The sequence below is a fragment of the Hyperoodon ampullatus genome (genome assembly GCF_949752795.1).
Source record: "Hyperoodon ampullatus genome assembly, chromosome: 14".
In the NCBI taxonomy this organism is placed as follows: Eukaryota; Metazoa; Chordata; class Mammalia; order Artiodactyla; family Ziphiidae; genus Hyperoodon; species Hyperoodon ampullatus.
In genome coordinates, this window is record NC_136927.1 from 74,205,200 (window position 1) to 74,348,195 (window position 142,996).

A 142,996-nucleotide genomic window follows, 5' to 3' on the forward strand; every position below is an offset into this window, starting at 1 on the left:
ACTTGCTTCTAATAGATACAATATAGCAGAAGTGATGGAATGTCACCTCTGAGAGCAGGTAATAAAAGGATGAAGGCTTCCATCTTGGGCACCCTATCTTGCTCACTCTCTATGAGGGAAGACAGCTGCCATGTTATGAATTGCCCTATGGTCTATGGAGACACCCACATGGCAAGGAACTAATATCTCCAGTAAGTAGCAGTGAGGACCTGGGGCACCCAGGTAAACTGTGCCTGTGGAGTCCCGACCTACAGAAACTGTGAGATAATAAATGTTTATTGTTTTAAGCTGTTAAGTTTTGGGCTAATTTGTTACACAGTGATAGATAACTAAATACTGACTAGGTGGTCATGGGCAAGACCTTTCTGTGTCTCAGTTTCTATATCTGTAAAATGGGGATAATAATCACCCTCATCTTGCAGGGTTGTTGTGGGAATTAAATGAGTGACTTAGAACAGTGACTGGCATATAGTGAGTGCTGTGTAAGTGTATCTATTATCATATTCTCAGCACTTTGGAGGTGCTTAATAAACATTGAACAGAGACAGACATGGTAAGAATAATAGTTCTTGTTTATTGCTCTCTGGGCTTGAAGTTCTAGCTCAAGATGGTGTTCAAGGCCTTTTATAATCCCTTAGACTCCTGCCAGCCTCATGGCCGTGGTGCTGTTCACTGTGTTCAGCTTCCTGCACCTAATCTCATCGTTACAACACACCTGTGAAGTAGGGACTGTCTTACAAATGTGGAGCTTGGGTTCAGAGAGGTTAAGTAACTTGCCCAAGGTCACACAGCCAGAACAAGCTTAAATTAAGTTTTGAATTCAGGAATGTCTGGCTTCGGGTTCAGCTTATCTGTATGGCCTCAGTGCCTCCCACAGGCCTGGCATAAAGTGGGAAGTGGGTACATGGTCACTGAACTGCCTGCCTGCCTGCCTGGATGAATATTGCCCCTTCCTCCACCTCCCATTTGTCAGGTAAAAAAGCAACAGAAAAGCTCACCCTGGCCAAGAGACTTTGGAAGCAGTGTTTAACCCAGAGGATTGACTCACCAATGAGGCCCTGGGGCATCAGCCCAGCGACCCTGCTCAGTGGCTCCCTTTAATAAAGGAGGAGAAGGCAGCGGGAGCCAGCAGGGAGAGCTGCCCATTAGCCCTAATTAGCAGTCCGTCTGGAGAAAAGCTTGGGCTGAAATTAAGATGCTGTCATTGGGTCCCAGCTGGGTCGTAGCAGAGTGGCAGCTGCAACATTTCCAGAGCCTGAGCTTGAAACACTCAGCTGGGAAGGCCTCTCTGACTCCACCTGTAGCCAGTGGCCCCTGTGAGGCAGCCAAACCCTCTCCCAGCGAGACGATGATCCCTGAGAGCCCCTCATGACTCAGAGCACTCGCAAAGCCTCCACTGCCTTGGTTATCTCCGTGGGTCCTTCCACATTTCGGGGGGATGGCACCTCTATACCCATTTTGCAGGAAGAAACAGAGACCTTGAGAGTTTTAATGGTGTGCCCAAGGCCACAGAGCTGGAAGTGGCAGAGTTTAGGGGGCTCCTGGGACAGTGCCCTGAGTCCAAGGCCGGGGGTAGGAAGGGGAAATCCTGACTAGGGCTTGGGTGGGGGGAATCACCAGGAGGACAGGGGACAGTGCCTGGGCTCCAAGTCACTATCTTTCACTCCATCCCCTCCTCCCATCTCAGGGCAGGGCAGAGGTCCCGGTGCCACTCCCCTTTGGGAAGAGACAAGTTATGTAAAAGAGGTGGGCTGGGTTTGGGGGTGAAGTAGGGTGAAAAAGCAGGAAAACCAAGTGGCAGGAAGGATCCAGCCTGCCTTCAAATCTCCACTTCCTCTTTGAAGGTGCTGAGAATAAACCAGGATTTAAAATCAAACTAAAAAAAAAAAAAAATCACAAAATCCCTCAAGCTGCTTTCCAAGAAATCAATGGCAGTGATTTGTGGAGCAGATGTGCTGTGGGAAAGCCCTGCCCGACAGTGGGCGGGGCTGCATGGTGGGAGGTGGGCCAGGAGGTACCTGGAGCCAAGGGGGCCCCAACCTGGGTTGCCAGCGTTATTTTTCATAATAATAACAGGCAGCATGTTGAGGGCTTGGAATGAATGCGCATGGAATATATGGCAGGCAGACTGAGCATTCCCCATCCTGGAATGGCCCTCTGGGAGGTACTGGGCGGCCAGCTCTGCCAGAGGTCATGGCTGTTTCTACACAAAACTGGCATCTCCAGAGAGGCTGAGCTGGTCCCACAGCCTGCACACCTCGGCCTCCCTGCCCACCTGCTGCCAGGCTGAGCTGAGAGTAACTGGCTCCCCAGCCGGCAGGCAGCTATTGATGTTTTTATGGGCAGATTGCAGGTAATGAGCTTTCCCTCCAGGACCTGGGGACATTCCAGAAAATTGTATTCAGGTTGGAGAGTGGGAGGGGGAGAGGAAGGCCAGGAGGTGAGAGGTTCTTCCTACCTCTGTCCATCTGCATCCCTGCCCCCAGCCCCATAGCAAAGGAGGGAATCAGGTGAAGCCACCATGGGGGGCCCAGAACCACTGGCGGGGGGCAGCAGGCAGGCTTGTCTTCTCTCTCGGGATTACTTTATGCTGATCTCTGGTCTTGGAGGCTGATTGCCTGGAATTACAGACGGCACTGACAGTGCTGCCAAGGTCATCCTTTCTTTCTTCCATGCATGCATCCACCATCCATCCGCTATCCACCCATCCGTCCATCCATCCATCCAACCATCCACCCACTCATCTATCCTTTCATCTACCCACCTAGTCATCCATGCAACAGATAGTTATGGAGCACTCTCCTTGGCTAGGCAGTGGGGTAAGGTCCTGAGGATAAGGTGGTAGGGGGGTGAACAGGATAAAGAAGCTCCTGTCCTTCCTAAGAACATTCACCCACTTATTCCTCTCTTCAAAGGATGTTTATTGAGTTCCTACTATGTGCCTGGCACTGTGGCTAGTGGAGATACGGTGATGACCAAAAAGGATACAATCCCTGTGCATCAATGAGGATGCCAGCCAAAGGCTTTGGGGATGGATACTGATGGGGACTCCTGAGAATATAGATGATGGACCTGCAAGGGCCCTGGTGATGAACATCGACGGCGCCCCAGAGTCATCACTGGTGAGCACTGATGGTATCCTCTGGGTGTTGATGCTAAGCACTGATGTACTCCCAAGGATACTGGTAATGGGCATTGATGGTACTCCTTTGGCATCTGGGATGGGCACTGTTGCTGAGCACTAGTCATTCTCTCAGTGACACCAGTGATGGCATGGGGAGGACCCAGTCTTTGCTTCTCCTGGGATCTCATTCAGTCTCCTTTTCCCCAATTAATTAAAGTTCCTGCCGGCAGACAGAGCCCAGGATGACCCTGCAGCTTGCAGTGTGATGTGATGGTGGCCCGCTCATGGCCTCCCCCCATCTATGGACCCAGCCCCCCAGCTAGTGGCCTATTGATCCCCTTGCCAGGGATTCTCTCTGTGGTTAGAATGTCATTTTCCACCAAAAACCCCTCTTTCTTGCAATTACTGAGAATTACTTATGAAGAGAGAGAGAGTGTGTGTGTATTGATTACCACCCCTGAGAAGCTCGGGGGTCATTTAGAGTAGATTAGCTTAACTTTCCTTTGCCTTTTGGGAAGTTGGACTGCAAGTTATTTAAGGAGATTAATCAGCTCATCAGAGAACCAGACAGTCTTCCTACTTCTTCTATCTCTTCTTGGACTAGCTGGGACCATGTCATTTTTACCCTGCCTTCAAAATATCTGTTGTCCACCACCCCGCCTGTATTTTTACCACGACTGCGCAGGTCGCTTAAGCAGGGGCTTCTGCTGGCTCCTTTTTAGGGGACAGGTAGGCACATGGCTGGCTGCCATTAGTTTACTCAGATGGCCTTGTTGCCCCGAGCCCAGTCTGAGCAAAACCTCAGAGAGGGCTGGACCACCCCAGGCCAGTCTCCCCCATCCAATCATCCAAGTCCTGGCTCAATGTAGCTGTCACATAGGAAGGACTCAAACCTTCCATCCACCCAAAGGCAGTGGCTTCCAGAGGCTTTTCTGCGAGGCTTGCTCATTGATTCTGCAGATGACAATCCCACCCATCCAGTCCTCTGAGTCTCTAGGTGCAGCTCAGACCTGTTCCTCCCTTCCAGGAAGCTGTCCCGGACTGTGCCATCCTTCTGGGAACACTCATTCTGCTTAGAGAGGCAGAGAAGGGATGCAAGAGGAGAGAAAGAAAGCAGAGAGAGGAAGGGGAGGAGAAGGGAAAGAAGAGACAGGGAAAGGCAGTGAGAGGGGCTGGGGAGGATTCAGCATCTGCCTGACTCCACGACACATAAGTTCACCACGCGCAGGTGGGAAAAGAACAAGTTCTGGAGCCAGACAGACTGGGGTTCAAATCTCAGCTCCAGCCTTTCCTGGCTGTGTGACCTCGGGCAAGTCACTTCACCTCTCTGAGCTTCGGGTCCATCATCATTCAAATGGGATGATGACAGTTCCTACCTCACAAGGTTGTTACGGTTGCAAATGAGGTCATGTATGTAATGTGCTTAGAACACAGCCTGGTGCTTAGTAGGTGCTCTACTGATGACAGGTAGATATCGCCAGGTCACACTTGATGGGGGGATTCCCGGCAGACCCTCTGTGAAGACGTGCTGGATGGTCTGGAACCTCGTCTCTGCCTTGGGAACCTCCATTCCTCCTCCCATCCCCCTGTCCCCAGGTAGATGCAGATGGGACAGCCAGTGACCTGGGGTCTCTGGGAGGAGGGGCTGGGAGTCAGCTCCTGGGGTCTGGGCTGGAAAGCAGCTCCTTGGCGGAACACGGCAGGCCCTCGCTGCCCCGTCTCTGCCATTTCTCTCCTCTTCCAGGAAAAAAGTTTGAAGTTGAATGGGTCCCGAGGTGGAATATTTTCCAAATGTCAGTGCAATCTGTAGTACATTACAGCTAGATGCGATCATCACAGTGCCGGGCTTTGAATGTCAGCGCACCGGTCATGATGGAATGACAAACAGCGGGTTGACAGGTGGGGTCTTCGCCCCCCTTTTCATGGGAAATCGGAGGGACACTCCATGGGCCAGTGAGGGCTTTGTGTGTTTTTTGTGTGTGTGCACGCATGTATACACCTACTTCTGTGTTTCTGTACCTTCTTTTTTTTTTTTTTTTGGCCTCACCGCGTGGCATGTGGGATCTTAGTTCCCCCACCAGGGACCGAACCCATGTCCCCTGCAATGGAAGTGTGGAGTCTTAACTACTGGACTGCCAGGGAAGTCCCTGTGCTATGTACCTTCTTACTGTCACTGTGTTTCGGTGTGCACATGCTCAGATCCCAGGAGGGTGTTCGCTGAGCACCCGTGGAGATCTGTGTATGGCTGTGTATACATGTCCTCCAACTCAAAGTATCACCCTATGTCTATATGTTCACACACATTAGTAGAACTTTTGCAATGATGTACACACATTCACACCACCGATCAGGAGACCGTGTGTCTTTGTAGATACAGACACCATCTATCTCACCGTGGCTTAATATCTGTTGTGTAATCTATCTTCCTATGCTTCTATGTGTGGTTGTGTGTGTGTATGCAATTGTGTGTTTCTGTGTATACGTGATTGTGTGTGTGGTGTATACAGTCTCAAGACTTCAGCATGCGTGTGTGTGTGTGTGTGTGTGTGTGTGCGTGCGTGCGCGCGTGCGTGTCTAGGTTAGTAAATCCCATCTCAACTACAAAGGTGGATGGGGAAACCAGAGTGGGGAGGGGACTCTCTGCCTCGCTGCCTCCATGGTGGGGCATTTTGATCGCTGCCTGCTCTGTGGAGACTGCGATTGGCTGGGCAGGAGGGGGATTAAATTGCTTCCAATTACCAGGGAGTGGGTGGTGAGCTGTGAGGCCAGAGGGATGGTGTGTGCATGCCAGGCTCTGCCAACCACAGTAGGATTAAACAGTCCTGTGTGTGCAGACAGGCCCTGTGTGGGTGTGTGCATGGGAAAGCCTTTGTCCATATGTTTTGTGTCTGTGTGTGGCTATAAGAGCCTGTAAGAATGCACAAGCAGGTCTGCATCGTGTAGGATTGGGAGGCCATAGATATGTCCCTGTGCGTCCATCGATGTGGCGGTCACTGTCCCTGTGTGGGTCTGCTAGCACGCATCTGGAAGATGTGCGTGAGTTGTGGTTTCTGTGTGTCCCCGTGGCTGTGAACATGAGTATATACGCGTGTGATTCTTTGTGTGTGAGGGTTCTGCCTGAGTGTCTCTGTGTGTGTGCCTTCATGTGTGTGGGAGGGTCTCAGGGGTTTTCTCTGAGTAGAGAGTCTGTGAGTATGTGTATATATGTGTATGTTTGTGTGTGTGTGTGGTTAAATGTGAAGTTCCGAGTGAATAGACCAGTAAGAAAGTAGAAGAAGGGAGAAAAGTATGCCCCATTCCAGCTTGTGGTCAGGGTCCCAAGGCCTCCTCCCTCAGACTGTACACGCTTCCACCAAAGGGTGGAAGTCCCACATAGCCCCAGTTAAAGAGCCCAGTGAGCCCGGTGTCTCTGGTGATGGCTGGTGCTGAGCCTGGTATGGGGGATGAATTGTGTCCCCCTAAAATTCATATGTTGAAGTCCTAAACCGCAGTACTTCAGAATGTGTCCTTATTTGGAAATAGGGTCATTGCAGATGTGATTAGCTAAGAGGAGGTCATCCTGGAGTCGGGTGGACCCCTAATCCAATATGATTAGTATCCTTATAAAAAGGGGAAATTTGGACAGGGAGACAGACATGCATAGAGGGGAGAAGACAGCCATCTACGAGCCAAGGAGAGAGGTCTCCCTCTCACGGATCCTTCCCTCACATAGCCTCACATACATGGGCCTCACCTAGGCCCACATACCCACATACTAGGAACCAACCCTGCTGGCACCTGCATTTCTGACATCCATCCTCCAGCACTGTGAGATAATAAATTTCCGTTGTTTAAACCACCCAGCTTCTAGCGCTTTGTTACAGCAGCCCTAGCAAACAGATCTGGGGATATGAAGCGTTAAAAGCGCTTCTCCTGGGACGTCCCTGGTGGTCCAGTGGCTAAGAGTTTGTGCTCCCAACTCAGGGGGGCCCCCGGTTCGATCCCTGGTCAGGGGACTAGATCCCACATGCCACAACTAAGAGATCGCATGCCACAACTAAAGATCCCACATGCCGCAGGGAAGATCCCACACACGGCACCAAAGATCCCGCGTGCCACAACTAAGACCCGGCGCAACCAAATAAATAAATAAATATATCTTTTAAAAAAGCGCTTCTCCTAGCTCTTCTGTTTCCTGCAGACCCATTTCACAGGCGCCCGTGCTGTAATCAGCAGGCTACCCCACATCTTCGCTCTGCCCGGTGGAATCCACTAGGCTCCCTCTGGTGTTAAGCACACTGCCCTCAAGGCCTCAGGTCATCAGCCCCTCCTCCGGGCTAGATAACCTCACTTCTGTCCCTTTCCCAATCCCTCCCTTGTTCCCAGATCTCAGCTTCACCCAAACTCTCCTGGCAAGGCTGGGCTTTATCACCTTTCCGAGAGCAAGCACATCTGTTTCTCCCCATTTTCCCCCTCTCCCCACGTGACTCTGTGCTCTGCATACAGCAGGTGCCCACTAAAGGTCTCAGCGAGGGGCCCCAGGGTTTCAGCCTCTTTCTCAGCTTGGAGTGGGAAAGAGGACGCATCCCCACCGCTCCTTCACCCAAGCCAAGCGCCCGCGTCTGTGTCCTGCTCTTACCAGGGCTGAGCTAGGCGCTGGTCTGGGTCACTTGGTCCTCCAAACAACCCCATGAGGTAGGTACTATTTTTAGCCCCATTTTCCAAAGGGGAAACTGAATCAAAGGGAGGAGGAATAAGTGGTCTAAGACGACACCTTCATTTTTTTAAAATTTATTTTAATTTATTTATTTTTGGCTGCATTGGGTCCTCGTTGCTGTGTGCGGGCTTTCTCTAGTTGTGGCAAGCGGGGGTTGCTCAGCAGTTGTGGCACAGGGGCTTAGCTGCTCCGCAGCATGGGGGATCCTCCCGGGCCAGGGCTCGAACCCGTGTCTCCTGCATTGACAGGCAGACTCCTAACCACTGCGCCACCAGGGAAGTCCCGACACCTTAGTTCTTGGATGTTAGATCAGGAAGGGACTTTGGAACCAGTTAGGTCATCCCTCTCACCTGCTCCCATTTTACAGCTGGAGAAACCGAGGTCCAAGTGACTCCTCTCCCTCCACCTGCCTCTGATGCTTCCTCAGAGTTCACCCTTGACCCTCTGATCACTTACCCTCTCCTGCTCTTACGACTTGAGCGGTTCTGCGGGCGAGGGTGGCAGCAGAGCTCTTGTGAGCCCCTCCTCTTGCCCAAGCTCCAGTCCTGAATGTCCACATCTTGAGCACATGGCCTGCAGGCCCCTCAAACTCAACATGTCCCAAGCCAAACTGACTTTCCGTGATCCCTGATCCAAGGCATCTCCTGGGTTCCCTGGTCCATTACTAGCTTCTCTGTCCTTGTCACTCAAGCCTGAAGCCTTTGACCCGCTCTACCCTCCATCCCTACATCCAGTCAAACGCCGACTCCCGCTGGGTCTTCCTCTTAAATGCTTCTCAAATCCACTGTTGCTGACCCAGTTTAAGCCTCAACTTCTCTCTCTGAGATTCCTGTATTAGCTTCTTGTATCAGCTTAGAATCAAGCTTGGCTGCTTGGGACAGAAAACTAAAATAACAGTAACTTCAGCAAGTTGGAAGTTTTTTTTTCTCTCATGTAAACAAACCAAGTGTGGATGTGGGCAGTTCAGGGCTGGTACAGTGGCTCCATGAGGTTAAAAGGAACCAGGTCTCCTTCTAGTTCACTCTTTGGCATCCATAGGGTCAGTGTGTCTTCACGGCCCAAGGTGGCTGCTTGAGTGCTAGCCATCTCAGCTATGTTCAGCTAGCAGAAAGGAGAAAGGAGCAGGAAAAAGAGGCTAAAGGCATGAGTCAACAGTCTTTTAAGGAGGTGTTGCCAGAAGCTGCCACTGAACAATTCTGCTTAGATTGTGTTGACTATGACTCAGTCCATGCAGCACATAGTTGTGAGGGAGACGGGGAAATGCGGTCCTTGTGATAGAGGGCCATGTGCCCAGCTGAAAACTGGGGGTTTTCTGATTAAAGAAGAAGGTGAGAATGTGAGCTCCTCATCTCTTCACTGGTCTCGTTCTCTTCTCTCACCCTCTACTCTACCCTGGACAGAGCAAGCTAGGGAGATCCTCCTAAAATGCAAATCCATACACAGTGTTGACAGATTTGGCAAATAAAAAGACAGGATTCCCAGTTAAATGTGAATTTCAGATAAACAATGATACATGTTTTATTATAAGTATGGCCTGTGTAATATTTAGGACATACTGATACTAAGACAACTATTTGTTATTTATCTGAAATTCAGATACCACTGGGCACCCTGTAGTTTATCTGTCAACCCTTTCCATACACCTTTCATGGTTCTCCATTGATCTTGGGAAAAGGCCCAAGCCCTTTGGAAGGGTTTACTGAGCCCTTTACAATCTGTCCTCCAACTGACCTGTCCAGGCCCAGTGTTTCCTGGATAAGCCTGGCACTACTACCACGTTTCCCAGCCTTCAAGTCTTTGCTTAAGTTGTTTCATCAGCCTGGAATGCCCTTCTCTGAGAAGCCTCATGCATCCAGGAGGGACCATGGCCTCTGTATCTCTGCATTCCTGGGACGTGGTAGGGGGGAGAAACTATTTGATAAATGAAATGACAAGGGGCTTCCCTGATGGCGCAGTGGTTGAGAGTCCACCTGCCGATGCAGGGAACACGGGTTCGTGCCCCGGTCCGGGAAGATCCCACATGCCGCGGAACAGCTGGACCCGTGAGCCATGGCTGCTGAGCCTGTGCGTCCGGAGCCTGTGCTCCGCAACGGGAGAGGCCACAGCAGTGAGAGGCCCGCGTACCTCAAAAAAAAAAAAAAAAAAAAAGATGTGGGCACATGATGCTAAACCAAAAAAAAAAAGACAAGGCCAAGGCTACCTAGCAGGTGAGGGGCAAGTTTGCAGTGGCCACCTGGACTCATGACCCCCTCCCAGTGCTCTCTGCACCCAGCTGGCTCATGTGGGCCCAACGCTGAGATCTCTGTCTCCGGGGCCTTCAGTTTCCACAAGCCCACGTCGGAGTGCAATGTCCCCAGCACACAGGGGGTTAAGCCAGCCTTGGAGACGGGAGCTGGAGCCCATGGAGTCCTTTCTGACAATAAAGCTAATGAATCCCTCCTTGCCGTTTTCTCTCGCACAATAACATTTAATCATCGTTTGCGCAGCAGATGAGAAGTTTGCGGCAGATGCAGTTCTGCGTGAGTGGCGATCTCTGTGAGTGGGCACCATTCCTGCTGTCCCCAGCGCACCTGACAATCTGGGGCTGGGACATGCTGCTTCCCAGAGAGGGTGTGTGTGCTCCCACGTGCCAGGGCCCTGACCCCACACACGTGTGGGGGACGGGCTTCGGAGGCACGTGTCTGTCTGTGTGCATGCTTGGGTGTGGAGTTAGACACACGTGGCGTGGCCTTGGGTGAACCATGGTGGGCCAGCCTGAAGGCGCATGTGAACAGAGGTGGTTAGGTACCGGAGGACAGGTGGTGTGAAAGTGGAGGTACACACATGTAGGCAGGCAGACGTGTGGGGGTATATACCATTGCATGTGTGTGTGTCCTTGGTGTAGATCCAAGCACTTGCTGGAGGATGCCTGTGTGTTTAGATGCTTGTGAGTGATCGTGTATCTTATGTACACACAGACCTATGTGCTCACACGTGCATACACATCTCTGGGCATCGTGCAGTTGAATTTAGATTGTAACCAACAGTTCCCGAGGCTATGTACGCATGCTTTCCCGTGCATGCATACAAATGTGCATTCGCATTATGAATGCACGCATGGAGCTATGAGTTCATGTGACCAGGCACATGTGAGGGGATACGCATATGGGTACCTTGTACCTGCCTGGGAGTGTCTGGAGATACACATATGTTCATGAATGTGTATATGTGCATGCCTGAATGAGGAAATGTGTTGGCTCCTGGAAGGGTAACAGTGGACACACACGTACATGCATGTAAGAGAACACAGCTATGGAAGGCTGTGTACAAATTTTGTGTACAAGTGTCAGTGCCTACGTGAGAGTGTGCCTCTAGTACATGCATAGAGTGCGGGCACGTGACCACATTTGCAGACCTGCAGGGGTATGCTCTATGTGCATGGCCGCGAGCATGCGTGTGTCTGCAACGCGCACCCAGCTAGCAACATGTCTGAAGGTACACACGTGCCTGCGTTGTGTGCTGGCGTGAGTATGTGGGCGTGCTCGTATCCCCTTGTGCACGCACTGAAGCGTGAACCCTCTTGCCTCCGAGTGAGGGCTGACAGGGTTACATTTTCCAAAGGCTCAGCGGCCAGTGACAGAGCTGGCCTGAGAGCGCTGGCTGGCAGGAGGTAAGTGGAGCTGCTGATTCGTGACCCGGGGGTGGGCAGTCCTGACGGCTGGCTGACAGATGCAGCGCTTGGCCGCCCCGTGACAGCAGCCAGCTCTCTGAGCCGCCTGAAGCAGGAGGTGGGAGGTTAGTGCTTGACCTGTGTGCTCGGCGCTGCCTTCCCACTTCTCCGGTGCGTGCCCACAGCCACGTGCAGACACACACATGTTGGGACACACCAGAGACGCAGACCCGGGCTTGGACTCCACCTTGCTGCCCAGCCCTGCCATCTGTCTCCAGTGCCTCCCCTTCTCACCACCTGCTTCTCGCCCCTCCCCTCCCCACACTCTCCCAGAAACTCCACTCAGAATCCGAGCTGCCCCGGTTCCGCTCAGAATTGTGGTGGGGTGCGTGTGAAATGGTCCCGGCCCTTATAAGCTCTGTATCCCAGAGCTAGCCCCTCCCCAGTTGTGAGCTCTGGGTTCCTCATCTATAAAACGGGGCTAATGATGCACCTGTTTAAAATTAAACAAGGCCACTTAAATAAAGCGCTAAACACAGTAAACAAAGAGTCCACCCTGCATGGGTTTTACCTGTATTAGTAACAATTACATACAGGGCTTAGAACAGTGCCTGGCATGCGGCAAGCGCCATGTATGGGTGCTGTCATCATCCTTACTATCATCATTGTCATTGTCATTAATATCCCTGGTTCTAAAACTCTTGGCCAGGGCTTCCCTGGTGTCGCAGTGGTTGGGAGTCCGCCTGCTGATGCAGGGGACACGGGTTCATGCCCCGATCCGGGAAGATCCCACATGCCGTGGAGTGGCTAGGCCCGTGAACCGTGGCCACTGAGCCTGCGCGTCCGGAGCCTGTGCTCCGCAACAGGAGAGAGGCCACAACAGTGAGAGGCCTGCGTAGCGCAAAAAAAAAAACTCTTGGCCAATTATATATCAATTCTTGCTCATGACCCTGACTGCTCTTTTATCCCGTGCTGACGACAGTGATGGAGATGATGACAATAAAAGGGAAATTTTTTTCTTTTCATTTTCTCAGATGCCTTGAAAGGGGGGCAGACACGGGAAAGGGAAAGGGAAGGCTCTTTGTTTTCTGAGCTCCATGATAGAGTCGGGTGTGCCCAATTAGGGCCTAGAGCTGGGGTGGCTGTGCTCTCTGTGTAACACAGGGAGAGGAAATGGAGCTCGTGGGGGAAATTGGTGGCAACCAATGAAGGCGATGGTTAAAGTCTGTGTACGCCACAACCAGGCCCTTGTCTGTGACCCCAAACCATCAGAAAAGTGTACAAAGCTCACGAAATGCTTGGCATTAGTGGACACCTTGTGGAACCCAGAGAAGGGGCCGGACTCATGTATTTCACTCCTGGGTTGGCTCAGGGCCCAGTGGAGGAAGCAAATGCAGGTGCAGGAGCTGGAAGCAGAGGGGATTAAGGGAACGTGATCAATCCCTCCATCCCCACCCCAGTATTAGCAGAAATCTCGGGGAGGCTTGAGGACTCCCACAGGCTGTAGAATGTGGCGGTGAGTGAAGTTCTCCCAGGGCACAGACGGGGACACCAGATACTCCCAGGCCACATGTCCAATGCTTCCTGTGTGCCAAGCACTGTGAGTGCTGCAGACAGTGTAGGTTCTGGGGGCCAGAGCGCTCCCATTAAATCTTGGCATCTCCACTTATTAGCTGTTTGATCTTGGCAAGTTACTTAACCTCTCTGTGCCTCACTTTCTGACCTATAAAATGAGGGCTACCTCACTGGGCTGGTGAGGGATTAAAAGAGTTAATTCACGTGAAGTGCTTAGAGCAGTGCCTGGTGTGTGGGAAATGCTCGGTAAGCGTCAGCGGTTATTTCTGCATTTTATCCTCACTGTAACCCTATGGAGTAGGTGTTGTAGTGGGTGCACTTTTTGGATAAGAAAACAGAGGCACAGAGAGGGTAAAACACTTGTCCGAAGTCACACAGCTGGAAAACGGAAGAGCCAGAGGCTCAGAAGGTGACTCTGGATGAATAATGTTTTTTTATTTCTGTAAGCTCTTTAATCCTGTGTGACCTTGAGAAAGTCATTCCCCATGTATGGGGTTTGGACAAGATGTTCAGGGGTTTCTGTGACTCTGTATTTGTTCGTCCCTCTGGACACATAACCTGCCTGTAATCTCCTTCTCGGTAGGGTCAGAGTCTGTCAAGGCAACGGGCACGTGTGGAAGGAACAGAGACTTGGAATCAGAGGTCCTGGGTTATCCCAGCTCTGTCCCCTACCAGCTGGGTGACCTTGAGCCTGTCACTTTACTCCTCTGGGTCTGGGTCTCAGTTTCTCTCTCTACAATGGAGATGGCAATAACCAACCTGAGAAGAGTTGGAATTCTGTACGTGAGAGCTGGGCACACATGGGTGAGAGAGGAGATCACACATCACCCCAGTGGTCCCCACGTTACAATACCCATTCATATCATGAGTTACAGGAACCGTGGGTTAAGGCTCCTATATGGATGAGGGTCCTGATACGTCCCCACTTGGGCTAACCACACTAACCCCCTATCCCTCAGTGGACTTTAGGAGACATGGTCAAGTTGAACAAAGCATCCTTTCTTAGCCTGGCCTTAAAGGTCTTTTCGCAACCCACCTCCAACCAGCCTTCCCTGCTCACATCTCACTATTCCTCCTCCCAGTGGTCCAGCTCTGGGGACCACACACCACTCCTGAAGCTGCCACATGCTTCCTGCTGCCCCCCTGCCCCCAGCCTTTGAGGATGCTCTTCTTTCTGCCTGGAATGTCTTGCTTGCTTGGCCATCTCGTACATCTCATACTCATTCTTCAAGATCCAGTTGGAGTCACCTCCGCTGGAAATTATTCAATCTTTCTTCGGTGTTTCCAGGATCTTTTTCTGTTAATTCTGCTACAACTCTTACCCAATGCATTGTTATTGGCTGCTTCTGGCCCCCTGCCTCCTGCCCCCACCCAGTTTGGAAGTTACTGGAAGCCAGGAACTACTCATGCTCTGTGTAACCTTGCACGGGTTACTACTCTCTGAACCTCAGTTTCCTCACCTGTGAACTGGGGCTGACAGTATCTAACTTAGGTGAGATAATACAGGCAAGGCACTCAGGACATAATGACTATCTCCGGATCTGTCACACTGGACCTTGGCAAATGTGGAGGGAATGAATGAATGCTCCCTGGGAGGGTAAAAGAATAAGGCAAATGAGCATTTATTTATTGAGCACTTTCAATGTGGCAGGAAGGCACTGGGATCGGAGCTTAACATTCTTTATCTCCTTTAAGCCTCTTAACATCTTTTAAGGTAGGGGCTATCAATAGCCCCATTTTACAGATGAGGAAACTGAGGCTTCAGCAGTTGAGAACTTTGATGAAGGATGCTGATCTAGCAGGAGCTGGAATTCACAGCCAATCAATGTAGAATGAATTCATCACTTGGGTGTGGGGCAGGAGGACAAATGACCTATATCTTATAATCAAATGGTTTCAGAGCCGGAGGCTCTTAGAGGTGACTTAGCCCTGGGGTTCTTAACTTGGGTCCATGGATGGGGAAACTGCTGGGTTCCCAGAACAAACAGATAAGGTCCCCATCACACTCAGTGGCTTCTGACCCTTCCATCTCCCATCAACCCTCTCACTTCATCCAAGTCCTGGAGCTGCCCACCTTGTCCTCTCTTGGCACGCAGGTGTCCTATTCCAGTGTCGCCTGAGACACTGGAAGGCTCTCCAGTTTCTGGGAACGTCCCTATCCCCGACTCAGAGCAGGAGCAACACTTCCTTGGAGATGTTGGGAAAAGGGGGAGAGAACTCAGATCTGGGAGGCAGACACGCTGGGCTTCTAATAACAACAAAGATAATAACAGTATCAAAGGCTAACATTTATTGAACACCTACTATGTGCCAGGCACTGTCTTAACCACTTGACACATATGAAGCCTTTTTATCCTCAAGACTCCTCGAGGTAGGTTCTGCTATTTGCCTCGTTTGACACAGGAGGAAACTGAGGCCCAGAGAGGAGAGGTAACTTGCCCAAGGCCAGGTAGCCGGTGAGTGCTGTGGCTCCATGGTACACTGGCAAGGTGTCCTTGGACAGGTCCCAGCCACTTCTCTGGGTGGCTTTCTCCAACTGTTACCTGCAGGGCCCCACCTCGAGGTTTGTGTGATGACTAAGATGGTCTTTGTACAGGCCCAGCACACAGTAGGCGCTTAGTAAATGAACAGCCCTTCTTTCTTCTTAACTCTGATGGGGTATTCCGGGGGGAGCACTTCTGCAGCATCCTCCCCCCAGCTTCTCCCCTAAGCCAGGAGGGATCCACACCACCCTCCCGCCCTGTCTAACCCCAGAGCCACGCAGTGCCCGTTCTCGCTGCAGTTTTAATGATGTTGGTCATAATTCCCGCACTTCTGGGCAAAAGCTGCCTAACCCCGCCCCGCCCCGCCAGGGGAGGGATGCCGTCGGGGAGTCCGCTGCCCGAACAAGGTCCCCCTCCCGTCCGGCCGCCCTGGGAGGGTTGGGGGAAGGGGGTGAGCAGGGGACGTGCTTTGTCCTGGGGTCCAGCTGGGTCCTGGGCTGCAGGGAGGGTGGGCTAGGAGGCCGGGGCCTCGCCTTCTGGGCGGTGGCCGGCGTAGAGGGCGGCCAGGGGCCGGAAGCGGGGACCCCAGCTGCTGAGATAGGCAAAGTCCTGCTCGGAGCCCGATGAGCCGCTGTGCAGCGAGCTGAGCGAGGCGGCTGGCGAGTCAGCGCCCTCGAAGGCGTAGGTCTGGAAGGCGTCGTAGGGCGGCACCGACAGGTCCCCGTCCGCCAGCGCCACCTTGCGGCTGATGAAGTCCCTGAACACCGAGAAGTCCGGCTCGGGGCTCGGCGGCCCCTGCGGCAGCGAGTGGCGCTCCGAAGGCAGGCAGGCCTGCGGGGGGCTCCCCGCGCTCCCGCCCGGGCCCACGCCGCCGCTGCCGTCGCCGCCGCCCTTGAGCTCGCCGAAGTCGTAGAGGCTTCGCAGCGCCGACATGTCGTAGGCTTCGGTGTCCTGCTCGCCGCCCCCCTCGTCGTTGTATTTGATGACGTTGTCCCGCATGTCCTCGTCCTCGTCCGAGCTCAGGTGGCTCTTGTGGTGGCGCCTGAGGGTGAGGATCAGCAACACCAGCACTGCGCAGGAGATAGAAGGGGGCGCGTGAGGGCAGAGCCCCACCCAGGGCAGTCGGGGACCACCCTTCCCCTCCTCCCCAGCAGAGCTGGCTCAGCCTAAATGCTCATGCAAATTTCCTAGATTTCTGTGCAACAATACCTTTCTCACAGTCAGACCGTAGCTGGCTATCTGGATAGGTAGTGAGCTGCCCATCTTGGGAGGTGTGCAAATCAAGCCTATGCCACCACTGGGGGTGGGGTGGGGACAGAGAGCAGTGTTAAGAGGGTTCATGGGTGTTGAGGGCTGGACCCAAACTCTGAGGTCTCTATCCTTAACTCTATGAAAAGATACATGCCCCTGAGGTCTCTGGGTGCTGGGGGCGATGGGAATGGGGCAGCTGAGGTCTGGGGGGAGTGAAATGTCCTTGACCCTGACCTCTCTTTCACCCTTGCCCTCCTCTGTCCACTCCAGAAGCCCTGATCACCCTATTCGCCCTTTGGGTCTGTGGTCCAGATATCTCCTGCAGGAGCCCTTCCCTGAGAGCTCAAGGCCGGGTTCAGGATATCACCTCCAAGCTCCCCTGATGAGGGGTTCCTCTCTATCACCCTGGTTTGGACCCTGGACCAGCATCAGCATCTCCTGGGAACTTGTTAGAAACGCAAATTCTCAGGTCCTGTCCTAGATCTACTGGGTGGGGCCCAGCAGTCTGTTTCAATAAGGCCTGCAGGTAATGGCCAGGCAGCTCAGGTTTGAAAGTCACTGCTCATTCATAGCACAGACCCTGCCATGTTAACATGTCAGTCTCACCCCACCTCAAAATACACACTGTGGGCTTCCCTGGTGGCGCAGTGGCTGAGAGTCCACCTGCCGATGCAGGGGACACGGGTTTGTGCCCCAGTCCAGGAAGATCCCACATGCAGCGGAGCGGCTGGGCCTGTGAGCCATGGCTGCTGGGCCTGCGCGTCCGGAGCCTGTGCTCCGCAATGGGAGAGGTCACAACAGTGAGAGGCCCGCGTACCGCAAAAAAAAATACACACTGTGAACTGCCCTCCAGGACCTGGGGAACGTTCCCCTAGAGTGGTGCCTGGCATGCAGTAAGCAAGAGAACCATGCTTGTTGAATGAAAGACTGAATGAAGAATTGGATGGAGACCTGGGTGATGCAAGGATGAGCAGATTTGTTTGGTTTTCTTCACTTGCCTTCCAGGACTCTGCAACTCTTCCTCCTCCCACCTCACTGATAACTCCTTCTCAACCTTATAAGCAAGCTTCTCTTCTCCTCTCCTCTCTGACTTCTTAACATCAGATGTCCCAGGACTCAGTCCTTGGTCTTTTTTCCACACCCCCTCTCTTGTTGCTTTCCTTGTCTCATGGCTTTAAATTCCATTTAGAGGCTGCCAACTCACATATTGCAGCCTCCAGCCTGGACTTCTCCCCTGAAGTCTAGATTGTACATCCAGTTTCCTCTCCAGCAAGTCCTCGGGGTTGACCAGGAGAATCGCAAACTTAATGTGTCCAAATTTGAAAGAATAATCTTTCCCCCTTTCCACCCTCAGTCTCCCAGTCTCAGCAATGGCAACCCCAACTTTCCAGTTACTCAGGGCTTTTTGTCTCTTTCATTCACTGATGAATCCCAGTGCCTAGAATAATTTAGCACATGGGTGGGGGTACTCACTGGATGGATAAATTAGGAACCGATGAGCAAATGAGAGAATTAAATGGATAGGTGGGTGGATGGATGGACAGACATGTGTTGGGTATCCTATCAGGCACTGGATTCTTCTTGCAGCTCCAAACAGCTCAGGCCAGGCCAGTGGCCAGAACCAGCTGCGAGGTTCACGACCTAACAAGGTGGATCATGACAGGGAAGGAGGTGGGATCCAGGGACAGGTTGGGAGGGAGGAAAGGTGTCAGGAGAGAAGTGGGAAAGATGGATGGATGGCTTCTGAAGCTGGAGGCCGGGAGCTGCGGAGGGGGATGCCCGTGAGAGCAGATGGTGGGGAGCGCGGGCGGCAGGAGACAGATGTGCCAGGCCTGATCAGTGATTCCGCCCGTCACCTTTAGAGCACTGATGTGCACTTTCTTCGTTTGTGGGCAATTAGGCAGAAATTTGTTTGCACTGCCTTGGAAAATGAAACCGCTGTAAAGTGCATCCTCTGGAAAAAGGGTTTCTGAGCCATGGGCTGGGGAGCGGAGAGGAGGGGGTGCCTCCCAACTAGGAGGGGCCTGCCCAGGACCTCTGCAGGTCCCAGGGGTGGGTGGTGAGGCGTGGGAGGCAGCTGAATCTCCCAGGAAACTGAGCAAACCTGGGATCTGCCATCTGGCCCTTCCTTGAGTTCCTCCAGCTCTGGCTGATCCGTGAAGTCCAGTAGTCAGGACTGAGGTGAGGCCTCTCTGCTTTAACAGGGAGAGGTGGCATTGTGGCCACCTGAATCCAGTTTAGCTCCTGAAAATTGCCCTCTTCCCTGGGGACACTCTGGGGGGTTCAACTGGCTGCTGGTGGAACTGATACCTGAGTAGATTTTGCCCCCCTCCCCAAGTGTCTTAAGATTTTACTCCAGCTGCCCCAAAGTTTTGCCCCCAGTTTAGATTCCTAGCAGGTAGGGTAGTTAAAGGAGCAGGGAACACAGGGTGAAAAGACCTGATTTCAAGTCAGAAGATTAATTGGGTCCCCTTTTGCAAGCCACTTAATGACTCTGAGCCTCAGTTTTGTCATCTCAAAAATGGGGATGATACATCTGGCTGAGGGGTTGTGAGGTTCACAAGAGCCCTTTTTTTACTGAAAGTACTACATAAAGACTAACATAGGACAATAGACATGAGAGAATTTTTAAAAATAGGCTTGGTTTTTAAAAATTAGAGAGACTTTGGGCCATGTAGAGGGTGAGCCAGCATGAACTTAGTCTCAGCTGGGGGCTGACACCTTCTGGAGTTGGTGGTAGGGCTGCTCTGTACTTAGGAGACTTCTCGTAGGAGCTGCAGGTTAGAACCTGGACATCAATCAAGCCAGCCCTTCCTAGGATGGGGAGGGAAAGTGAGACCCCCATGGGGGCACCTCAGGAAGGAAATCCAGGGCCCAAGGATGGGGGCCAGTCGGGCAGGGGGGTTGGCTCTTGGTGGACTTACCGACCAGGATGAGGACACAGACCAAGAGGGCGATCAGGGCTCCGGGGCTGAGGGAGGTGGCCACAACAAAGGCCGTGGTGTTGCAGGACTGGATGGCGCCGGAGCTGTCGCAGCCACAGATGCGGATGGTGAGCGTCCCCGTGCTGCTCAGCGTGGGCGGCCCACTGTCCACCACCAGGATGGGCAGGAAGAACACGTCCTGCTCCTGCCGGTTGAAGCCCATGTGCTGCGTGTGCACCGCGGCTGTATTGTCTGCTTCGAAGAAACGGAGTGGTGTGTGACTCGGGTTCGGCCTCCCCCGTCCCAGCCACCTCCCGATTCCACCTCGGGATTTGCCTCACTTTGCCCCCAGCTACTGTCTCCCAGCTGACCCATGGGTCTACTCCCTGATGTCCTAAAATTCTGTTACCGGCTCTCCCCAAATTCTGCCCCCAGCTGCCTGAAGGTCCTGTCCCCAGCCATAGAGCCCTCAATTCTGTCCTTAGCTGTCCTAAGCTTCTATTCCCAGCTGTCTCAAAATTCTGTTTTCAGCTATTCCAAGATTTTGTCCCCAGTGGTGCCAAGGTCCTGTCCCTGGCTATATCAAAATTTTGTTTTTTTTGCCTTTTGTCTCAACAGCCTTTTTTTTCTTTCAGATTCAACCCCAGCTGTCCAATGTATCCTGATCCTGGGGTCCTGTGGTCTTTGGGTTGTGGCTTCCTGGGCACTGACAAGTTCTGGGTCATCAGAGAAGACTGGGAACGCGGGCTGGCACCTGCCTTTGGCGGAGGCCTCTTTCTGTCAGGAGTCTCTTTAAGAGCTGAGCCTGGAGGGCCGGGGGCATACCCCTTGGGGCCTGATGAGGACGCCCTGGGGCACCAAGGTCACCTCACCGGTCTCTTTCCTTTTGATGCATAATGGCCAGAGGGGACAGTGAACTCACATGAGTCATACTCATCGCACTGCTTCGGCCTCGTGCTGGGAGTGCCAGTCAGGACTCGGGGGGTGGGTGTATAGCACGGGCTGAGGTGTAGGCAAGCCCCCTCCCCCCACCCTCGTGACTCCTCCACAGCTCTCCTGCATGGGCCAGGCCACCACTGACCCTCTGTCATTCTGGTGGCTGCCAATGTGGTAGTCGAGAAGTACTCAGGGCCCCGCTGCCTGCTTCTCCCATCCTGGACAGCGAGCTCCACGAAAGGGGTCCTGCTTCCTGCTGGGGGCCCAGGCCTCCCTCCTGAGTCCTTCTCTCTGCCCTCGCAGGCTTCAGGCCGGTCTCCCTGACCTCAGACTTTGACAGCCCGGATCCCTTCCCCAGCTTTGCGGTCCCAGTTAACTCAGCCTCTTCCCCGCAGCCCCCAATTCAGTGCGCCTGCCTGGCCTTCCCCATCATGAACACAATGCAGGAAAAAGAGCCCTTGGAAGGGCCGACTTGTGACCTTGGGCACACCTGTGAAGTGGACTGGAGGTCCAGCTGAAACAAGACCGGTCATGCGTTAAAGCTCATGTGATGGGCACATATGAGTTCATTGTGTTATTTTATCTACTTTTATACATCTTTGAAAATTTCCGTTCAAATGTTAATAACTAATGCTGAGTTGGTCATTTACTAGCTTGGGAAACTCATTTAGCTTCCCTGGATCTCAGTTTCCTCATCCGAAGGGGAGGAAAATAGCATCACGAGGACTAAACAATGTAATTAGCACATAACCCTTAGAACAGTTCCTAACACGTAGAAATGCTCCGTGAATGCTGGTTGTTAATTTTTTCATGCCCCACCCCCACATGCTACACCCCACGCCCCCTCTCTGTCTAGGCTGCCCTGCCTTTATTCACTAAGTTCCTGCTAGCTGGAACACCCTCTCCACTTTCTTGCCTGGCAAATTCCTCATCCGTCATGCTCCAGCTAAATGTCACCTCTTTTCTGTGGCCTCCTTTCTACGCTTCCCTGGGAAGGAAGGATTTATGGCTTCCCCCTCCCTGCTCTGACTGTGCAGGCGCCACGCACACTTCTGTTACAGCACTTGTCATGCTGTGTTAAGGTAGCGTGTGCCTGTCTCTTCCCTGGCACTGAGCCAGCCTTGAAGAATGATGCTTGAATGAACCACATCTTTTAGGGTAACTGGTGGTCCTGGGTCAGCTCCTCAAGCTCTGGCTTGAACTCTAGCCCTCCTGCCAAAGGGTGAGTCAACCCCAGCTGTGACAACATCCTCCTTCCCCTGGGAAAGAAAGGCTCAAGAGCAAGATGAGGAAAAGAAGGAATGGTGTGGGACTCCTTTGCATTGGCTGCATACTTCTTATGTATCAAGGACTGGGTAGATACTTTAAATACATAGAAATGTTTAATCCTCACAACCACCAAGAGTTGTGATGTTATTCCCATTTTACATACGTGGAAGTTGAGGCTCAGAGAGAAGGGACTTGTCTGAATTTATCCTGTGAATTGGTGGCATAGCTACCTTTTCCAACCATCCATCGAATCATCCATCCATCCAATAAATCTTTATTGAGTAACTACTCTGTGCTTGGCACCATGCTAGTCATGGGGGGGTGGGGACCAATGGGGAGCTAAATCAACCATAGTCCTGGATCTGGCCTTATATTCTGATGCGAGAGACAAAGGTTAATCAAATAAACTCACAATTTAGTCTACAATTGCAAACGATGGTGAATGCTGAGAAGGAATATTATAGGAAGAGCATCTAACAGAGGATCTGACCAGTCTGGGAGATCAGGGAGAACTTTTTGGAAGAAATGATATTATTGTGAGCCCTGAACAATGAATTCTAGGAGAGGGAATAGTCCATGCAAAGGTCCTGAGGTTAGAAGAGGCATAGGAACTCAGAGAACTGAGAGCAGTCCTTTGCGGCTGGAGGGATGAGGGTGATGACTAGAGTGAGTCAAGAAGAGGCTGGAGGGGGAGGCAGGGGCTCATAATAGAAAGTCTTAGAGGCCATGGTAAGGAATTGGGTTATTTTCTTAAAGGCAATAGGAGGCCATCGATTGATGGGCAAAGAAGCGACCTAGTGACATATCATCCATCTATTCAATAGCAAATACTAATTAAACACCCTCTATAGGTCAGGATTATTCTAGCCCCTGAGGATACAGCAATGAACAAGACAGACATGGTCCTTGCCTTTGCTAAGCCTACCTTCTAAGCAAGGGAGCCTCTAATCTAAAATACAACAGTGGATGTGGAAGACCAGTTAGGAAGCTATTGTGTGTTCTAGATGTGAAATAATAGTGGTAGTGGAGGCACAGAGAAGTGGACAGATTTGAAAAATGAGTGGCTGGCTCTGACTCAGCCTCTAATTCCCAGGCAAGAACAGAGGAGAGGAGAGGAGAGGACAGAGGACATGTTTGTTTCTCAGGGTTGCTCTCTTTGGTCATGGAACCATATGTTTGGAGAGCTCTGGTCCCTGCTACTCTTTCACCCCATAAGAGGAAATCCCTGAGCATCATCCCTTTACCTCTCAGCTGCCCTCCTGGGCAGCAGCTGGCTTCACCTGGGGAAGCCAGTGGCCACCCCAGGCCCCTACCCCACACTTCTAGGCAGGATCTGCGCCCAGCACTGCATTCATCCATCTGGCCTGACATACATCAGTGTCAATCCTGGCTGCGAAAGCAATATTTATAAATCACGTTTCCAAACTGGCTACAAATTTGTACAAAGAAACAGATGGGTTGAGGTAGCCGTTTGTCAACTGGGATATTTATATGGTGAGGAGGAGGGGGCTTGGCACACCGTGGGAAGGGGCCGGGGGACTGGAGGAGGAGCCCTTTCCTGGCTGTGCCGGCCTCAGCACGCTGCTGCCAGCCTTGCTCCCAGGGCTCGTACGCAGGTGGTCACACTGGATGGGCGCCCTGGTGGCCAACCCAGCCCCCAGCCCCCACCCCCCGTCAAAGAGAGGCAGTTGGGGCAGAACCTCAGGCCCCTTGGGTTGGAAAGATTGTGAACTTGGTGAGGTCAATCCAGGGCTATTTGTGTCTCCTGAGCTCAGCTCGGGGTACCACTGCCACAATGAGCAATCATGGCAGCACTAGTCGTTAAAGTTGTTAAAATATTGAACTACTTCCAAAAAGGTTTAAATAGCCATGGCTCTGAGTCCCCCAAGTCCTTCCCTGCTGCCTCAGCCTCTCCCTCAAGCACACCCCCAACTTTAACACGATCAAGTCACTAAGGGGTTAAAGCCTGGCTCAGCAGAGGCTCCATGGTCCTACTCCAGATTACTTATGATCAGGGTGCTTTCTGATTGATTATCTGAGCTGCACTGGTTGTTAAATATTTTTTATATTACTCCTGGAAATACAGATGGGTCTGGCTTCAGAAGCCACTGAGGGAAGGGGTGTCAAGATCTTGGGGGTGATACCAGACCTGGAACAGGATCAGAAGGAACCCACATGATCTGGCCCCTAGTAGTACCTCTCTGACTACATCTCCTCCAGTCCTGTCACTCACTCACCCCAACGATGCAGGTCTTGAACATCCCAAGCCTGTTCCCACCTCAGGGTCTTTGCACTTGCTGTTTCTTGCACTTGAATCATTCCTTGTCCAGTTATCTGCATGGCTCACCCCCTCACTTCCTTTAGATCCCTACTCACTGTTGATTCCTTCAGAGAGGCCTTCCTAGATCACCTTATTTAAAATAGCTTCTACTCTTGCCTTGCTTTATTTCCTCCTGTTTTGTCTAACACGTTTTTGTTTTTATGTTTTTCTCTGGCCACGCCGCGTGGCTTGCGGGATCTTAGTTCCCCGATCAGGGATCAAACCTGTGCCCCCTGCAGTGGAAGCTTGGAGTCCTAACCACTGGACTACCAGGGAATTCCCTAACACATATTTTTGAATACCTACTATGTGCCAGGCACCCAGGGTCCAGCACTGAATAGAACAAAGTCCAGACTCGTGAAGATTGCATTATTCCTCCCTGCCAGCCACTTATCAACCCCATCATAATATTCATTTGTTTAATTTGTTTCCCCTCTCTAGAATATAAACTCCACGAAGGCAGGGATTTTGTCTTGCATGCCGCTGCATTTTCAGGACCTAGAACAGTGCCTGACATGTAGGGACTGTATTTCAATAAATGGTCAACAAATAATTGCTGAATGAAGGAAATGCCATGTTCTAGGTACTGACAATATACCTTGGTAACCCACATCTCACTGGGACCACCTAGCTGCCTGGCCGGCATCTTCAGCCCCATTTTACAGATGATGAAACTGAGGCAGGCATTAGGGTTGCATAGAAAGCCTTCAACTGAGCCTGGGCTGGGACCCAGGTCCCTCACTCCCAGTCCATTGACCACCCCGTCCCCCAGTCTACTCCTCAAAGGTTCAGACTTCAACTTCTCACTGAAGGGGAACTTGCAGGGGTGGGTCTCACAATGGGATCAGCTCAGGATGGGAGGGGCAGTTTGCTTTCACGGTAGTGAGCAGGAAGTACATTGGAACTGAGATAGGTGTGGGTTTGAGTCCCAGCCTCACCACTGACTCCCTATATGACCCTGGGTAGGTTCCTTATCCTCTTAGAGTCTCATCACCTGTAAAATGGGGGGAGGGGTAAGAAAACCACCTCCCAAGGTGACCATGAGGATGCAAAGAGAAATGTGAGTGGGATAAAGCACTTTTTAAACGGAGGGGTGGGAGTGTGTGCGTGTGGCTCATTCCAATCTTCACTTAGATCAGGGGCTCTTTCCACCCTGGATGCTGGGCCACCGCCCCACTCCTCATGTATTCCCTCTCTATATCTTTCTATCTACCATTCTCTATCCTTGGGCAGCCCTCCTCCACTCAGCCAACCCACCTCCTGCTTGTTCTTCAGGGTCTGGCTAGCAGGCTGGGTAACATCTCCAGCTTGGCTCAGACTTTCTGTGTGATCTTGGGCCCACCACTGGCCCTCTGGGCGCCTCTATAATATGGGAAGGGGTTGGGGAGGCTAAGCCCCTCCCTCCATGGATCCTAGGATTTGGTTGTTCTGAGATAACTCACCTTGGATGTTGAGCAGAGAGAAATGAGGGTTGCTGGGAGCTTCAGGCACCAGGCGGAAGTAGAAGCGGTGCCCGCTCTGGGGCTCGTCTCTGTCTACCACACTGATGGTCTGGATGAGCTGAAGGGTGAGGAGGGGGCAGGGAGCTGATGTGAGGCCAAGCCCACTCTGGTCCTGGCCAGTCCTGGCAGCGACCCCCAGTCCCCAACCCTTCAGTGCTACCTGGCCTGGCTCGGCATCCTCACACACGGCTGCCTCGTAGGGTGTGGCCAGCTCTGGGGGATTGTCGTTCACGTCCAGGATTCGGATCCTTAGGGATGCCCGGGATAGCTGGGCATGATTGTCTGTAACAAGAGCACAGCCGTAGGGTGGGAGGCATCAGTGTGAGATTTAGACACCACCCCCATCCACTGCAAGGACAAGAGTAGGCAGTGAGGTCACACTGAGAGATCTGTGGGTTGATCAAGCTCATATTAGGACCAGGACCAAGGATGTTTGGCTAACTGGGTCATCACCACCACCACCATTGCTATCATCATCACCACCATTAGATCACCACTGTAACCGTCGCCATTACTGTCACTATTGCCACCACCACCACTGCCATTAGCACTGGTACCACTGGCATCATCACCACAACCTCCATCACCATAATCACCAGTACCACCCCATCACCAACACCACCACCATCTCCACCATTACTACCTTCACCATCACCATCACCATTACTAGTACCACTACCACCATTAAACCATCACCACCATTAGCATTATTATTGCCACCTCTACCAACATAACTATCAGTACCACCATCACCATCCTCACCACTATCACCATCACCAATGCCATCACCACTCCTTTGTTACCATCACCATTAGATTATCAACACCATCACCATTAGAATTATCGCTGCCGCCACCACCACTGCATTGACTAATACCACCTTCCTCATCTCTACCATCATCACAAACACTAAGGCCATCACTCTCACCACCCTTACCACAACCATCACCCCCGTGGCCACCATCATCAATATTACCACCATCATCATCACCAATCATTCACTATCTCCACCATCTCCGCCACAACTTCCATTACCAGCCCCACCAATACTACCATGACCCCTGCCATCATCACCCACATCACTATCACATCACCACCCCCCACTCCCACCTCCAACAACACTACAATCAACATTGCCATCTCCATTCCATCACTGTGGAGTGCACAGATTTCTCCTGGAGTATCCATATCCACTATTTCAGGTATCCTTGCAGAAATCCTATGGTTTGGTACAATTTCTATCCCCATATTGCATAAGGGAAACTAAAACGTGAAAGTTTAAAGAATTGGTCAGCTGACAAATGAAGTTGTCTCTGCACTTTTAAGACCCGATCATGAGAGGGCAAGACAAGTCCACTGGAGGTGGGTCTTTGCCAAGGTCCTCAGCAAAGCCACAAAGTCCCCACTCCTCCAACTGCAATGTCTTTGAGGTCAAGGCCTCTGTTGTATTAATCCCTGGGTCCCCAGCATTGTGGGATGTGGCATAGAGTTGGTTCTAATAGGTTTGTTGAATGAATGAATGAAGGCTGGAAACATTTAGACAGAAAGAGTCTTGAATTTCAGGCATGGCTCTGTCTCTGACATAGTGCTTGACCTTGGGTAAAACTTTTCCCGCTCTGGTATCAGTTTCCACGCCTGGAAAATGAACAGAGCATAGTGATTAAGAACAAGGACTTGGGAGCCAAGTGGTTCCAATCTCAACTCCGTCAATTAGTAGCTGTGTGATCCATGCCAGGTCACTTGACCTCTCTGTGCCTCCGTTTTCTTACCTACAAAATGGGCTACTAGTAACGGTTGGTTAAGAGGACAATTGAGTTAATAGGTGCAAAGCACTTAAAACTGTGTACATAGCACATAAGTGTTACATAAGGATTTGTTAAATCAACAGATATCCTTGAAGGATCCTTTCAGCAATGACATTCAGTGACTCTAGGCTGTTGGGATACCTCATCCGAGCCTGTCCTCTCTGAGAAGCACCCTGAATGTTGGCCCTTTATAGCCCCCCACCCAGACCCCTGAGTGCCCATTGGTGCCCTGTCCTTGGCTATCTTAGCCATGAGTTCATTAGTGACATGTTCTACCCGCCAGTGAAATCAAGGACATCCCCTGGGAGAGGAAACTACCCGCTTCCAAGCAGTGACTTGATGGCTGGGTCTCTGACCCTGCTGACAGGGAGCTATTTTGGGGACAGCCTGGAAGCTTTCAGGCAGCCAGGAACCCCATGAGTTTTGGGGGCAAGTTGGGGCTGGTCGGCTGCTTCCTTCTCTGAACTCAGGGCCCCACTGGATGCCGACTGCAGCTGCTCCTGTGTTGATAAAAAGAGAAATGGAGATTGGGAGGCAGGTGCAGCCACCTCCTGGGGGGGTCAGGGAAAGGAAGCGGGGGGAGGGGGGAGTCCTTAATTAACTCAGACCCCGACTCCTCTCTGGAGCTCCCCTTAGGCAGGGGCGCCTTATCTTCTCAGCTCACCCAGATCTGCTGCTTCAGCGATTAGAGGGGGCTTTTCTGGGGGCGGGAGATGGGAGTCGTGACTGGGAATGTCGGGTGAGCTGTTATTTTTAAGAGTGTTTTGCCAGAGAACTTAAACAGCCAGCCGGTGGGTGCTTAGGAGGGGAGGAGGGGCGGTTGAGGTCCGCTGCCAGGATAAGGCACCTCTCTCCCCACTGAGGCAGAAGGAGGGCAGGGGGTGGCAAGGACCCCCTCCCCTGCAGTGGGTGGGGTGTACAGGGCTGGAGGGAGAGACAGGGTCCTATGGGGCCATGCAGAAGGGGGACCTCAGAGTAGGATAAGATCCTCAGTGGGCAGACACCCTGCTGGAGGGTTGGGTCCACTGCTGGTGAGACCCCCATTATTGCACCATTCCTCTGGGTTCTGCTGGGCCACTCCTACCTCTTTTTTCCCCCAGCTTTTTTGAGATGTAATTGACATATAACACTGTGTAAGTTTAAGGTGTAAAATAAATGTAGATATTGCAATGTTTGTCACAATAAGATTGGTTAGAACATCCTTACCTTACCGTCCTGTTGTTGTCCTATCTCCTCCTCTCAAATGTCATGGGTCACCTCTTGGGAAGGCCCTGAATCCTTTCTGGCATGAGGATTTGGCAGATCTGAGAGGTAGGGCAGCCGAGAGGTGTGCCTCTACGTCGCCAAAGTTGCCACCTACAGAGCTTATCCCAGAGACCCCTGAATTGGGGGCTGGTCTGGACCCCTCAGAGCTTCTGGTCCAGCCCTAAGTCAGCATCCTGTGCTCTTGACATCGTGGCAGTCTTCAGCTTGGCTATTAGAATCACCTGGGAAGCCTTTAAAAGGTTCTAAGCCCAAGGCTTGGTCATTGATTATTTTTTTTTTTGCGGTACGCGGGCCCCTCACTGTTGTGGCCTCTCCCGCTGCGGAGCACAGGCTCCAGACGCGCAGGCTCAGCGGCCATGGCTCACAGGCCCAGCCGCTCCGCGGCATGTGGGATCTTTCCGGACCGGGGCACGAACCCGCGTCCCCTGCATCGGCAGGCGGACTCTCAACCACTGCGCCACCAGGGAAGCCAATTGATGGTTTTTTTAACAGCTCCAGGTGAATCTAATGTGTATCAATAGCGAGTGTTGCAAACTACTGCCTGGGGGTGACTGGCAGGTGCTGGGGGAGGTCCAACCTGGCATCGCGCCTCTGATGGCTTCCTCCAAACCCCTCCCGATCACAGTTAGCATCATTTGTAATAATTGATAATAATGCATAATTTTTACCAACTTAAATGTTTCTGGTATAAAATAAGAAATCCATCAATTAATTAACCTTCCTCTTTGTGCAGGACTTTCCAATTTATAACAAACTTTCTTATCTATGACATCATTGGATCCTCAAAACAACCCATAAAGGAGGTCTTGTTAGACCCATTTTTTTAAATTTAATTTGTGGCCATGCTACACAGCTTGCAGGATCTTAGTTCCCCGACCAGGGATCGAACCCGGGCCCCGGCAGTGAAAGCACAGAGTCCTAACCACTGGACTGCCAGGGAATTCCCTAAACCCATTTTGTAGATGGAGAAACTGAGGCCCAGAAAGGGGCAATACTTTGTCTAAAGCCACAGGCAAGTCAGTGGCAGAACTGAGGTTGGGTCCTAGGTCTCCCGACTCTAAGTCCAGTGCGTGGTCTAGATGCAATGCCAGTGGGCCCTCCTGCTGCCTGAATATTTGTCCATCCAGATGCAGCTACTGCTCAGACCGAGGCCCAGGCTGACCTCACCCAATGCCCAGTGGCAGATGCTGTCTCCGGGGGCTGGATCCCCCATGGGTCCCACGCCCCTCCCTTGGCATTTCAGTTCAGCTGACTGACATGCAAATTAGTTTAATTATTTCTTCTTCTAAAATAAATTATATTTTGCAGTAGCTGCAATATGTTGTGTCAGGCAAAATTACATTCAATATTTTTAAACTAATTGATGCAGCCTTGAGGAAGGCTGATTGACAACCCAGAGCTGAGCAGGCCTGCAGTCTTAACCGATTCCTAAATTAAAACTAAACGTGCTTCAGCCCGGTGCTTCCTCTCTGAGCTGGCTCACCATTAATCCGGGGAGGTGGCAGGTATAGCCCTTGGGGGCCGAGGAGCAGAGGAGGGTGGGCAATTCCTTGGGTGCCTTGGGAAGAGAGCAGGCTTGGGCGGGAGAGCTGCTGTGCTGTGTAGGCAGGTCCCTTACCTTCTTTGGGCCTCAGCGTCCCTTATGTATAACGGACGGGGGATTGGACCAGGCAATGTGAAACCGAGACTTCTGGGTTTTGCTGACTATTACAGTTTGAGCGCCTCCTTTGTACCAAGAACACAACATTGAACAAGACCAACACGGCCTCTTGGTCTAGCGGCAGGGACAGAAATCACTCTAGACTGTGATAAAAGTAGAGCGAAAAAAGTCCAGGACCGTGAGAGTATGAGGCAGGGGTGCCTACCCTGATGGGGTGCAGGGATATTTGCCCTGGCGTAGGTGACGTTTAGGCTGAGATCCAACTAGAAAGTAATCAGATGAAGGAGATGGGAAGGAAAGTGTGCTCCAGGCAGTAGGAACAGCATGTGCAAAGGTCCTGGGGTGGGAGGGGAGGCTGTAGATAGTAAGATTCTGGATTCCTTCTAAGGAAGATCCCCACCCCCAAGCAGTTCCTAACCTGGCGTCTGGACCAAACTGGACTTGGAGGGCTAGAGGCCAGTAGGAAGTGTAGGGGGGATGGGGCCTGGCCTGGCGACCCTGTTAGGGAACTCCTAGGGATGTGCTCCTGCCAGAAGGACACCAGCAAACACATATCGAGCACCTGCCATGGGCCAGGGCCTGTGCTGCCTCATTTCATCCTGTCAACCATCGTGGGAGGTAGGGATTTGAATTATTGCTGTTTTGCTGATGAGGAAACTGGCTCAGAGAGGGTAAAGAACTTGCCCGAAGTCTCACAGGGAACCATCAATGGAACCTGGTTCTGGGTCCAAAAGGGGAGTTTTAACCATCGAATGGTACTGCCTTTCTGACCATCTTCAGCTGCCAGAATCCGACTTGCCTCAAGGCCCCAAATGTCTCTGCCTGCTCCAGGAAGCTTTCCTTGGCTGCCCTAGTCCTGGGCAATCAGACTATAAGCCCAAGACCTACATGCCCATAGGGCCCTTGTGATCTTCCTCCCTGGCCTCGTCCCTCACCTGGCTCTCCCCTTCTCTCTGCTCCAGGTTTCCTCCTTTCCCTCCTTCAGATCTTTGCCCAGATGTTTTCCCAGAGAGACCTCCCCTGACGACCTTATTTAAATTTGTTCCTTGTCATCCCACCAGCTACCCACTTCCCTGCTCTACTTTTCTCCACAGCACTTAATCCAACACCTGCTATATTTTTACTCACTTAACTTGCCCATCATCTATCTCCCTCACCAGAAAGTAAGCAGAATTTTGGTCTCTTGTGTTTGCTGCTGTATCCACAGCCCCTCTGTGCATGGCACACAGTAGGTGCTTAATAAAGATTTAGCGAATGAATGGATTTCACTGTCTGTGGCACCCCTGACTATGCTGGGATGCTGTGGAGGTGACAGGGAGAGACTGAGACCTCTGGATGGACTAATTCTGTGAGGGTTTCACGCTCCCGCCCCCCGCCCAGATCCCACCATCTAGGGAGCAGTCAAGCTGTGTGAGCCTCTTCCTGCCTCTCTCTCTGGACCAAGCTTTTCTCATTCGTAAAACAAACGGAGCTGGACTCTGAAGTTCTCCTTGGCTGTCACAGAGAAAGAGAGAAGCCCACAGAGAAAGAGAGAAGTGGGGTCGCAAGAGCAGGAGTGGGAAGGAGATTGAGAAGTGGGGAGAGGGGCGAGGAAGGCGGGCAGAGAGGTGGGGGGCAGCTGGAAGGTACCTCCTTGCCGTGGTGCAAGGGTGGGAGGACCAGAGCCTGGACCCTCTTCTCCACCGTCCCCTCAGCGCCTCCCTCCTCTCGAGGGAATTAAATTGCATCCAAACACCAGGCTCTGATTAGCGCTGGCCAGCTGGGCAGGAAGATTTATCATCCCAATTACGAGCTGGCCAAGACAAGCAGGCAGGACGGCGCGGGGGGGCTGGGTGAGCAGGCGGGAGTGCGCGGGGAGGGGTGTGGGGGGTGTCAGGGCTGCCAGGGGCGGTCGCCTTGCACTCCCTGCCCCGTCCCCGCTCACCTCCAGTGGGAGCATGAGGTTCGGGTGCCCTTCTCTGTCTGATTATCTGTTTGGTGTCCACGTGGAGATTGGAGGTTTGACCTTGTTGGGGTGGGGATGTTTGGTCCTCCGTAGGGTGCGGGAGGACTTCTGGGTAAAACAGGGGCCCTGGAATTGGGGGGTGGGGTGGGAGAAAGTTTTCTTCCCTAGGGCTAGGCTGGTCCTGATACTCTGGGCTGTCTTATGAGACTCCATGGACATCACAAAAATCTTTGTTCCTGGTGGCATCTGTTAGGTACATAGGTGGCACAGGATCCCGGGAGTTACCCAATCCAAGAGGAACCCAGGCCTCATTTACATACCTCTGGTGATGGGGAGCTCACTGCCTTATGAAGCAACCCCTGGTCTGAGAGACCTGCCAGGTCTCTTCCCCAGATGGCACCACAGTCAGCCTCCCTGACACTTCCTCCTGCCCGTCCCCACCCTGCCCTGTACCCTCAGCACATGTCCAAGCCCGAGTCTTCCTGACAGCCTCCCCTCTGTTGCCTGCTCCAGGCTGCCCGCCTCCCGTCCACCCTCTCCCACCAACCCAAGTGAATGCTGCGGACTGCACATCTGACCATCTTCCTCTTCTGCTCTAAAACCTGCACTGGCTCCCTGTCGTCTCCAGGAGATGTCCGGCTGCTCACAGGACATCCGAGGTCCTTCCTGTAGAGGCCCAGTGAGCTTCTGCACGCTCACCTCACCCCACCTACTCCAGCCGTTCTCTGGCTCCAGCCTCTAGCCACGCCCAGTCTCTCCATTCTCAGAATGGACAGGGGTCTTTCTGCCGGCCTAGCCTCCAGGCCTGAGCATGTGGGGCTCTTTCTGCTGGGAGCTCCCCAACCCCCTTTCCTTAGCCTTTGAGACCCAACTCAGACGTCCCCTCCTCTGGGAAAGTCTCTTGCCTTCTCCTCTAGGGGGCCAAGTCCCTGGCTACACCTCCTGAATGCCCACCTCCCCCTTCCTTGCACTCTGCACTGCCACTGACAGTTGATGTGTCTCTCTCTGCCCACCTGTGAACTCCTGAGGTCGGTGGCCAAGACGTTTTCTCACCAGATCCCAGTGCCCAGAGCAGGTGGATGAAAAGAGGCCCTCAGCAGACACTTTATATAAAGCATTCAGCACAATAATCTGGTATATTGTGAGCTTCAAATAAATAGAAGCCACTGTTATTAATAGTTAACAATACAGTTATTATCCTTATAGCTATCCAATACGGTACCATTTAATAGATGAGAAAACTAAGGCAAGAAGAGGGGAAATGACTGCCCAAACTCACAGCTGGGAGCCTTGCCACTAGGACCAGTTTTTCTCCATCATGTCGCCCTGCCTTCCTAACTGGGTGGGCAAGCCCATTTATCTATCCGTTCAGGAAATGTTTATACACACCTACTAAGTGCCAGGCCTGGTGTGAATGCTACAGATACACATGAGACCCTGCCCTCATGGAAGGTATTGTTTCCTGGGGAAGAGAGATTAACTAAGCACGCACACAAATGCATATATAAATCATAGAGTGTGCTTTGAGGTATAAAGAAAAAAATCAGGGGGCTGTAAAACCATGACTTGGCCTGGGATGACCCAGATGGGGAAGCTCTAGCTAATCTGGTTAACTCTTTGCTGTCCGGGGCGGCTAGAGACCACCCCTCCAGACCAGCTTAGGGCCTGGAAGAGGGGGCCGGATGCAGCCCCCTGGCACCGCCCACTCCAGCACTGGCTTTCCAAGTCTCCCGCTCCACCCCGCCATCTCTTTGAAGACTGTCCCTTTACAACTGCCCTTTCCACTGAAGGATTCAGACACAAATTGTACTTCAAATTCAATAACGGTCATTAATATTTCATGATTACAAAACGTTAAAGATAATGTCAGTGGAAGGCGCGTCTGCAAGGGCAGAATGGATGACTCAGAAGTTTGGGGAGGGGGACTGGGCACACTAAGTGGTTCGGGAGTCTTTGAGGTAATCCGGTGTGACAGGTGGCGGCTCCCGGCTGAGTGCTGCATTCTCCGAGGTGCTGGCAAAGCTCAGCTGCTGTGTATAAATATTTCCCCTCTGATTCTTGTCACCTCATGTTTGTTACACCCGGAGCAGGCGGGGCACCGTGACCCCACCACCATCCCCTATTTCAGAGGAAGCCAAACGGATGCTTCAGCAGGAAGGCACGGGTGCTGCATTCGGGGTCCCGGCTGGCTGCTGGGAGCCCTGGCCCTGCATGGACTTGCTCTGTGACTTGGGGGCCATCGCTGTCCCTTCCTGAGCCTCTATTTCCTTGGCTGTAAAGTGGGGATAATAATTTGTCCTTGTCTCACAGAGATGGCAAGAAGCCAGAGTGGGTGGATTATTTGCGACGCTCCTGGCTTCATGCCCGGCACCAGAGACATATGACTTGAGGGGCATCTGGGTGACAGCGGGCTGTGCAGTCAGACAGGCTTGCGCTGGGAATTTGGACAAATGACTTCACCTCTCTTAGTTTCCTCATCCACACACTGGGGATAACAGCAGAATCAACACCTGATAGGTGGGAAGATTCAATGAGCACAGCATTGTAAAGGGCCTGGCACAGAGCTGGTGCTTAAGCCAAGTGCACAGAGTCAAGATCGATAGATGCCGCTAACTGAGAGCCAAGTACGAGGCTAAGTTCTTTCCATGTATTATCCTATTTAATCCTCCCACCAGCACTGTGAAGTGGGAACCATTCATTTTCCCATTGAGTAATATCCTCGGTGAGGGTTGGGCAGGGGTTGTGAATTGCAGCTCAGAGGGGAGTGATCTCTAGCCCAGCGACCAGTCCCTTCCTCACAGAGACTCATCTCCTTCCCCAGCTCAGTTGCTGGGGAGGGTTGGGGGTTGGGGTGGGGTCCCGAGAGCAGAGTACCAGGGAAAGGGAGGCCACGTAGCAAAGCTGCGGAGGAAACCGGGAACACTTGGTCCAAATCCCAGTTCTGCCACCGCATGTGCTTGGACATATCTCCTAATGATCTGAGCCTCGATTTTCCCATCAGTAAAATGGGTGCGGCTCTGTAACAGATCATGATCAATAAAGTATGTGCTAGAAAGCATGGAGCTCAGTAGCTATTAGGTAAACATTGTAAAATGTTTGTGGGGGAGAGTCCCCCAGACACGCTCTCTCCTGTGAAACGGCAGCACTGCAGACTTCGTATGTGGCTCTAGCTGCTTTCTGAAAGAGACTCACTGGGTAGAAGCACAATGCTTAACCCCAGAACGGCCTTGCTAGTGGTGGGCCTTTGGGCGGTGTGACAGCTGGTAGAGGAGATGTATCTGTGGGTAGGGAGAGGAGGCATCTCTGCCCAGCAGCTGGGCCAGTCCCCATGGTTGCCCAACAGGCAGGTTCGGGGAGCTAAGGAGGGCGAGCTGTCTTCCTTCCAGTCCAGCCACCACTTCCTCTCCAGCCACCTTTGTTATCTCCCTTTCATGCGGTGGAGAAGTGGATTCAAAGGCTCGGGGCAGCAGGCACTGAGATTTGAGCCAGCTTTGTATTTTCTTTTAAACCGAAGTTGAAAGAGACGAAGGGAACTTCAGCCTAGGGACTTCCTTGGCTGGAATGGGCTGGTGGGGCCTGCGAAGTGGGAGGCACCAGCAGGCGGCGGAGGAGGAGGAAGGCCACCAGGAGGCCTCAAAGGGGCAGGAGGGGCCTGGGGCCGAGGTATGCAGAGGGGAGTTTGAACAGCGCCCACCCCACCCAAGGCTCAGAGACTCTGAGTATTCCTGTTGTCACCACTGCTTCCTGGAGGCTTTGCTGGCTCCTGAGACCTGGTGAGCTGACAGGGCCGGGGAGCTTGCAGAGCAGGTCCAGGCAGCGGCAGCGGCAGCGTTGCTGTGGTTGTGGAGGAGGCCTAGAACTGCCCTCTCCCCACTCCTGGGCGGCCGTGACCCTCCACGCTCTTAGCTCCTCCTCCACGGCCTGACTTGTCTGGCCCCCATGTCCCAGGGCCCCCTCTTTCTCTCAGCTCACACTCCTCCCCAGCTGTGCCAAATTGCATGTCTCTCTCTCTCTCTCACACACACACACACACACACACACACACACACACACACACTTCCAGAAACCCAGGCCCAGCACCTTGGAGTCATCCTTGACCCCTCTCTCTCTCTCCTCTGTACCATCCCATCAGCAGGTCCTGAGGGCTCTGTCTTCAGCCTGTCTCCCAAAGCTGACCACGTCTCACCATTAACATGGCTAATCATCCTGGGCCAGGCCACTGTCTCATCTTCTGGGCACTGTCACATGTAACTTCTGGCTGAGCCCCTGTTCCCCCGCCACGCCCCCGTCCCCGCCTCGGAGCTCCCAGTCTATTCGCAATGCAGCAGCCAGAGGTATCATGTCAGGCAACCTCCCTCCTCTACTCAACACCCCCCAGTGACTCCCACCTCATTTGGAGTCAAGTCCAAAAACCCTGCAACGGCTGTGACCACTTTGCCCCTCACCAACCACACTGTCCTCCTTGCTGTTCCTCCAACGCTAGGCAAACTACTACCTCAGCCCCTTTGCACTGGCTGTTCCCTCTCCTTGGAACACTCTTTCCTCTGACGGCGGCATGACTCACTTTACTGAGCTCTCTGTTGAAGTGTCTCCTTTTCAGAGAGGCCTTCCCCTAAGAGAAACAATCCCCTCCCGATCCCCTTCCTCTGCTTTCTTCTTTCCCAGTTTCTTGTTAGCACTCAGCATCAGCTGACACGCGTACACCCTTTCTCTCAGTTTGTTGATGGTCTAGCTCTACCCCATGGAGAAAGGAGTTCTTCTATCTTGTTCAGGGCTGTATCCCCAGCCTCTAAAAAAGGGATTGGTGTGTAGTAGGTGCTCAATAAATGCTGAGGTAAGAAAGCCAGACCCAAGACTGGCCCTGATTTTTTGGCTTGGGAGCCTTCCCAGATCTTTGTTCCTGCGGGTCAGCTTTTGCTGACCACTCCCCCACCCCAGCTTTGCCCAGTTTCTTACTCTTTGCCCCGCCCCCAGCCTTTGGTCCCTCCTCCCTGGGCTTTGCCCCGCCCCAGCTCCACCCCTCAGCCATCGCCCCTCCCTCCCATATTCGCCCCGCCCCCTGGCTCACCCGCCTCCATGGCCAGCACAGTGATGTTGTGCCAGCCGGCAGTCTCTCGGTCCAGCCCCTTGCCGGTTACGATGGCGCCCGTGTCCGCATCGATATCAAAAATCTGGTCCAAATCTGAGTCGCGGTCAATGGCGTACCTGAGGGAGGCAGGGCGGGGCTGATTGAAGGTGCCCTGGAGCCAGTGGAGCCTGTGCCCATGTCCCTCCACCCTACCCCCAAAGAGGAACCACCTGCCTGGGAGACACAAGAAGCAGAGGCGTGGAAGTGGATCTGAGTTTGCATCTCAGCTGCACTGGGTACCTGCCATGTGACCATGGGCAACCCTCAAGCTTTCTGAGCCTCAGTTTCCTCAGCTGGGTGATGGGGCTAATGGTTTGCGTCCCACGGTCGTTGTGAGGGCTGGAAGAAGGCAAAGGGCCCAGCATAGAGTTAGCACTCACGGGATATTTGATTCTTATCTTTCCGTAAGAGGTGACCCTAGAGCTGGGCTTGAGAAAGGGACAGGACGGCATTCCAGGCAGGGGGAACAGAAGCTGCAGGTGGGTGAGAACTGTACGGGTGAGAATTACTTAGGGAATGGCAAATGGTGCAAAAACGACCAGAACTGGGAGTGGGGAGGAGGAGGCATCAGAACAGGCAGAGTGCAGAATTCAGGGGGCTGAGTGTCCTGGGGCGCCAAGGGGGATTTTGAGCAGGAGAGAGTGGGTCGGTTCTGTCGCTCTGAGGCTCTCCGGAGGCCCCAGACAGGGCACACGGGCTGAGCGGAGGCGGCGGGAAGGGATCTGGGAGGATGGCCGCCGGCCCCTCCCCGCCAGTTGAGCACGCCCGTGCTAATCTGCGGCTTTTTCGTTGCCTCGTGAAAAAGCCCTTTGTTCCGCCTTCTTCCCCGGCCTTTGTGCGGCTGCTGCAGGCCTGAAAGGCCCGTGTCCAACACATGCCTCGGGCGGCGGCGGCCCAGAGAGGCCCCGCCAGCTCTCTCCGCCGCTTCCCGGCGCTGATAACGCTAGAGGGGGCGCCGCCAGTAGAGGGGGCGCCGCCAGGCTGCGCGGCCGACGAAGGCCCCTAATGCCTAGCAAGGGGTCTTTGTGAAGCGGGGACAAAGGAGCGTGGTGGGGCGGGGGCTCCGCCCCAGCGGGGCGCCCCTCCCCCCTTCCACCAGCAGAAGGAAAGGGGCCCTTCCCCCATCTTCCAGAGCGGGGAAACTGAGGATACCAGAAACACCCTCTGTGGGAACCCGAAGCCCTGAGATGACCCTTCAGTGGGGCCTTGGCTGCATTACCAAACCTCTCTGGGCCTCAGTTTCCTCATCTGTTGAATGGGGATAATGATGTCCAGTGGGACTGCACAGATCTGGGAGCAGCTGGAGCTGGCTTTGAATCCTCTGCTTCTTATTCCACCTGTGTGACCTTGGACAAGTCACTGGACCTCTTTGGCCTCTGTTTGGTTGTCTGGAAAATAGGGTGATTCATACTCACCTCACACTGGTGTGGGTTAGAGGATGTAATTCATGGAACTGGGCAGAGGTGACAGCCCTTATTCTTTTCATATTCACTGTTGTAGTGGAAGTGGAGGCTCGTGCCAAACTGAAAAGGCCTAGGCATGTGGGTGTAGTGGGCATTACAGCCCATCTCCTGAGTCCCTAGTTTATTGCCCCTTCCTGTCCCTAAGCTGCTAAGCCTACATTCTCCTTGGCCCTGATCAGCCTGGGTCCTCCTGACCTGGGTGAAAGTGTGTGGGGAGGTTCAGATCCAAGACGACAATTCCTCTCACCGGTATAGCACTTAGCAGTTTGTAGCTTACTTTTCCTCCAGCCATCCCTCCCTTCGTTCCTTTATGCCTAAACATTAACTGAGTGCCTTCTCTGTGCTGCTACGTGGTAAGCCCTGGGGATAAAATGGCAAACAAGACAGGCGACGTCCTTCCCTGCCTGGCATCTTGAGGCTCATGTGATCTCACCCCATTTTGCAGATGGAGACACTGAGGCTCAGAGAGGAAACTTGCCAAGCTTAGGGCTGCCAAGTATGGTTGTGCAGGTTGTGTCCTGCACAGAGTTACCAGCCTGAAGAGGGGAAGTGGGGGTGAAGTCCAGCCAGTGTTCTGCTTGCCCAGCCATGTGTCCTAGCCCAGGGAGCATCTTCTCAAAAGGCGACTTTTTTCTTATTTACGAAAGGTGCCATACGGGCTAGTGATAACCCTGTGCAAGGGTGCACAGGGACTGTCACAGAATTGGAATCTGTATCCCAATATGGGCCTCTACACTTTCTATGGGCTAGAAAGAGTTCTTTCTAGCACATTGAACCATCCAAAGTGGCAATGCATGGAGTCTCAGGTTGCCTTTGCCCCAAGCCTGGCCTGTCGGATGTTTGGGTCCAAAGGAGGTAGAACCAGACTCTGAGTAGTGTCAGCTCAGCTGGGAGGAACGTGGAGACCTCCTCCTGATTTTACAGGTGGGAGAAGTGAGTCCAGGAGAGAGCCAAGGGCATGACATAGCCTGGGGCTCCTGGTCACCTAGTCAGGGCTGGGCGTGAGGCCAGGCTGGTGGGAGGATGCCCACCGCCTTCTTGTTTCTCCTCCTCTCTCGGCTCAGACCTGTTTGCTCTCTTCTCCCTCCTCCTTGTCCTCCTCCTCCCAGTTATTCTTTTTTGTTCCCTCCTGGAGGGGAAGGGGGGGCTGGAATCTAAGTGGAGGCAGCTGTTCCCAAGGCCGTGGGGCGGGAGCCGCGGGGAGCCTCCATTAACCAGCTAAAGACTTGGGGCTGCAGGTCAGAGTGTCTGCTGAGCCCAGGTGGCTTTGTTCCAGCTCAGGGAGCCAGTGAGTGAATGGGAGGGAGGGGTGGAGGGCGGGGTGTGTGGCAAGGAGTGTGGCCTGGCAGACGTGGAGGGCAGCGGGGGACACTCGTGTACCCCTCACGTGTAGGTGCAAGAGTTGTGTGTCTGTGTTGTGGGTGGAAACTGGTGTGTGACGCTGTGTTGCAGTTGGAAGGTACAAGAGGCAGCTGCTCAGCCCTGGGTCTGGATCCACGATGTCCCCGGACAAGTCACTGCATCTTTGAGCCTTAATTTTCAGCAAAATGGAACCGATTTTACTCCCACCTTGCAAGTGGTTGGGAGGCTTAAGTGCCTAGCTAGGGGATAGGTGCCTAGTTGGGTTCCAAGAAAATGACTCCCTGAGCGAGAACTATTGTTATTCTAATGAGCATTCCGAAATGTCTGGTAAGGGGACACAGGTGACCCTTCAACCCAGTGTGTGGTCTGTGTGCCTGGGGGTGGGAGGCACCATGCATGGACATGGCAGCATTGCCAGCGGTCTGAGAAGGACAGGAGGCATCTGTGGTCTAGAAGGTTCTGCTCAGTTCTCACTGTCCTTCTTCTCATTTGGTCAGCCAGGATCTGAAGGGCAGGTAGGGGAACAGCAGCAGGTGCGGGTGGAAGAGTGCAGTGACAGAGTGTGGGTATGTGTCTGCTAGTGTGTGTGTGCGTGTGCACACGTGCAAAGAAAGCCTGGGAATGACGGTCAGGAGTGCGGATCTGGTGGCCATCTGGCTAGGTTTGAAACCTAGCTGTGTGACCCTGAGCAAGTCACTTAACCTCTCTGGTCTTTGGTTCCCTCTTAGAAATGGCGCTAATACTAATACCTACCTCACAGGGTGGTTGTGAGGATTAGACAAGTACTACCAATAAAACACCAATAAAACACTTTTAACAGCGCTGGGCACCTATCACATGACGTATGGATTAGCTTCTTCTTTTTTTTTTTTTTTGCGGTACACAGGCCTCTCACTGTTGTGGCCTCTCCCGTTGCGGAGCACAGGCTCCGGACGTGCAGGCTCAGCAGCTATGGCTCACGGGCCCAGCTGCTCCACGGCATGTGGGATCTTCCCGGACCGGGGCATGAACCCGTGTCCCCTGCATCGGCAGGAGGACTCTCAACCACTGCGCCACCAGGGAAGCCCAGATTAGCTCTTATTTTTATTTGCTCAGCAAGACTTTGTGACAGGCCTGTGTAAGGGCTTCACATGCACGAGCTCCTCCAGTCCTTGCGGATAACAGTCATCACTGCCGCTGCCATTTTACACATGAGGAAACTGAGGCTCAGAGATGCCAGGTGCCTTGCCCTGGGTCAAGCCACGTCTGTCTGTCCAGATTCCCAGATCTAACTAAGAGCACCCTCCTCAGGACCAGCCAGGTATACCTGTGGGTGCTCCCACACCCTGGGAACAGCACAAAACACTGCTGTTGTCAAGGTCAGGGTGAGAGAAGTGGGGAGGGTACGTTTTCCTGCCTTGAGTGCACATGTGGGTTTTCTCCACATAAATATGTGCATATATAGCTCACACAGGCATGATAAATATGAAAGTCTGCAGATTCATGTGTGTCCAGGCTGCCCGGTGCTCCTGTGTCCAGGCTCGTGTACTTACACGTGTACATGCAGCAGGCTGAATGATGCGGCCCCCACCTGCGCTACTAGTGGGGGAAACTCTTCAGATGCAAAAGGGGCTGCTCCCCTGACCCGGGGATTCTTCTCTGCTCACCCCATTCTGTCTTCGGCTCTTTCCCCTCCCCCTAACCCTTTTAAAGCACACACTCAAAGCCTGCACATGACACCTAGAAATTTGTGTGTGGTTAGTTCTGGTTGCAGAATGAAGGGGAGAAACAGGTGTCCAGAGCACCGAGAAAAATGGTAATATTCATTTCCTGAGGACCTATTATGTACCAAACACTTAATCCTCCCTCCAATCCCGGGACCACCGAGCGTAGAACCTGGTCCATGATAGGCATTTAGTACCTATTTTTTGAATAAGTGAATGAGGCAAGAACTACCATGACACCCATTTTGGAGATGGGAAAACTGAGGCTTGGAGTGGGTGCAGTGATTTTCCCACAATTCTACAACTGAGCTAGGATTCATGATTCTAAAGCACATGTACTTTCTGCTGCACCCCACTGTGGACTGCTGGGAGGAAATGTGTTCACTCTCTCTCTGGTCCAGTGTGGGCTTTCCTGTTTTTGGCATTCAAGGAAGACTCACGAGGGGGCTGGGGCTGGTAGGGCTGGGGCTGGGCTGATAAACAGCCAGTCTATCTGCAAGGCTGCCTAATCCAGACATGGGCCCATCTGAGCCCTCTCCTCCTCCTCTCAAAAGCCTTCCAAGACTTCCCACTGTCTAGGGATAAAGTCCCACACCTTCATCTGACATTCAAGGCCCTTCACAGCTTGTCCCCAAGTGCCCCCGCTGACCTCATCTCCAGCCCACCCCCCTCACGTGAGCTCATCCAGCTGACCTCCCTGCCCCTGAACTTAACCTCCTGGCTCCATGATTCTGTTCCTGCCACCAGGCCCTCACTATCACTCCACCCTGGAGTGCTGTCCTCCCATTCCAACCTCGTCCTCTTCATCCTTGCTCGGGGGCCATCCCTCCTTGGTGCCCAGAGTCCTTGCCCCTGCTTGGAGCTCCTTAGTCCTTAGCCCCTGCCTCAGCCCACTCAGGCTTAGATCTGTCACTAGATTCACTCACATGGGGCCCCAGCCTTCCCATCGCCCCCATCTGACTCTCTGCGCCTCACGCACAGGGAAGGGCACGGTGTAAGGTTGGAAATAGTTCTAACTAAAAAGAGAGTCAGAAGCAGGAGTGAAATGGCAGGAGGCTGGACTCAAGAAGCAGACAATCATGGGTTAAATCTCATTCCTTCCCCTTTCAGGCCGAGTGACACTGGGAGAGTCACTTCTCCTCTCAGACCCTCAGTTTCTTCATCTGTAGAATGAGTTAACTACATTCTGAGGGCCAAACGCCACAGTATGAGGCATCTTCCACTCTCTCCAGTGCAGCGACTCAGAAAAATCACTCTGTACATCTGTATTTCTGTATTTCCCAGGTGCCTACTATTCTAGGCAAAATCTCCCAGGATACCACTTCATTTCCAGAACGCACTAAGCTTGTTCCTGCCTCTGGACCTTTGCACTTGCTGTTCCTTCTACCCAGAAAGCGCTTCCACACATCTTTGTTTGGTTGGCTCTCTCTTGATCATTCTGATGTGAACTCATTTGCCAGCTCCTTGACAACTTAAGCCAAAGTAGCCCCCTGTGGCCCCAATCCTCCTTATCCCATTACATAGTTTATTTTCTTCATAGCTCTTATCAGCAATGATCCCTTTCCACCATTTGTTGATGTATCTCAACAGCTACTTGTTGACTCTCTGCCCCCCCCACAATGGCCGGCAAACTCCATGAGGGGAGGGACTGGGTCTTATCACCGTTTCCCCATTTCCTGGATCAGTGGCTGACGTGACATGACTCAATGCGTAGGTGCTGACTGAGTCTAGGACCTTTGGAACTGGGGGAGCTGGAATATAAGCTGGGCTCTGGGCCGCACGTGTGGCCTGTGAGGACCCCTTCTCTGGCCTCCCATTTTCATGCCTGTCCCCTATGGACTGGGCGCTCCGCTCCAGCTCTGCCCTTGGCTGAGTCATCTCAGGCCTGGCTCAGGGCTGGGCATGGAGGAGGAGTTGGGTAAATGTTTGTCGTATGAAATTGGACCTGTCTCAAGCTTCTCACCGCCTCCACATCTGAGGGGCCCCAGGGAAGAGGCAGCAAAGAGAGATGAAAAGAGGTGAGAGCAGGTTTCCAAGTTGGCCCTTTCAGTGCAGATAAAAGCAGGGGGGGAAGGGAAGTCAACGGAGGGCGGGAGGGAGAGGACTGAGAGGGGGTGTGGAGAGCGGTACTGGAGAGGAGGGGGCCAGGCAGACTGAAGCAGGGACCGGGGAGGCAAGGATGAGGCTCCTACTGCTGGTTCTTAACTCCTCCCCTCCCTGGGCCTGAGTTTCCTGCCAAACATGGGTGATAATGCCCTCCTGGGAGAGGTCTGGGCTGAGCCAAAGGCTGATGGGGATGTTTAAAGACTGTACCTACCAATAGCAGGGATGGAAGGGTGGTGGAGGAGTTCAGAGGCAGTGGAGGGCAGTTTTGGCCTTGAGAAGGGTGGAGGCAGCCCAGGAGGCATTCTGGACCTCTGGACCAGTCTGAGCCCCTTGGCCTACCTTTGAGGCCCGTCAGACTTCTCTCACTAGCTCATCTCCCTCCGCCTCCTGTAGCGATCACAGTCTACTCGTTTCCAGGCACACCTACCACTCCCCTGCCTCCAGACGCCTGCACCCGGGAATGGCCTTCTCTTCATAGTTATACCTGACCAGGCTCAGGTACCCAGCTTAGTTCAATTCCTGCCTCCTCCAAGAAGTCTTTCTAAACCCCTGAGGGTAGCTCCTAGTCTGGAGGTGCATGGGTAGTTAAGCAGGGTGGCATCTTTGTGTCCTCACCTCGGGTTGCCATGTAAGGTTGCACAGCCTGTGCACTGTACAAATCGGAGCCATTCACACGGCTGATGGTGGGAATGTTACGCATCTGGAGTTATGTGATGCAGAGATCCTCAAAGTAACTTCCTTTCCCTCTTTCTCCAATGCTCAGCACAGAGCTAGGCACACAGTTGCCTGAGGGATCATTCACTGACTATATAACAGGGGTTTTAAGGGAATAAGCAGGAAGCTCCAGGCTTTTTCCCATCCATCCAACAATGGCCATCTGCCCCACCCCGACCTTCTCCTCTGGATCACTTTCTATCTGACATTCTTTCAACCTGGGCCACGGTCAGGGACTCCCTAACCGCTGCAGCTCTCAAACCCTTCCTGGGACACTGACAGTGCCGCAGCATCCCCTCCCCTCCACCCACCTGCCCCGCTCCCTGCTCTGACTCTCTCTCTCTCTGTCTGATTCTATTTCTTCCCCTTGCTGGCTTTCTCTCCAAGTCTCCTCTCTCTGTTCCTACAGTGCCAGGTGGGTCCCTCTGTCCTTTAGTTACTCCTGCCCTCTTTCCACCGGCTCTCCTCCTTCTCTGGTCACTTCCTCTCATTGTTGGTCTAGCTACCCCTCCAAGAGTCTCTCTCTTTTCTCAGTCTTTCTCTGATTTTACATGTCATTCATTCACCATGCGTCAGGGAGTGTCCACCGAGCGCTAGGCAGTGGGTGAGGTGCTGGGGATATAGCCGTGAACACAGACATGTATCCCTACCCTCCTGGTGTTTATCTTTTAGGGGGGGTACAAACGAAGTCATCAGGAAAATGGGTAGCAGGTTAGCTGGTGATGAAGGACAAAGGAAAATGGATACGAAGTGGGGGGACAGGTTGGGGTGGGGTTGACATTTTAGAAAGAGTGGTTGGGGAAGGTTGCACTGAGAAGGTGACGCTTGAGGAAAGTCCTGGAGGAAGTGAGAGGACCAACCATGGGGATATTAAGGGGGAGAACATTCCAGGCAAAGCAATCAGGAGCTGCAAAGGCCCTGGGGTAGAGGCGGGCTGGGTGTATCTGTGGAGCTGGGCAGAGGCCAGTGTGGTTGAGCAGAGTGAACCAGGGAAGGAGCGTAGTGGGAGGTGATGTCTGAGAGGTTACAGTGAGGCCACACCGCATAGGGTCTGGGGGGCATTGTGAGGGTCTGGGCTTTTATCCTGAGCCCGAGAGGTGCCTTTGGAGGGCTTTGAGCAGAGGAGGGCCACGCTCTGATTTACATTTGGATGGGATCAGTCTAGCTCCTGTGCCCATTCTAGACTGAAGAGGTGTGAGGACACAAGCAGGGAGTCCAGTGAGGAGGTAGTAATCCAGGCAGGAGAAAGAGGTGGCTTGGACCAGGGTGGCAGAAGCGGAGGAGGTGAGAAACGGTCCGATTCTGCTGATGTTTTTAAAGCAGAGATGACAGGGGTTGCTGATGGATTGGAGGGAGATGTGAGAGAAAAACAGAACTCGAGGATGGTTTTCAACATTTTTGACCTGAAAATCTGAAAGGATGAAATTATCTTTTTTTTTTTTTTTTTTTTTGGTGGAGGACTGAGGTTGAGCCCAGGTCACTGTGCTGTGTCTGTCACACCTGGTTCTCTCTCCTTATCCTGGGTCCCTTGTCTCTCTGCGACTGTTCTCTAACCTGTTTCCTTTGTCTCCTTGGCTCCCGGCCTGTTTCTCTCCATCTCTCTCTCTCCCCTCCCCCCACACCATCGTTTCCCCCTCCCCTCCCCGCCCCCTCCCCCTCTGCCCGCGGTCTGTCCGAGGGCGCTGGCGGGGTAGCAGGCAGCAGGCGTCGGCCCCGGGCGGGGGTCTCACCGGACGGGCCGGTTGGCGGCGTCGGGGTCCCGCGCCGTCACCACGCCGACCAGGGAGCCCACCTGCGCGTCCTCCTGTACCTCCAGGAGGCCGGAGGGCTGCTGGAACTCGGGGGGCTCGTCCACGTCGGTCACGGCCACGCGCACGATCGCCTGGTCGCGGAACGTGCCCAGGTCAGCGAAGCGGGGGTCCACGAACTTGTTGAGCGCCTCCAGGACCACGGTGTGCACGGGCTGGGACTCGAAATCCAGGCGCTGGTGGGGAGGAAGCAGACGGCCGGTGAGTGGGTTGGGGTCTGCTCTACACCTCCAGGCGGACAGATCCCAAGTCAGGGGGGATGGGCCCCGCGAGGGCGGAGCTGGCCCAAGGTGACAGTTGACTCACCAGGGCCTCCGGAGTATCAGGCTGCGCCACTGAACCGGCTGTCCAAGACCCAGACCAACCCTCTCTGGTTACAAGTGGAGAAAGAAAGGCCCTGCTGGGGACAGTCTTGTCCAGGGACACAGGGTCAAGTACTGATACCCAGACTTCCTGCTACAGAGCACAGTAGGTTGGGGCATTAATTTATTAATTTACAAAGCACTATGTGCCAGTGTTCTAAACATAGTGGCTCATCTATTTTACAACATCCCAAAGAGGCTTGTATTATTATTATCATCACATTTTACACATAAGGAAATCGAGGCCCAGAAGGCTCTGTAACTTGCCCAAGGTCGGCTCCCAAGTCCCAGGCCCATGAGAGGAAAGGCACTGGATCTGCTGCTGACAGGCTCTGTGTCTGCGGGCAATCTGTTTGGCCTCTCTGGGCCTCAGGTGGGAGGGTTAAATGACAGGTTCCTGGTATATACCGGTGGCAGCTGCTAATGTGAGTTGAGCCTGATAAGCCTGGCTGCCTTAGAGCTTTCCTCAGAGATCTGGCTAAAGCCATGCTGAGCCCTGCTTCTCATCAGAGAGTGCTGGTGGGTGACCCTCTGATGGACAAGCTCCATGGCTGTATGGGTGCTGGCCTCCTAAGGACAATGCCTTAGAGCAAAGAGAAATTGCTCTGGTGAAACCACAGGCACCTCTGTTACATGGTGGGGGAGCTATCTGAGCAGCAGGGGCCACCTTCCTGGAGACCTGCCCTGTGTGTAGGACCCTCCTTTCCCGTCAGAACCTCCCATCCCCCGCCCCCTTCTCCAGCAGCAAAAAAAAAAAAAAGAAGGGCTACCTCCTACCTCCTTCCTCCATCCTGTTGCCTGGGAAATCAGGATGCAGGGAGGCAGGCGCGGGCCTGGTCTGGGAGTGAGCGATGGGCTCTGGAGCCAGGTCATCAATCAGGGCGGGGCTCTGCTCCCTGAGCCAGCACTGACTCCATAGGGGCACCTCGGGCGCCACTGCTGGGGCAGGCAGGAGCGGGGCCCAAGAGCCAGGGAGGAGAAGGGGGCAGGATAGAGGCAGCACTGTGGATGAGAGCAAATGCTGTGCTGGGGTCCCCAGGCTGGGCTTGGGGCCTGATTCTGTTGCTGTGTGATGCTGGGCTTCTCTGGGCCTCCAGTTCCCCATCTGTGAAATGGGCTCATCTTACAGTGAGGACAAATGGAGGTCAGAAGACTGAAAACCACTTAATGCTTAAAAGGGTAGATGCTGGAGCCAGACTGCCCGGACCCATAGCCCTACAACTGCTCTGTAAGATGCATGACCTTGGATGCAAATGTCTGAAGTTCTCAGGGCCTCAGTTTCTCATCTATAAAATGGGCAATAATAGTACTTCAGAGGGTCATTGTAGGGATTAAATGAGTTACTACATGGAAAGCAGTGGAAGGACTCCTGGCACACTGTAAACACTCATTATAAGTATTCGTATTATATTATTATCCTTGTTGAAGAAACTGGGAGTTTTCTCTATCCTCAAGCCCTCAAGGCCAGGTAGAGAGATTGCTTATTGAGTGAATGAAGGGCCGTCGGGGGGCAGATGTTTCTGTGGGTCCCAGAGGGCAGAACCTGGGCTGATAGGAGCAGATTTAAGGAGACGGATTCTGGCTGAATGGGAGGAGGAAGAGCTGGGCAATGGTAGGGAGTGAGCATCCCATCCCCAGGCATGTACAATGGCCTATGACCATTTGTAGGCCAGGACAGGGGATTTAGACCTCCCATGGGACAGCAGGGTTGGAGTGGACAGGCTCAAAGGCCTGCGCAGCCCTGAGTTGCCAAGCCCGTGACCAAGTCCCAGAAGATGGATTTTTGCTTTTTTATTTGACCTCCGTCCGCTTTCCCTAGGGGTTGCTGACTTTGCTGTTTTAGCTTCTGGTTCCCAGGCTGGCCAGTGGGTGAGGAGGCTGTTAGACTCAGGACGGAAAGCACTTTGGGCTCACCAGACCTGGGTTCAAATCCCACTCTACCCTTTACAGGTGTGCTCTTGGGCAAGCCCTTTTACCTCTCTGAGCCTCTGTTTTCTCACTTGTAAAAATGGGCATAATGTATTTCCTTCAGAGGGAAACATGAGGATTAAAGGAAACAATGAGTGTGAAGGGCCTGGTATGAACTTGAACTGGCTCAGCATAGTGTTGAAGAGCACAGATTCAAATCTGGATTGAATCCTGGCTGTTGACAACTAGCTGTGCAACCTTGGACAAGTCACTTAACCTCTCTGTGCTTCATTTTTCCCATTTGTAAAATGGGAATGACACCATCAGCGTCTTCCCAGGTTGGTCCAGAGTTTCCGGAGAGACTTAACCCCTGGAGTGGAGTGGGGTGGGGATATTTGGCCACTCAACGGCCCCCCTGACCCTGCTGCCCTGGGGCCTGCCTCCCCCATCCCTCCTGGGGCAGCCCCGCACCTTCTGCACTACGATGATGGCCTCCTGAGTGTCGCTGTCTGTGGTGACCTTGAACACATGGCCGCCGCTGCCGCTCTCCTCCCTGAGGTGGTAAGTCATGTCTGTGTTTTCGCCCACGTCTGAGTCCTCAGCCTTCACGCGTCCCACAGCTGTGCCGATGGGGGCCGACTCCTGAATGCTGAACTGGTACATCTCTGTAGGGGATACAGCTGTGAGCAGGGATGGAGTGGCAGCCCCTCCCCCAGCTCCCACCAGTGCTAGGGGAGAGGAGGCGGGGTGTCTCAGATGGGCTCCTTGGAGGGCAGTGTCTTAAAGGAGCTCCCTGCTTGGCCAGGACTGATGCTGGGAGAGGTGCGTCCTCTGCAGAAATGTGGGATGCAGTGCAAAGAGGAGGGTTTTAATTCTCACCCTGGCTTTATTCTCTGATTGATTTGGGAAAGTGCCTGCAGTTCTTTGGGACTCAGTGTCCCCATCTGCCCAGTGAAGGGACAGATGAGCACAGTGATCAAGGCTAGGGCTCTAGAGTCAGTCCCAGCTGTGTAATCCCAAGCTTTGGTTTTCCTCATCTGTAGAATGGGAATAATAACAGTGCCTTCCTAACAGCACTGTTCATCCTGCCATTAACTCACATGATGATGCATGTCAATTGCTTAGCATAGGGCCTAGCACCTGGTAGCTACCCAATAAATGGAACAAACTGCATTAGAACAGTGGGGCTTCATGCTGATTTTTTGTTGCTGTTGATGTTAATGATATTGGTTTCTTCATTTCCACATATTTATTTAGTATCTATGATGTCCCAGATGCAGCTCTACGCACTGAGCTTCCAGCAACAAGCAAAACAGACCCAAATCCCAGGGCTCACAGTGCTTTCCTCTTAATGGAAGGAGAAAGACACTAAACAATCACATCAGTAAAACAGTAGGTCAAATGGTACTTTGGAGAAAAATAAAGCTGGGAAGGGAAACGGGAGTGATGATGAAGGTGTGTGTGGAGTTTTACATAGGGCAATTGAGGAAAACATGACATTTCTGCAAAAGTCTGAGGGAGGTGAGGGAGTGAGTCAAGCAGATATTTCAGAAGCAGCATTCTAGACAGAGGGAACAGCAGGTGCAAAGGCCCTGAGGTGGGTGCAATACCTGGCATGTTTGAAGAATGGCAAGATGACCATTGTGGCCAGAGAAGGTGGGGAAGCAGGGGGAAACCAGAAGGAATGAGGGTCAGGTGGGATGCAAACAGCTCCCTGCTCTCCTCCCAGAGCCGAGATGAAAGAGAGGGTGATTTGCTAAATGATGGGCCAGCAGGGGTTGTGGAGCTGGGGATGTGTCTCTTGGGACCCCCTCTGGTCTGGATACCCTTGTGTGCAGTGGCTGCCTCTGATTCACTGTCACATAAACAGCCGGGGTGGGGGGGGGCGGCTTTAACACAAGCTGACCTCGCTGCTCCCCTGCATTAATCCTTGCCATAGCTCGCCGCTGCCCTTGGGATGGAGTTGTACAAGCCCCTTGGCCTGCCCTGCAAGATGCTTGCTGCCTGGCCCCTGCTGACTCCTGCAGCCTCATGCCCCCAACCGCCTACCCTCACTTGAGCTTCAGTCTGGCTGAAGTCCTTGTAATTCCTTAAGGATGACTCGCTCTGTCCCACCTCTAGACATTCCCTCTCTTTATTCTCCTCTCTGCCTTCACCTCCCCTGTTCCTACTCTTTTTTAATCCCACTGAATATTACCTCCAACAGGGAAGCTTCCAGACCTCCAGGCTCTGTTCCTGTGTGTCTAGGGCCCCCAAGCTCATCCCATTGTAAGGATTAGTGCATTTCCCTATCATTTTCTGTTTATTCTCTCTCCCTCTCTCTCTCTCCCCCTCCCTCCCTCAGGGGTGTGAGCTCTGACAAGGCAGGGACCACATCCCTTATTCATCAGGCATTCACGGTGCCTGGCAGAACACCAGGCTGTCACATAAATGAAATGTGTGAGTGACTAGTGAGTGAATGAATGAAAAGCAGCATGAGATACTAGTATACACTCACCAGATTAACACAAATGAAGGAATCTGACAGTACCAACTGTCGGTGAGGATATGGTACTATGGACACATGCATTTCTTCGTGGGGGAAAACAATTTGGCTTTACTTAGTAAAACTGAAGATGAGTTTATTCTGCCCCTCTGTACACTAGAGAAATGTATGCAAAATGGCACTAGGACACATGCAACAATGTTCAAAGCAGTATCCTCTATCATAGCCTCAAACTGGAAACAATCCAAATGTCCACTGACAGGAGAATAGATAAATCATGGAATACTATACAGCAGTGAAAATGAATAAATTATAGCTACAAGCAACAACGTGTGATTTCACAAACACAATTTTGAGAGACAAAAAAGCAAGACACAAATCATTTGTCTTGTGTGGCTCCATTTAGGTAAGGTTAAAAGACATGAAATTAAACTATAATGTTAGGTGATGCCTACATGGGTGAATCAACCCTAAAGGAATGGATAAAGAAGATGTGGTATATATATACACAATGAATACTACTCAGCCATAAAAAAGAATGAAATTTTGCCATTTGCAGCAACATGGATGGACTTACAGCGCATTCTGCTAAGTGAAATAAGTCAGACAGAAAAAGAAAAATACTGTATGATATTGCTTATATGTGGAATCTAAAAAATATAACAGGGCTTCCCTGGTGGCGCAGTGGTTGAGAATCTGCCTGCCAATACAGGGAACATTGGTTCGAGCCCTGGTCTGGGAAGATCCCACATGCCGCAGAGCAACTAGGCCCAGGAGCCACAACGACTGAGCCTGCGCATCTGGAGCTTGTGCTCCGCAACAAGAGAGGCCGCGATAGTGAGAGGCCCGCGCACTGCAATGAAGAGAGGCCCCCGCTCGCTGCAACTAGAGAAAGCCCTCGCACAGAAACGAAGACCCAACACAGCCAAAAATAAATAAATAAATAAAAATTAAAAAAATATAACAAACTAGTGAATATAACAAAAAAGAAGCAGACTCACAGATATAGAGAACAAACCAGTGGTTACCAAGGGGGAGAGGGAAGGAGGAAGGGGCAAGATAGGAGGAGGGGATTAAGAGGCACAAATTATTAGGTTTAAAATAAGCTACACGGATATATTGTACAACACAGGGAATATAGCAAATAATTTGTAATAACTATAAATGGAGTATAACCTTTAGAACTTGCAAATCACCATATTGTGCACCTGTGATTTATATAATATTATACATCAACTATACTTCAAGAAAAAAGAAAAGACAAAAGAAAAGCAAGGAGATGATCACAAAAGCAGATGGAAGTTAACTCCAGAGGAGGGTTTGCGGGGAGAAGTTATGATCAAGAAAGGGCTTGAGAGTGGCATGGACATATATACACTATCAAATGTAAAATAGATAGCTAGTGGGAAGCAGCCGCATAGCACAGGGAGATCAGCTTGGTGCTTTGCGACCACCTAGAGGGGTGGGTTAGGGAAGGTGAGAGGGAAACACAAGAGGGAGGGGATTTGGGGATACATGTATACGTATAGCTGATTCACTTTGTGATACAGCAGAAACTAACACACCATTGTAAAGCAATTATACTCCAATACAGATGTTAAAAAAAATAAAATAATAAAATAAAGGAATAGCTGGATGGGAAAAAAAAAGAGAAAGGGCTTTTGGGGGCTTCTGGGGTCCTGGCTGGTGGTTACAGGAGTGTTTGCTTTGTAATTATTTGTCGAACTGGACATTTCTATTTTACGCACTTCTGTTTGTGTGTGTATTTCACAATAAAGAAAGAAAGAAGGAGTATGTGAATGAATAAACAGGAGTCTTCTGGGGGACCCTGGCCCCTCTTCTCTGCCCCGCCCCTTCCGGCTCAGGGCTGGCACAGAGCATCACACAACTGGGCAGAAGACTGGGTGGTCCCCGCCCCTCCACACGGTGCTTTGAAGCTTCCCATCGGTGAGTGGGGCTGGGCGGGAGGAGTGGCTGGGGGCGGTTGCCCTACCAGGCTCCCTGGCAACGACGTGGAGCTGGCTGGCCGGCTCTGCCCACCCCGCTGTGCGTCTGGACTGAGGCACTTAGGCTGCGATGTGCTCTCAGCTAAGGGATTGGATTCCCTTATCTCTCGGGGGTCAGTCCCCTGTGGCGGGGCCTAATGTGAGAGCAGCAGACCTCAAGTAATGACTTGCCCGATAGGAATCAGCCCAGCTCCCCACGGCATTTAGTCTCTGCCAGCTTCGGCGGCTTCTCACGCGGCTCAGCCTGAACCTGGGACAGAGGGGCTGGCTGGGCTGATGGGGAGGTAGGGGGCTGAGTCAGAGAAGCCGCCTCCACCCTGTTGTGCCTGGGGAGGCAGAGAGTGGAAAGGCCTCCTCCTAGTTCAGGAGCACGGAATCCTGCCCTCCAGGCTCAGAGGAAAAGGGTAAGACCTGTCACTCCAGACCTTGGCATCTCCATGCACAATTATAGGTGTCACTCGGCTTGGGCATGGCTGCAGCCTCTGTCTATATCCCTAAGATATCCTTGTATCTGTCCTCCCACCTCCAATGTCCCTTTGCAAGCTTGGGTCAGTAGCAGATCACACGCACAATAAGCAGGACAGGGGTGTGTGCAAGGGCCAGTAGGGGTGGGTGGACAGACAGGGGCTCACTCTTGGCAGGAAGCAAGGTGAGGGGTGGGAAGGTAACCGCGTTACTTGGATGTATGGAAAATCAGACAACTTTGAGGCCATTCCCTGCAAGAAGCGTGGTTGGAGGGGCAGGGGGTAAGTGGGTGACTCGGATGGACGGACACAGACCGATGGGGGAGTCCCTCTATGGCGGGAAGCCTACAAGGCAGCTTGGGGTCCGTGGGTGGCTTGGAGGGATGATCAGACAGACACACGGATCTGCCTCCTCCCTCTGGGAAGGCCTCACTCACTCTGCGGGAACCGGGGCGGGTTGTCGTTGACGTCGGTGACCACGATGGTGACAGTTGTGGAGCCGGAGAGGCCGCCCAGCTGGCCCGCCATGTCTGTGGCCTGGATCACCACCTCATAGCGCTCCTGGCTCTCGCGGTCAAGGTCAGGCACGGCCGTCCGGATCACGCCTGTGGATGAGGGAGGGTGAGGCCAGGGATGCCCCCCTGCCAGCTGCCAGCTGATATGGAGACCCCTCCCCAGGTAGAGGCCGGGCTCGTTCAAGTTCAGGTGGGAAGTGGCTGATGCAGAAGACACGGATATGGCCGCTGTGCAGGTGTGGGGCCCAGCAGCCACCACACACACACACACACACACACGCTTCTATAGATATGCTCACAGATGACTCACACAGATTCCATGCTACACACACACTCACACACACACTACTTTCACACATACACGTACACACAACTATCAGATTCACACATACACACAACTATCAGATACACACTTTAAAACACACCCTTGCACACACTCGTACACATACACACACATTTATATACACACATACTAACACACACTCTCAAACACACACACACTCACACGCAACACAAAAGCAATAGAACATAGACTATTTGGTTTACTAAAAAGAGGCATAGGGACTAGAACCAGGCACTGTGTGACCCCCCTGGGCTACCGATCCCACTTTTGGGGCTTCGGTTTCCCCATGTGAGGGGGAACCTGCAATAATTCTCTGCATGAGCCTGGCCTGTGTCTGATTTGTCTCTGGGTCAGTGGCGCTCAGCCCAGAGCCAGGCCCGGAGTGGCAGCTCGGTGAGTGTTTAACAAAATGAACTGGACTCACACCCACCCTCAGACACACTCACTATGGAGTCACACTTACGTGCACACAAACACGGATATGTCTCACACACGTACTACATACGTAACACACATGAGGTCACACGCATAGCTACTGCACACACTTATTCCCCCCCCGCACACCCCTCCACGATTAAATCATCCCCCTGCCCTGGGGGCCCCAGCCCCTTCCTCTCAGGCCTGGCCCTAGATTCTCTGTCCAGGCACCAGCTAATCGCTGATCAGACAATCCTTCAAGCTGTTAACGGAAGCAGGGGGAGGGGCGGCAAGAGTCGGGGTGGCCACAAGCTTGATTCTGTGCAGGGGAAGGCTGGGCTTCTTGCCTCCCTGCCAGTGGGAGACCAGGGGGGAGGGGGAAGTGGATGAGCCATTCAGAGCCTCCCCCTCCCACGCCCCACCCCCCCGACCCGCTCCAACCTGCGAGCACCAGGTGGTGACAGGTGGTGCCCAGGGCCTGAGCGCCAGGTGGAGTCACGCACCAGCAGCCCCATGATGCGCCCCATAATGCCCAACCTCTCACTCCTGATGTCCCCAGACAGCCTCTAGATGCCAATAAAGGCAACGGAATGGGAGGAGAGGCTGGAGTGTGTGTGTGTGTCTCTCTCTCTGTCAGAAGCCTTCAAGACTCCTCAGTAAGCTCCCTCTTGACCCCTCCTCAGCCGGGACTGGTCTTTCCAAGGGCAGGGGAGACTTGGAAGCAGATGAACTTGGGATAAACCCCAGATCTGCCGTTTGTTGACCATGTGATCTTGAGCAAATCCCTTCCCCTCTCTGAACCTCAGTTTCCTTATCTGTAAAATGGGACAATCACAATACCTCCCTAAAGAACAAGATTCTCCAACTTGGTACCATGGACATTTTGGGCAGGATAATTCCATCCACTAGATGCTGGTAGCAGCACCCTCCCTGCCCAACCTTAGTTCCAGACACTGTCCAATGGTCCCTGGGGACAAAATCAGTTGAGAACCACTGGTTCAGAGTTTCATCTCATGAGGATTGCATGTGACAATAACAACAATACCTGACACTGATGTGCATCTGAGTGAACTGCCTCATTTGATCTTCTCAACACCCCTAGGAGGAAGGTGCTGTGATTATACCCAGTTTACAGATGAGGAGATGGAGGCACAGAGAGGTTAAGTACTGGCCCAAGGGCACACATGTAGAAAGCGCAGTCAGGATTCCAGCAGGCACTCTGGGGCCAGAATCCATGCTGTGGACTGCTCTGCTGGACCACTGTAAGGACGGAGGGTCCCTGCCCAGCCTGCCTGGTATCCCCCCCCCGCACCACCACCAGGTACAAGGGGAGAGCCCAGGCCTCTGACAGAGCAATGCTGTTTATGTGGTCCTGTCTCAGCTCATGAGATAGCCCCCGTGCTCGTCTCAGTCCTCATCAGGCAAGACATGCTTCCAATCACGCAGCAGGCCCCTTGTCCTGTCCCCCTGGTGCTGCACCACAACACTGGGATTGTCAGACGGTTGCCCTTCTAGGGATGAGGGTGGGGCCCAAGGCCTTGGCTGGTCTCTTAGCTGAGTGTTTGCAGTCCTGCACAGCAGGGGCTGTACTGGGAATGCGGGCCTGTCATGTCCTCTCCCCTGGGGGGCTGGAAGGAGAGAAAGAGCAGAAAGGGAAAAGAGAGGAGAGGAAGAAGGATGAAGGTGGCAGAGAGGGAAGAAGAGAGAGAGAAGCAAGAGACAGACAGAGGGCAATGTAGTGAGCGTTAGAGGGGAAAGAGACAGAGAGCCACGCACTCAGAGGCGAAAAGGAAGGGAAAGGAGGGAAGGAGAGGGAAAGGGAGGCCCACAGAGACAGAGAAAGAGAGAAAGAAAGAGGGCAGCAGTACAGCCAGAGAGAAATACACACACGCAGGAGGAGGCAGTAAGACAGAGATCCACAGAGAGACAGAGACCTGGAGAGAAACAGAAAGAGAGAAAGAGGGCGAGAAAGCAAGACGAAGAACAGCAAGGGCAGCGTGAACAGAGCTTCTCAGGGACACCAGAGAGGCAGACGGACAGCAAGGGGTGGGGAAAGAGGGCGGGAGGGAGGAAGGAGAGGGCAGGCAGATGGACTGACGGGGGAGTGATCACCGGGCCAGAGACTAGAGGGCTCCCGGTGTGAGCCAGGCAGAAAGGCAGGAGGGGTGCGGGCCAGTTGGACACTTACTACGTGCTAAGCTTTGTGCGTGTCATTTACACCTAGGATCTCACTGATGCGGAGGCTGGTGATGGGATCGGGGCCGCTGTACATCTATGAGCTTGTGGACCAAAAGCTCAGCGACCCTCACTCTGAGTGGGGCTCGGAGCAGGGGTCTGGCTGAGGTGTACCCCTGTGGGTGAGAAGCCATGCTTATGTGGCCGGCCTCCTGGCTACCCTGTCACTTCCAGCTCCAGGGGAACTGGGGACACTGAAGTCTTCTTACCTGGAAACAGGTCATGAAGCCGTATGGAGTGTGTGATTAGATGCCATCTCTGGGCAACTAGGAGGTTGGTACCCTGAGGCCATGCTGCCTCTGGACCCTGTTCCTGGGGTCACACCCAGTGACAGGTTGCTATGGTGAAAACTCCTGATGAACTATGCCTGCTAGGATCCACATCCTTGGGTCATCCCCTCCCACACTGACTCTGGCCTTGGCCGTGCGTGGGACTTGCTTTGGCTAATGGGACATTAGCAAGTGTGACAAAAGCAGAGGCTTGATAAGCCCTTGTGCACTGGGGCTTGTCCTCTTGGAACCCTGAGACCACTGTGCTGTGAAGGCCAGGATGAAAGGCCACGTGGCAGGCCCAGCCATGCCAGCTGTCCTAGCTGACCTGCCAGCTGACTGTTGCCATGGGAGTGACCCCAGCAAAAGAATTGCCCATCCAACCCACAGAATTGTGACACTTAATAAATCGGGTGCTGTTTAAGCCACCATGTTTGGGGATGGTTTGTCATGTAGCGGTAGATAGGTTAACAGAGAAATCGTCCCTCTTTGGGGCTCACTCACACAGCTGCGTTTCACTGCAGGGTCATCTGGCTGGAAGGTCCAAGAGAGCCTCATGTACCTGCCTGGCGGTTGACCCTGGCTATTGGCCAGACCTCTCTCATCCTCCATTGAGCTGGGCTGGCTTCCTTATATGGTAGTCTCAGGCCCATGTTCCAGGAGAGAGGAGTGAAAGCTGCAAGGTCTCTTAAGGCCTAATCTGGGAATTTGCAGAACATCACTTCGCCTACATGCTATTGGCCCAAAGCAAGTCATACGGCGGCCCAGATTCAAAGGGCAGGGACATAGACCCCTCCTCTCCCCAGCACAGTCACTTTACTAGGAGGCCAGTTCAGGGATGGCAGGAACTGATGGCATAGTTTGCTATCTACTCTGTTCCACTTCCCACTCCTGATGCTGAGAGAAGCATATTGGAGGCTGGTGCCCTCCTGGGGGGCCTGGGGGAAAATTCCCAAATCAGCTGATGAAGTTGTTCGTAAACCATCTGGCTCTGAAAATTCATTCACTGACCCATTTATTAGACCCTTACTGAGGGCCTACTATGTGCCAGGGCTACACAGAGTCAGATAAGAGGCACTTTGGGATTTTGAAGGACTTTGGAGTCAGACAGGTATGGATTCAAGCCTTCTTTCCACCATTTATACGTTCTCTGACCTCGGGCAAGTTCTTAACTCTCTCTGAGCCTCAGTTTCCTATTCTGTCAAATGGGGATACCCAGCTGGAAGGGCTGTTAAGAGGGTTAAATGAGACAAAGCTTCCAGCAGCAGGTACCACATTTTGGAGATACCTTGATGATTCCCCCTCCTCAAGTCCTGGGTTGAGGACCTCATAAATCAGTTCCACAAGGGCTGAGATTCATGCTGGTCTTGTCCATCCATCATCTTATCTATAGGGTCCGGCATATAGTAGGTGTTCGATAAACATTTTGACTTACTGACCTACAACCACAGACCCTCTGCCCGCCTCTTGCAGCCTGGGTGTAGTTGTCTCTTTGTATTTGGCTTCTCTGTTGGAACAAAAGCACCACGAAGGCAGAAACCAGATCTAGTACATCATCCTGATCAGGATCTGGCACTTACAAAGGTTAGTTTCATTCCCTCCCAGGAAAAGCAAACATCTCTGGCTCAATTGAGAATTTTCAGCAGATATCTTGAAGTCTCTGAGAGAGAGAGAGGCTTTCTATTCTTGCTGGGGTGGTGGTGAGCAGGGGCTGGTCATGAGAACCTGGCCCCGGCAACCCACAGCCTTGTCCTCACCGGTCGCCCCAGTTCTAGCTGTTGTCCTCCCCGCCCCCGCCGTCCCCTCCAAATGCTGCAGAAGGGGTCCTGGAGTCCAAGTGACGCCTCATTAGCCCGCAAATGCCATCCCTGTTTTCCCTGTTGGGGGTCTACGGGCAGGCCTGGCTTTTAAAACACACAAGTTAATTCTTCCTCTGGCACGAGCCTCGTGGCGCCCCGCCTTCCCCCTCCCTCACACCTTCCTCACAGGCCCGGTTCCGGTTCTGCTCCCTGCTATCTGCACAGCGAGAACAGACTGTACCTCGCAGCAGCTGCTAAATATAGACCCGCATGAGCGGAATATTCCTGGCTGGGGAAATGAAGCTGGGGCTGGAAATGGCACCAGGGTGGCTCCTACCATGGGGCCGAAGGAAAGGGGAGGAAAGATCGGGTCCTTCCTGGGCAACGTCTACAAAGACCCTTCCAAACAGAGAAAGTTGAAGGACCCTAGAAACAAGGACCCTGTTTGTGTTTCTTCACTTACCTTGCCTGGTGCCCACTTTCTGGCTTCTTGAGTACTGTTTCTGCCCTCCCAGGCTCCATGGCCTCCCGCTGGCCACCCTCCTCCCGACTCTCTGCAGTGGGGGATGTTCTTTCTGAGAACCTGGCCATCCTCCTCACTCTGGAGTCTGATGCTTCATCTGCCCACCCCTGCCACCTCCCAGACTCAGTCCTGGCCCTTCCCTTATTTCTGTGTTCTGTCTTTTCCTCCCCACCTTAAAGCTGATCAACTCTAAGGACCTCACCTCCTCAGGTTGAATGGACGAAGGCTTCATCATCATCATCGCCACCATCATCATCCCCATCATCCCCCTGGTTTACGTTTATGTACCACGTATTGCACTGAGCATGTCAGTATCTCTCCTAGATACGAAGTGGCTCACACCCTTACTTCATTCAGGACTCAGTCCCAACATCACCTCCCCAGAAAGGCCTGTCCTGATTTCTTCATCTAAGTCTACTCTCTTACCCTGTTTATGTGTTTTCCTAGCACTCATTGCTACTCCACATTATGCTGTATGTTTATGTGCTTATTTTCTGTATTTCCTACTTAAATAAAAGCTCCATGAGGGTAGGGTGTTGGGTTTCCCTGCTGCTGCCTCCCTAGAGCCTACAGCAGAGTTGGGCATGTACAGGACTCAATAAAGAGTTGCTGAATGAACGAATGAACTCTCCCATTGGATCCTCACAACAATCATGTGAGATGAGTATTTTTATCTCTGTTGTGTACGTGGGGAAACCAAAGCTTAAAGAGCCTCAACCATTCTTGGAGCTTTAGGCCCATATTTCAGATGGCCCATTCTAGATGTTTCTTTCCTCCTCTTCTCTCACCTTAAAGCCAATATAGTTAAAATGGAATTAATTAGCTCTATATCAGATCCTGGAACACATTCAGTAATTCCTCTGTCCCTAGACAGTTTTCTTAATCCACGTTCCTCCTTCTGTTTCTGTAGGTGGTGCCCCTTCCCATCCTAGGTTCCAAAGTTAGGAACCCCCAGATTCCTCCCTGAATATAGTCCCGTACATTCATCCAGGCCTCCAAGGTTTGCCCTTTGCAGAATCTCACTGTCATCCCTCGCTCTCCCTCCTCAGTATCTCAACTAACCCTCTCTACCAATCCCGTATCATCTCTGGCTCCCTAACTAGATGAAGCAGGTTACGGGAGTCTGGGTGGGTGCTGAGAAAGGGCGCAGGCTTTGGCTTTTGTCTTTCGGGGCTCTCTGCTGGGCACTCCAGGCTCCTGGGTCTCCCTGAATTCAGTTCCTGCCTCTGAGCCATGCTGTACAGTGGCAGCCCAAGGGATCTTGTTAAAATGAAAACCTGAGCATGTCACTTCCCCGCTTAAAAGTCATCAATGAGTCCACAGTGTTGGTGAGGGGGAAGGAAAACAGGCTCTCTCCTAATCGGGTCTTCAGGAGTGTAATCTGGTACATTTCCTCATTATCTATCCAGATTCCAAACGCACTATGCTCTTTGACCCAGCTTCTCCACTTCCTGAAAATTATCCTGCAGATACATTCACACAAGCACAAAATGATCTATGTATGAGGTTATGCACTGTAACACTGTTCGTGGTAGAAAAAGATTGGGAACAGCGTAAGTGTCCATCAGTAGGGGACTGGCGAAATAAATTTTAGTGTATCCACAACAGCTGTTAAATAAAAGAATGATGAAGCTCTTTATGTACTGGTACGGAATAATCTGCAAGATGTATTGTTAAGCGAAAAAGGCAAGCAGTGTGTATAGTGTGTGTTTATAGCTACCATTTGTGTAAAAAAAAAACAAAACAAGTACATGTACCTATTTTCTTGTACCTGCACAGAACAGCTCTGGAAAAATACACAAGAAAATTACATTGGTTGCCTTGGGGATACAGATTGGGTGGCTGGGGGACTAGAGGGGGTGAAGAATTTCCACTAAATACAAATTTGGACTTTTTGAATTTTGAACCTTGAAATGTATTATTAAAAAAAAAGAAAAAACTCGGGGGCTTCCCTGGTGGCGCAGTGGTTGGGAGTCCGCCTGCCGATGCGGGGGACGCGGGTTCGTGCCCCCGGTCCGGGGGGATCCTGCGTGCCGCGGAGCGGCTGGGCCCGTGAGCCACGGCCTCTGAGCCTGCACGTCCGGAGCCTTGTGCTCCACAACGGGAGAGGCCACAGCAGTGAGAGACCCGCGTACCGCAAAAAAACAAAACAAAAAAAAAACAAAAAAAAAAAAACCCAATATTTTTCAAGTGAATGAGTTCAAGGTCTCATAGGATATATATACCAAGTGGCTACCTTTGGGGTTGCAATTACTGGGGATGAGGGTGGGAAGCCCTTTTTTCCTTCCTTCCTTCGTCTCTTTTAAAAAACATTTCTTTAATGTTTGAATGTTTTCTAAAACGTATTAGTTTCACAAGGAGAAAAAAAATAATGCGGATATTATGTGTAAGAGAATGCAGTTATAGACTGCAATCCTCAACCCCTCCCCCTAAACAAAACAAACACACACAAAAACCCCAAACCCAAATCCATCAAACACCCTCCCACCCCACTACCCTTAGAATAAAATCCAAGTGCTTCAGCCCGCCTTACACGGGGCAGTCAGGCCCCTGCCAGCCTCTCTGCATTACCTCTCAACAAGCCTCTTCTCCAGTCCTGAGTTGCTTACAATTCCCCTCATGCCTCAGGCTGTTCTCCTCCTCCCAGTTTTGCCTGCACCATGCCCTCTGCCTGGAATGCCCTTCTCTGAATCTCGGTCTGGCCAACACTTTATCCTTTAGAGATTGCTGCTCCCTCCTCCAAGAAACTTGCATCCTAATTGCCCACACAGATGCCTGTACCCCTGACCCCCTGGACTGTGAGCCCCATGAAGGCATTTGATGAACATTCTGTGGTGTCTGATGTCTCATCCCCTGCCTTCTCCAGTCCCTGGGACAGTGAGAGATGCCCTTGTCATCGGCAGCCGCTCCCAGCTGTGGGACCTTGAGTGAACCACTTCATCTCTCTGAGCCTCAGCCTCCTGCCTCTGTTCTCCCTGCCACTCTCACGAGGCCCCTGCGAGATGTACTCAGGTTCTAGCCTCAGAGTGAGTGACGTGGGGGACGGTGCGTGGGAGCGCTGCACCATTGCTTGGTGAATGGGGGGAGGGCAAGGAAGTCAAGAAGCCATCCTTCCCTAATGGTCTCAGCCTCGGTCTTCCCACCAGATCCTTAACAACTGCTACCTGAACAGCCTTCGTAACTGCCGAAAAGGTGCCTTTCACGGGCCGACGGCCGTCCCCCCTTACCCCCGGCCCCCAGCGACACTTATGACCATGACCCACCGCGTCTGGGCTGCGGACACGCCTGCTTCAGTTTAGCTCCAATGGCAAGAGGGACCACAGAGTTCAGACCTCCGAAGCCCTTTCAGGGGACCCATAGTGATAGCCTCCTGCCTTTTTGTTTCCGCACTAGTCTTGCAGGCGCCCCCCACTCTATTTTTTTTTTCTGCTCCTCGGTCCTTCTCTCTTCCTACCTGGCCGCCCTCCCTCTCCGCGACCCTGGGGTCTCCTGGAGCCAGAAAGATGCCTCGGTGTCCTCTGTCCTAACCTCAGCACTGTTGGTTGGAACGCTGAGAGAAGACTTCCGCCCGCCCCCTCCGGCCCCGCCCCTTGCGACACGCCTCTGGTTCCGCCCCGGCTCCGCCCCTTCGGCCCGGCCCCGCCCCTCACCGGTCTTGGGGTCCACGGTGAAGTGGCGCTCGCCATCCAGCACGCTGTACACCAGTCGAGCGCTGCTGCCGTACGTGGGGTCATCCGCATCCGAGGCCATCACCTGCATCACCGACGTGCCTGGGCCCGGGGGACCAAGCGAGACAGGGGTCAGCTGGGGCCGCTGTGCTTGTTCCCCCCATCGCTCCCCACTCCCAGAGAAGCTGGGAAAGGAGACCTAGGCCGGAGGTCACTGAAGCCAATCCCCTCACAGTCCTCATCCCCACATTAAGCCCCAACCCGCTTCCAGACCTGGGGCCTTCCCAGTGGCACGAGCATGACCATGGAGTCAGATCTGGATTCAAATCTCCCTTTGGTGGTTCCCAGCTGTAAAACTCTGGCAAGGGAAGACAGCCTCTCTGCATCTCAGTTTCCTCACCAGCAAAATGGGAACAGTCCTAGTCCTTGGTTCACGAGGGAACACATTTTAAACTCCCAATGCAGAACTCAGGGCAGTATCTCAGTGGGTGGTGGAAATGGTTATTTTCACCAATTAAGGTCATCACAGAGTTAGAGCTAACACTGGAAACAAGGCACTTTACTCCCAAAGCAGGGGTCCTTCTACTCATCCCAGCTCCTCCTGACTTCTCAAGGGAATTCTGCCTCCTTCCTCCCACATCCTAATCCCCCCCGCCGCCATCCCGCCATGGGGATGTGTGGGCATCCCAGAAGGACAGCCAAGTTCACTGGGGCTCAGGGGCCAGTGTCTCTTGGGCCCCAGGCAGAAGAGCAGCAGGCAGCTTTCCCTTTGGAAGTAGCTGGCTGTGGGTCCTGGGGCCCTCCTCGCCCCTCCTCCCGGGTGCCCAGACAGTTCCCGCCCCCGACACGCACACTTCTCCTCATGCTCTGCACGTAGGCTGCTGGGGAGAGTATAAATTGGATAAAAGTCCATCAAACAGCGGCAATTAAGTTATTGATTTTCGACACTGCCTCATTAAACTGGGAGCTCCTCTCGGCCTGTCCCAGGGATGGCTCTAATTTGACATCATGTTCAATTTGACAAAAGCAGGGCTTGGGATGTGAGGCTGCACAGGGTGGGGGTGATGGAAGGGGTGGGGGAGGGGTTGAATGGAAGGACGGGCAAAGCTGTGTGGTCCATCCAAACCTTTCCAGATAGGAGGGTGTGAGATGCAAGACCCAAGAGGGAGTCTTGGGGGCTCAGGATAGGACCCAAGGGGGAAGAGACTCAGACCTCACCTCAAGGAGATGCCCTCTTCTGGGTGCCCTGATGGTGAGGCGATGGGGCCCAGGCCTCCTGAGGTTCTGGGTAGGGCCCTCTTGGTGGGTTGGGCTCTCTGGGCCAGCGGGGCGGCATGCTCGGGGGGTGACACCAGTTCACTGCCTGGCTAATGAGTAAGGCTCTGGAAGTGCTACTGCAGCAATTCTGCTAAGCCCAGCCGGCCACCCACCTCTCCCACCTCCAGCCCTCGATCACTCCAGACAGACACATGTATTTATTTTTCACTCTTTTGCATTTCTCATTTCCCTCTCCATGTTCCCCCCCACCCCCGCAGCCTCCTAAACCGGCCCTGCAATGCGCCTCTCTCTTTGGCGGCTCCAGCTCCCCATCAACCATGTCAGAGTTGCCTGGAGAAGCTGGGGAAGAGGTTTGGGCAAGCCCCCTCCTTCTTGATGCTTGGTACTCAGGGGTCTCCTATTCAGGGCAAGGGCATGATCCTAGGCGCCTCCTCTTAAACAGAGAGAGGAGAAAGAAATAAACCCTATTGAGCACTCACTACATGCCTAGCTTCACCAGCCACTTAAATCCATCACCTCTAATTCTCATAGCATCTCTGAGAGGCAGAGTGGGCCCCTCTAAATTACAGGTGAGGAAAGAGGTCAAACAGGGGAAAAGACTCGACTGAGGGCACAGACTGAGGAAGTGGTGGGATTTGAACCCAGGACTCTCTAAGGCCAAAGTCCTCTGGGAGCCAGAGTCAGCACACACACATACAGTGACTCTGGATGGTGGCCTGGTGTACTGAATCACAATCAGTGACTCTGCCGCTTATTAGCAGTTTGGCCTTGGGCCTGTCATGAACCCCATTTTGGCCTCAATTTCCTCATTTGTGAAATGAGGGTGAGAGTACCACCAAACTCCTGGGATTGGTTTCAGAATTCAAATAGGTTTCTGCATTCAGCACCGAGGACAGTGCCTATCCCATACTAAGAACTCAATAAACAGGTTGTTGTCCTCTCAGCAGACGCTGCATGCCTGTATACAGTGGCACAATCAAGCCTCCCTCACAGACAAACTGAAATGAGAGACGATACATAAAGCATCAGGCTCATGGTGGGTGCTCAATAAATAGTAGCTGCTGTAACAGTTATGAGAGAGGGTCTCCCTGTCACTCTCCTCTGCATGTCCCCCTCAGCCCCTGGGCAAGGTACAGTGCCGGGCTGAGTGACTCCCCAGGGACAAGGATGAGCTCTCTCTCTCTCTCTCTCTCTCTCTCTCTCTCTCTCTCTATCCCTGGCTGCATCCCTGGGACTCCCGCGGGGATGATGGAATCATTTCCCCCATCTTGGATTCTTTATTGCAGCCATTACAGTTAATGCCGACACGTGGGGATGGCAAAGGGTTAGTGATTCACCACTGATTCCCCAAGGCCCCACACGCCCCCCCACCTTCTTCACAAGTCAGCAGCTCCCCAGAATCCGCAGACAAAAGGGTGCCAGGCTTGTGGCTGCTGTAGGACCACCTTGTGCCGTCCCCCTAAGTTCAGCAGTTTGCATTTTGCAATGTGCCATCACGGCCATTCTCTCCTTCAGTCCTCACACCAATTCTCTGATGTAGATGCAGTGGCATGCTGGCAAATGTTTAACCATTGGCTCTGGGGGATGGAGGGGTAGGGAGGAATTCCCTGCTTTGTAGTGTTTGCTGATGTCTACGGTGTAAAGACTCTCACCATGGCCAATTTCAGGCTATGAATGTGGTATCAAGTGGTTCATAAAACTCCTGAAAATCAATATTTGGCTCTCATGAGCTGATATGAGCCGACTCCAGAGCAATCCTGCATCAATTCCATTTTACAGATGAGGAAACTGCTACACACAGTGAAGGGTGACAATGTAAATTAATAATGAAACCCATTATTATATACCCTTATTCAATGATAATGATAGATTAGGTTTATTAAATAACTTCTTTGTGCTACATACTATAATAAACCCTTTATGTATAGTATCTCATGGAATTCATATAATAGAGCCTTGAAGTAAGCTCTACTAAGATTTCCACTTTGCAGACGAGGAAATGGAGGCTGAGTGAAGTTTAGTAATGAACCCCTTTTGCCTCAATTTCATCATTTGTGAAATGGGGGTAATATTACTACCAAGCTCTCAGGATCGCTGTGAGAACTCAAATAGATTTCCTTGTTCAGAGCAAGGATTCTCGCTCTCTGGCAGCTGGTTCAAGTCCAGACTTCCAGAAGCAGGGATGGGATCGGCTAGAACGAGCCATTTGCTGTCCATGGTGCTGCCACCCAGTCCTGCTATGCAGGATCAAGGGCCTAATTCCAGGCTGGCATAGGAAGGGTTGCCCAAAGGATTCTCGGGTAAACAGTATCTCAGAGCCCAGGGCTCCATGTGGAATGTTGGCTATGAAAAGGCTGATCCTTGGAGAGCACAGAAACCAGTGGTTCTCAACCTGGCTGCACATTAGAATCTCTTAGGAGCTTTAAAGTAAAACTGATGCTGAGCCCCCATCCCAGACCAATTTAATAGAGCTCTCTTGGGGTGGAGCACAGGCAAGGGGATTTTAAAAGCTCCTGCAGTGATTCTAAAGTGCATTCCAGACTGAGAACTGATGCCCTAGACCCAGCCTTTTTTTTTTTTTTTTTTTGTGGTACGCAGGCCTCTCACTGTTGTGGCCTCTCCCGTTGCGGAGCACAGGCTCCGGACGCGCAGGCCCAGCGGCCATGGCTCACGGGCCCAGCTGCTCCGCGGCATGTGGGATCTTCACGGACCGGGGCACGAACCCGCGTCCCCTGCATCGGCAGGCAGACTCTCAACCACTGCGCCACCAGGGAAGCCCTAGACCCAGCCTTTTGAACTGGTGAGCAAATTGAGTCACAGAGAGGCTCAGTGACTTTCCCAAGATTAGGTTATTAGTAAATGGTAGGAAAAGATTCAAACCCACAACACTGTAGCCAGCATGTCACCCTCCTGGACTCACTGTGCCTGTACTGAGACTGGCACCCAGAAGGAAGCAGCAAGGATGACACAAGCTACCAAATCAGCATGAGAAGTTGGACACGCCTACAAAGAGATGACCCTCACAACTTCATGGAGACTGGGTGGACTTTGGCATCAGAGAGTCCTGGGTTCAAATCCCGTCACTTCCTCACTCTGTGCCCTCAATCAAGTCCTTCCCCCTGTTTGACCTCTTTCCTCACCTGTAATTTAGAGGGGGCCACTCTGCCTCTCAGAGGTGCTATGGGAATTAGAGGTGATGGATTTAAGTGTCTGGTGAAGCCAGGCATGTGGTAGGTGCTAATAAGAGTTCATTCCTCTCTCCTCTCTCTGTATGGTCAGAAGATCTCTGGGTCTGTGTCCTTGGCCCTGCACAGGAGACCCGTGGGTACCAGTATCAGGAAGGAGGGGGCTTGCCCACTCCTCATTTCTAGTTTCTCTGGTTTCTGACATGGTTTTTCATGGGGCCAGAACTGGAATGCATGCTCTGGTTCCCAGGCCAGAATTCTTTCCCTTCTTGTCCCTTTAACCCTTGCTGTCTGTGAAATCCAACGGAAGCTCAAAATTGGGCCCCAGGACCTCCAGCTGCTCAGGGAGAAGGTGGTGTCATGTGGAGTGGGTGTCAGGGATTGAAGACAAGTTCTCCTTCCAGCCCTCTCCTTGGCTCTGTGTGTGGCGGTGGGAAAACTACTCGGCCTGACTGGGCCTCAGTTCCCCTTCCGTAAACTGGAGACAACACTTTACCCTTGCTGTCTCCTGGGTGAGGGATACCCCTTAATAAGATGAAGGAGATGAAACGCTCTGGAAAAGAACAGAGTCCTCAACTGAGGTGACCAAGCGTCATGATTATGAAGATGTTGGTAATTAGTATCATCCTGCCTCTTCCCTACCTCCCCTTGCCGCCCTGCTGGGCCTGGGGAAACCCTTGACTCCCATCTAGCTTCTCAAACATTTATGAAACATGAGCCCCACCCCCTGCTGCTGCCGGAACTGCATGGAAGGCTTTCTATTAAACATTAAAAACCACAGGAAACAAGCCCCTTCTCAAACTGCCCCCTCACCACGCCCCTCCCAACTCCCTCTTTGCTCATCACTTACGATGCCAGCTGCCTGGACTGGCCTCAACCGCACTTCCGGCCGCCCACCCAAGGCAGCCCGATGTAGATGAATGATACACAGGAGATTCAGGAAAGTGGCTGCACGGGAAGGGGAGGTCGGAGGATAGAGGGGGAGGAGGCAGGTCCAGAGACAAGTGACAGAGAAGGAGGCATAGAGAGATGGAGCAAGAAAATGGGTCAGAGACAGAGAAACAAGAGACAGAGGGACAGAGATGCAGAGAGATGGACAGAGAGAAAGTGAGAAAAACAGAGGTACCCAGGGAGAAACTAGGACAGAGACAGAGAGATCAGGGTAAGAGAGGCAGAGATATATAGAGAGACAAAGAGAGAGAGAGAGAATGGGACAGAAAGAGGTAGCCATGGACTCACCCAGGCAGGCAACACTTGAGTGTGTGTGTGGGTCTCATCCGCCCCCCTGAGAGAAGGGACTCCCCTACTATCCCTAATGGAGTCCCATAGGCTCTTCTATCCTCTCCACATTTAAACGGGACCCTCTGTGGAGGAGTCCGGTCACCTTGTTTGTTCGGGACAGCAACATTCCAAGTTTCTGCAGTAGCATTCCCCTGCCAGTTGCAGAAAGCAAACAGTTTTGATTATAATTCAGTTCCATTCAGTCACCCAATATCTACGGAGCACCTACTATGGGCTAGACCCTTGAGGGCAGGATGGTAGATTTGTCACCCTTGTACCCACTGCCACGTGGGCACAGGGCCTAGCATAGCGAGGGTGCTCATGTTTGCTAAGTGATTTGTTGATGGAAAAGACAAAGAAAGATATGGGGCCGCCTCCTGAGGGCCAGGGCCTCTGTTCTTCTCTGACACCTCTCTCCGCCAGAAACCTCCTGTCCCATTTCTCCCCGTCCTGGGTGGTGAGAGCCAGTGCCGTTGCTAGGCAAGGAGATTATTGCACATATAGATCTTCCTGGACTTTAATTAAAAACATCTTTAGAAGTTGTCTCTGCAGAGGCCAGCAATTGATTCCTGGCTTGGGCCTGAGGGCTGTTGAGCCACACGCTCTCCAGCTGCAGATGGGACAATCGGAGGCTCCCAGCCAGCCACTGCCCTCCCCAAATGAGACCCCTGGGGAGCACACTGCCTCCTGCCTTCCTCCTTTCCTCTCTGCCACCATCCTCCAAGCATGGGACCTGGGAATCAGACAGTGTGCCCTCCCGCTTTTATTTCCCCATCTCTCTTTTTTTTTTTTTTTTTTTTTTTTTTGCATTACGCGGGCCTCTCACTGTTGTGGCCTCTCCCCTTGCGGAGCGCAGGCTCCGGACGCACAGGTCCAGCGGCCATGGCTCACGGGCCCAGCCGCTCCGCGGCATGTGGGATCCTCCCGGACCGGGGCACGAACCCGTGTCCCCTGCATCGGCAGGCGGACTCCCAACCACTGCACCACCAGGGAAGCCCCTCCTCATCTCTCTTGAGCCTCAGTTTCCTCAGCTGTAAAATGGGGGTGTCAACACTTAACCCAAGAGAGTTCCTGGGAGGATGAAATGAGATTAGGGATGTGAAAGTGTTTTGCAAGCTGTAAAGTCCTGTGCACATTAAAGCGATGGTTGTGACTGTCTCCCATGTACACAGAGCCAAGTAGTTTAGGTTCTGATTCCAGGTTCTGGGTCTGGTTCCGGCTCCAGCTCTTAGTATGGAACCTCAGGCAAGTTACTTTATCTCTCTCTGCATTTATCTCCTCATTGGTAAAATGAGGATAGAAATACCTGCCCTGCTTACTCCCCAGGACTGTGAGAATAAAGGGAAATAGCTTTGTGAAAGCAGTGTTGGCCAATAGCTATTATTTAGTGAATGTCCCAAGAAGTGCAGACTGTACTACGAAAGTCTTTTTCCATCTATTAAAGATGCTGCTCACAGAAGGGATTGGAATACATGGGAAAGCAGCTGTGGTAGGGCCCCTGCCCATTTCGACAGTCTGTTGAGCCCCAATCCCATGGTCCAGTAATGCCCATCCTATGGTATATGTGCCACCACATATACGTTCTCCTTCACCACATTCTCCTTCCTTTGCTCCCAGCAGACATCACTAATCGACTGTGGCATTCTTTTCTGCTGAGCCCAAATGAGACCTCAGACTCCTCAACACAGCCCTACAGTCACTACCAGTCCATCCGAGTTGGCACCACAGATGAAACTGATCTGCTACCACTTTGAGGTCAGTGGCAGTATCTTGCTTATCTTTGTATCCCCACATACCTAGCAAAGTGACACGTACAGAAAAAAAAGAAAAAAAAAGTGACATGTACACAGTAGGAACTATTATGTATTTACTGAATTAAACCAACTGCTTATTTTTCTATCCCCTTGGGGCTATATATATATATATAAAGTAGGTGCTAATAAATGTTTGCTTAGTTGGGTGACTCATCTTTGCAACCCCTCCAGAGACAAGTACACTGGAGGCCTTATAATATAATGGGTGCTAATAAACATTTGTGGATTTAGCTCAATTACTTATCTTTATATCCCCTGCAGTGCCCAGAATAAAGCAGTGGCTAACAGATGTGTGTTGGATTGAACTTCTCATTTTTGTATCCTCAACAGTGCCAAGTATTTTGTCTTATACATAGTTGGCATTAATAAGTAGGTGGAGTTGAACCGGGCACAGGAGCTCTGTGAAATTCTCTTGTGGGGCTTCCCTGGTGGCACAGTGGTTGAGAGTCTGCCTGCCAATGCAGGGGACGCGGGTTCATGCCCCGGTCCAGGAAGATCCCACAGGCTGTGGAGCAGCTGGGCCCGTGAGCCATGGCCGCTGAGCCTGTGCGTCCGGAGCCTGTGCTCCACGGCGGGAGAGGCCACAACAGTGAGAGGCCCGCGTACAGCAGAAAAAAAAAAAAAAAAATTCTCTTGTGGTCCACTGGTCGGGTTGTGACAGCCTAGGGAAGGGGTCTAACCCCCTAACATCAAGAGATTATCTAGTCTAACTCTTCTCCACCAAAACTCACTCCCTTGTTGATTTCACCCAGCCTCAAGCTTTAAATTCTCTCTGCTGATGACTTCCAGAGTTGTAACTCCAGTCCTGAACTTGCTCCTGACCTCCAGACTCAGAGATCCAACTGTCGCCTTGAGAACTCTATGTGGATTTCTAGCAGACATCTCAATCGTAACGTGTCCAGTAATGAATTCTTAATTTTGTGCCGCAAACTTGCTCTTCCTGGATCATTCCCCATCTCAGCGATAGCAGCTCCATCCATCTAGTTGCTCAGGTCAAAAACTTCAGCATCATCCTTGTCTTCTCTCTCTCTCACTTCCCACATCCAATCCCTCACAAACCCTGTTGGTTCTACCGTCAGCATACATCCAGAATCCAAGTCACCATCACCTCTTGCCCCCAAGACTGCAGTTGTCTCCTCGTTGATCTCCCTCTTCTATCCTTGACCCCTACAGTCTATGTTCAACATGGCGGCCAGCAAATCATCTTTTAAAAATCTACGTTGGATCATATAACTCCTGTGCTCCCTATCTCACTCACAGTACAACCAAAGCTTTCAATGGCTACAAAGTCCTATGTGGTCCAGCTTCCGGTAGCTCTTCTGACCTCCTTGGATCCTCTCCCCCTCATTTACTCTTCTCTTCAGCCACACTGACTTCCTTGCTATTCCTCAAACATGACCAAACACATTATTCCTCAGGACCTTTACACTCGCTGTTCCCTCTGCCTGGAACATTCTTCCTCGAGCTTAGTGGTTCTCCAAGTGTGGTCCCTGAACCAGTAACATCAGCATCACCTTTGACAGTATCTTTGTTAAAAATGCAAACATTTCTAGGGCTTCCCTGGTGGCGCAGCGGTTGAGAGTCCGCCTGCCGAGGCAGGGGACACGGGTTCGTGCCCTGGTCCGGGAAGATCCCACATGCCGCGGAGCGGCTGGGCCCGTGAGCCACGGCCGCTGAGCCTGCGCGGCCGGAGCCTGCGCTCCGCAACAGGAGAGGCCACAACAGTGAGAGGCCGGCGTACCGCAAAAAAAAAAAAAAAGCAAACATTTCTAATAGCCCAGACCTACTGAATCAGAAACCCTGGGGCGGAGAGGGGAGCCATCTGTGTTTTAACAAGTCCTCCAAGTAACTTGGATGCACAATAAACTTTGAAAACCACTGTTTCACATAGCTCCTTTGTCCATTCCCTTGGTTCCTTCAGATCTTTGTTTAAGTGTTCTCTTATAAAAAAAGAAAGGCGTTCCCTGACCCCTCTAAAATAGCACTCCCCCAATATAACTCCCAATTCCCTTATTCTTCACAGCACATACACCACAGGGTGCATTTATATGTTGCCTTGTTTATTTCTTTCCTGTCTCTCTCCTTGCTCTAGATGTAGGCTTTCTAAGAATCCCCAATGCCTGGAACAGTGCCTGGCACAGAGTAGGCACTCAGTAAACATCTGGGCATGAATGAGCCCCCTCCGTGCTCAAAAGGGAATTTGGGGCCCAGAGAGGGGCAGGGACTTTCCCAAGGTCACGCGGGCAGCCAGGCCTCCTGGCGGTCAGATGCAGGACCCGCTTCACCGCATTAGGCTCAGCACGGCTGGCGTGTCCCTTCTCAGAAGCACGGCTCCTTGGAGGCCCCGGCACACCTCCCTTCCCTTTTAAGCTGTGAGTGGTTTAATTGGTGAGCGCTGCTGCCTTTCATGTTCCAGGCTGTGTCCCTGCTCCTTCTGATCTCCGAAGCTGCCCAGACCCTGGTGCTGCTTGTCGGCCCCGCCCCGCTCAGCCCAGATCAGGAGGCTCAGTAATTGTGACTGATTTTCAAAGCCGCCTGGAGTCTCTGTAAGCACCCGGGTGTCGGATTTGCTTCCCCTTCAAAAAGTTGCTCAAACGAAACAAACTAATTTAATTTCTGCTTCCTCTTTCCCCCTCCTGGGTTCCCCTGGCTTGTCCTAGTTAAGTTCCCACTTTTTCCTGAGCAGAATGTCAGAGTCAGTGGACCGGGAGAGGAAGGTGAGGCAGGGCTGGGGCTCCTTGGGGCCGTGCTCATGAAGCTGGGGGCTGGCGCCGCCTCCCACTCTCTGGGTGACCTTGAATGAGTCCTTGCCCTTTTCTTGGTCTCACTTTCCCCACGAGTGACACAAGAACCTTGCTGCTCCAACAGCCTGGGAGCCAAGCCCAACTTGCTCAGTTATTGACTTGCTATGTGACTGTGGGTACATCTTCTCCTCTCTCTGAGCCTTGGTGTTCCCATCTGTTCAATGGGGATGTTGACATCAGTCCTGCCACCACTCAGAGTTGAAGTGAGAGTGAAGTGGTGATGGGCAAGCGGACATGGCGCATATGGGGCTGCACCTCCTTCTGGACCCCTCATCCCCATCCACTCTCCACCCCACAGCAGAGGGGGATTTCTAAAATGCAGGTCTGCCCACGTTACTTCTTTGCTTAAGCCTTTCCCAGGCTATGTGCTTCCCTCAAGCCCTTCGCATATGATTCCAGCTTCCTTCTCCAGCCTTATCTCTCTCGTCATCTTTCTGGCCTTTTCCATGCAGAAACATGCAGTTCAGTTTTGGGTGAAGAGAGAGACGGCCACGTCTCCTTCGGCCAGAGTTTGAGTCCAGGAGTGAGGGCTGCTGGACCTGGGAAGTCAGGGGTTTAAGCTACTTCTCACTTGCTGTGTGACCTTGGACCCATCACTCCTGCTCTGAGCCTCAGTTTCCCCACTTGCAAAATTGAGTTCTAAGTACTCCCTGGGTCTTTGCCATGGACAACCTCCAAATTTATCTCTCTAGCTCAGACCTTGCTGCTGAACCTGTATACTGAACTGCCTTTTCCAAGATCTCTCCTTGGCTTTCTAATAAATACTTCCAACTTACAGGTCTGAAACCAAACTCCTGATTGCCCTCCGTCCCCCCAAAATCTGTTCCTCCCACTGTTTCTCCCATCTCAGTAAATGGAGATTCCATCTATTTAATTGCCCAGGTCAAAATCTCGATAGTCATCCTTGAATTTTCTTTCTCTCACACCCCACATCCAATCTATTAGCAAATGCTTTCAGCTCTACTTTTTTTTTTTTTTTTTTTTTTTGCAGTACGCGGGCCTCTCACTGTTGTGGCCTCTCCCGTTGTGGAGCACAGGCTCCAGACGCACAGGCTCAGCGGCCATGGCTCACGGGCCCAGCCGCTCTGTGGCATGTGGGATCTTCCTGGACCAGGGCACGAACCCGTGTCCTCTGCATCGGCAGGTGGACTCTCAACCACTGCGCCACCAGGGAAGCCCTCGGCTCTACTTTTTTTTTTTTTTTTTTTTTTTTTTTGCGGTATGTGGGCCTCTCACTGTTGTGGCCTCTCCCGTTGCAGAGCACAGGCTCCGGACGCACAGGCTCAGCGGCCATGGCTCACGGGCCCAGCCGCTCTGCGGCATGTGGGGTCCTCCCGGACCGGGGCACGAACCCATGCCCCCTGCATCGGCAGGCGGACTCTCAACCACTGCGCCATCAGGGAAGCCCTCAGCTCTACTTTTGAAATATATCCAGAAGTTGACCTCTTTTCACTACCCTTACTGGTACCACCTTGTTCCAAGCCACCATCACTTCCTGCCTAGGTAACTGCAATATCCTTCTCAGTGGGCAATCTGCTTCTGCCCTTACACCACCTTCCCATCTAATCTTCATGGAACAGCCACAGGATCCTGTTAAAATTAAGTCACATCATGTCACTCCTCTGAACAAGCCCCTCCACTGACTTCCCAGCTTGCTGAGCTTAAAAGGCAAAACCCTGACCATGACCACGTGGCTGTATGATCTGGTCACTTTTCTGCTTCCCCTCAGAGGGAATTCAACCTTGGGACTTTGCATGTACTGTTCCCACTGCCTGGAATGCTGTTCCCTAGGGCCCATGCCCTCACTTCTTTCAAGTCTTTGCTTCAGTGTCATCTTCCCAGACCCATGATCTGTTAACCTGTTTCCTGCCTGTCTTCCTCGGCCAGAATGTCCCCTCTGTGAGAGAGCAGGGAGGCTGGTCTACCTTCTCCTCACTGTGTCCCCAGTGCCTGTGCATATTTGTTCAATGAATGAATGAATCCGTTCAACAGACACATAGCCTGTCACATGCACACACGGGCCTTAATGGCCGTGCAGGGGCACACCTGTGCACGTGTGAGATGCATATGCGCACCAGGCACGCGTGCACCGTGCGTGTGTGAATGCCAGCCCACACCCACATTCACACCCTCGCCATTCCCTGTTCTCTCACCATTCCTTGGTGCTCACCATTTTCTCCGGTCCACTCCCTTCTCTTCCGTCACCGGCTGCCCGCTCACTACCCACCCATCTGCCAGATCTGGTCCAATCTGGGGAAGCCAGGGCTGACTGCACTCTTCCCCAAAAACCCAAATTCCCCCAGCCTCTGACATGTAGCTGCAGAGCTGGAAGGCCAAGTGAGAGGCAGCGCCAGGCCCTTGGCCACAGTATGTCAGCGACAGGACATGTTCTAGGACCTAGGGCCACTGCTCCCTGTCCAGTCTGGCTTGCAGGTGACTTAGCCTAACGCGGTGGGGAAGGTGGCAGCTACTGGCTTGCCCCTCACACCATGACTCCAGCTTCTACCAGGAGCCTTCGGCTAGGTGGGGCCTTGATGGTCATTCCACTACCTGTGGGCCCTACGGTGGGAGAAGGCAGATTCGTCCAACCTTTCCTTTCAGTGTCCCGCTGCTGTGCAGATGTGTTTCTGAGGATGGCTGGGTCTGAAGGCTTCTTGCAGATGTGTGTTTCAGTGTGTGTCCTGCCTTTTCTATTACAACTGTGTGTGTGCAGTGCCCCTGGTGTTTGCAGCCACACCTGGGTAGAGGCGGCTGAATCTGTGTCCGGGGGCTTGGCCACCTCTGTGAGCCTGTGTCCCCAGGTGGCTGGGTCTTGGTGTACTGGGGCTTCCTGTGGGCCGTGGAGGAAGCTGTCTGGAGGTTGTCACGTCTGGCTGTGCCCATGCCTGTCTGCAGCTACGCTCTGGTGAAGCCCGACCCCAGGACGGTAAAAATGTCTGGCTGTGGCTTTTGCCTGTGTCTAGGTAGGTGTCTGTGCATAAGCTGCATCCATGTGAGGGGCTGTTTCCTGGGTGACGTTGCATGTAGCTGTGTCTAGTGTGAGGGCATGTCTGGTTGTGTGGGGGGGTCTTGTTTCAGCTATGCCCACTCTGGTTGATTTAGGTTGTAGGTGTGCCCATGTTCGGTTGTGCCTGCGTTTGTGTGGGAGTTGCGGCCAAGGGCTGTGCTGTGTCTGGGTGAGTTGAAGTCTGGGGAAGGGCCGTGTCCAGGTGGACAGCCATGCCTGTGTGTGTGACTGTCCCGATGCTGTCCATGCATGGGGCCGTGCCTGAGCCGGGCTGTGTACAGGTGGACAGCCGAGCTTGTAAGTGGGTCTTGGCCTGTGTGATTGTGAGTGGGTGTATAAGCATGCCCAAGTACGTCTCTGTGTCTGCACGTAGGTCCATGTCCACATACGGACTGTGCCCGTGTATGTGCCTGAGATCACGTGTGTGTCTCTGTCCAGAAGTGCAGCTGCGACTGCCCGGGACTGTGCCTGAGTCCGTGTGGGCACCTGGGCTCACACCTATACCCCGTCTCCCCTGCTCCTCCCCGCAGCAGGCTCCTCCTCATAGCCTGGCAGCTCTCCTTCCCCCGTTCCCCGGCTCCCCGCGCCCCTCAGAGCCGGCAACCCACCTGTGGGTGAGAGCTCGGCCACGCTGCCAATGTAGGGGCCGTGCAGGAAGCGGGGCTCGCTGTCGTTGATGTCCTGCACCTTGATGATGAACTCCGACTCAGGCTCCAGCAGGCGGTTGGTGGCACGGTCCCGAGCTTGAGCCCGCAGCGTGTAGAAGGTTTTCTGCTCCCGGTCCAGGCGCTCCATGGCGTGGATGTCGCCCGTCAGCTCATCGATCAGGAAGATGGTGCCAGCGCCCTCGCCTGAGATGGTGTACTTGATGGCCCCGTCACCCTCATCTGAGTCCGAGTGGATCTGGGGAGGCAGGGAGGAAGGCAGGGTGGAGGCTGGGGTGGGAGCTCCTCTTGGCGCTCCCCCTGCCCAAGTCCCACTGGGGGCCTGTGCCTAAGCACATCTCTTCTTTGACATACCCATTCTTCAGTGAAGACACTGAGGCTGGGGAAGTCACTCGTCATCCCAGTCCCAGGCCTCCCTGTCTGGTCTGGAGTGTTTCACTAGCCCGCCATGGCTTTTTCTGCTCCAGCCTTGCCCCTGTAATCCACCTTCCCCTCTGCAGCCAGAGCTGTCAGCCTCAGGGGCAGATCTGAACACATCCTTCCCCGCCTGCAACTCTTCCATGGCTCCCTATTGGCCTTACAAAGAAATCAGAACCACCTCCACAGCTCTCTGCTGCTTCTTCGAGCGCCCTGTCCTTATTTCTCTGTCTACTGAAAGTCTACTCATCTTGTGAGGCTCAGTTCAGACGCCACCTCTTCCCAAAAGCGTTTATGGATTCCCTCCCTGCCCCTACCTCCAACCCCACCATTCCCCTCCAAGATCTTTGCAATACAGCAAGTCATCATTATCATGTTCAGCCTGTAGGATTGCTGTAGCCATGCTTCTCAAATCTTAATGTGCATGCAAATCACCCGAAGATCCTGGTAAAAAGCAGATTCTGACCCAGGAGGTCTGGGGTGGGGCCTCAGAATTTGCATTCCTAACAAATTTCCAAGCTGCTGTCCATGACCTCACTCTGAGTTACAGGTCCAGGATCCCTAGTCTCTGAGCCCCCAGAGGTATTTTCTTACTCATCTGATACCTGGAGAGCCAGCCTCAAGGCTTGGCACATGGTGGGGACAGGGAGTGCAGGGACAGGGGGTAAAGGGGATGCAAATTGGAGGAGCACCTACTATGCGCCAGGCAGTGTACTAAGCAATTTACATACTTATCTGGTTCAGAGTTCTTTAAAAAAAAAAAAATCCCTACTAGGGGACTTCCCTGGTGGTCCAGTGGTAAAGAATCTGCCTTCCAATGCAAGGGATGCGGGTTGGATCCCTGGTGGGGGAACTAGGTTCCCACATGCCGCGGGGCAGTTAAGCCCGCGCCACAGCTACTGAGCTTGCGCGCCTCAACGAGAGAGCCCGCGGGCCGCTAACTACAGAGCCCACGCACTCTGGAACCTGCGTGCCACAGCTAGAGAGAAGCCCGCACACTGCAACGAAGAGCCCACGTGCCGCAACGAAAGATCCCGCATGCTGCAACTAAGACCCGACACGGCCTAAAAAATTAAATAAATAAAAACAAATAAAATAAATACTTTTTAAAAATCCCTACTAGAGTAGGTTTTGCTATCTTCACTTTGCAGATTTTTTTTTTTTCATTTTCCCACTGAGGATTAGAGAAATAGGATGATTTGCTCAAGGTCAGACTGCTGGAGGAACTGGCCTGGTCCACAGCCTGGGCTTTCTCACTCCATCCTCAAGCCTCCTGGGAGGGGCCCAGGGTGGCAGAAGAGGCAGCCTTGTCCAGCCTCGGCTCCAGCATCACCTCCCTGTGAGTCCTTGCACAAGTCACTGTACCTCTCTGGGCCTCAGCTGCCTCCTCTCTAACGTGTGGGTCATAATAGCACCTCCTTCTAGAGGTACTGGAGGGCTAATTGAGTGTAAAGTCCACATAAAGCCCTTAGCACCTGCCTGGCACCAGGTGACACAATATGTAACGGCCAGCCCGGCAGAGGCACTGCCCATGGAGTGGTACTGCAGCAGGGCCCCTGCTGGTTCAGATGGGAACCCTTTGGATGCTGGATCACAGAGAGGTCAGAGGGGCTGAGGGAGCTGAGGCAAGGGAGAGGAAACAAGACTATTTACCACAGGTAGGGAGCTTTTTCACTATTTTAACAACCGGCACAACTATACCAGTTTGTACTAGCTGAAAATCAGCCCTGCCTGTGACATAATAAGTGTCCCGTAAATGGTAGCTATCGTTATTATTATGTTATTACTAAATGTTAGCTATATATAACTGGGATTTAATCCAGGCACTGTTCAGCTCCAGAACCCAGGCTGTTTTCACTGCACTGAGATCTCCTGGGCAAGGAACCAGCAGAAGGACTGTTCTCCCAAATAGAAACACCCAAGTCCTTACCCTTCAACGTCCAAATCTCTGAGGCAGCTCTGAGCAGAGGAAAATGCATCCAATGAAGCTGGTGACCTTGGGCAGGTCCCTGCTCCTCTCTAAGCTTCCGCAAAGATGGGGCGTGAACAAGAAAATCCCTGAGGCTCCTTTCGGGCCAGGACGGCATGTACCCCAGCCCACTCAGCAGGATAACAGGTGCCAATGAAGTCACCATGAAGAGGGATGAAAGCCCACCCCCTGCCATGCAGGAGGAGCTGAGTATAAATTCTGCTGGTGGAACTTTGTGTCTGAAAGGTGGATTATAGAAGTGCCATTTGGAAGATTGAATGGCCCATAAACATTTTCATATTTCATTAGTCGATTAATGGGCATCTCTCTCTTTTTGGCGAGTCTGCTGATTCTCAGCAGAAATTGCAGGGAGTAAATGGAGGCGTTGGGTGGAATCTTTCCGGGTCCCTGTCCTGTTATAGATTGCCCCAATTAATGCCCATCCTGGGCTCCACTGTGAAGCCTTCTTCCTGTCCAGTTACTGTTAATAGGTTTCTCATAAGTGGCTGGATTGTAAAAACCTCATAACTCAGTTTAATACCCCCAATAAAATTATCTCAAGACATCAGCCCTGAATCATCGGCAGTGCTGGGGATGAGGAGACCTGTCTCTCCTGTTTGCTGTTTATGCTCTTCCTCCACCTTTGCCCAGGGGAGCTGGGGACAGGAGAGGGCAAACGTGTTCCCTTTTAGGGTGCCTCCACCCACTTCCCAATCAGACCTGTTGTGGGCTTTTATTTAATCAGTAAACATTCCCAAGGAGTGTGGTACAATAGATACCATTTGGGGGAATGCTTAACCCCTGTAATCTTATTAGTCTTCATCACCACCCTATGAAACATTATTATTATTCCCATTTCTCAGATGAGGAAACTGAGGCACAGGGAGGGGAGGTCATTTGCTTTGTCGCCCAGCTAAGTGCAGGAAGCCAATCTCCCGATCCCATGGCTCGCTAATGTTGTGATCAACCTGCATGGCTTGTTAATTTTACCCCTCTGGGTCTGTTTTTCCACCTGAGAAATCAGATCAAGTCCTACCTCGCACAGGTGTGGTGAAGATGAAACGTGAGCGTGTTGGTAATGACCTACACACTCTGTAAGTGGCTGTCTCCTTCCCTTTCTGTCTCTATCATGTCCCTGCTGCCCTTGACATTTTATCTCAGACCCTGGCCAGGGATCACCTACCATTGAGAATGGGGGAGGAGGGAGTGGAACCCAGTAGTCATGTCACTGATGTTCTTCTGTGAAGCATGACACAGAGCTCACGGTGGGGTGCAGTGGCTACTCTCTGGGGACTGCAGAGTCCGAACAGGGCTGGTCGGCCTGCGGAGAAGCTAAGAGCTCAGAGCTGCGGCTTTGGGCTGGGTTGGGGCTGCTCGCCCCACCTGCCTGGGTCCTGGCTCTGGAGTGGAGAAGAAGTGCCTGTGGTTCTACTCCAGGAGGGTATTTCTCAAGAATCTCAGCTCTGAGGCTGGAGGACGGTGCTCTTATTTACCGAACGCCTACTATGTGCCAGATTGCAGGCCTCTGCAGAAATCTAATTTAATTTTGTGGCATACGTAAATATCTCCCCATTTTCCAGGTGAGCAGACCGAGATGGGCTTAGTTCTGTTTGATTCCAAAGCGCAGGTTAGTCCCTCTGCAGCCTTTGGAACCTGGTTAGTCCACTTACAACGTTTCTGGCTAAAGAAGCAGGAGAAAGGAAGATGGAGTAGGCTACAGGGCATTCACTGAGCTTCACGGCTTGGGGAGAGGCCTGTACCACCCTGTACCCTCAGGCCATGGTTATCGGCGGCTTTTTCAATCTGAGCCTATATTTCGTCATTTGGAAAAGGCCTTCACGACACAAATCAGGAGAGGTGATGGGCCTTGTATTCAGGAATGGCCGGGTGCCAGTGTCAGCTTTGTCACCCACTTGTTGCCTGGCCCTGAGCTACCCTCCTCTGAGCCTCAGTTTTCTCATCTATAAATGAAACTGATAATGCTTCCCCATAGAGTCCAAAGATTCATCAGATAATATGTGGGAGCTCCTGGCACATAGTAAGTGCTCAGTGAAGATGAGTTGTCTCTCCTTTCCTGGCACCTGGTCTCAGAAGAGATTGAGGGTCACCTAGTTCATTCCCCCATCTTCTGACACAAGAACCATAGGCTCAAATCCTGACCCACTGGAGACACAGGGGCCATCATGCAATATCTTCTTGTCCTTTAAACTCAACTTGTTTCCTCCTTCAGGCAGCCCTCCCAGATGCCTTCCCATTTGCCCTCCCGCTGCTCTGTACCCCTGTCCCATGCACACTCCCCTCTGCTCCACACTCCCCTGTAACACCCTCGTGTTGCAATCTGTCTCCTCAGTTGTCATGGGGCTCAGGGGCAGGGACTAACTTTGATTTGTCTTTGTCTGAACTCCCCACGCCTGGCACACACTAGCTGTCCTGACAATGCATGCAGAGAAAATACAGGGGGAGTGGGACAGATGAGTGTGAGTGTGTGTGTGTGTGTGTGTATGTGTGTGTGTGTGAGACGGTGAGCTCCCTGAGGATCAAGCATATGGCTGTTCATTGCTCCCTGGTCCCCAGGATAGGCCATAGCACCAAACGTTGAATACATGAATAATGAAATATACAACTGTCATTAGAATTCTCCAACTGTCTGCTGGGATTTCTGAGGATCCAGTCACTCTGTTAAATCCCAGGTGCACATGAGCTAGACTAGGAAGGTCTGTCACTGGGCACACTTCTAGACCCCCTACTGTTACCTCCTTGATAGCTCATAATGATCTTGTGACTCAGAGATTATCCTCTCCCCATTGTACAGACTGGCAAGCTGAGGCTCAGAGAGGGCCCATATCATACTTAAAGCCACACAGCTAACAAGAGGCAGCCGGAGGCCTGTCCGGCTCCACATCTTGGGTTCTTTTATCTGCATCGAGTGTAGACAGCCCCTGAGGGAATTCCCCCTCCCTAAGCCCCAGCCCTGGATCATAAACAACATGAAAAACATCAGAGTGATGGCTTCTCATCCTGGGGGGCTGAAAATGGGATTTACGAGGCCATTAATTACTTCCTCCTAATTAAATCAAAATTAAACCCGAGCAGAGGTACGTTTTCCTTATTAAAGACAATTAAACGGACAGTGCGGCTACACAAATAAAACGAGTCCAGGATTTAAACGGAAAGCAAGTGAAATAAAAAGCCTCCCCTGGAACGAGGGGTTTGTTCACGCCTGCGCTACTCCTAAACCAGGAGTTCATCAATTTCCTTTAAATATTAGCAACTTAATTAAATCTGCTCTCCTCCTCACCTTAATCCTGCCGTATATCTAAAATAGATCTCACCGCCCACAGGAGTTGGTCATAAGTGCTGACCCCATAATTCTCTCTTTAAAAAAAAAAAAAAGAAATTAAAAATCCTACAAAATCCACATCCAGCTGACAGGAGCCTCAGGGGAAATTACAGTTCGGAAAAGGGATTAGTCCAAGTACCCAGATTGTATGGAAATGTTGGTAGGTTGCTTTGAGGGTGGGTGTTGTGAGAAGGTGAGGGAAAGAGGTGAGCCAGGCTGCCGGGGGTGGGGAGTAGAGGGGGCAGGACAGCAGAGGGAGCTGTTGGTGTGGGGCCCTGGTGACAACCACGGGGGCCAGTGGTTCCTGCAGGTGCCGACAGGAGCCTGGCGGTGAGTGATGGAGGAGGCAGTTGTAAAATAGGTTACCGTTGGGTGCCCGGGGTTCACTCGGCTGATGGTGCTGTTGCTAAGCTACCTTTGGAATTGGGCAAGGACAGATGCTCCCTATGGCTCCCTGGGGCGGGGGGACCGGGAAGCAGTGAATTAACTGAAACCGTGGAGAAGTCCTTTTTCCCTGAAGAGCGAGAGAGAGCATGGTATGAGTGTGTGTGTGCATGCATGCACACGACCACTTGAACAAATGTGGGACTTGGCTGGAAAGGGGACAGGTGGTTTTTTAAAAGGCCAAGCTCAGGTTCCTAGAGCGAGGGGTGGGCTGGCAACCACGTCCCCCTACTTTGTGGTGAGAAACTAGGACATCAGGTTGCCCAGAAGGCTTTCGGAATTGGGGGCAGGGGTTCATAATATCTATGCATACTCCAGGTGGTGGAAATAACAGGTGAGACCCATCATAATAAAAGCTAATACTTACTGAGCCCATACCAGGTGCTCTCCAGGTTCCTGACATATGCTAACCCATTGAATCCTCACTGCAACTCTTTGAGGAGGTGCCAGGTATAGCCTCACTCAGCAGATAAAGAAACTAAGGCACAGAGAGGTTAAATAATGTGCCAAGGTCAGAGAGGGAATCAGCAGCAGAGCTGGGATTTGAGCCCTGGCAGTCTGGCTCCGGTTGGCCCCCCTGAACCACACACCATACCATCTTTCACAAGAAAGGGTGCTTTGGGCACATGTTTGCAAAGAGATGGAAACTTCTCTCTCCTTCCTGCATGGAGTGCTTTTCTGGAGGTGGCCTTGAGAGTAAGCAAGGAGGGGCTCTGGGTGAAGATGATGGAGGGGGAAGATAACGTAGTCATGACAGCAGTGGGGATGCTGCGAGAGGCCGCTGTGAGGAGAAGACCCCCAGGGCTGGGCACAGTGCTTGGCTCATAGAAGATGCTTAATATAGGATGGTACTGTACAGCACAGGAAACTCTACTCAATAATCTGTAATGATCTATATGGGTAAAGAATCTAAAAAAGAGTAGATATATGTATATGTATAACTGACTCACTTTGCTGTATAGCTGTACAACATTGTAAATCAACTGTACTCCAATAAAAATTTTAAAAAAAATTGCACTGGGCCCAGACCCGGTGTCAGGAGAGCCTTGTCCCTTGGGGTTGGTTCTACCACCGTGCTGGTCTCACCCCATCTCTGTTAATCAAAACTCTCTGGAAAGCTAACTGGCCTTGGCATGATGTTCTGTGCCTCTAGCCTCAGCTTCCCCATCTTCTAAGGCAGGGACTTACTAGGGTCCCCCCATTGCCGACAGACTGTGGTTCAAGGCAATAGGGGTGGCGTTTGACTCATGATGATAATGGCTAGGTGGATGCAGGTTGGAAGTGGTGAATCAGCGGCTGGTTTCTCTCATCTTTTCAGGAGGTGAGCGGCTGAGGAAGCCTTCTCAGAGCCCCAGCTTCCGGGTAGACAAGCGGGCTGAGGTGCCTGAGACCACCACAGCTGACATTCAGGGAGATGTGTCAGAGTCCTTCCCTGACTTTCTGGGGTTTCCTGGACCAAAATCTCTCTCCCAGGCCTGGAGGTCTTGGAGATGTTTGGAGAATCAGAACACAGCTTCCAATCCTGGCTAAGCCACTTGCCCACTGTCTGCCTGCCCTCTCTGCGCCTCGAGTTCCTTGCCCACGAAAGGGAACGATTTCTACCTTGCAGTTGAAGGGTTAAGTGCTTCACGTGGGAATAATGAGAAAACAACAATAAACAAACAACCAGGCCACAGGCCGAACACTTTCTGCGCTCAGTTTTCTTCTGTAATCCTTTCAACAACCCTTGGAAGTGGGCTCCCCTAGCCCCACTTTTACAGACGAAGAGACTGAGGTCCAGAGAGGTGAAGTAACTTGTTTCAGGTAATACGGTTCATGGGTTCGTTGGCAGAACCGGGCCTCGAGCTCAGGCGTGTCTGGCTCCAAAGTCCGCATCCCTAGCTACCTCACCATTGGCTATTGCCCAGCTGGCACTGGGTCCTCCTTCCCCCTCCCCACACCCCATTCTACTAGCCCCACCATCTCACCGCCCTGGCTGGGAGTCAGGAGTCCTGGGCTCTGCCACTAGTTTGCTGGGTGACCTTGAGCAGAGACATGAACCTCTCTGTGCTCTGTCAAATCTGCACTTTGCTCTGTTGTGGGGATCAACTTCAGCCACATGTATGGAGGGGAGAGTAGCCCAGGACCAGGGATGACTGTATCTAGACCAGTGAGAATCTGGGTTTCCTGCAAGACAAACCCACAAGGTTTACATCACACTCTCCTCTCCTCCTTGTCGAGGGTCCTGAGCCATGAGCCTTGAACTGAGCAGCTTGGTCAGCCTCCCAATTCTCAGACTCATTTAAGCACACAGGGAATTCCACAGTTGGTCCCCCCTCACCTCTGCTGACAAAAACTTCCTGGAAAGCTGACTGGCCTCGGCAGAAGCCAGAGAACTGTCCCTGGGCACTGCGCTGCTTTTCCTGCCCTATGAACACCCTCCACCTCAACATCTCAACTGCAGACAAGTCTGTGAAAAAGCCAGGTTCCGTCAGGTCTCCATGTCTTTTGATAGGCTATGCCCTCTTCCCCATCAGCCCAAACTCCTATGCATACATCAAAACCCAGCTCAGGCATTTAGAAAACACTTCCATGAAGCCAGCCAACACATAACCACTTATTAAATGCCTACTCAGTGCCAGGTGCTGACCTGTGAAGCTTTTTATGTACCAGGATGTCTCTGCCACTCTGGGGAGCCCCCAAATGGCAAAGGCTGGATCTCACTTGTCTCTGCCTCTCCAGCATTGCACCCATGAGGGGCTCAGGGATTAAATGGATGAAAAAAAGTCCTTCTCAGCTCCTTATATGCTTAGGGCACAGATCTTTCGCCACGTTAAGCAACGTTTACTCAGAGAGTTTGAGAAAGCAGCTTTCATTCATTCATTCATTCATTCATTCATTCAATGAACAGTTTGTGAGCAATGTCTGTGCTAGGCACTAGGGATTTTATGGTGAGCAAAACACACAATCTAATAGGAAAGACATGCATTAATTGCATAATCAAACAAACACACGCATAGTTAAGTGTTATGAAGGAAAGATACCAGGACCTAGGAGGGCACATAACAGGGAGGGATGGCCACATGCAGAGGGGTCTGTCCCAGCCTAGTGTGGTCAGGGGCAGCTTCTTTGAGGAAGTGGCATTTGAGCAGAGGCCTGAGTGTGAGATAAAGTAAGCAGCAGAAGTAGTAGAACGGAGCAGGACAGAGCAGTTGAGGGAGGCAAACAATCTAGATAAGGGGGGACGGGGCTGGCAGGAGCCTGTGGGAGCATCGGAGGGGCCATCAGAAGGGCGTTGTGGTCGAAAACTCAGAGCGAGAGTGGCAGCAGATGAGGCTGGAGGAGGAGTCGGATCTTGGCAAAGCAGCGGGAGGGAATCTGGATTTGACCTCAAGTGCATGGGAAGCTACTGAAGAATTTTAAACACAGTGGGGACAGTTTGTGTGTGACATGATCAGATTTGCAAACTCTTTTCTCCATTCTAGATGCAGCTGGCTACAAGATGGACTGGGTTTCCCTCCCTACTAGTACTCTCTGCTCTAAGATGCAAAAGGAAGAGGGACTAGAGAAGGATGCGGAGTAGGCATGGGAGCAGAGTGATGACCCTATTGTCTGCTCCTGACCAGGCGCAGCTGGGAGGAGGCAGCAGGGACTGGGATTTAGGGGGGGAGGGGAACTGGGGTCCCTTGCGTCTACCAGCGGGCGTCTCCGGGGTCCCGGGCGCGGGAGAGCGGGCGCGGGGTCCCACTTTACCTTGCCCACGTACAGTGGCTCGGTGCCCGTGTACTCTTCCACCACGAAGAACTGGTTCCACACCCAGCCGCGCTTGACGCGGCCCGCGCCCGGCGCGCCGTTCTGCGCAGCCCCGGACGCCAAGGGCGCAGGCGTGCCCGCCGCCCACAGGGGTCCCGGCGGCGGCGGCGGCATCAGCAGCAGCAGCAGCAGAATCGCGGGCGACAGCGCCGCTCCCACCCGGAGGCCCCGACCGTCGGGCCGCGGTCTCATGCTTGGCCTGCGAGGGGCCCGGGCCCAGGAGCATGGACGGGAGGTACCAGGGCGTCGCCGCTTGGTGGCAGGACGGAGCAGCGCCGCGTCACATGGTGGCCTTAGCGCGGCCGCCGGGGCGCCGCCCCCGACGGGGCACCCGGACAGGCCTGCGGCCCTGAACGCCGCCCAGCCGTGGAGGCGCCCGGCTGGAGGGGGAGGGGGCGCGGCCGCATCCGGGGCATGGACGGCCCCCCGGGATCCCCGCCCGCGCCCCCCTGGCGCCGCCGCGGCCGGATCACCAGGCAGCGCCTTGGCAGCTCCGGAGTCTGGGGTGCGCCATGGTCCCTGAGCGCAGGGGTCCTTCGGGGACGAGAGGCCGTCCGGGCCAGGAGCCTGCGAGAAAAACAGGAAAACATCAGAGGAGGCTCTCTGCGGGGACGGGGCAGGTTGGGTCTACCTTTTTGTCCTTTAGGTACTAAACACCTACCATGTGCCTGGTACTGTGCAGCGTGGGGCAAACAAGACAGTGGTTCCTGCCTTCTTGGCCCACGGCTGAGTAGCCCTGCCCCTCCCCCTCCCCCAGCCCTGGATGCTTCCTTTCCACTCCCATCGCACACCTCTCCTCTCCCCCGCTCTCCCAGCACGCCCCCTTTCCTCACAGCCCCCGCATCCAGCCCTTTCTTGGTGGTTCTGGGCCAGCCCGGGTGCCCACAGGGGCAGGGACCTTATGAGCTGCTTTCCCTGCCCCCTGGCTGACAATCTCTCCAGCCCAGCCCACCCCATAGAAAACCCCCATCCTAGAGAGGAAGCTGCCCCTTCCAGAAGGGGTCTTCAAGAGCTCCCAGGGTGGGAGGGAGGGAGACGCAAGAGGGAAGGGATATGGGAACAGATGTATACGTATAACTGATTCACTTTGTTATAAAGCAGAAACTAATTAAAAAAAAAAAAAAGAGCTCCCAGGACCCAGGCCTCCTGGGGTCACAGAGTCCAGCACGCAGCCCACCACCCACCACTCCTGCCTCCCCACAGCAGCACAGTGAGGTCATTCCATCCAAACCAGGGGCCCAGAGAAGGCCCGCTGACCTCATGTGAGTCCTTCCACACTCCCTTTCACGGGTGGGGCACCTGAGTCCCAGAGGGCCTTGGAGGCTCCCTGTGTGGCTTTGGGCAGGGTCACACCCCCTCTGAGCTCGCCTTTGGGGTCTCCACACTCCCCAGAAAAACCTTCCTTTCCCAAAGTCTGAAAGACACTTCCCCTTCCTGGACCAGCACTGCCTCCCCAGATCAGTCCATCTCTCATTCCCTCCCTCCATCAGATTCTGCTTTCAGCAAGAAAGGATCTGAGGGGCTAACTCCTACTCAAGCCATAATGATGAATAATGACTTAATGTGGGTGTTTACAGGGGACAGCAATGCTGCCTTCATGGAGGAGTTTCAGGCACTGAGAAGCATTAGCGGAGGTGAGGGGCTCAGTCCCCACTTTTCCTCTCCCCAAGCTCAGTTCAGTTCAACAACTCCATTCCGCTGAGCTTCGACTCTGTGCCAGGTTTGGGCTGGATGCTAAGATAAAGATTAAATAAGCTCACAGTTTAGTAGGGTGAGAGACAAGACCCCCAGTAACGCAGGACCTAAATGCCAGGTTGTTTGTGATCAGAGCTGTAAAAGGATGTGCAACCTGACACCTGTGGGCCTCAGGGAAGGGAGTGGGCACAGCTGTCTGGAAGTGGCAGGTGGGTGGGAGGGCATCAGGGCTGCTTTTCTTGGAGGAGGGGGCATCTGATGGGTGGGAAGAAAGGGATGGGCATTTTGACAGAGGAGTATGCAGCCAGGCTAAGGGTGATCTGGCTAGTTTGGGGAACCAGGTTGGAAACATGAGGTGTGTGGCTAAGCAGAGAATCTGTGAGGGTCTGACCTGGCCCCAGCCAGGTCCTCCTGTGGACAAAGGAAGTGGCTGGACTCTTTGGGGCAGAAGACATGTTGATTACTTCCTGTGAGCCAGGACCACAGCAGGTAATTCTACCTTTGACTCAGTAACTCACATTGAGTCACAACAACTGTGAAAGTTGGTGTCTTATACCCATTTTGCAGATGCTCGACTCCCCAGTGCTCTTTCCACTGTCAGCTCCAGAATTTCTTTATGGAAGGGGTTCCAGGGTAGGGAGTCATCTGTTGGGAGGTGCGGGTGACGGTGAGGGCGTTAAAACTGCATTTCAGGGCAATGAGAATAAGAAAATATCCACGGTCCATAGGGGAAGAGCAGAGGGGAGGAGTCCTGAGCCAGCCCTCTTTCCCTGTAGGACCCACCCTGAATTAATGGACATCAAGAAGGCCCACGACCCTGCTGTGAGCATCCGCAGCTCCCCCGTCCCACCCCCTCCTTGGGGTCTAGGGATGAAGGCACCGCCCAGGGATGTTGGTGGACCTTCCCCCTCCCAAGTGGCCCCCCTCTCCGCAATCCCTGAGCTGTCCTGCTGCTTCTGGGGACCCAGTGTTGATTCCCCACGTTATGGCCTGGGCTGGTTGTAATGAGGCTGGAGTCATGGGTGAGAAGGAGGCGCCGCTCCGAAGCCTTCATTTCCTGGAGCTTATGACTTCCATGCGCACTACAGGAACTGGTCCCCAGGCTCCATCAGGCAGTTTCAGGGCCCATCACAGCCTTGCAGGGACGCAGAGGGGAGGGGCTGGTGGGAGGGAGGATTTGGGGGAGGCTGGGGCCATCTCTGGGGAGGCCTGGCGCAGGAAGTGGGAACAAGGGGAGATCCCCCAATGTTTGCAGTCACCCTGTTGTGGCTTTCTCCCTCCTTCTCTCCCTCCTTTCCTTGATTTCTTTCTTTATAACACCTTTTACAAAAGGGGGACATACTAAGATTCAATCATTCATTCGTTCATCATACATTAGCATCTACTGTAACCAGGGAGACAGAGATGCATTTCATTTATTCATTCAACACACTTGAAAAACAGTTTCTCTGTGTAAGACAGCAAGATGCTATCAGCTGCTCAGCTATACAACAGGAGAGAGATGCATTTCTTCTGGCTATTCATTTACTCTTTCTACAAATATTTACCCGTGCCTCCCTGATGCCAGCCCCTGTGCACTGGAGACAAAGCAATAAAAAAGTCCCGGCTCTCATGGAGCTGACCTTCTGGTAACAGAGGAATGAAATCTACAATATAGTTTCGGGGATTGATAAGAAGGAATATAAAGCAGGAAAGAGGGAGGAAGAGGATGATGGAAGGACCGGGGTGTGTGTTATTACAGACAGGGTATCAGGGAGGATCTCTCAGAGGAAGGGACATTTGGCCGATCTGGAAGAATGAGAAGGAGCACGGTACAGCAAGGTTCGATGCAGAGGGAACAGCATGTACAAAGGTCCAGAGGCTGGAACAAGCTGAGGAACAGTAAGGAGGCCACTGTAGCTGGTACAGAGCAAGCGGGTGGTCGAAGGTGCATCAGGAGAGGGCGGGTACAGGGCAGGCTGGAGGAAGGGAGGCAGTGTCCACTTTATTCTGAGCGTGCAGAGAAATCTTAGGAGGGGCGTTACACAATAAAAACCGTGGGAGACTGAAATGGCACATGGCCGTCATCACGAATTTCATGATGTGAGTCCTTCAACTTTGGAGGGCTAGGCATAGTGGGTTGCAGAGTAGGGACAGCATCACAGAGGAGGTGGCACTTGGAGTTAAAGCACAGGAGGGATTTGGATATGTGGAATTTGGGGTGTTGGGGAGGAGGGGGAGTGCTCTGTGGAAGGGCTACAAAGGTCCGAGGTCAAATCCCACTTTAGAACGGGGCAGAGTCCAAGAGTGTTGTCCGAAGTTGCACAGGATACTTGGGGATGGAGCAGGGCCTCAAGCCCAGGACTTGGATTCCCCTTGGGGGAGGGCACCTTTGAGGGGATGGGAAAAGACGCCCCTCTGAGTGGATGCAGCCCAGTGCCAGGAGGCACGCTTGGCAAGACAAGGGTGGCTGCTTCTCAGTCCCCACCTACCCCCTTGTACAGGGCACAGCCTGTGCTGTCATTTGAGGGACGAGGCCCTCACAGCCCCACCCCTCCCTCCCTGCCTTTCTCTCCTGCTCCAGCTGCTTTTCCCAAGTGGGTGTCGACTACAGGACTCTGTCTTGGCATTCCAAGTCCTTCAGGGGAGAAGCTGTGGCACCTTGGAGCTGCGTCTGGCTCTGCTGGGCCTCCCTGTGAGATCTTGGGCATGTTGGTGGCCTTCTCTGGGCCACACATCTCAGCCTACTGCACAGTTGTTTAATCCCAAATGGGATGAAAAGCCGAGCCCCAACCTTGCTCAATAAATGTTGGCTTTGCCCTGTCTGCTCTTCAGCCTCACCTCCTATAACCCATGTGCCCTCGGGCCCACGTAAGTGCGTGTGGTTCCTACGTGCGTGCAGGCACAGGTCTGCAATCGTGGATGCCAGCGCATGTGTGTATCTGGTGCCCATTCCTTCATTCCACAGATATTTGTGAGTTTCCACTCTGTTCTGTTCTCAGCACAATGAAAAGAAACAGAGTCCTTGCCCTTGCACGTCTAGAGGGTTCAGACGATAAACAAACAAATAACATGTCAGATGATGGTAAGTGCTATGGAGAAAAACAAAGCAGGGTAAGGGGCACAGGAAGGGCTGGATGGAGATTTTCTTTCTCCCTCTTTCTCTCTCAATCATGTATTATAAATGATAATTTATACAAGGTGGTCAGGGAAGGCCCAGCAGTGAAAATGACATTTGAACAGAGATCTGAAGTGAGGGAAGGAGAGAGCGGTGCACACAGTTGGAAGAAGAGCATTCCAGGCTGAGGGAACAGCAAGTGCAAAGGTCCTGAGGTCAGTGCATATTTGGTGTGCAGGAGAAAAGCAAGGAGCCCAGTGTTGCTGAAATGGAGTGAGTGCAGGGGGCGGGGGCAGCGGGAGATGAAGCCAGAGAGATGTGGAGCTGGGCGTCAGACTCTGCAGGGTCTCCTTTGGGTTTTTCTGAGTGAGATGGGACCCAGTAGGAGGGTTTGAGCAGAGGAATGACATGATCTGATTTATGTTTTAAAAGATCACTCTGGTTGTTTGGCTTCTGTATTCAAAATAGAAGCTGGGGCTGGGAGGGGGCAAGGGATCTATTTCAGTAATCCAGACGAGGAGTAAAGGTGGCTTGGACCAAGTGGGAGCGGTGGGGGTGCTGAGAATAAGGCTGTATCACGAGATCTGTTGACGGGTCAGAAATGGGGTGTGAGGGAAAGAGAGGAACCGAGCATGACCACACCTGGAGCCTAGGCGACGGAAATGATGGGGTGTCCTTTCACGGAGCTGCACACAAGCATGGGCAGAGCAGATTTGGAAGACAATCAGGGACTCATTTGGACATATTACAATCAAGTCTTGGACGTGCTACATCCAATGCCTATTAGACATCCAGCAGAGACGTTGAGCAGGCAACTGTGCTTACAGTCAGAAGCTCAGGGGCAAGGTCCTGGCTGCAGATACAGATGAGGGGACTTGGATGATATTTAGAGCTGAGACTGAGTGAGCTTATGAAGGAGTGAGCGTAGATGGGGAAGAGGTCCTGCACCTCAGCACACAGAGGTCGGGGAGATGAGGAGGAAATAGCGAAGGAGGTTGAGAAAGAGGGGAGAGAGGGGGAGAGGAGAGGAGGAGAGAGGAGGTACCTTGGAAGCCCATAGAAAAAGGAAGAAGGAGGCATTAACTGGTGACTGTCTGTCCACCTTTGCCTGTGTCAGTTCCACTTTACATCTGTTGTCCTGGCATAACTATGAATAGTGTCATACCCTCTTTTACTCTCAGATTGGATGATAAATTATATGGTCATCCTACCGATAAGCCAAGTCAGATGCGGACTTTGAATTGACCTTTGGATTTAGCAACACGGAGGTCATTAGTGGCTCTGATAAAAGCTATTTTGGTTGAGTGGTGGGTGTGCAGGCATGACTGGAGTGGATTCAGGAGAGACTGGGAAGAGAATAGGTGGAGACACATGTGTGAGTGGGCCGCAGCCCCTCTAGGGATTTTTGAAGGTTTGTTTTGCCAGCTCCCCCAGCTCCGGCCCCTACCTCAGCAGTCTGGCTGGGTTTTATGGTGTGTAAAGAGAGCGATGGGAAATATAAAAGATGGACTGGCTGCCAAAGGCTAATTCATTCCCCCATCCTTCTTTCTTGTTTCAATTTTCTTTTGATAGCCACTTTCCCACAGCTTGGCCACGTGTACAGCCCCTCCCCTCTGAACAGTGATTAGTCTAAGCCAATAAGAGCCATTCCCCCATCCTCACCAGTGATTGGTCTAGAAAGTATCATGTGACATAATTCTGGCCAGTGACATATAACTCCTGAAGAGCGTCTGGATATATATCTTTTACTCTTTTTTTTTTTTTTTTTTTTTTTTTTTTTTTGTGCCGTACGCGGGCCTCTCACTGCTGTGGCCTCTCCCGTTGCGGAGCACAGGCTCCAGACGCGCAGGCTCAGCGGCTATGGCTCACGGGCCCAGCCGCTCCACGGCATGTGGGATCTTCCCGGACTGGGGCACGAACCCGTGTCCCCTGCATCGGCAGGCGGACTCTCAACCACTGCGCCACCAGGGAAGCCCTATTTTTTACTCTTTAAAAAGAGATGCCTTGAGGAGAAATTTTTTATTTTCTGCATGTGTGAGAAGGTGATGGCCAGAACAATAGCAGCCATTTTGGGACAATGAGGGGAGCTACTCCAAGAGGCCAAAGGGACCTACTAAGAAATGATGGAACAATCTGTGTCGTTGATGATATTGTTGAACCACCGAAGTTATCCATTCTGGGCTTGGATGATCCAGTTCCAGCCCCACTTCCTCCAGACTCTCATTCTCTCTCTCGCCTGAACCCCCTCAGACCTCTATGGCTGGGTCTTCCTGTGGGGTTTGGTGTCAGCAGTGACGGCAAGCTTCTGGAGGACAGCGATCATGCCTATTCCTTCTTCCATCCCTCCCTGCTCCTTCCCACACACACCTGGCAGAGCCAAACAGGGAGCGCGGGTCTGGGAGGGACTAAGGAGAATTTTGCCTCAGATAGATTTGGGGAGCTGCTTGGGCAACACGCCTTTCCTTCTCACTGAGGAGCTGCTAGACTTGCTGATTTGCTGTGGGCATCACTGCCACTGCCTACATTGTACACTTTCAGAATCTAGGCTGGGTGACCAGCATGTCCTTTCTTGATTTCTCAGTGCCCTAGTACCATTGCTGCCAAGGCTGTATCACTGCAAGCTCAGTGGCGCCAGGCCTTCCTCTGTCATCTGGCTGTCTCCCTGGGGACAGAGGAAGGAATTCTTATCCTACCCATCCCACATTTCTTTCCCAGACCCTCACTCTGCCAAGACCAAGAGGAGGGGCTGGGCTCAGTGACCCCACAGGCAGGACAAAGCAGGGGAGACTTCACCGTGCAGCCTGGGGCTCCTCCCCACTGCCTCCTCCCCCAGATTTCTGATAATCTTCCTAGCCCCTATCTCTGGGGCAGAATTTAACATTCAGGGGACCTAAAGCCATGAGGTCCAAAGTCAGACCAGGCTTTGAGTCCCAATTCCATGGTTTTACTTTATGTATGATCTTGGTAATTTTCTCCACTTCTCTGAGTCTCAGTTTTCTTATCGGAAAAATGGGGATAACAGTGCTTATCTTCTAGACCTAGTGTGAGGAATAAATGAGATGATGCATGTGAAGGGATCCACAGTGCTCGGCAATACATGTTAGCTAGTGTACCGATAATGGCTACTGTTATTATTATTATTTCTGGTCACTTGAAAAATACCACTGGACCCCTATTATGTACAAAGTATCCTGACCAGGTAAAAGGGGTTCATAATTATCTGCCCACTCAGTCATTCCTTTATTCACTCATGCATTTATTTAACAACTGTGGATTTCCCTGGTGGTCCAGTGGTTAAGATTCCGCGCTTCCAATACAGGGGGCTCGGGTTTGATCCCTGGTCAGGGACCTAAGATCCCACGTGCCACACAGTGTGGCCAAAAAATAAACAAATAAATAAATATTGAACAACTGCTATGAGCCCATGAGTGCACCTTGTTCCAAGAAGAGTGAAGACTTGTACCGGGTCAGGGTAGTTCCTCTGGCTCCAGGGCTAGGCTGGTGCCTGGGGGATGCAGGAAGAGGCAGCTCATTCATTTGCTCATTCATTCATTCCCTCCCTCCGTTCTGCACACTGGTTTGGCGTGTATATGTCCTTTCTCCGTGCCCACCTGGCTCCCCGGTCTGCCAGTGGGAACTGTGTCTGGCAGCCTGGCTCCTGCCTGCCCTGCCCGAGTCCCAAGGGTACCATGCCGGCTGGATCCTGAGCCCAGATCTCTCTGTGCTTGGCTGCTGCCTTCTCCCTGGGGGGAAATTATCTCTACCAGCTCAGTACTCTCCCTCCAGGCCAGAATGCATCCCAGAGTAATGCAGGAGCTGTTGAGGTGTGGAGGGGTGCTGGGCAGGGTCACCTGTCTCTGCTCACCTCTCACTGCTCCCCCGCCCTCTGCTCCAAGGAAGGCACGGTGAAACCATAAACAAGAGAGCAGACCAGTTACGGCCTTGGCCTGCCTTGACATCCATGAGCATGTGTGCGCCTGAGCACGTGTGTGCGTTTGCATCAGTAATGATGTGTGCAGGGGAAGCATGCGCGTGCACTGTATCCCAGCACCTAGAACAACTTCCTGCATGTGGTAGGCGCTCAGTAAGTGTGGAGCGAGTGACTGGATGGGGGCCTGTTCTGTGTGGGCCGAGTCCGTGGGCTGTCCCTGGGGTCTTGGGGGTGATGCACGTGTCCTATAATCTCAGCGTTATTTTGCTTGGTGGGGTAGCGACTGCCTCTCTGGGTGTTTTTGTGGGAGGTCAGGATATGCCAAAGCTTCTGGGCTTGGTAGCTGGACCATTATCCAGGGTGGCAAAGGTGGGAGGTCAGGGGAGAGGGATGAGCAGAGCTGGGGCCATATGTACCCCATATACAGGGTCACCCCATCTGCAAAGGCTGGTCCAAGGGCCCCCAGTCTTGCCCCCAGTCTATGCTGGGCATGCTGCCAGACACACCTTCATGAAGCCCAGCTCAGTCTGGAAGGTTCTCTTCAAAATTTTTCCCAGCTCCCTTTCACCTTCAAGATAAAGTCCAGACTTGGGCCTGGCATTCGTTAGTTACCATGCAGAGTAACAAAGAGTTTTTCCTGTTCAATGACTCCACACAGAGTCCTTTGAGGTGGGGAATGTTATTTGCCCTCATTTTTCAGATGAGGACACTGAGGCACAAAGAGTTCATGAAACTTGCCCAAGATACAACCGGGAGGATGTGGAGGTGGGATCTGAACTCTGGGCTGTTGGCTCCAAAGCCTGCCCACGTGGCCACTCAAGGCCCTGTGAGATCTGGACGCCCCCCTCTACGTTACTGTCACTGCATCTTTTCAGGTACTCATCTCTCTGGGCAGGTGGCACCAACCCGTTTGCTACTTTTGTGCCTCTAGGCCTTTGCTCCTGCTGTTCCCTCTGCCAGGAATACCCTTCTCTCATGTTGCCCCACATCCAACACTGACCCACTTCTCGGGGCCCATGCCCTCTTCTCCAGGCAGCCTCTCTGCCTCCCCCGATTCACCCACCCCCGACCCCAGTGAGCTCACTTGTCTGAGTGGTGGCTCAGAACCACACTGTCTCTCGTCTCGGTCTCAGCATCCTGCCAGCTGGCCGTGGGCACCTCCCTCACTGCTCTCTGCCCTTCAGCTCACACCTCTGTGCCATGCTCAGAGTGGGTGCTACTGAACGTGTGAATGAACAGCTGAAAGAATGCATGGCTGGATGGATGCATGGATGGATGGATGCATGGATGGAAGGCCAGGTGGTGGGGTTGCCTGGTTACGGCCACACCATCTCCCCTGAGACTGCCCTTCTACGGCATCGTTTCCTTCTGTTTGTTCCATTCATTGATTCATTAAATATTTATTGAGCACCTACTCTATGCCGGACACTGTGCTGGAGGCTGAGGATGTAGCAGTGGACAAATCGAAGTCCCTGCCCCCATGGCCTTCTGTTCCGTGTGTGTGTGTGTGTGTGTGTGTGTGTGTAAGGAGGAGATATTCATCAATCCAATCATCTCACAAGTAAATGTGCAATTACCAACGGGGTCAGGTTCCACAGAGGGAAAGTACAGGGGACTCCCACATTTAACAGGGATACAACCCCATTAGGGATGGGTGGGGTGGGGGAGGGGCAGTTCCTTGAGAAAGGGGTTTTTGAGCTGAAACGTAAAGGATGAGAGAGACATACTGGGGCCCAGGTGACAGAATGTGAAAAGCCACATTTGAGGGCCTGAAAATTCAGGGGCCAGAGCACAGCATGTGCTCATTAGGGATGGGTGGGGCCGGGGAGAGGCAACATACAAATGGGCTTAAGAAGTTTGGATTTTTAGCTCAGAGCAATGGGAGGGCATTGAAGGGTTTTTAGCAGAGGAGATGTGAGCAAACTTGTGTTTTGAAGGAGATCACGGGTTTGAGGCTTAAAGGACAAACTGCGCATGTGCAGGACCAGAAGCAGGGGCCCCAAGAGGAGATGGTGGCGGTGTCTGGGGGAGAGACGCTGGTGGTGGTTCAGACCGGGGAGGCCGTTGTGGGATGGAGAGAAGGTGATGGATATGAAATATTTAGGAAGCGGACCAGTCTTGCTGATGGGTCCGACGTAGGGGATGAGGGAGAGCGACATCGGGCATGACCCCTGGTTTTTGTTTTAAGTGACATTTATTGATCACCTACTAAAACCCAGGCACTGTTCTGGCACTTTATGGGTATCACCTTGCTTATTCCTCACAATAGCCCCCATCACAGTCTCATTTCACTCTGATAAGAATGCAGGGGCTGATGGGACCCAGTGGGGTTTGTCCCAAGCTTTGTTCCTTTGGGGGAACAGCCTTGGCAGATCAAAGGAATAGAGAAGGAAGAAAGGGAGGCAGGTTGCATATACTGAGCTGATTCTGAGTCAGTGAGGATGATGATAGATAACATTTTTAGAGCTTTTACTGTGTGCCGGGCACAGTGCCATCCAATTAGCTAATAATAAGAGGTAACACTAAATTCCATGCAGGACACTTTATATCAAGGATCTGATTGAAGTCTTGCAACAGCTCTCTTTAAAATTTCTACTACAGGGCTTCCCTGGTGGCGCAGTGGTTAAGAATCCGCCTGCCAATGCAGGGGACACAGGTTCGTGCCCCGCTCCGGGAGGATCCCACATGTCGCGGAGCGGCTAGGCCCGTGAGCCACAAATACTGAGCTTGCGCGTCTGGAGCCTGTGCTCCGCAACAGGAGAGGCCATGACAGTGAGAGGCCCGCGCACCGCGATGAAGAGTGGCCCCCGCTCGCTGCAACTGGAGAAAGCCCTCGCACAGAAACGAAGACCCAACACAGCCAAAAATGAATATAAAATTTAAAAAAAAAAAACTTACTTTAAAAAAAAATAATAAATAAAAAAAAATAAAATTTCTACTACAGAAGAAAGGAGAGTGGCTCAGAGAGGTTGAGGGACTTGCCCAAGATCACACAGCTAGCTAGTTGGTAGATGTGGAATTCAAATGGGTTGTGGCAGAGGGAGGGGCATGAGGATGGGCAAAGAGGTGTTTAGTGGCTGCTGTGAAGGAAGGAAAGGCCTGCATCTGGCTCTAAGCATGGACTATGTCCCTCCCCCCAAACACCTCTTGACACTGCTTACCTGAGGCCTGACTATCTACTTAAAGCATGACCTCCTATATGAAAGTTATGAACACACACGTGTATGCACGTTCACAACTACACACACATGCACACATACACACCTTAGCTGCCACTGCTCACCTGCCCTGGGGTGGCCACCTGGACCCTCCACCCCAGGTGCCCGGGGCCTGATCCTGTCTCCCCGTCCTGCCCCCGCCCTGCCCGCCTGCTGGTGCTGCAGGCAGAGCCTGCTGTACATCATGTTGACAGTAGAAATTACATCCGAGCTGCTGTTTTACACCTCGCCCTGTCAGAACTCACTGCAGCCCAGTGATCAGGACAAATTGAATACCATCCTGGCCGTGTCAATATTTATTCCATTTTACAAATGCAGCTGGATGGGGGGGCAGGGCCCTGCTGTGGTGCCAGCCAAGCAGAGCCCCGAGAGGTCCTTCTCCCTCTCATGCCTGAGCTGCTCCCTCCTCTCTCTCCTCCTCCTCTTTCTCGACTTTTGTAATCAGTTAAAATTGTGAAATTCGACATTCATACCTCAAAGTGCACAAAACATAAATGCAGAGTTTAACAAATAATTATAAAATGAACCCATGGATCACCCTTTGATCAAAACACTGAAAATTGACCCCCTCCAGAAGCCCCCCAACTGTGTCCCTTTTTTGACCATAACCTACTTCTTCCCTTCCCCCTGGCTTTTACGATAACCAGCCCCTTGCCTTTTTATATGCTTTATCATCTAATTATGCCTTCCTAAAGTCTTAGTTTAGTTTTGTTTTTAAACTTGAGATAGATGGAATCATGCTGTATACACTCTTTTGCATCTTGTTTGCATTGTGTTCTTTCGTGTTTCCTTTTCACTGCTGTATAGTACTCCATTGCATGAGTATACCATGATTTATATCTCCATTCTAGTCATTTTCCTTTTTCCTCTGCTTTCATCCTTTCTCCTGCTCTTCTTTCTAGTCTGTCTCTTCCTTCTCTTCTATCTTCTTCTTCCCCCGTATTGCCTCCTTGTTTGTCTGTCTCCCATTGTTTTGTCTGCTATATCTGTTCATATCACACACACACATACCTGATCCCAGCTCCTCCATCCTAGCAGGGGCCTGGATGTTCCCTCTGGGTCTCTCCCTCCCCCACCCAGTTCCTGGAATACGTGGCTCCAGCCACAGGGAGGTTGCCCCAGACCTGAGTCTATTAAAGTTTATCTGTAGCAGAGGATCGCTAGGGACAGAGACTGGGAGTCCACAGCAGGGTCCTTTGCCCCTGTGCATCAACTTCTATTCTAGCATCCGTAGGGGAGAAGTCCTCACCCATCACCCTCACTCAGACAGTAAAACACTACCATCTGGGCTGGGGTGAGAACCGAGGTGGTCCCGATCAGGACGCACCTGTAAGATGCACAGATGAGTTGGGAGGGGGGACTGGGACCAGGCCGGCCAAAGGTGAAGCCCCATCCTCAGCTCTGCTCACTCAAGGCCCCTTGGGGCACCCATCCCAGACCTAGCAATGGGTCTCACCCAGGGCATAACAGAGGAGACCAGCTGGCTTGTGGGGGTCCTCATAGAGTGGAGGGCCCTCATAGAGTGGAGGGCCCTCCAGGGAGTCATTAAACAGACTGCTTGGATACCCCAGGAGCATGTGTGACACATCTCATTTCCGTCCCTTATCTGTCTTGGAGCTGCGTTGATGATGCACATATTCAGGGTAGTTAATTTTTATTGCAACCCAAGCAGATGACATTAAGGGATCTGTCCCTTTGCAGCACAGAAGGAAGCTCTCCAGGCTGGAAGGCAAGCAGACTAGGTGGGAGCTTGGCTGTGATCCCATCGTGCTGGGTGACCCTGGGCAAGTCCCCGCCCTCTCTGGGCTTCTGTACAATGGAAGGTCAAACTGTGGTTCCCAGGGCTCATCAGAGGACCTGCTGGGAGCAGGGTCATGTTGGAAGCATAACAAGAGTGACTCTTAAAACACATATCCCCGGGCTTCCCTGGTGGTGCAGTGGCTGAGAGTCCGCCTGCCGATTCAGGGGACACGGGTTCGTGCCCCGGTCCGGGAAGATCCCACATGCCACAGAGCGGCTGGGCCTGTGAGCCATGGCCGCTGAGCCTGCACATCCGGAGCCTGTGCTCCGCAACGGGAGAGGCCACAACAGTGAGAGGCCTGCGTACCGCAAAAAAAAAACCAAAAAAAACCCCCACATATCCCCAGGTCCCCGGGGTATCTGATTCAGTAATAGTGATAATAATATTAATAGGCAACATTTATAGGGTCCTTTCTACGTGCCAGGACTTGTGTATTTCATGAAATAAAAATAAGAAGCTGTGCTTGTTAACTGCTGTGTTAAGCACTTTACATGAATTCCCTTGTTTAATCTGTGCCACGGTCTGTTTTATTATTATTATTTTACAGATGAAGACATTGGGGCACAGAGAGGTGAAGTAACTTGCCCAAAGTCATAGCCAGGAAATGGGGATCCAGGACTTGAACTAGGAAAGTCTGGCCCCAGAGCCTGTCCTAGGTCTGGGACAGCTCCCTAGCAGGTTCTGATGCTGACCCGGGAGCCCCTGGACCAGGTGGTCAGAAAGTTGTATAACAAAGATCAACCATCATGTACCTACTATGAGCAACATGTTTTCACAGTGATTCATCAAGATGTGTGTGAAGGGCTCATCCAATAAACAACCAGTGCGAGCTCTTATTATTTTAAGCGAGCCTCATCCTCTCCTCCTGAGATGGGCTTTAGTCTCTCCGATTACTGATGAAAAATAGAAGTACTTAAGAAGAGGTGGCTTGCTCAAGACACCATGTGGCTAGGATCCAGCTCCAAGGCTGTGAGCTTTCACCCTAGCATACTGCCTCCATGACCCCACTCTCCCCTGTTCCTTGTAATAGATGCTGAATTGCATCCCCCAACTCTCTGGTCCTCAGTCTGCCCATCTGTAAAATGGAGGAGTTGGGCTAATGGGCTGGGAGTCCGGCATCCCAGTTTTTGCCCCTAACACCAAGGGTTCTTGGGTAAGTTTCTTGCTTCTCTGGGCCTCAGTCTCCCCATCTGGAAAAGAAGGTTCTGTGATCCTCTTACAACACTGTACACAAAAGCTGTTTTACAACAAGCCTCCTGGTGATGGAAAGCCTTAGGTCGGCTTCCCTGGAAACAGGCTCCAGGGTAGAGATTTGCTTCTGGGAGGTTTATTGAGGAGAGTTGAAGGGAACAGTGTGGCCGGGGTGAGAGAGGCAAGGCTGTGCAGAGGGAGAACTTGAACTGTGAGGCTGTCACAGCAGAGGCCCCAGCTGCTTCCATGGGGCGCTCTGGAGCTGGGATGCTCCAAGTTGAGGCAAGGGGCCCGGCCTTTGAATCCAAATATTGGACGTGAGTTGTCCACCTCTCCAGGGGGTGTGACCTTGAGCTAGACACCTCCCTTTGGCTGAGGGCAATCCTGGTGAAGGGGCTCAGCTGAGGGCTGTCAGCAGCCATTGTCACAGCTGTCTTGGGCGGTACGTTCCACTACATAAAACTGGCTGAAAAATCGGGGCCTGACCTTGGCTCTGGAGATGACAGCAGACAAGACGTGGCCTGAGCCCTGGGCTTAGCCAGCTGCGCCGGCCCCGCTTGGAGCCCTGTGCCCCCAGTCTGCTGCCCGCTGTGATCACAGCGGGATCAGCGCCCCAGATCTCGCTTAGACACTGGCTGCCACCACCTGCCTCACGGCTCATCTCCCGCGGCTTCCCGAGGTCCCAGTGATTATGCCACTGAAAATTCCGCTTTCATCTTGTCAACCTCGCAGTAAATTACAGGCCCGGGGAGGTGTGGGCCTCCTCCTTAAACAAGATTCAATTCCACTTAGCTGCTCCCCGTTCCCACCCCGCACATGGGTTCCTTCCCTCCTACCACCCCAGGCTCAGGATTTATGGCCTCTCCTTGCAGGCAGCTTGTAGCCATGGCAAGCTCCTTAGGGAGGCCTCAGGCTGGAGACTCGTCAGCCCCAATCTCCAGTGTGGCCACTTCCTCCTAGAATGGGAGAGATGAGAGGCCAAGACAGCAGAATAGGCTTCTGGAGGCCAAGGTGGAGAAACAACAGTAACCCCAGCAATAAAGGAGCACATTGATGCTATTCCATCTAATCCTCACACTAACCATGATGCAAGACACTACCATCACCCCCATTTTAGAGATGGGCAAACTGGGGCCAGGGAACATGGGGTCAACTGCCAAGGTCACAAACCAAAGCAGCAGGGCTGTGGCACTTAATACTATGGCCACCGCCTCTTCCCCCAACCACTGTTCCTGGAGGGCTGTAGTCTCCTAGAGGGTTTCAGGCCCTCTTAGACCTTGACCCGCCCATATGACATCTGATGTCTCTTAGATCTCAGTCTCTGCTCGCATTCCTCTGGGGATGGGGAGATGCCTGCCTCTCTGAAGGACCCATGTCTAATGATTAGACACGGTCTCCAAATCATTGATCAAGCCCTGTCACCTCTCAGAAGCATTGTTTTGGCATTTAAGGTTCTCTGTGATCCAGGTGCCAGCTCCCTTCTGGAAACTTACCTTTTGTGGCTCACCAACACAGTAGGCTTCCTGCGGTGTGTGTGTGGGGGGGTGGGGGTTGGTCTCCGCCCTGCTTAGGGCCCAGCTCTGTCCCTGGGTCTTTCTATTCTCCCAACCCCTCACAATGACTACCCCGCCTTCATTCCTATCCCAGAATACCAGAGCTGGAAATCCACTACTTTCTTCATTTTCCTGTTGGAGAGAGGCTCAGAGACAGGATGATTTCCCTAGTGCACAGGGGGAGCTGATAATGGGCCCAAATCTTCTGCCAGTGAAAATAATAAATAGTAATAAAATAGCTCACATCCACTGAGTGCTTGATACCACCATCCTAAGCACCCATGTGTAATCCACTTAATTCTCGAACAACCCTACGAGGCAGGCCCTATGTCTATTGCCATTTTGTGGATGGGATGAGGCACAGAGAGGTCAGGTGACTTCCCCAAGGTCGCACAGGTGGTCTGACATCAGAGCCAAGCTCCTCACCAGGTGCTCCCACTGCTGCCCTCCGCCTGGCTTTTTTGTGAACAGTTGAGCAGACAGAAGATGCCAAGAGGAGCCAACATACCAAGGAGAAGGACAGGTGGCTGCTTTGTCAGGGAAACTGACCTGTCACTTGCATTACCGGGCCTGGGGCCAGCACTCCCCCAGCCCCGAGTCTGCCCATTTGGGGCTGTCACTTCCCACCTTCTCTGAAGCTTCCCGAACAAATCCCCAGGGACTTCCAGCCTTGCCACTTCTTCCTACTGGACTGCAATCCTGGACCCCTGGAGGCTAGGCCAGGATCTGACGCATCTCTGAGCCTAACGCAGGGACTAGAACATAGTAGGTGCTCAATAAAGGCTCGTTTTCCTTCTCTAAGGAAGTCACATGGGGCTCCCTGTAGCAGGTGACATTTGAATTGCTCCTTGAGGGTTAAGTAGCAGTCCACCATGTAGAACAAAGAGGAAAGGGATAACCAGGCAGAGGGAACTACTTGGGTGATGTCTTGGACGAAGGAATATCCAGAGTGCGGGGCGGGGGTGGGACTGGGAGGTGGGGAAGAGGGTAGAAAGGTAAGGTGTGGCCAGGCTGAGCACCCTGGCAAGGGGCTGGGTCTTAACTTAGAGGTGGAAATACTCATTATGACCTAGCTTTGCCTGGAACAGATGGGAGAAGGGGACAGGGAGAGGATATTTCTCACGGGTCCTACGTACCCGTGCTGGGACTGCTGGAGCTGAAAGCTGCAAGCCAGTTTGGCCAAATCACTCCCCAGACTCTGAGCAGGGCCTCATCTGGGGTGACAGATAGGCAGCACCGATGCCAGGCCTGAAGGAGGCTTCGCTTTCCTCTCTCTCCTGACAAGCGATGGAGCTGGCAGATAGGGTATTTTCTTCCCTAATCTCCTGTCTCAGGCTGGAATAAGAAAGCAAGCCGAGCTTGGCACCTTTTTCAAACCTTAATCCTCTCCTTCCTGAGTTTAAAGCTATAGATTTGAGTCATGGATTCCCCAGCCCTTCCTCCAGGGGACACTGACACTGCAACTGTTGAAGAAAACAGAGCTCACACTTAGGGCTATACTGTAGGGGCTGCATGTGGGGAGTGGCGAGACCCTAAATACGAGTTCTTCTTTGTGGAGAAGGCAGGAACTGGCGTGGGGGCAGTAGGCTTGGGAGTTGGACCTGGACTGGACTCCCAACTCTGCTACTGCCAGCTGTGGGACCTCAGTCAGGCAAGTCACTTCCCCTCTCTGAGCCTCAGCATTCTTTTCTGTAGAACAGGGGAAATAAATCCTCCCAGGTTTGTTGTGAGGCTCACATAGATGAATATCAAAGTAATCCTCTGGAAAGAGTTAAGTGCTATAACCAGCTGAGGTTTGATGATTATTAACCACAAGCGAGAGTGGATCAGAGCTTTGAGAGTGAAAGATAATAATAGTGGCTGCTATCTGTAGAGCTTTAACCACCCGCATTACTACCCCAGGCTGAGCCCATTATAAGCATCCATTCGAGGAATCCCCACCCCACCCGTCCCAGAGGTGGGTACCATTATTATCCCCATTTTATAGATGAGAGAACACATCTCCTCTCTCCTCTCTCTTCCTCTTTTCAACAGAGAAAATGTCTCTTGTCTGACGACTGGCCCCTCATCTGGGTTTGGAAGCCCACTCACACTTTCCCGGCATCTGAGAAACCTTACATTACAAATTCTCCCTCCTCCTGCCTTATCTTCACCTGTCTCTGATGGGCTCCCGGCATTTACATGTGCTCAGGAAGATTCCATCTTAAAGCAAACAAAAATAGGCACACACCTCTTGACACCTCTCAGCCCCTTCCCTTAACAGCAGAAGTTCTCTGCAAACTGGGTGTTCTCACGAACTCCTTTACTCACCTCCCACTCTCTTCTCAACCCACTGCCATCTGGCTTTCATCCCCAGCGCTACATCAAGACGGCTCACAGAGGTCACCAATGACCTCCATCTTGCTAAATCCAATGGATGCTCTCCACTCTTCATTTTACTTGACCTCTCAGCAGCATTTGAAACATGAAACTAAACAACTGGCTTCCTTCCCACCTCTCTAACAATGCTTTCTGCATCTCCTTTGCAGGCATATCTGCCTCTATCCCATGTTCAAACTCCTCAATCTCTTCCTGGGCAATCTCAGCCAGGCCAATGGCTCCAATTACCATCAATACTATGATGACCCCCAAGCTTAGTCTCAACCTCCCTTCTGAAGTCCAGAGATAAAAAATACAATTGCTTCTCAATGCTTCCACTTAGATGCCTCTGAGAGACCTCAAACCTAACATGTGAAAAAACAAACATACATTCTTCTTCTTCCATGCTGGTCCTTCTCCTGGGTGCCCCATCTCAGTGAATGGCATCCTTATATGTCAAGTGGTCCAAGCCAGAAGGCTGGAAGTCATGCTTGACAACTCTCATCCCTGCAGCCCCCATGGGCAATCTATTATTAAGTCTGGTTCACTTTACTTCCTAAATAACTCTCTAAGTTGACCACTTTGCATCATCTTTATTACCACCCTAATTCAAACCAGGGATTCAAGATGATTCTTAGATTCCTGGCTTAACACTGTATGGTGTGACACTTACCGTGATGGAGCAAATGAGGGAAGGAAGGGTTGGGAGAGGAAGCAAGAGTTCCTATTTAGGTATCTTATGTTTGAAACATTGATGAGATCTGCAAGAGGAGATAAGTAGCAGGCAGTTGGGTGGAACAGTCTGGACTCCAAGGAGAAGGGATATAAATCTGAGATTCATGAGCATGTAGGTGGTATCTAATGCTGAGGAAATGAATGAGATCACTTGGGGAGAGACAGAGAGCAGACCCAGAAGTGATCCCTGAGGCACTCCAACATCAGAGATGAAATAGAGGAGGAGAAGGAAACAGAAAGACTGAGAAGAAGCTTCCAGTGAGGTTGGAGGCCATCCAAGAGACTGTGGTGTCATGGAAACCAAGAGCATTAACTAGAGGTCAGCGTGTTGAAAGCTGCTGAGAGGCAAAGTAAACTGAGGATGAAGAAGTGACTCCACTAGGCAATGCAGAGGTTGTTAGTGGCCTTGATAAGAGTGTTGATATCTGTCTTCCTTGCTGGACTGTAAGCCCTATGAGGCAAGGGGTGTCATTTGTTTGCTCACACTGTACCGCTACTGCTTACTTAGCTCATTAGCATTGCTTTCTGGCATGTCTGGTTATTTTTGACTCTGTGTTGGCCATTGTATTTTGGTTGGCCAAAATACAATGGCCAACCAACTTTTTGTTTGGCCAAAAAGTCCGTTCGGGTTTGGTATGATGGTACAGAAAACCCGAACGAAATTTTTGGCCAGCCTAGTACTTGGACTTTTATTGTTTTTTTAGGAAGATTTTCATGCCTAGAATAAAGGTATTTGCTTCTAAAAAGGATTTGCATTTGGCTGTGGTGCTACCATACTGGGATTGCTTTAAACAAAATTCAAGGTATGAAGTTCCCTGGAACGCCCAAGTAGTGTGGATGAGGCTGCCAATCCATGATTCAAAGCTGGGTTCCATTTGGTTCGCCCTTACTGCAAGGGTGAAGCCCTCCAGAGTCCCAGCTTATTTCGGTGAGGGTCTCTTACTTGATTACCCACTTTGTATGGGCCATGGACTTTTTTTTTTTTTTTTTTTTTTTTGTGGTACGCGGGCCTCTCACTGTTGTGGCCTCCCCCGTTGCGGAGCACAGGCTCCGGATGCGCAGGCTCAGCGGCCATGGCTCACGGGCCCAGCCGCTCCGCGGCATGTGGGATCCTCCCAGACCGGGGCACGAACCCGTGTCCCCTGCATCGGCAGGCGGACTCTCAACAACTGCACCACCAGGGAAGCCCTGGGCCATGGACTTTGATTTCAATTCCCTTTATGTTGGGAGATCATCAAAAACAAATTCAAAATTTCCGAGATCAGCAAACGCCCTCAGGACAAATACAGATTCTGTGCTCTCAAACTTCTCTGGGTTTCTCTTTTCCCTTCAGTTTTGACCTAATAATTCCTGGTAATTCCTTACAAAGAGCTTACTTGTCAGCTCTTTGATGCTTTAATAAGATGCCTTTCCTATTTTATCCAGTATTCTTAGCTCTTTTCAGCTGAAGGGTTGTTCCAAAAAACCTAGCCTCCTGTTTCTAAACACAGAAATTGCTAATCCCTAGAGCTTGGCAACATGCACGGCACATTGTAATGACTCGATGAATATGTGTTGATTGAACGGATGCAGTGAACCCAGGTCTCCAACATCCCATTCTTTCTAATGTGTTGGACATCACACTCCCAGGCCAAGATACTAACAGAGGGCTGTGGTCAGAGCAGTGAGCTGTGCAGAAAGGTAGATCTGTGAGCTCAGAGCGAGGAAGATCCCTGTGGGATGCGGAGGGACAATAGCAGTGGGTTGAGGATAGAGCCAGAAGGAGCACAAAGATGGAAGTTCATCTTGGCAGATGAGCCACTGGGTTGGGGAAGGAGGACTCACAGGAAGTGACACTGTAAGTAAATCCTGGAGTGAAGTCTGGAATGTGCGAGGGATCCAGGAGCTAAGAGTGGGCAGTGGACAGAGAAGCAAGGACCAGCCAAGGCAAAGTTTTGAAGGCCAAGGGAGACTTCTGGGCCCAGTGTGAATATGGAACCAGAGTGCCAGCAGAGACAGTTCCCTGCAGCCAGCAGAAGGAGGGAGGAGAAACAGCTTTTGTTGAAATGCACACATGGTAATTGCTAAGAAGAGTATTTCCCCTAGTTTAAAAAGCTTTCTCCTCTGAATTTTCCTTGGTCTCAGTTTCAAAGGAATTTTAATTGCAAAGAAAATGTTGTCATCTCCCTGCGGGGAGAGGGCTCCATAGCTTTGAACAGTCATGCCTGATGCTGATTCTTTTCCATATTGGGGATTTTCACGCTTTGGCTGCATGGAAGTTGTCTGGGGATTGGGTAGTGTGGAGGGAGGGGTGGGCGTGAGACAGGCCTCCCTGTACCTTTCTAGAGCTGGGAAGGCTGGGTTTGCAGCCCGGGGTCTCCTGGCCTGGGTCCTCCATGAGGGTCTCTGGTGCCAATCTGATGACTCTCCTAATTCCTTTCTCCTCAGATCCAGTGGGTTTATTTAATTAATTATGTTCATTAAACAACTGGTCTCTCAGCTTCCACCCTTGATCCACTGTAGACTATTCTCCACATAGCAGCCCATTTGGGAAACAGTTTGGGAGTTTCTTAAAAAGTTAAACATAGGGCTTCCCTGGTGGCGCAGTGGTTGAGAATCTGCCTGCCGGTGTGGGGGACGCGGGTTTGAGCCCTGGTCTGGGAGGATCCCACATGCTGCGGAGCAGCTGGGCCCGTGAGCCACAACTACTGAGCCTGCGCGTCTGGAGCCTGTGCTCTGCAACACACACTGCGATAGTGAGAGGCCCGCGCACCACGATGAAGAGTGGCCCCCTCTCGCCGCAACTAGAGAAAGCCCTCGCACAGAAACGAAGACCCAACACAGCCACAAAAAAAAAAAAAAAAAAAAGTTAAACATAAATTTACCATATGATCCAGCAATTCCACTCTTAGGTATCTACCCAAGAGCAGTGAAAACATAGGTCCACATGAAGATCGTAAGCAAATGCTCAGAGCAGCATGATTCAAAATAGCCAAAAAGTGGAAACAATACAAAAGTCTATCAAGGGACTTCCCTGGTGGTCCAGACTCCACACTTTCACTACAGGGTGGGGTTGGGGGGGGTTGACGCCTGGTGGGGGAACTAAGATTCCACATGCAGTGCAGTGTGGCCAAAACAAACAAACAAACAAACACAAAATCTATCAACTGGTGAACGGAGAAACAAAGTATGGTACAGCAGCACAAAGGAATACTATTAAGCAATAAAAAGGAACACACCGCTGATATGTGCTATCATGTGGAACGCATCTCAAAAATATTACGCTCAATGAAAGAAGCTGGACCCAAAAAAAAAAAAAAAACATACTGTTTGGTTTTGATTATGTGAAATGTCCAGAAAAGGCAAATCTACAGAGACAGAAAACAGATTAGTGGTTGCCTGGGGCTGGTGGTGAGAATGGGGATTGAGTGCAGGATCTTTCTGGGATAAAACAAATGTTCTAAAACTCGATAGTGACAGTGGTTGCACAAGTCTGTAATTTACTAAAAATTATCAAATTGTATGCTGACAATGAATGAATATTATACTATGTAAATTATACCTCAATAAAGCTGTCAAAAAAAAAAAAGGCTCTCATTTCTCTCAGCGTAAAAGTCAGAGCTTCTACAAGGCCCTGCATGGTCTGTGATCACGGCCTCTTTGATTTCATCCTCCCTCCCACCCTGTCCCTCCCTCCCTCTGCTCCAGGCCCGCTGGGCTTCTGGGTTTTCCTTGAACACGCAGACGTGTTCCCACCTGACAGCATTTGCACTGGCTGTTCCCTCTGCCTGTAATATTCTTCCCCTAAATATCGGCAGGGCTCCCTCCCTTATCAATTTTAATATCTTTGCTCAAATATCATCTTTTCAGTGGAAAGCAACCCAATCACTCCATCTGAAATTACAGCCCCTCTCCAACCCCCTTTTCCTCCTCCTGATTTTTCAGAGTGTTTATCACCTTTTCATATATGATTTACTTATTTATTATGCTTATTGCTTGTTTCTCTCTCATCCCTAGCATATCTGCTTTGCTGGGCTAGGAATTCCTGTCGGTTTGATTCCCTGATGTACCCTTAGGCCATAGAAAAATACCTGACACAAAAAGGAGTTCAACAAATATTTGTTAAGTGGAAGAATTAATAAGTGATGCAACAAACATTTTCTAAACGCCCTCTCTGTGTCAGGAGCTGAGCATACAGCAGTGAATGGGTAAAAAAATCTCTCACCCCTAAATGGCTTGCATTTCAGTGGTAGAGAGACCATAGGCGAGAACAAATTTTAAACCAGTAATGGAAGGCAACCTCGAGTCCCATCACCAAGAAACCACCGACTGTGATAAACTTTACAAAAGGCTGTTACGGGAGCAGGATGAGGGAGAGGCTTCCTGGAGAGTGACCCGTTGGATAAGTAGGAATTGGCCATGTGGGGAGGAGGGAAGAGGGTTTCAGGCCCAGGGAACAGCATGTGAGAAGGCCCAGAGGTCAGAGAGGAAGTGTGTCCTGTTTGGAGACACGTAAGATGTTTATTCCAGTTGAAACCTGAACTGAAAGGGGAGTGGCGGGAGAGAGGGGGCTGGCAAGGTTGGCAGGGGCTGGACCGCACAGGACCTGGGGCACATGGAAATATGTAACAGTCAGTTCAGCAGGGCACCAACCAATCAGAAAAGACACTGGTCATACACAGCTGGGACCTGCCGGCTGAATCTCTGCTGTGCCCTAAGCCACGGGAGAGACCGTGGAGTTTACACGTGTTGGTGATCACTGAAGGGTTTAAATAGGGGAGTGGCTGTAATCAGGGTTACAGAGGGGTCACTTAAGAGCAGAGCAGATTGGAGGGGCCCAAGGTGATTGCGGGGGAGCTAGCAAGGGCCTTTAAGCCAGTCTGGCTGGGAGAATGGACAATCGCAGGTGATGGATTGGATGTGGGTGACCGGAAAAGGGAGGGAACATGGATAATATCCATAACCACAACCAGCATTTCTTGGGCAGGTACTGTGTGCCAGGGAAGCCTCTGAGCACCTGGCAGGTCCTATCTCTTAATCCACGGAATACACCAGCAACCTGAAACACACGGTGTTTCCACAACCGAAGTGGTGCATCCAGGATTCAGACACAGACCAGAGATGACGTTAGGCTTTCAGGGGTGACCCCAGGCTGCTGGCTTGGATGAGTGGTAGAGCCATTTGGGGAGACGGGGGTGGCAGGGCTGGGGGTGAGGGAGGAAGATGCCAAACCCACAAAAAGTGTGAGGTGCCACGCAAGTGAAGATGCCAACTGTACAGTTGAATGCGTGGGTCTGGAAGCCAGAGAAGAAATGAAAGCCGGCAACAAGTGATTTGGGCATCACACCCCCCAAGACACCACCCTGGCTCAAGCAAAGGAAGTGAGAAAAGGCCCAGGTCAGCTCCAAGATTTAAAGGGTAGCCGAAGCACAGAATGGGGTGTTAGGATGATCCCTTTGGGGTAAATAAAAATAATATAAAGACATATGTGCTGGAGTATGAACAAAACATTTTTCTAGAAGGAATTATGAGACAGGGTGATCAGGGTTTGACTCTGGAGAACGGCTGGAGGGCAGGGGAGGGGCCCTCTGGACACAGCATATTCCTGGACACGTGCTTCACAGGCCACGTCTATTTCAAAAAACATCAACGAGGAATAACTGGTGAGATTTCAAGTCATTTTGGTTCATTTTTCTCTGTATACTTTTTTGTATTTTTAAACAAATGGAGGAGCAGGGGGAAGAGGAGGTGGCAAAGGTGATGGAGAAGCAGCTCTCAGAGAGGCAGTTAGAAACCAGCAGAGAGAGGGGTCTCGGAGGTCAGAGGAGGGAGATTTCGGAGCATGCCGTGGCCACAGGCATCCAATGTCGATAAAGGACCAAGGTGATGATGGTGATGGCGCAGGGATCGGAGGTGAGGAACCGAAGCATCGCAGTATAGGAAGCCATGGGGATCCTGGGAGAGTTGTACCGGGGAGGGGGGCCGACGCCAGATTGGAGTGGCTTGAGGAGTGGGAGGGAGTGAAACGGAGGCAACTTGATCAGTGGGGCTGGGAAGGGAAGGAGGGAGCGGGCAGTAGCTGCAGAGGAACGTGGCGGGGGAGGGAGGGACTTTTAAAAGAGAGAGAGCTGAGTGTGCTCATGCTGATAGGGCCCGAGCGGCGGACACGCTGAAGACGGAGGGCAGAAGCAGGAGAGCGGGGCCTGGAGCGCAGGCAGAGGGAGGCTGGCTCCTCCGACGGAACCGGAACCGGAGGGGAAAGGGCGGAGCTGGGAGCAGGGGCGGGGCCTCTGCTCCCTGGGGCCACCTCTCCTGCTCTTTCCCACGTGGTTGTGGCCTTCTGGGGACAGTCATGGCTTTGCATCTCAAGTATCGTTAATCCAGGCCCAGGCTTCCAGGCCCCTTGACTCAGGTGCTTGGTCCATTGGACGGGGCACGGCAGCCTCCCGATCCTGCTCGACCCCTGGCTGCCTGTGTGGCCATCAGCAAGTCCTCCCTACCCCTGCCCTGGGCCTCAGTTTCTCCTCAAAGGCCCAGCTCCAGGATCCTACAACTTCACGGTTCAATGTCCCTGCCAGTCCCCGCCTCTGCTGCCTCAGCCTCTGATGTCCCCTTTAAGGAAAACTCAGGAGGGGGGAGGGTGGTCCTCCCAGCTGACAAGTTGAGCCTCCTGTCCCAGAAATGGCCTGGACACTTTTCTTATCACCAGAGGACACCTGCCACTTGGAATCTTGTGGATTCTGGGTTCTGGGTGCACACTAGCCCAGTTGGTTTTTCCAAACATTCTTGCCCTAAACCCCCATGAGCAGAGGGGGACACCACTGCTGGGGCAGGGTGTGTGCTGGGCTAAGGAAAACCAGGGCCTGGTGGAGACTCTGCCCCAACCCAGCTGTGTGGCTATGAATAAATTCTGCATGTCTCTGGGCCTCAGTCTTCTCAGCTGAAAACTGGACAAGATCTTCGCTCACACGAGGTTTTAGGTGAGGGTTAAATGAGATGATGCATGTGACACTTCTAGAACACAGCAAAAGCTCAGTATAAGACAATGATCATCATTATTAATAAGCCCCGCCATGATCTATTACAACATCTGTGCTAGAGAAACACCAGCATATGCTCCAGGAGACGCGTACATAGTTACAGAAGAACTGATGGTGATAAGGGAAAAAGAGAAAACATTCTACATGTCTCTTGGTAAAAGAGGGGACACATAAAATAGGCTATTTTCATACCACGGAACACAGCCACTTAAATGGAATGAACCAGATCTATCAACATTGATAGCTTTCAAACACATCGTAGGAGAGAAAAAAGCAAGTCGCCGAGCGATGATATATCTAGTAGGAATCCATTAACATTAAAATAATACAAAATAATGCTACTTATTTTCTGTAGGTACATGTCATGTATGCTCAAGTATAAAAATGGTATGCAGTGATACAAATCAAACTCATCACAGGAGTGGTTTCTAAGGAAGTGGGGAAGAGACCAGATTGGAAGTGGCGATAAAGGGGACTTTAGTTTCATCAACAGTGTCCTGGTTTTTAAGAGAATGATTCATGTATTTCTTATAAAATTGTTTTTAAAAGAAATTAACTTTAAAAAATTCCTGCCCTGCTTATTTCACAAAATTGTCTGGAGGACCAAATTATATGTGCACAGGGCTTCCCTGGTGGCACAGTGGTTGAGAATCCGCCTGCCGATGCAGGGGACGCGGGTTCGTGCCCCGATCTGGGAGGATCCCACATGCCGCGGAGTGGCTGGGCCCGTGAGCCATGGCCGCTGAGCCTGCGTGTCCGGAGCCTGTGCTCCGCAACGGGAGAGGCCACAACAGTGAGAGGCCCGCATACCGCAAAAAAAAAAAAAAAAATTATATGTGCACAGAAAATGTATAATTTATTTTCTAGCTGAGAGAGCATGTTTTTACCCACGTGACCTTACTCCATCCTCTCAATGAGACTTTGAGGGATGGATTATAATTTGTGTTCTAGTGAGGGGGAAACCAGGGCACGGAGAGGTGAAGTGATTTTTCCCAGGTCACATGTGTGTCATGTGGGGACAAAACTGGGATTCCAGACTGCGGCTCTCTGGCTCCATAGCCTGGGCCCAGCTTTTTTTTTTTTTTTTTTTTTCGGCCAGGCTGCACAGCACGCGGGATCTTAGTTCCCTGACCAGGGATGGAAACCGTTCTCCCTGCAGTGGAAGCGCCGAGTCTAACCACAGGACCGCCAGGAAAGTCACGGGCCCCTCTTTCTACTTCTTCAGGCTCTAGGGTGAAAATGCCTTTTGAACTCTCTCCGGGCCACTGGTGTCTTAGGATAATCATGGTGGAGGCAGCATCCTGACTCTGAGCCCCCTCTCAAGAGGACCTGCAGCCTCTGCCCAGAAGTGCCACAGCCCCACCTGAGCTGGCCCCAAAGACCTCGGCCACATGGTCTGGGGGCTGCCCTCTATCTTGAGACCCTCACCCACTAGTTTCTGGGAGGTAGTGTTAACATAGACCTTGAATATCAGACTCAGAGAGACCTGGATTTGAATCCCAGGTCTGTCACTTACCAGCCTGCAATCTTTTTTTTTTTTTTTTTTTTTTTTTTGTGGTACGCGGGCCTCTCACCGTTGCGGCCTCTCCCGTCGCGGAGCACAGGCTCCGGACGCGCAGGCTCAGCAGCCATGGCTCACGGGCCCAGCCGCTCCGCGGCATATGGGATCCTCCCAGACCGGGGCACGAACCCGTATCCCCTGCATCGGCAGGCGGACTCTCAACCACTGCGCCACCAGGGAGGCCCCCCAGCCTGCAATCTTGAACAAGCCACTTCCTTGCCCTGCAAGATGTTACCTAGTTTGCAGGTTGCAGTGGGCAAAATGTACATAGGAAGTGCTCCGTGAATGTTGGTTCCTGCTTTTTCCCTTTTCCCACAGCTTTCCTGACTCTAAGCAGGGGCCTGACTCACCCCTGACCCCTGTGCCAGGCACAGTACATGACATAAAGTAGGCACGCAGGGAAGCTGTGGCTTGGCTTCTCATAGGATTTAATTATTGATGACAAAAGAAAAAGTCTCCACCATCTAACTGGGGTGGCAGACCCCACTCACAATCAAGGGCCAACTTCAACTCTACTTTGAGGGCAGCGGGAACCACTGAAGATTTAATCAAGAGAGTGATGGGGTTGGCTAGGTCTCAGAAAGAACGCTCAGTGTGGGGTATGGCTTTGGAAGGGACAAGCCCGGAGGCAGGGAGACCCGTGATGAGGCTCTGAACAGTTCAGGTGACAGATAGGGCCCCGAGGTCCCATCTAATCCTGTGAGATACCTGGCGGACTGGGGAAAGCCAGGGGAGAGTTGGGTGGCTGGATGGATTTTGAAAGATGCTAGAATTTTATAGGAGATAGAGATGAAACACATGATGTATATGAGAATATGTTTCATAAACTTTTTTAAAAATTGCATATCCCCACCCTAATGCTCTGTTGTCAAAATCACAGGCTTTCTTGGGCATACAGCCTCCCAGGCCCTTTGTATTCAGAGAGCATCCACAAGGTCTCAAGTAAATTCCCAGCTCACCTGAATCACTTGGCAGAAACAAGTTTTTATGTCAACTCACAAACCGACTGGTGTAAGCCCTCCGACAAACACAGAACGTTATTGCGGAAGCAGGTAGCCAGCAAAAAAGGAACGGCCCGCTTTTCTTTTTCTTGTTTGTCACAGACACATCTGTTGACCTACACCCGGCATTCAGGATAATATTACAAACGCCCAAAACTCAGCCTCAAGGGACAAACAGGAAGGGCAGGTAGGAAATGGGCAGCGTTGAGAGAGAGAGAGAGAGAGAGAGACTGAAGTTTATAATAAAAATAGCAGCTGCCAGTTTTTGAATGCTTACTATGTGCTGGGCGCGTGCACTAATTCTTGTATCAATCTCTGACATGGGTGCTATTTTAATGTATGCCTTTTACAGATGGGGAAGTGCAGACCTAGGGAACTGAAGTATTTTACCCCCATTCACACAGAGGGTAAGTGGCAGGGCTGGGGTTGTGAGCTTGTCTAGTCCACAGTGACAGCTTATTCTCATCACCAGACTTGATGACTACCAATACTTTCCTTTTTGTCTCCAAAGACACTGCTAATGATGTTGCTTCATTTATTCATTCAAAAAAATAATTATTAGAGGGCTTCCTCTGTGCTTGGTAGCAAAGAAGGCGGATGGCAGGGAATGGCATGGGCTGAGGTCCGGAGACAGAGGTGTGTGTGTATGTGTGTGACATGCCCAGACACCCTGGACTTGGCAGGTGAGACCCACAGTAGGTTAGCCTGGGTGGGTGGGGAGAAGATCGGGGGAGAAAGGGGTCCATAAACAGTGGGTGTAGACAGGGGTGGGGCAGGAGTGCAGAGAGAGAGCAGAGACAGAGTCCCGCTTCCTTATTTATTACTTCTGGGCTCTCAAATGCATGACTACTAGGCAGAGGTGACAAAATAAAAAGGGAAAGGAAAAAATGCCAGCTACAGCCAGAATAAAATCAGGGCAAATAGAATAAAACCTGACAGCCAAGTATAAATAAATATTCGTAAAAGAGTTAAAGGACAGATTAAAATAAAAACACCAAATGCAATTCTTACCCCTTGACAAATGCAGTGCGAATTGGGTTCTTTTAATCAAATGTTTGGCAGGTGTATGAATTATTTATAATTCAATATCAGGTGGTTAAATGGAAAATGGAAGATGTTCCCATCATCTTCTCAGAGCTTATCCGCCTCCCGCCATGAGTTTTCCCCGGAAGAGGGGGTGGGTGATGACCCCTCCCCCATACCAGGTACCAGGCTGGACGCTGAGCCCATAATCCCTGCCTCGCTCTGGGCATCGCCATTTGTCAGTCTGCCTTCCTGCCGGTCACAGCCTTGTTCCAAAACGAGGCCCCTCAACACTGGGGACAGGAGAGGCAGCAGCTGAGCAGGTGTAGGGGAGCTGGGAGTGCAGACACCTGGGCTCTCGTCCCCAGCTTCCACCGACTCCGAGGATGCCTTTGTGCCAGTCTTTGCCCCTCCCTGAGTCCTCCGCCCTCTAATGAGCTTCGCCGCTGCCATCCTTCACTCAGCCACCTCACGTTTCAGTTCCAACATGTGGGCCTCGCCACATCCTTCTATGGTGGGAAGCATGACAACCATCCCCATTTCACAGAGGAGAAAACTGAGGCTCAGAGAGATGCCTGGAGGTGTCTCTGGTCACACCATTGGTATGAGCTCCATTTGGGGTTGGAGCCCAGGTCTTCAGACTCTGTGTTCTCTGGGAGTGCTTTTCTGGGAGCAGATGGAGGTCTGGAGTCCAGGTAGAGTGGACAGGGCCTGAGCTCCAGAATCAGACAGACCCAGGTTCCACCTGCAGCTCTGAACTCGCTGTCTGAGTGACCTGGGGCATGTTCCCTAATGTCTCTGATCGTCCCCTCTCTCCTCTGTATACTGAGCTAATGACAATGGATGCCCTTGGGGCTATAGCCAGGATTAACCGGGTCCCCTGTGCAGTGCCTGGTCTCCATGAAAGCCCGACAGTGCTGTTACTGTAGCTATGGGAAATCACCCTCATTTTACTTTTTTTTTTTTTTTTTTTTGGCCACAGCATGCAGCCTGTGGGATCTTAATTCCCCGTGCAGGGATCGAACCCGGCCCTCTGCTGTGAAAGCTCGGAGTCCTAACCAAGGGACTGCTAGGGAATTCCCTACTCTTGTTTTACCGATGAGAAGATGGGCCCAAAGACACAAAGCGACTTCCCAAAGCCATCCAGTGAGTCAGCGGTGGGGAATCGAGGTCCCTGGGGAGGAGCTTGCGTGTCAGGATCCTGTCTTCACCGCCCCCAGGTGCCCACCCACCCCTGACCCTGAATAGGACCCCACTCTCCCCCCACCCCCAGACCTGCCCATGGGACATTCTGCTCTTGTCTGTGCCCACTTCCCATTTGTCTCTCTCTCTCTTTCACACACACACACACACACACACACACGCACACACACACACACGCACACGCGCGCATGCACGCACCCTGTGAGTAAAAGCAGGAGCGGAGAATCCCATCGCAGCCACATGTTGACGGCCTTCCCTGAGCAGCAGATGAATGAGACCTTGCTACTAACAAACGGCTGTCGGAAAGGTGGGAGAATGAAGGTAATTAGTCCCCTTAATGCCGATTTCAGACTAATCTTTCACACTTAAGGAAATTGTTCCAACGATTTTCTTATTTTCAGGGGAGCTCGTTAAGTAAGAATTAGAAAAATAGATACGGTAAGGAAAAAGAAAATGGATCTCATGATGACCAGCTGCCTAAACACACCGAGAGGGGGGCTGGCTGGGCCAGGATGGACTGACAGATCCGGGTCCTCCTGGGACAGGTGACAGTTGGTGTTCCAGGGCCCCTGGGCAGGATGGAGACCCCTGGGGGTAAGGGTCCAGGGCCCATAGCCTCAGCGCGCTGGTTGTAGTTGATGTATTTGGACCCCGTGCATCTCTCCAGCCTCTGTGCTCCTGAGCCCTGGAGGGTTGGGGCAGCGGGGGAGGCGGGGCTGAATCATTAGAAAGCTTCCTCAACATCTGGAAAGAGAGAAGTCTTTGCTGGCATCCAGGGTCCGCTGCAGGGGCCTCAGCACCTTCTGGATCCTCTGGGGAAGCTAAGGCATATTTATTGATTGCCTGCTGTATGCAAGTTGCTGTGCTGGGCACTTTTCCTCTATTTCATCCCATAGCCCCACAGCGCAGACGTGTCACCATTCTGTGGAGGTGGAGTTGAGGTGCAGAGGCAGGCCTGATGATATTCAGCCAGCACCACTGTTTTGTTTTGGTTTTTTTTTCCAGGTGTCATCTGCTCTGACTGGTCAGTGCCTGTGCTGTGCCAGTTGTTAAATATTTTGACTGTCAGTCGTCCTCCGTCATATGGCTGGGCCAAGGCCACAGGGCTGTAAGTTCCAATCTGTGCTTGAAACCCTCGGTGTCCCACATCAAAGCCTCCTCCTTTCCTGCTCCTCCAGGCCACCTCTGTGTAATGAGTCCCAGTGGGAAGGAGGCTTGGAGGGAATGACTTAGAGCTAGGAGGAACTGTGTACCCAGGGGAAAAGGGGTGGCTTCCTCAGGTGGGGAAGTGAGAGGCGGGGCCCGTTGGAGAAGGAAGGATGTCCTCGTGTCTATCCTTCTGGAATGGGTACAGGCCATTTTTGCCCCTCACTCCCTACCACTGCTCACTCCTGCCTCCTCATCTTTGCTGAAGCTGTACCTGCCCCCCGACCTGCCTATGGCTTTCTCTTGTCTCCAGATCCTCCAGAGCCTCCCTGGAGACCAGTCCACGTCATTCCTAGGCTTCATCCCCAACAGCCTCAGATCTCTTCTTCAGCTCTGACCCTAATAGGGACCTAGCAGTCCCCGGTGTTAGCTGCAATGCATTCTGGGAAATTCACCTTACACAAAAGGAAGTGACCTTCTGTGTGTGGACCAGGTTAGCATCATCAGCAGAAACTGCCAGGCGATTGCCTCTGACAAACAGAAGAACTGCCCTCTAACAGGCCAAGTGGGAAAATGTGACTCCGTGAAAATATCAGTATGATATGTCCTCTCGGGTCATGACTGGGTCATGAGTTCAAGTCTCGTCTCCCCGCCAGACCTCCACGACATAACCCTCTGTTGTGCAGAGGTTGTGTGATGTTTGGAGAAAGCTCTTACAACAGTGGTTCCCAACCAGGGGCGATTTTGACCCCCAGGGACATTTGCAATGTCTGGAGACACTTTTGCTTGTCACAGCTGGAGGGGTGCTACTGGCATCTAGTGGGTGGGAGGCCAGGGACACTGTGAAACATCCTGTAGTGCACAGGACAGTCCCCCCGACACACACAACAGAGAATTATCCAACCCAAGATGTCAATAGTGCCAAAGCTGAGAACCCCCTCCCTAGAGTCATTTGATGCGATGTCCCCATTACGTAACTTACCCAGGAGGTCGGGGGTAGCACCCAGCTCTTCTGACTGTGTCTACCCCTGGGATTCAACATGGAAAGGGCAGTAGGCCTCCAAGTCAAAGATTCAGGGTTCTGACACTTTTTGTTTGCAACTCAACAATCATTGTACTTCTATTCTGTGCCAGGCATTGTGCAAAGTGCTGGGTGCTCAGTAGTGGACAAAATAGATCCAATCTCTGCCCATTTGGAACTCACACTGTAGTGGGCTTTGAGCTGGGTCACCTTAGTCTCGTCTCTTCCTCCTCTGAGCCTCAGCTCTCCCATCTCTAAAATGGGCATGATACTATGTCTCTCCTTGTTGTTGTGAGGCCTTCAGAAATTCAAATCAAATTGCAACCGTAGGTCCCTGATAAACATTGAAGTGGATTGACTGCTTCTCCTTCCTGGAGAGGACTGGGCAGGTGGTGGGGAAGTTTTCCATTGAAAAAAAGAGATGGGGGAGAAAACGACGACGTCATTGAGCCCTTACTGTATGCTTCTCACGGATGCTCCTAACAACTCTGCCATTTGGGTGTTCTTTTACTCAAAGTGCAGATGAGGAAGCTGAGGCTGGGGCAGGGGCTTGCGTTGGGAAGAGACAGCTTAAGTCGGTCAAGTGTAGCGGCTGGGATTTGAAGCCAGCTCTCCTGGCTCTTTCAGCTCTTCCCTTTTTGTAATCTCCAGGGCCTTTTAAGATGGTGCTGGGCAGGGAGTTGAGGTTTGAGGCTGACCAGGCCTGGCCTTCAAGCCTTATTCCCCAGCATCCCCCCCCCCCCACCGGGGTCTCGGTCTCACCCCATTAGCACTTCTTTAAAAAGTGCGGACTGACCAGGGCGCATTATTGCCCACATAAATCAGGCAGTTCCAAGTACGGAACACCTTTAAACAAACAGCTGATGGGAGTGAAGTTCCAGGATCATTATTAATAGCTTTTCATTTCGGTGGCCGCTGTGCTGTGACATGCCTTCCCAGCAGAAGCACCGCGCAGCCAGCCCGCGATTGGCTGATCCCCGGAGTCTGCCAGTCAGAATGAATGACTGTACCTCCGCCAGTCAGAACGAATGACTGTACCTTTGTGTTAATTGTGGAGCCCAAGCCACACGCGGAATGCTAATAGGGCCAAGTGGGAGGGGGCAGGTGCCAGTCTCGCCTGGCTACTGGGCAGGAAAGGACCCCACCTCTGGCTCTCCTCAAACAACTGCCAGCAGCGGGCTCTCTCGAACATACTTATCTGAGCTCCACCCTCCTCTGCTCAAGAAAGCTCCATGGTTCCCATGAACCAGAGCCAAGTCTGGACTCCTTTGGCTGCCATACAGGGCCTTTCATGTCTCGTCCTGTCCATCACTCCAGCCTCCTTGCTGGCATTCCCACACCACGAACCTTGTACTGCTTAAACTCCTATTCATTCATTCATTCATTCATTCAACATTTACGGCACCCTCTGGAGGATGCGGGGGACAAAGCTGTGAGCGAGATAGACATGGTCCCCCATCTCATGGGGTTTAACATCAAGCAGAAAAGACAGACGTTTGCGGGCTCTGGAGCCAGGCTGCCTGGGTCCATATGCCAGTTTGGCTCTTCACTATCTGTGTGATTTTTTTTTTTTTTTTAATTTTTACTGGAGTCTAGTTGTTTTACAATGTTGTGTTAGTTTCTGCTGTACAGCAAAGTGGATCAGTTATACACGTACATATATCCACTCTTTTTTAAGGTATCTGTGTGATCTTACAGCCCAAATAACCCCTTCTGGGCCTCAGTTTCTTCGTCTGTAGAATGGGAATAAGAATAGTAGCTACCTCATTGGGTTGTTTGAGCAATTAAATGACTAAAAATATGGGAAAACTTGTAATCTACTATCATTTATTATTGAGCACGAAGTACTCAATAATTGTTAGCTGGTACTATCCTTATTAACTCAGGACTGCATTAAAACAAATGATGATGGGACTTCCCTGGTGGTCCAGTGGTTGAGACTCTGCGCTTCCACTTCAGGGGGCACAGGTTTGATCCCTGGTCGCGTCCAAACAAAACAAAACAAAAACGATGATGATGACTAAATAAAGTTATGGGGGAGCAAGCAGAGCATCAAACAGGGGGGCTGGTCCAGTCTGGGGCTCTGGGAAGGGTTCCCTGAGGATGTCCGATTTTCTCAGACTGGAGGGATGAGAGGGTGTTAACTGAAGTGGTGGGGTGGGGGAGGGAGAGAGCGGACCAGTGGAGGGAACAGCACCGGTAAAGGCCCTGAGGCTGGATGGACTGCGGAGCTGAGAAACCTGAAAGGCAGCAGGAGGTTGGCGCATCAGGAGTGATGGGGAAGGAGGGCTGAAACGAGGCTAGAAAAGCAGGCAGGGGGCCACACCACGGAGGGCCTCGCGGGCCTTGTTAAATTTTAAATTTTGTCCTGATAGTGATGGAAAGCTGTTGAAAGCTCGTGAAGCAGAGGGTCGCCATCAACCTTATCCCATTTTTAAACACCCAGGCTGTTGTGCGTGTAAAGCAGATGGGCGTCCCTTACCCTGCGGGGACCCTCACGGGGTGGCTGAGAAAGCAACGGGGAGATTGGAAGAAGCAGCTGTTGTCCACGGGATTGATAACGGTGAGCCGGTCCCGGGTGGGGGCAGGGAGGGTGGAGAGGAGAGGGCTGTTTCTAGAGATCTGCAGGAGGCAGAATCCTCAGGACACAGCAGGAGTGCTCCGGGGAGGTAAGGGAGAGGGACCTGTCGGGGAGGATTCCAAGGAGGACCCAGTGGTGATGTGGGGAACAGAGGCGGAGTGAGTCATAGAGGTTTGGAGGGTCAGGAACCATGAGCTCGGTTTGTGTATCCCGGTGGTCATAGGCCTCTGAACCTTTGCATGTGCTGTTCCTCCTCCCTGCAATGCTTTTCCCCCAATCTTGTCTGATGGGGGATTTTTTATTAATGGCTCAAAGCCAGGCTCCAGTGTGACCTCCGATACATGAAGCTTTCCCTGGCTGCTCTAGATTTGGTGTCTCTCTTCTCTTTTCCCTTTGCCCAGTATCAACTCCCTTCTCTGTTAGCGACTTCTCTGTGTTAACTCACGACTTCATTAAAAGGTAGGATAACAACTGCAAAAGAAAGGGACCGGGAGCAAAGACAGCATCACATGCCCCTCCCAGCACCCTGTACCTCACTACCTTGTCCATTTCACTGTCCCTTTTGCTGTTTCTACCTCATCTTCCCCCGTATGCTGGTGGGGCCCAGAGCTTCGTCCTTGGGCTGCTCGTCTTTTCTGTCTACACCTACTCCCTAGGTCACCACATGCAATCCCACAACTTGAAACCCCATCGATATATTGATGATGCCCAAGTGTCTGCGTCCAACTCAGATTTCTCCCATAACCCCAACTCCTAAATCCACTTGCCTGTTCAACATCTCCACTTGGATGTCTAAAATGCACTTCAAACTCATCATGTCTAAAGCGGAACCCCTGACTTCTCTCCCCACCCCTCACCAAATAATAGTAAAAGAAAATCAATTTAAAGCTGCTCCTCTTCCAGCTTTCCCATTTCAGTAACTGGCAACTCCGTGATCCCAGCTGCTTCCGCCAAAAGCCTTGGAGTCCTTGTTGACTTCACTCTATCTCACACCCTCCATCTAATCCATCGGCAAATCCCGCCAGCGCTACCTCAAAATAGATCCAGAGTCCGACTATTCTCACCACCTTCTTTGTTCACAGCCCGGTCCAAGCCACCCTCATCTCTCACCTGGGTCACTGCCTCCTCGCTGGTCCCCCTGCTTCTGCCTTTGCCCCCTACAGACTGTTCTCAGTGATGGTATCAAAACATAAATCAGATCATAACACTCCTCCTCTCCAAGTTCCTTGGGTTTCTCGTCTCACTCTGGATAAAATGGTTCGTAAGACCCAGCATGATCTGGCCGCTTGTTACTTCCCGACCTCCTCTTACCATCCCCACTCCCTCCCCATTCCAGCCACACTGACCTTCTAGCTGTTCTCTGAATGTAGCAGGCATGTTCCCACCTCAGGGCCTTTGCACTTGCTGCTCCTCTGGCCTGGAACACCCTTGCCCCCTGATATCTGCATGGTTTACTCTTTCCCTTCCTTTGGATGTCGGCTTAAATGTGAGACTTTCCCTGAGATAGAACAGCTCCTCCATCCTCAGGACCCCCCTATCCCCTTGTCCTGCTTTCTCCCTGCCCTGCCCCCATAGAACTCAGCACTGTCTGATATAGCTTACATTTACTGATTTATTATCTGCCTCCTTGCCCTTTAATGGAAGCTTGTGTAGGAGCTTTGTCTTTTGTGCTCAGGGCTGTAGCACCAGCACTTAGAATGGTGCTTGGCATATAACAGGCGCCAGGTGGTCATTTCTCGAATGACTCTGGAATCATTGTTTTGAACTCTCTGTCTACTTGTTTGTCTATTTCTTTCTCTTCCTCAGTAGAGAGTAGGCAGCAATGGATCCAATTCTCTGCTGTTTTTCTAGTATCCAACACAAAGCCTGGAGAGTGGGTGCTCATTAAATGTTTGAATAAGCAAATGAATAAATAATAGAACTTCCAGATGGGATGCCTGGGGTAGTGTGAGGGAGGGGTTATGAGACAGAGTTGCCTCCTGGAGCTCCTTACTCTGGCCCTTCCTGCCTCGCCCTGGGGACCTGGGGCTACCTTGGAGGGGAGGAGGCTAGAAGCTCGAACAGAGAATCTCCAGAGGCCAGAAGGGACAGGGACCGGGATTAGGAGCTGGTGCTGGAAGGATCCGGAGATGTAGGTTTCCTATTGGGGCTAAACTGTGGATAGATTGATGGATTGATTTCTCTTTCTTTTTAAATCAAAGTATAGTTGATTTACAATGTTGTGTTAGTTTCTGGTGTACAGCAAAGTGATTCAGTTTTATATATATTTATGTATTTATGTATAAATATATATATGTTATACATATACATATATGCATTTAACCTGTGGATTTCGAATTCTGTTTGAGGTTAAGAAATCTGAAGTTTTAGAACAGGTCGAGGGTTTAGGATCAGAATTTGAATTAAGGTGTGGGATTTGGGTAATAGGTTGAAGTTTTGAATTTAAGATTAAGGTTCAGGGTTTTGGGTTAGGACCTAGAGTTTGGGAGTTGGGCCTGATGCTTGTGGCCAACTGGTTTTGACAGTGGGTCAAAGGATTAGAATTTTGGTTGTAAAATGGGATAAAGTTGAGGGTGGCATCAGGGGCCCAATCTGAGGACATTCATTAGGTTTTAAAAGCGTCTCTGCCAGGATACTAGAAGACAGAAACTCACATTTTATAACGAAGTTCTAGAACAGTGATTCTCCACCGAAGATGATTTTGCCACCCGGGGACATTTGGCAATCTCTGGGCTCATTTTTGGTTGCTGCATCTGGAGGAGGAGAGCTATTGGTTTCTACTTAGTAGAGACCAGGGATGCTTTAAACATCCTACAATGCACAGAGAAGCCCTCCTCAACAAAGAATTATCCAGCCTCAAATGTCAGTAGTGCTGAGGTTGCGAAACCCTGTGCTAAAGAATTTTTCCATTCTCTGAAGGGTTAGTCAGGGGCTAGTCCAGGTGGGCCAGAGCGGTCAGGACATGAGTGTTCAGGGCTGAGAGCTGGTGTAATAGGGACTGAGTTGTAGAGTGAGGCACAGGTGCCCATGTCTCCCTCCCCATGGATTCAGCCTCTCACAGCCATCTCTGGCTCTGGTGGACTCAACAGGAAAGGAGGAGGGTAAGGGTGGAGATGGGATTCATGAAGCTATGGAGAAGCAGGGTGGGAGCTGTTGAGAGGGAGACCAGCAGCCTTGGCAGGGTTGCAGAGGCCCTAAGCTGGGTCCATGGGAGGCTTGGGTAGCGGGGGAGGGACAGGCAGAAAGTTGTAGAGAGATGGCGTCTGGAGAAGCTAATGTCTGAGGCACCTTCTGCAACTTGTGTGAGTGCCTTGTTCCAGATAGAATCCATATAATAATAATAATAACAACGACAACAACAACATAACAACAACAGTAGCTAACATTTGCATAGCACTTACTGTGTGCCATTCTAAGTGCTTTACGTCTGTTAACTCATTTTTAACCTTCCCACCAAACCTATATGGTAGGTACTATCGTCTTCCCCATTTTACAGATGAGAAATTGAGGCACAGAGTGGTTAAGCTGCCGAAGATCTCTTAGCTCTGCATGGCAGAGCTGGCTCTGCAGTTTGAGCTTAAAGGCTCAGCATTTGTGTCTGCAGTAGAGGGGTTCAGGGTGGGGGCCCCCTCAACTTCCCGTGCTGCCGTTTTCCTCTGCCATCTGCATACGTGATCTCATCACACCCTCTCAACGGTCTCCTGAGATACGTGCTATTATTACTGCCTCTGTTTCACTGATGAAGCAACGAAGGCGCAGAGCGGTTAAGGACATCTCAGCACAGTCAGGTCTGCCCAACATCAAGGTCACTTCTGCTTCTCTACGTTACAGCTTGGGGTGCACCTCTGCACAGCCCTCGGTGCCCACCCTCGTGGCCACATTTGATCTTTGCAGACAAGGCTCGGACTGCAGGGCCTCTCCACCTTGGCACAGTTGACATCCTGGACTGGATAATTCTCTGTGGCAGGGGGCTGCCCTGCACACGGTAGGCTGTTCAGCAGCATCCCTGGCCTCCACGCACTAGATGCCAGTAGCACCCCGTCAACCAAACTGTTTCCAGACACGGCCAAATGTCCGCTAGGGGTCCAAATCATGCCCCCTTCCTCGCCGTTAAGAACAACTGCCCCGGAGAGAAGGCCAGGAGGATACTCCTATGATATAGATGATTGTGGAAAGTAAGACCTGGAGAGAGGTAATGTCTTGCCCAGGGTCACTCAGAGAGTCGGGGCAGGACTGCAAGTAGGACCAGGCTCACTCCAGCCAAGAGGAAGGCTTGCTGCTGAGCCTTCCTGCTGGAGTCGTGCTCTTCCTGTGCAAGTGTTGAGTGCCAACAATGGGACAGGAGCTGGCCCAGGCTGCCCATCCCACCCCAGGGAAAGGTCCCGCTGGGGCAGCCTGACCTTGCCCAAGCCCTCTCCAGCTGAGCTGAGGTGGCACTCACCCTGCTCCCAGCTTCTGTTCTGTGAACACAGTTCAGGCTTTAATATCAAACAGACCAGATTTCAAATCCCAGCCCTGCTACATCCTTACTGTGCGATCCCAAGCACAATACTGAATATCCCTGACCCTCTATTTTCCCATCTGAAAAATGGGCAGTTTGGACGAGAGTCTTTCAAAGACCCAACTAGCTCTGAAGTTCTGGTTCTCTGACAAAGTAAGGTATCATGTTTTAGCCCTAGCTGTGCCCCAACTCAAGGTGGCACTTTGGACAAGTCACTGTCCTTCTCCAGAACCAATATTTGAGCCAAAACTTGAGCCACACAGAACTTCTCAATGCTCTCTAAACTATGAATACTTTCCTTTCTTTTCTTATGCTGCCCCTCTGAAATGCTAGTTGCTCCATTATCCACCTGGAGAACTCCTATTCATCCTTCAACACTGAGCCCAAGTCACTTCCCCCACAAAGGGTGTGTGTGTGTGTGTGTGTGTGTGTCTTCCCCAAAAGACTGAAAGAGCCCTTGAAGACGGAGACTGCATGTCCCTAGTTCTCACATCCTCATGGCCCACACAGTGCCTGGCACAGAGTAGGTGCTCAATAAATGTTGAATAAGTAAGAATGAATGAACGGAGGGAGTAGGTGGTTGCCAAGACCCTTAGCGGTTCCAGCACTCTAGAATCCAGGGAAGGAAGCCAGCCTCTTGCTGTCACCCGGTCTCACATTCAGAGAACTGTCCCCACCCCCAGTCCCAGCAAGTGCCTGCTGCCCCAGCCATCCACAGTCTGCGGACCCAGCAAATACCTTGGACAGATACCAGACACTCCCCCCAACCTTTTTTTTTTTTTAAATGCTTTTATCCTCAGTGAAGCTGCCAAAATAGGGAGCTGTCTGTGCAGACCTGCAATCCCACATGTGCATGGAGACATTTACTAATAGAAGAGGCCTTGCTTCTTCCATTTTTCAATCCATCCCAGGCTGAGGATTGGGCAAGGATCTGCATTGCTCATGTTTATGCTTCTGAATATGCAGCCTCTGACTAGGGGTGGATGGTGGGCGGGGGGGCGGGGCACGGTTTGGTACTGCGGAATTCCCTCCTCCTATTATCTCCTCCAGGAATCCATCCTCCTCTTCCTCTAAGCCACACGTCCCCACATCGCTCTCAACCCCCTTTTCCAAGAAGTCCTCTGACTGACGAAGCCAGCTCCTAGCTCCTTGTTGGTGGGGAGGGGAGTGAAGAGACAGAGAAGTGGTCTGTGCTCTTCGAGATCCACCCATTCAATAGGTATCTTCTGAAAAGTTATAAAAAACACGTGTATTAAGCTTAACGTCTCAGGTCCTCAGTTATTCACCTGTAAAATGGGGGTAGGAGTAGGTAAGGATTCATACAAGCTCAAGTCCCTAGAGAGGGCAGTTCTGTGGACTTCTATCAACCCCTCGGTGCAACACATCAACTCCAACCTCCACTGAAGAACAGACATGCATGTCTTAGTTCAGCTGTTTCCTTCCTGCGTGACCCTGGTTAAGCCCCTTCCTCTTCTGTGCCTCTGGTTGCAAAAGATGGGGGGGTGGATTCTGGTTTCTAAGTTCTGGTTCAACTCTGGGGGCCTGAGTTTCTAGGATTTTATAATAAATTTACCTCTTTTTTCCTCCAACCCAAGGAAGGGGCTGGAGCCTCAGAGAGGAGATGGAGAGGGACCAGAGCTTCCTGGGGTGGGCAGGAGGGTGTGAGGAAAGGAGGCTCTGTCCCAGCCCGAGTGTGAGCGACGAGTTAACAGCTCAATTGTCATTTCAATTACACGGACTATTTGAAAACAATGTTATGAGTTTCATCACTGACAACGCCAGGAAATGGCTGCTATGGCAACCAGGGAAAAGAATGGCCCCGACCAGCCAATCAGAAGTTCCAGTCATGCCCCCAGTTTGTACAAACTCTCTCTCCTCCCTGGGGGTCCCTCCCATCCTCTGCTTGGGGAGGAGCCTTGGGAGGAGGATAAAAAGAGAGGGGCAGGTGGAGGGACCGCTCAGTAAAAAGGAAGAGAACAAATGAGGAAGCTGAGGCCCAAGGAGAAGAGGGACTCCAGGAATTATCTGTTTCTCCCAAATTCCCTCAAGGGCAAGGAGCATGCCTGGTCCACTGTACTTTCCCGGTGCTGCGGTGAGCAGCGGATCCCAGGAGACACCCTCCACTCCCAGGGCTCAGAGGTGCTACTGAGAACCCTGGATCCCTTTCCCTGCTGCCCTCTGCAGTGGCAGCCTCTGTGTGCAATGTGCCTGGGCCCATCCTTCTCCAAATGAAGCTCTCCAGTGATCTCCAGAAAAAGCCCTTTTACTTAGAGAACATCCCGTGCTCTCCTTATTTAGAAAGAGGCCAATTTGACGGGCAACTGGCTGGACTCTGGCTCTGCAAAAACCCAGTTCTGAAAGCCCATTTCCTATCCTGCTTGAGCTTCCCTGCTGTCCACTCCTATGTCCCTGAATCCTTCATCAATTTTATTTGACAAACCCTTTTCTAGAGTTTAGCGGGTATCAGACACCGTTCTAAGCACTTTACAAATATTAGCTCTTTTCGTCCTCACCACACCCTATGAAGCAGGAACTGTGATTATCATTCTTATTTTACAGATGGGGAAACTGAAAGTGGTTAAGTCACTTGTTCAAGGTCAGGCAGCTAGGAAGGTGCAGGCTCAAACCCAGGCAGTCTGGCTCCAGAAGCCAAGATCTAGGCCACCGTCCCAATTCCTCCTGACAGAGGATGGCCTGGCTTGAGTCTTGCCCGATGGCCAGAAGACTCATAAAATTCAACATCTATTGCCTCACCTTCTTATATCAGGACCCCCCAAGTGCCTGTCCTGAAGCTCATGTGTCCTCTTTTTGTATCTTCTCCATAGGGGAATGATGGGCAGACAGGTACAAAGAAGGCAGCTGGGGATGTTGCTGATAAGTGCATGTTCATAGATAAATGCAGCCTCCCATGGCCCACTGTTCTGATCTGGCCGTAAGATGCAGAGGGTTATCTTCATTAAGTGGATACCTATAGTGAGCAGGGCACTGTGTGCTCCTTACCTCATTCATTCCCAGTAACAACTCAGCAAGGGAGGTCTTACTCGTCCCTCTTTACAGATGAGGAAACTGAGGCTCAGAAAGTCAAACAGACTTGCCCAAGGCCACCCAGCCAATATGTATCGGATGAGGACGGGTGCCCGGATCCATCTGCCTGTCTGGTAGAAGTACAAGACGTGGTTCCTGTCCTTGAGGGACTGTCAAAGAGTCAAGACAGCTAACAATGGTTCGTGAAGGACCGGAAGGAAGCGCTCACGCTAAATGGGTGGAAGAGTTCAGCCCAGGTGAGCAAAGTTCCGCAGGTGAGAATGGACCTTAGAGCAAGGGCTTAGCTGGACCACGTGGGTGTCAGCACTCGGCCGGTGACCATGCTTGGGGCCTCGAACGCCAAGCAGATGGTCTGGAGCCGATGGGCGAGGCCACGGGGAGCCATTGCTGGCTTGGGGCCTCTTACCCTCCCTCCCAAGGCGACCTCCTCTCACGCAGCAGAGCAATTTCCCAAAGCATTTTCTCTAATTTGTGATTGTTTTCCTAACCCAGAGGCAGCAGTAGTCTCCAGCTTCTCCCCGCCCATGAATCGAGCTGAGCTGCCAAAGCTGCTGGTCTCTGCCCCCAGTCCAGCCCACTTGGGCACCTATGAGTCCCTCCACCCCCCAAACCCCCCAGGGTACTGCACAGGCTGTGGGGAGGGTCTTGTGGGCTGACTGGGTTGATGCAGAGCCCCAGGGATGGTTGTAGAGTTGAAGCCACTGCCTGCTGGTCGACAGAGGCTGGAGAGCAAGGTCTGGTCCCTGAGATGCGGGCGGGCAGGAGGGCTCCATGAGGGAATGGGGCCTCAGAGAGGAGAGGAGGGTTCAGAACAGGGACAGATATTCTGTTAGAGAACAAGGGAAGTACATGCAGAAAGTGGCCAGGAGCTAAGTGAAGTGGTAGGTACTCTGGGAGGGACCTGGGTATCCAGGAGGGGATGGGGCCCTGTGAGAGGATCTGCGGCTCCAGGAGGGGGGTGTGCTCTGCAGGGGGCTAGGGCTCTTGCAGAGGGGAGCGAGAGCTCTGCTGGGGCATCTGCCATGAGACGAGAGGGCTTCCACAAAGAGACGAGGGCTCAGAGAAGAGGTGAGGGCTCTGAGAGTGGGGGATTCCGGCCAGGGGCTCCGCTGAGAGCCTGGGATTTGTGAGGAGACTAGGAGTCTTGAGGAAACAAGGCTCAGAAGAGAGAACAGGGGCTCAATGAAGGGATCAGGGCTAAATCCAGGCAGGGGAAGAGGCTTTGGGAGGGGTCAGGGCTGTGTAAGAGGTGGGGTGCTCAGAGAGAAATGTTGGCTTGTGAAGGGATGGAAGCTGAGTGAGGAGAATGGAGGGGCCCTTCCTCTAAGGGTTGCTTTGAGAATTAAGGTGCCCTATTTTTTTTTTTTTTTTTTTTTTGCGGTACGCGGGCCTCTCACTGCTGCGGCCTCTCCCGTTGAGGAGCACAGGCTCCGGATGCGCAGGCTCAGCGGCCATGGCTCACGGGCCCAGCCGCTCCGCGGCATGTGGGATCTTCCCGGACCGGGGCACGAACCCGTATCCCCTGCATCGGCAGGCGGACTCTCAACCACTGTGCCACCAGGGAAGCCCTAAGGTGCCCTATTTAGTCCTGGCTCATCCCAGCCCCAGGTTTGTCTGCTTCCCCCGAAGCTCCCCTCACCGTGCTCCTCCGCACCCCCTTCCCTTTCTTCAAGGCAAGTCCTGAGTCCTTCTCCACTACCTGCACCATAAATGCCCCAGTCTGTACTCATCCCCTCTAAGTCACACCTATAGATTTTGTGTCCCCCTTTAGGCCAAACACATGATCAGGTAGGTACTTCAGACACCTGTAATGATCAGTAAGGCAGTCCTCCCTCCAAGCTAACCACAGTCCCTCCAGCTGCAAGAATAGAACACAGCTGATCTGCAGGCCACCTTCTTTCGGGGCATCCTCCGTACTTTGGAGCCATAAAGTGGCCTCTCAAATTTCTTTCTTCTAGGTAAAAGAATTCTGGTCCCTTCTACTGGATTTTCTGATCACTATCTTTCTTATCAATCAAGCATCTCTAAAGGCTTGTGATAAGATTTTACCAGGGCCTGGCACATTGTAGGCTCACAAGAAATGTAACTGGGATGGATGAATAAGTTGGAGGATCATGGATGAATGAGTGTGGATAAATGGATAGCAGAAGATGGAAAGAAAGGCAGTGGCACCTCTGTGGTGGATGACGGGTGGACGGATAGAGGGGTGGAGGAGGGGGAAAGAGGGGTGGACTGGGCAGATGGATGTTTAAATGGAGGCGGGTGGGCAGGAGGAAGATGGATTGGATGGTGGGTGGATGGATGGCTTATATGGGAGGCGGGATGGATGCATAACCTTAGCTGGCATCTCAGCTTTTCCCCATACCTCCCACATATAGACCCCCAAAGTGGTTGACGGCGGCCCAGTTCTCCCAGACACCCAGGCTTGAGACCATCATTTTTTACTTCTCTGTCTCCCTCATCTTCCACGACCAGCAGCCGTGTTGATCCTATTGCCTCGGTGCCTCTTCCCTCTGGCAGCTGTTCTCCACAACCTCATTCAAGCCCCAACCTCACTTGTCTCCGGGACGATTTCAGCTGCCCCTGCCTGCTGCTTCCTTTCTCTTTCCTTCAAGTCGATCCTAAAACAATGCCATCAGCGTGATCTTCCTAAAGCTCTAGTCAATAGCTCCCCATGGCCTGCATCCCCCGGCCTGGAGGCCCACCCTTCTGAATTCTGCTGAATCCCCCCTTTCTCAGCCTCTCTCGTTCCTCCCTTTTATGGTCTCGGTGCTCTGGTCACAGCAGGCAATGATCTGTCACCAGACGTTCACCAAGCTTCCCCGCTTCGCTCATGCTGTCCCCCCGACCTGGGATGCCCACGCTGCCGCCTCTACCGCCGCAAAGACATCCTAGACCCCAACACACAGCTCCACGGCCGGCCGCCACCCTCTGATGAACCTTCCCTAGTCCCTTCAACCAGATATAGTCCACGAGCCACTTCAAGACGCATTTATTGAGCACCTACTATGTACGTGCCCAGCTGGCTAGAGGGCCCTGGTGGTGAGAGGTGAAGATGAGATACAGGATGAGAAAGACACATTCTTTGCCTTCAAGGGGATACAGCGTGCTTGTGGAGGTGCCTGTGAGTGTGCACACTGACACATACAGAATTCAAAGGAAAAAAAATAAGGGCAAAATAGTGGAATATTAGTAATTCAGGCTCATGGAGCACTTAGTGTGGTCCCAGCATTGTTCTAAGGACTTTATTAACTCCTGTAATCCTCTCAACAAACCTCTGAGGTAGGTACAGATAAGGAAACTGAGGCACGGGTGGGGACAATTTATCTGTGGTCATTCAGCTAGTAAGTGGCAGAGCCACGGTGGGTCTGTGCTTTCAACAGCACACAGTAGGGTAGCAGAAACACAACCTTGGGAGGAGGATAGATGGAGAAATTCATGACCAGGCTCACTCTGACCTCCCAGCCCCCTCCCCCGCTGGGCCATAACCTGCCTCTCTGCCAACCTGGTCCCCTTCCTTTCAAGCCCAGGTGAGAGGATCATTTAAAAAAATGGAAATCAAAATGGACTGAATTAGAGGCAAAGGGCTAAGTCTGTTGCTGAGACACTGTAGGACCCTAGGCAAGTTCCCTTCTCCCCCCGTCCCGTCCCGGGGCTTCAGTTCCTCATCTGCATAATAGGGTCGGGCCCATGCACACTAAAGATCCTTCCAGCTCTGACAAGCTTAATCCTAAACAGCTGCTTGGATGATAGAAGAATCCCTGGGAGTCTCTTGGCCTCGGGGCCTGGCTGCATCTCCCAGGAACTCCCCCATGCCCCTGAATACAGGATTTCAGCTTCTGGCTCCTGTGGGCTCCACTGGGAGGCCACAGTCCTGTGTCTGGTCCCCTGAATCTTTCCAGCCTGTCACTGCCAATCATCTTGTCTGCCCACTGACCTGTATCCGTCCGCCTCAGCTACCCATCCATCAGCCTGCCCGCGGCCCCTCCACCTTGTGTCCCCACCTGCCTGGTATCTGTCACTCTGCCCATCACGCACACACAGAGCCCACCTCCTCACCCCCGGTGTCTCACTCTGCAAGCACCACGGTGACAACAGAGAGATAGGGTGGGGCTGTTTTGCTCATAGAGAAGCCCAGTCTTAACATCAGAACCTGCTTTCCAGGGGCCAAAACAGTTCTCTGCCATCGGGCATCCTCTCCCTTCCCCGGGGACCCCCAGCTGCCTCCTTGCTGGGCCCAAGGGCTTCTACTTGAGGAATCTGGTCAGGGCCACATGCCTCCTGCCAAATATGTCCAAGTGGTCCCCGAGGAAATCATCGGACAAGAGTGTGAAGATGTTTGTACAAGGATGTTCATTGCAGAATTGTTTGTAATCGCGAAGGACTGGAAACAACCCAAATGTCCAACTGCGGGGGCTGGCTGAATGAATTACGGTCCAGCCACACAATGGAGAACCATGCAGCTCTTAAAAAATGATGATGTGGATGTGTATTTATCGAAATGGCAAGACATTCACAATATATTATGGAGTGAAAAAAGCAGGTTACAAAGGCCTATGTATAAAGCGAGATGCCATTTTTATTTTTTAAAAATCCATGTATGGCAGAAGGATATGCACTGAAATGTTAGCCAAATGGTGGATCATGGCTAATTAAAAATGCTTTCACATGCAAAAAGACACATACATGTATATATATACATATAAATTTACGCACACATACACATATGTAATGACTCTGTATTGAAGACTTCCTACCAGCCCAGCGCTGGGCTAAACCCTTTGTCTATATGGTCTCATTTACTCTTCCCTACAATCCTACAAGGCAGGTTCATTAAAACCATTTTACAGACGAGAAAACAGAGGCTCACTCTGTTAGTAAGTGGCAGAGCCAGGATTTAAACTTGGCTTTCTCTGACTCCAGAGCCTGTGCTCTTAATCAGTAGGTTGTCATGTTTCTCCTATTGTTTATCTGTAACTTGCCTGTTAAGAAAATAACATATATTCACTTGGGAGATAAAGAAATGACAGAAGTTAACAAGACAAGGAAAAAATGAGGCTGGCAAAATATACACAGCAACACGCCCTCAGTCTCTGGGGTCTTTGGCAGCTTTTCAGCAGGTTTGCCCCATTGGCTCATCCTTCCCTCCATCCTGTATCGTGGGCTGATCCAGGATGCTGGAGATGGGCCAGGCAACCCTGGGTAGGGTTGGGACTTAAGCATTGTAGGCTTCACTGCTGCATGGACTGAGGCCCCCTCCTCAAGCCCAAATTTGATTCAGTGAGGATAGTGAGCCACATATCATATGCCATGCTAGACCCTGGGGAGACCAAAATGGAAAAAACCCAGAGCCTGCCTTCAGGATCTTCTCATCCATGGCTGGGTTTTTCAACCTCTGTACTATCAACATTTGGGGCTGCATAATTCTTTGCTGGGGGGCCTGTCCTGTGCATCACAGGGTGTTTAGCAGCATCCCTGGCTTCTACCCACTAGATGCCAGTAGCAGCTTCTTAGCCAGCTGTGACAACCAGAAAAGTCTCTAGACATTGCCAAATGTCCCCTGGGGGCAAAATCACTCCTGGTTAAGAACTGTGGAGCCAGTCGATGATACAAGGGAGACAGGAAAAACAAAACAAAACAAAACCTAAACTAATTGCTAGGGGGGCTCAGTGTAGATGGAAGTCATCTGTGACTGGGTGGATCAGAGAAGGCTTCCTGGGATGCACCTGTCCTTGAAAGGTTCTTTGCATTCTACAGACTTATTCTGGGGGATCTCATCCATCCTTGTGGCTTCAAAGATCTATTTCTGGCCTAGAACTCTCAGGGTGGCCCAGTCTTTTCTGCACAACTGTCCATCAGGCATCTCCACTGCATGTCCCACCAGCATCTCACATACACACTGTCCACAGCTGGTCTCCACCTCTTGAAGACCCACATAGCTTCCCAAGTCAGAAACAAGGACTCCTCCTGTCCCCCACATCTACCAAATCTCCCAGCCCTGCCCATTCTACTCCTCCAACCTCACCATCCTCCTCCACTCCCCAGGCCTGGCCACTGGCAGCTCTGGACCCCACCTTCCCCAGCAATCCGTTCTCCATCCAGCAGCAAAGTGAGGCTTCTCAAGGCAATCCCATCATGCCACTCTCCTGCTGAAAACCCCTCAGTGGTTCCCCACGGCTCTCAGGATGCAGTCCAAGCTCCTCCTCGTGGCTCTCTAGACCCACAGGACCGGGCTTCCGCCCACCTCACTGGCCTCCTTTCCTGTAACCCCAACACCTGGACCCCAAGCTCTCTGTGCTCCATTTCAGCCAGCTGAACTGGCAGCTCCTCCAATATTCTCTCTCAGCTCTGGACCTTGCACTCCTTGGCCTGGAGCCTGTTCCCATCTTCCCACTGCCCCGCCCCCTTCGTCTCCTAGATAGCTGCCAATCAACCTGCAGGTCTCTGCTTAACCACCACTTCCTCCTGGAAGCAAATGCTGGCCCCTCATTGGCTCTTATCATGGCTTATGAGAATTGTTTAATTGGCTCTCTGCTTCCCAGGACCATCAGATCCCTATCGGCTGGGATCGTGTCTGCTTGTTCTCCGTTGTATCTCTAGCATTTAGCACAATGCTTAGCACATAGTAAACATCTAATATGGATGTGTAAAAGTATATTTTAAACTGGATAACGAATGGATGGACTGTTAGACAGACTGACGGCTGGGTGGATGCAAGGTACTATTTGAGTTGGGTCTCTTTAATGCTTTGAAAGATCTTCAGGGCAAAGGCATTCAGGTACAAGGGCAGGTGTGGCTGAATGCAGGAGTGTCGGATTGGAGGCACGGTGGGAGATAAAGGAGGATGCAGACGGATTACAAGGACCTTGAATGTCACAGTGCAGAGTCCGGACTTAATTCAGTAGGCGATGGGGAGCCATAGGAGGGTTTTAATCAAGCAAGTGACGCGATCCCACCTGCGTTGGAGAAAGATCGCTCTTCTGCAGCAGGGATTGCGGTGGGGAGGGGATCAGAGGCTGGGAGGCCAGGGAGGAGGCTGCCACAACGGCTTAGGCAAAGCCAGTGAGGTCTGAGCCAGAGCAGGGATCGTGGGATGGATGGGAGAAGAAAAAAGAGGTAGAGACTAGGGTGAAATGAATCTGGGAATCTAGACCGTGTTCTGATGCCCCAGCCACATGCAGGCACTGGCCAGTCCCTTGAAGGATCCTGAGGTCAGAGACAGATCCTGGTGGTCCTGACTCATCTTCACCCTCCTGCAGGGGTGCAGGCAGCCAAAGTCATGCACAAAACCAAACAGAAGAACAGCTGCCTTCAGCCCCATGGAAACCAAGAGACACAAACAGAGGATAATAACAGTAACAAAACTGCTTCATTGTTTGAGTGTCCTGTGTGTCAGGCACTGTGCTAAGTATCATACATACTCATGCACATGTAATCTTCACAACAACCCAATAAGGAAGGCATTACCATTTTTCCCCCATTTCACAGTGGAGGCAACTGAGGCTCAGAGAGGCAAAGTAACTTTCCCAAAGTCACACAGCCAGCAAGTCACAAATCCAAGCTGGTCTGACTCCAATGCCCATGTTCTTAATCAGCTATTTATATTACACGAAAGAGGGAGCTAGTAGCGGTGGATGGCTGAAGGCTGTGGGTCTGATGAGGAAGCAAGAAGCTCCCATCTTAATCTCTATGTGACAGCAGGAAGGGGCCTGCTGATGGGGCATGGAAGGAGACACGGGGCAGGAAGGGAATCCCTCCAGGTCCCTGCACACCATGTGTTCAGACCCAGACTCCCGTATCCAGAAGGGTGTCCACGCTGTTAGAGAACTGGGCTAAAGAGTAAGTAGTGTGTACATCCTTAACCCCCCAGTTGGGCAACTCTGTGGGAATTAAAAAAAATATCCTCCTCTGGGGGCATGTAGTGCTACAGGCCATGGCCAGAGGGTATATGAAACCTATTTTGCAAATTAGAGAATGGTGTCCCTTCCTCCAAAGGAAGGACACAGTCTGCCTTTAGGGCACCTGATTTGTTGAGTGGAGCTTAGGATGGATTTCAGCCCCTAGTCTTTTGTACTGAGTCCCCTTGGACAGTCAACAACCTACCCAACTGTACACGACAGCCATGCCTCCATCCACGTTGTCCCAGCAGCCACTCTGCATCATTCTCAATGAGAAAAACATGGCCTCTGGCAGATATCTAGAGCTCAGACCATTTTGCAAACAAGTTTCTTGTTAGTCCTTTTCTCCTCCGTGGGAGAAAAGACAAAATTCAATTATGCCCATTGCCCTGATGAAAAAGTTGAGGTCAGAGCCTGTCCTTGGTAGTTTAAAAAAAAAAAATCTAGGCTTTCTCTAGAGAGGCCTATAACAAAACACAAGATTCCAGGAAGCAAAGGCCTCTAGTCAAGAGCTCCATCTTAAGGGCACTCTGAAGAGTCCCGTGGGGGTGCGGGAGATGGGAGGCGTGAAGGGTACAGCCACCTTCTCTGGGGGCATGAAGCTTTTTTCTTCCTGAGATTGGCCTGAGGCCTGGGTCTCCTCTTGGATGGACAGGGGTGGATTCCCTGTCCCCAGTCCCAAGCGCCCTGTTTGGGTTGCCCCAGGACAGGATGGGGAAGCCCCCAGGCCTGAGACCCCAGCCCAAGGCAACTCCTTAGGGTCTCTTTCCTGGAACAACACTGACTCCATCCTCAGCTCCCACCCCCTCCCAGGCCGAGCCGCACTGGCTGCTGCTCGAGTTATATAAACGAGAATCCCTCTCTCTCTCTCTCTCTCTCTCTCTCTCTCTCTCTGTCTCTCTCTGTCTCTCTGTCTCTCTCTCCCTGTGTCCCTCTCTCTCTCTCTCTCAGAATACCTGAGGCTGCATTTCCGAATGGAGCTCCCTGACGGAAGAAAAAGGGGAAAACAAAAAAAAAAGAACAGAGAGAGAGGCACGGAGATTTAATTGGCTGACTCCTATCGCCCATGTGGTAAATAAACTAGCTGCTCCAAACTTTGCTGCCTCGGAGGAGACAGACCCTCCTGGGGTCTCTGCCCAGCCCTCCTCACAGGGCCGTGGAGCACAAAGCTCCTGCGAAGGCCTCGGAAAAAGCAGAGCCTTGGGAAATGGCTGGGGAATTGGAAGTCCTGCCTCTAGGCACAATTATTCCAGACCAACTGAAACGGCTGCAGATCACAGCCACCCCCTCCGTGCACACACACTTTTTATAGAAGGACTGGGACTTGCCGGGGGTAACACTGAACCTTTAGGGGCCGAGCTGCGTCCTCAGTGTCTGTTATTTAGGCTTCTCTGCAAAAGGGATTTCAACGGCTTTCCCTGCGTACTGGCGGAGGAGCATGGGGGTCTCATTTAAACACCTCTTTCATTTAAGCAGGGGTCTTCTTGATCTGCTTGCAGTGTGAAGGCAGGAAACTGTTTCGTCTCCCCCCAGACCTGCCCGACATATAAGGAGAATTGGTAAGGCCTGGAAGTCAGGACACCTGGGTTCCTATTCTGTCTCTGGCTATAGCTTACGGTGTGACCTGGGATTCTGAAAGGGGAAAGAGCGGGGTCCAAGGGTCTCTAATGTGCTCACAGTCAGGAATAGGGGAGGGGGTCCCTCATCGCCAGGAGCCAGCTGAGGGGGCTTCTCAGGAAAGGCAGCTGCCCCTTGGTTGAGAGAGACCTGGCTGCTTTTGCAAAGCACCTGCCCCACAGGCACTGGAGGGCGTGGTCTCAGGTGGGTACCAGACACCCCTAGGAAGCAGGGTTAAAATGTCGACAATGGCCTGCCCTTCCAGGAGGAATGGAAGAGGAGCATCCCAGACACTGGGAGACGGAGAGGAATAGGGGTTGGAGAAGTAGCTGGGCCAGGGAGGGGGTGACTGCTGCAGAGGGAAACTGAGGCAGGCAGGATGGAAGATGGGTGGAGGAGAAATGGTCATAGATGGGCAAAGACCAAAGGATGGGTGTAGAGACTGAATCCCCAAAATGACCATTGAATAGGGGTAATAAAGGGGGACGGAGTGGGCATTGATGGACAAATATATGGGGTACTAACGAGAGACAGAGAGCCATGATGGTTAGGGAGGAGCCTATGGGTTCCAAGGCAATGGTGATGCTGATGTAGGGCAGTGGCGCTGACTAGTGGGGGAGAAAGAGGATAAGATGCAGAACCTCGCAGGAGGGGCCGAGAGAGGGCTGGCAGCAGGTAAAGCCCTCAGATGAGCCGCTGCCGGTGCTCGGGGCACCTTGGCCAGACCCAGAGACCCAGAGAAAGCTGGAATCAGACACAGAAAAGAGTTGGTTTGGGCAACCCTAGGCCAGGCCGAGAGGGGTGGTAGAGAAGACACGCGGGTTCCCAGAAGCGCGAGTGTTGGAAACGGCGGCTTCAAACGGCGGCTTCTCTGCCCGCCACCAGGGGGTGCCCCTGCAGCTCGGGGAGACCCTGAGGGACTCCGGATTAGCTCCTCCTGCTGCGGCCCCGCCTGGTGGTCTCCAGCACCACCACCCCCCACGCCCCGGCTGGGGCAGGGGCCTGGCAGCCCCAGGGAAGAGGGAGAGGGGAGGTCAAGTCTGGAGGCCCTGGTAAGACGGATCCCGACTGTGCCCTCTGCGGGCCACCCAGCACCCAGCGCGCCCACACAATCCACAACCCCCTCATCAGCGCCCGGGCCCCCGTAGGGTCAGTCCCAAGTGACGCTCCCTTCGGACGTGAGGCTGTCGGCCCTGTCCTTATTCCGTTGAAGGGACAGTGTGGCCGGAGCCAGATGCTAGGAAAGAGGGCAGCGCTTCCCTTCGCTCACCGGCCCGACGGCCCCAGGGTAGAGAGGTCGCGCTGGTGGGGCCGGCGGGGCTTCCCCGTGGGCTAGCTCTCCCCCTCCTCCCGAGGTGGCCGCAGCCGCGCGTGTTGCCGCGGCTTGAGTCAGCCTCTGGGTGCCCCCGGACGCGGCACGACCTCGCGCGCGCACACACGCACGCACACACGCACACACACAAACACACACACACACCCGCGCACACACTCACGCCGTGCTGTATTTCCCGGCTCGGACCCCGCCTCTGGGAGGGGCCCGGGAGCCGAAACCTGGTAGAAGAGGGTGGGGGGCGCCGGGAACGCCTGGGTCCCCGTCCCCGTGTCGAGGCTGTGCGCCACCTCTCCAGCCCCTTTCGGCGCGCGGGCTTGGCTCCCGGCGCTGCCACCCGGCGACCCGCCGGGGTCCCGGAGGCTCCGGGGCGCGCGGCGGATGGGGTGGGGGGCGGGCGGGGACCGCTGGCTCCGGGCCGAGAGGCGGCTCGGCTCCGCGCCGGGGAAAGTTTGGACGTGGGAAACTCCCTCCCTGCCCGCCCCGCCAAGAGGGGGGGGCGCGCGGGGCCCGGGCGCGGGCACCCGGGCTCCTCCTGCGGCGGGAGGCTCGCCCCCCCCGCGCCGCCTGCCGGGCGGCTCCCGCCGGCCAGGGGGCTCCCTCCCGGCTGGGCAGCCTCCCTTTGGCGGCGATCCGGCCGCCCCTCCCGCGGCACCCCGCGCTCTTACCTCGGGGAGCGGCCCGGGGCTCTCCCAGTCCTGCAGCCTCGGGACGCTGCGTGGGGCGGGAGCCCCGGAGCTGGCGGGCGAGTCCGGAGCCCGGCGGCCGCCCGGAGGAGCCGGAGGGAGAGCG

At 52.2% G+C, this 142,996-nt stretch overlaps 1 protein-coding gene across 1 annotated transcript; it reads right to left on the bottom strand.

The window, feature by feature from the left end:
• Positions 1–16,040: 16,040 nt before the first annotated feature.
• On the bottom strand, positions 16,041–87,871 carry CDH22 (cadherin 22; the record flags this gene model as incomplete). The annotated part of the gene is made up of 11 exons (XM_079718940.1): positions 16,041–16,597; positions 19,703–19,954; positions 25,670–25,787; positions 25,890–26,011; positions 37,474–37,610; positions 46,612–46,865; positions 49,431–49,624; positions 54,352–54,519; positions 63,666–63,785; positions 77,661–77,955; positions 87,620–87,871. The coding sequence occupies 11 exons, from the start codon at positions 87,869–87,871 to the stop codon at positions 16,041–16,043; spliced, it is 2,469 nt and encodes an 822-aa protein (XP_079575066.1).
• Positions 87,872–142,996: the final 55,125 nt, after the last annotated feature.